The sequence below is a fragment of the Rhineura floridana genome, chromosome 8, assembly GCF_030035675.1.
Source record: "Rhineura floridana isolate rRhiFlo1 chromosome 8, rRhiFlo1.hap2, whole genome shotgun sequence".
NCBI classification, from domain to species: domain Eukaryota; kingdom Metazoa; phylum Chordata; class Lepidosauria; order Squamata; family Rhineuridae; genus Rhineura; species Rhineura floridana.
This window is the reverse complement of record NC_084487.1, coordinates 114,360,952-114,493,179: the sequence shown is the minus strand read 5'-3', so window position 1 is coordinate 114,493,179 and position 132,228 is coordinate 114,360,952. Positions and strand designations below refer to the sequence as shown.

Below are 132,228 nucleotides of genomic sequence, written 5' to 3'. Positions count from 1 at the left end.
CCTGTGAGGTGTCCAGGGCAACATCTGCTGTAGCTTCTTGGGATCAGTTTCAGTTGATGCGGCCTGATAACATGGACAAGGTACCTGTAATGATGCAGCCAGCAACGTGTCTTCTCAACCTTTGCCCCTCTTGGCTTATTAAAGCTGGCGAAGGGGGTATGAGCAAGTGGATCCCGGGTGTGATCAACATTTGTTTATGGGAGGGAATTATCTCAGCCACCCTGAAAGAGGTGGTGATCCAACTGCTCCTGAAAAAACTCACCCTGGAACAATTGGTTGTAACTGTTGTATCTCCCTTCCAGAGCTTGGAAAAGTTACTTTTTTGAACTACATCTCCCATCAGCCCCAGCCAGCACCGGGCTGATGGGAGATGTAGTTCAAAAAAATAACTTTTCCAAGCTCTGCTCCCTTCCCCCTATCACTGAGCCTTTAGCAGGAAGGCATACATTTTATCACACAGCTGAGCAATGCCTCTGCTTCTTGTTCTTCAGGCACTAGGAAAGCCTCAACCCCCTGTGTAACCTTATGTCCTTTAAAGAACACAACTATGGGACGTTCGCTTAACCTGCTGCTGTAACTCTGAGGTAAACTCTCCTGCCACCATTTGTTACTGTTTCAATCTTTATTTAAATCTTGCCAACATGTGGCCTGTTTGTGATTGCTATCAGCCATGTTTAAAACCAAACAGATTTCTTTAACAAAAGACATGAATAAACAAGAATACTTTCAACTCAGTTTTTCAAGTGTGCAATTTCAGATTGTTCTTCATTTCAAATAGAGAATGCTGATTAAGTTTCTCCAATACTATAAGTACAACCCTGCCTCTCTACCCACTCTAACCTCCCTTCCAACCTGCTCTATCCCAAGACCAAGACCTATCTAACAGTTAACTATTGTTCCCACTAGGGTTGCCAGGTTCTTGTCCTGAGACTGATCCTGTATCTTTAGGAGAAGAGAAGGTCAGCCAACTGCAGGTGTTCTTGCAACTCTGTAATGAGAAAAACCACAAGGTGGAATTCTCCCTTCCCCCTGCACAACTTTTAAAGATATAGAAGACCTCTTGGAGGCTGGGCCTGGCAACCAAGAGGTCTTCTGTATCTTTAAAAGTTGTGGAGGAGGGAGGGAGAATTCCACCTTGTGGTTTTTCTCATTACAGAGTTGCAAGAACACCTGCAGTTGGCTGACCTTCTCTTCTCCTAAAGATACAGGATCAGTCTCAGGCTATGGACCTGGCAACCCTATCCTGGACAATACTAAAAAGCTCCACTGGACTGCTGCTCGAGGATGAGATGGAGGCAAAGAAGGAAACCTTCTTCCCTGTCCTTACTAGACAACACCACACAGTAGACACAGTTACATTGTTTTGCTTCTCATCTTCATGGACTCCAGTCCATGTCTAGACCCAATTTGAAGAACTAGTTTTGAACATTAAAACCCTTTATGGCTTCGGGGCATGGCACTGGAAGTATTACCTCTCAATCGGGTCTGGTGGCCATTGGGACTGGTAGGGCAGAAGGCAGAGAAACCAACAGTAGATGGAACTGTAGCCAAAGATAGGCAGAACCGGCTAATTCTAGTTTTGTTCCCATCCTCCTCTTTACAAGGGGCAACACTGAGACCAAGGAAGAAGAAGCTTACAGCCAGTGCCACCCCCTGGACAAGGCTTAAGAAAGAAGACAGCTGAATTTAGGGGAACCAAAACTGAGGTTGGTGGGGCAGCACCCCATTCTTCCTAATGAACCAGCCTCCGCTAGCCTCTCCCCATATGTACCTACCTGGACCTTGACACCTGGGCCTCAAAATCTTCTGCAAAGGCCCTCCTCTCCCTTGTATTATCTGCAATCATGAACTGAATGAATTGGGCCTTTTGTCCCAGGAGCAGCAGGAACAAGAGTAGGAGTAATCTGTAAATGAAAGCCTGGCCAAATCCAGATGATTGCAGGCAGCAGAGCAGCAAGAGGTTAGTTTCAGTGAAATATTTTCCATATAATGCTCTGACATATGTTCATCGTAAGCCACCGCCCCAACAGGCATAAAATGCAAATGCAAATAGGCTCCTTGCAGAGATTAGCTAGTTGAGGTGGAGAGAACATTCATCTGGCCATGGGGGGCACTCATCAGATTACCTTGACTAGGTACTGATATATAGTTGCTACTAGCAAATACAACAGCTGATATTGTGTGGCGGTTATGTGCATAGGCTATGAACTGGATGTTCCCAGTTCAAATTTCACATCAGTCATAAACTGGGCACTAAGAGGGTAAAGAACTGCACAATATGTTGACAACATGATTGTTGTTAAAAAAAAGTAGTAGGTGTGGATGGTCAATAGTCATCAGCACCACAGTGCTTGGGAAAGAGAAGTTAAAGTCATCTCTCCCCACCTTAAGATATTAGAATTAGGATATGACCTCCCACTGGTGCAATGTCATATGGGGGGAGGATTTTCATGAAGATCTCAGCTGGGGAGGGAGCATAAGAAGAAACCTGCTGAAATGAGGCCACAGACTCATTTAGTCCAGCATCCTGTTCTCACAGTGGCCAGCCAGAAATCTATGGGAAATAGGGTTGCCAGGTTCATGGCCTGAGACTGATCCTGTATCTTTAGGAGAAGAGAAAGTCAGCCAAGTGCAGGTGTTCTTGCAACTCTGTAATGGGAAAAACCACAAGGTGGAATTCTCCCTTCCCCTGCACAACTTTTAAAGATACAGAAGACCTCTTGGTTGCCAGGCCCAGCCTGAGTCACTAATTCACTATTATTTCCCATTTTACTGACAGGGAAATGAAACTGAAAGATAGGATGTGGTATCTTATTTCATGAGCTTCTATCTATTTATTAAAGGAAACATGCAAAGAACCCAGCAAAAAAATTCAAAACCTCAAATTAAGAGTTGACTGGTGCTCACATTATGTGATTAATGTACAGTGTGACCTTGAAAACAACATGATCCCTAGATCAGATTATAAACAGCCTAATTTATATACCAAAAACAATGGTGGTGGTGCATAGAGAAAAGTGTGGTTAGGTTTGTAGAGTTGGCCAGGTACTGCTTGTGGAGAAAGCGAGTAGAGAAAGTGCTGTCAAAGTTCTCTCTCCGCTTAAGTGGAGTCAGCCCACGCAGATTACTTGCAAAGCAGCAGCCCTGGTAACTCAGTAGCAGAGCATCTGATTTGCATGCAGAAGGTCCCCAGTTCGAACCCCAGCATTGCCAGGTAGGGTGAGGAATGCTCCCTGTCTACCCAGTCCTATGGGGAGCTGGTGCCAGTCAGTGTGGACCATAATGATATGACTCTGTATCAGGCTGCTTCCTATTTCCCTTTCTTGAGTGGAGAGTTCAGGGAGGTGTGATGCATGCTTTCAAAACTCTTTTGCCAATGGGAAGAGAGAAGCACCCCTTCTGAAACAAGTGGAAAGAGAGTGGAGTCCTCTCCCTGCTCTTTTAAAAAGGCACCTGGGAAGCACACTGCACCATGATGAGCCATTCTGGCCCAGCCTCCACAAACTGCAGCCTTACCTTGGCTTTTTGTTTTGTTTGACTGGGGGGATATTGTGTTTACGTTAAAGAGGTGGCAGGAGGTGGGGAGCCTTGGCCACTTTGCAAAGATACACAAGTTAAGCCCAGCCAAACCTTCCTGGCTCCAACATTTTAGGGTCATTTCCCCAGTTTCCTCTTCCATTCACTTCCCAATACAAATGGCAAACAGGCAACATTACAGGAAGCAATTAAGTAAGGGACTGCTAATGCCGGTGCCAAGAGCCAGAGGGGGAAATCAATGTCAATCCCACCAAACACATTTGCAGACCTTCTTAAAGAACAAACACAGTCAACAAGGATGAAAGAAGGCAAAAGGCAAAGCTCTTTAGGGTGGAGGTCTTTTGTTTCAGGGCACAAAATGTTCCTATGACAGGGAATGCACACCAAGCAATTGAGAAAGGCGGGGCATCTCCAAGCCCTCGTCCAACTTCCTCAGGGAGCACCTCAACAGCACATCTTCCTGTCCAAGCCCCAGAGAGATGAAGCAGTTCTTCCTCCCCCCCCCCACTCTCAGTCAGACTTTCTGGGCTCTTAAAAGACCTTGAGGGGAGGAGGACACGGGGGAACAATGACTTAATGATGATGTCATGTGGATGTCCCATGAGAAAGGGAGTGGACAAATAGGGTTGGGAAAATCTGTCCATTGGGGTTCTCTCAATTTCTCATTTTTCCAGCCTTAAATTTGGTTCTCCACATTTCCAGATCATTTTTTTAAAACTCTTTGTGGAAATTTATCAGCATTTTAGTGCAAATTTCTCTGAATTTGCAAGCAATTTCCCCTAATATAATGCATTTTTATATGTTTAATATTTGCCTTTTTATGCACACCTTACTCAGCATTTGCATTTTTGTACACATTACTTGGCTGGAGAACTGCACTTCAAAATTATGAGAAGTATGAATTTTGAAGAAGGGCTATATTTTGGTCATGTATGGTTTTGGAAAGTGCAAATGTGGTAAGTTCGGCACATGCCTTAGTTACATCCCGTTTAGATTACTGTAACACGCTCTACGTGGGAATGCCCCTGAAGACTGTTTGGAAACTTCAGTTGGTGCAATGTGCTGCAGCCAGAATGTTAACTGGGGCTGGTTACAGGGACCATATGAGTCCCCTGTTACAAAAGCTCCACTAGTTGCCACTCTGTTTCCGGACACAATTCAAAGTGCTGGTGATGACCTATAAAGCCCTATACAGCCTAGGTCCAGGCTATTTGTCAGACCGTATCTCCCTGTATGAGCCTGCCCGGGCCCTGAGATCCTCAGGAGAGGCCCTTCTCTCAATACCCACGTCCTCACAAGCACGACTAGGGCGGACGCGAGATAGGGCCTTTTCAGTGGCTGCCCCGAGGCTTTGGAGTTCCCTTCCTAGGGAGGCAAGAATGGCCCCCTCCTTGCAGTCCTTCCGTCAGCAAGCAAAGACTTTTTTATTCCAACAAGCCTTTGGAACTGAAGGCTGTTAAGGACAGGGCTTGAAGGGTGCTGCATTGCTATTGTCTAATTGTATTATTTTAAACTGAGTTTGAATTATTTTAACTGTATGTGTGAATGGTTTTAATACTGTAAATAGTTTAATTCTATTTTAATCGAGACTTTTGTATGTTTTTAATTATATGTGTTCTTTTATCTGGAAGCTGCCGTGAGTTCCAGTTTTGGAAAAAGGGCGGGGTAAAAATAATGATAATAAATAATAAAATAAAATAAATAAACTTCTCCTCCATCCCCACGGACAAATCAGAGGTAGCAAACATGGTGCCCTCCAATTTTTTTTTGCATTACAGCTCTCACTATCCCTGGCTATTGGCCATGCTGGCTGGGACAGATGTAAGTTGAAGTCCACAACACCTGGAGTGCGCATCTGGAGTGTACCATGTTGTCTCCCCTAGAACAAATCATGACTATTCCAGAATAAGAGACAACTGTGGAAGCACCCTTGGTATATACATGACTACTTCGGTTCTACCTCATTCTGTGTAATCATTAGGCTATAAACAGATTCTTGGTGTTAACAGTGAGAGTGTTTAGAAAACCTTGCTTAGGACATAAATTCTAGACCATTTAACACAGATTAGCTACTCATTTTTAGACATGAATTCTGCTCTCTCTCTTTAAAACTGACACTTTCTTGTAAATATTTTAAATATTTTATTTCTAGGCCGCCTATCTGGCCACGGGAGCGGCCACTCTAGGCGGCATACACATAAGTAGAATGGAAATTGCCATCCACAACAAATATTGCAAGCTTAACGTTCGGCTGGTAGCTAGTCTGGTTTATGAATTCAGACACACCAAACATGTAGTCAACATAGCACTTGTGTTGTGATAAGTGCTTATGTGGAATTGCATAAGGCAAGACTAATGAATTTCAGAAGCTGCATGCATCACAAGAGAATAATTAAGGGATTGGAAAGTGGCTAAGGATAAAGTCTGATAATAAACATAATAATCAGTCTGGGGCACATGTGTTCTGCTGAAATAGTTCTGCTTATGTAGCAAGTTAGATGGACATCTAACTTTTCTGAAAGTGGTCTCCTGAATATGAAGTTTCCTTCCAAGATGACGCACCACCATCCTGTTAGGAGACATAAAAAGTTATTTCATATGTTATTTTATTTTTTACTTGGCCCTTCAAAATTTGAGTTGTAGTCTGCTGGGAGCAAAACCTACTTCAGGAGCAGCTTACCCGGTGGGGCAGCAATAGCCTCCCATCTGCAGTAATACTGCCTTTTATCAGAGAGGGAGAAGTGACAGCAAGATTGGAACTGAGCCAATGTTGCAAGATTTGGAGAACTGCAGATGGATAGCTACATTCTGATGCTTACATTAGTGTGGGAAGTGTGGATCAGGCCAATTCCTTACAAAATCCACAAATATTGGTTTTCTCATGTGTCTGTATGGTAAACACATCATCCCTTTGCTGTATCAGAGCAGGGCTGTTAAGATGCAAGGAAGATGGGCCATAGCTCAATAACAGACCATCTGCTTTACATACAGAAGGTCCCAGGTTCGAACCCTGACATCTTCTGGTAAGGATGGTAATGGCTCACATCTGAAATCCTAGAGAGCTGCTGCCCATCAGTGTATGTAACACTGATCTAGATGGCCCACTTATATGTCTTGGTATATGGCAGCTACAAATGCCCCTAGAATGCAGTGGTCTAGCGCTAGCCCCCTGCTTTGCATCCCAAAAGCCCTTTAACTGAGCAAACAAACGTATTCTCATTGGTTCTTCATTGCTTTGCAGTTTCCTGGGATACACAGGCATGTCCACATTCCAGGGCTGAATGTCTTCAATACAGTCTGTATTCCATAATCCACTCCAGAGCGTTGTAAATGCAGCAATTATTCCTGAGTGCTGCCTTTGGGACTTTTGTAAAAAAATAGGGATGAGGTAAATTCACAATTGGAGAAGCTAAAGATATGAATGCCCCAAATTCAAAAAGTCTAACCCCATTTTGAGCTGGGCCCATGCCGCTCTGAATGCAGTCTGACTTGAAATATCATTTCCAGTTCCTTCAGCTGCAGAAAATGTACGAGGCCCAGTAATGCTGTACAGGCATACCCCGCTTTAACGTACGCAATGGGACCGGAGCGTGTATGTAAAGTAAAAATGTACTTAAAGGGAAGCAATTATCTATGCATGTACTGCACTGAAATCGCCACTAGATGGCAGCGGTGTCATGCCATTAAGTGTCCGTAATTGCAAAGCACGCATACGTTAAGCGGGGTATGGTGGCGTATGGAGCATGTACGTTACAGCGAGGCGACGTTAAGTGAAGCGACGTTAAGCGGGGTATGCCTGTAATTGCACTTTACAGCCTTGGAATATTGTTTGGATTTTGATCCCTGAAAATTATAGCTACAAAATAGCTTAGGCAACATATATTATTATCATCATTATTCTGCATTGTGTTTTGCTGGAACTATTTCAACCTTCCCGTTCAAAATACTATTGAAAGCAAGTCCAGTGGCAACTTGCAAATGTCAGCATTCAGTTCAGATATCTGTAATGTATTGATAAGCAATATATCACCATTTTTTAAAATGTTCTTTGTCAGGCATTTCCTCCCACCCTCTACCCAATAGTTCATTGTAAAGACCATGTTGTATCACCTCAGATGTGGATCACCATTAACATTTAAATCAAAATAGTACCTTTGTATTGTTTGCAACCTGCTAACCTCCCCTGCATTATGTAATTATGTGGTTGATGCCTTAGGGCCAAACTAGACATGACAAGAACTATTTGCATTGGAAGATTCCAGCGATTCCTTGGAATGGAGACCATAAGTGCGTCAAAAAGTTAAGTCTCCTCTTTCTCCCCCTTTCCACAGCTGCTATGTACTTAAAAACACCCACCCACCCAATTGTTGCTGGCATGATCTCTCCTGTGTATTTTACCTCTTGGCAATAAGGCAGTAAAAGCGAAGGGGAATACCTCAGTGGCAGATAGGAATGAGTGAGAAATTTGATTCAGTTTACATTTAATGGAAACTTACCTAGTTCAAACTTTCCAAAACCATACAAGAAACAAACATAGCCATCTTTTGAAATTTGCACTTCTCCAGATTTTGCAGTGCAGTTCTCTAGCCAAGTACCATGCCCAAAAATTCATATACTGGGATAAAGTGTACATGAAAATGTATATATTAGTAAACATAAGATACAAAAATGCATCATATTAGGGTAATTGTTTTTGAAAATTGTGCAACTCCCTCCCAACGGAGATTAGCACCCTCCTTGCTGAACTTCAGGCACGTGACTTTCTTGTTCCAGAATGTATGTTCAGTTTTAACGTTCAGTTTTAAAATTTTATGGTTTTACTGCTTGGTTTTCTGTTTTTTGTTTTTGTGAACACCCCTTAGAAATGTGACTAACTGAGTGGTATGTAAATGTCTAAATAAAATAAATAAATATATTAGGAGAAATGCACACTAAAACGTTGATGGATTTTCATGAGGGTTTTTTCTTTTAACAAAAACAAAATCACAAACTGATGTGGAAATGTGGAGAACTAAATTTAAGAATGGAAAAATGAGAACCGGAGAGAAACCAAAACTGACAAATTCACCTGTCCCTAGTCGCAGATAGGAATGGGATCCGTTGGCCGGTTCGAAAGCATTCCGTCAACCTAGGAGGCTGGTCTCAATCTGAGTTCGTTCTTTCCCTGCCAGATGCTGCTTTTACTGATCTGTTTTTTTTCTGACAAAAATGGATATTATCAATAATTTTAAAGGAAATATTGGTGTTTTGAAAGGATATATCGATAAATGAAAGGAAATATCAATAACATTATCGTTCTTAATATCAACATTTAAAGGCTGGTTATTTTTTTAAAAAACCCAATTTTCAAAAATAGCCAGTGAAAAATCTGATCTGCAATGCTAGAGAATAAGTGAAGTATTTATTTATTTATTACATTTATATACCGCCCCATAGCCGAAGCTCTCTGGGTGGTTTACAGCAATTAAAAACAATAAAAACAAATATACAAATTTTAAAACAAAAAACAATTTAAAAACACAATTTAAAAAAATTAAAAACACATGCTAAAATGCCTGGGAGAAAAGGAAAGTCTTGACCTGGCACCAAAAAGGTAACAATGTTGGTGCCAGGCATACCTCATCAACAAGATAATTCCATAATTTGGGGGCCACCACTGAGAAGGCCCTCTCCCTTGTTGCCAGACTCCCAGCTTCCCGGAGGCACCCGGAGGAGGGCCTTAGATGTTGAGTGTAGTGTATGGGTGGGTTCATGCCAGTAGAAGCGTTCCATCAGGTATTGTGGTCCCAAGCCATGTAAGGCTCTATAGGTTAAAACCAGCACCTTGAATCAAGCTCAGAAACATACAGGCAGCCAATGCAAGTGGGCCAGAATTGGTTTTATGTGTTCGAACCGTCTGGTCCCTGTTACCAATCTGGCCGCTGCATTTTGCACAAGCTGCAGCTTCTGAACCATCTTCAAAGGCAGCCCTACGTAGAGCGCATTGCAGTAATCAAACTTGGAGGTTACCAGAGCATTTACAACTGAAGCCAGGTTGTCCCTGTCCAGATAGGGGCGTAGCTGGGCCACCAACCGAAGTTGGTAGAAGGCACTCTGTGCCACCAAGGCTACCTGAGCCTCAAGTGACAGAGGTGGTTCTAGGAGAACCCCCAAGCTACGAACCTGCTCCTTCAGGAGGAGTGCAACCTCATCCAGAACAGGTTGGACATCCACCATCCAGTCAGAAGAACCACCCACTAGCAGCATCTCAGTCTTGTCTGGATTGAGCCTCAGTTTGTTAGCCCTCATCCAGTCCATTGTCGCAGCCAGGCACTGGTTCAACACATTGACAGCCTCACCTGAAGAAGATGAAAAGGAGAAATAGAGCTGAGTGTCATCAGCATACTGATGGCAATGCACTTCAAAGGTCCGGATGACCGCACCCAACAGTTTCATGTAGATGTTGAACAACATGGGGGACAGAACTGACCCCTGTGGATGTTGGTCAGTGACGCAGGTTGTGAGACTCACAGACAAGGTTTTTAGCAGAGAGAGAGAAACCTGAAGCAGAAGGGTTAAGCTGTGAGAACAGAGTTCCAGACAATCAAGGTCAGTGTGGCTGGCTGAGCGTGTGATAAGGTTGGAACTGGCAGGAACTCGAGTGTGGGGGAAGCAATGTCAATGGAGGAAGATGTCTCTAATGTCTTTGCCTAGTAAAGACTCTTACATGAAACTTGCCTGGCCTGTCTTATTCCTGTTCTAAACGGCTTTTGGATTCAAACCACGTCTGACCTACACACGCAATTCGCAACAGGGGTTATGGGCCCAGATTATGAGGCGTGGTAGCGGGTTCGAGAGCTGGTGAAGTGGCGTTGCTGCAGAGAGAAACAAAGCGCAAGTAAGAGGCAAGTAAGAGTGGGCAACATGGCTGTAAATCTGTCTTCCGGGATGCCGATGGAACGACTGAATGCTGTAAATTACTCCAGCTGGAAGTGGAGAATGAGAGCTGTTCTGATTAAACAGGATTTGAATGATGTTGTGGAAAAAACCCCTCCGGCAGCTCCTTCAGCAGCGTGGCTGAAGAAAGACGAGAAAGCGAAGGCTTTTATTACTCTGGGGCTATCAGATTCACAACTGTTGCTGGTGAGTAATGAGCCGACTGCTAATCAGATGTGGGAAAAGTTAAGAGCCGCGCATGTACAGCAAACTGCGGGAAGCAGGCTGTGTTTAGCACGGAAGCTATATCAAATGCGTTTTACAGATGATGTGACTATGGAAGAGCATTTGGCTGAATTTCGTAGATTAAATGCAGAGCTGCAAGATCAAGGCGTTCATCATAATGACTTACAGATGGTTTATCTCCTGTTATCTTCATTTGATCAAAAATGGGACGTGCTGGTCGCTGGTCTGGAAAGTCAACCTGACGGGACTCTAACTTTGGACTTTGTGGAACAGAAACTTCAACAAGAGTGGTATAGGAGACAAGAAAATAAGAAAATGGACTTAAAAGAGGCTGAGACTGTGTCTGTACAAAACAAAAATCAAAGAAGCAGGGAAGAGACTAAAACATGTTATTTTTGTGGATCACGTGGGCATATACAGAGACATTGTTTAAAGAAGAGGAATAACAGAAACTTTGAAAGTCAGAGGGCAAGCGTGAACTTTGTTTCTAAGGAGAGCAATAAACTGATTAACTCTAAATGGCTTCTTGACAGTGGAGCGTCTAATTGCCTAATCACAGACTCTAGTTTATTTTTCACTTCAAAGCCGACGCAGGAGAAGCTTTATCTGGCTGACGGATCAACTCAGGACGCTACTGCGAGAGGAATGCTGAAGATGGGTAATTTGGGAATTTTAACAGATGTATTATTGATTTCTGGTTTAAAATATAACATTCTATCAGTGAGAAAATTGGCTCAAATAGGTTGTAAAGTTACATTTGAAGGGGATAGATGTTTTGTGAGAAAAGATGGTGAAATATGCATGCAAGGGAAATTACAGAACAATATGTTTATGGTTGAGTGCAAGCTTGATAAAGACATGTGTGCTTGGATAGCAGTAAATAAAGAGAAACATGATAATTGTGTCCATGAATGGCACAGAAAACTAGCACACGCCCATTTCCAAAAGATACAAAACACCCCAAAATATAGTCAAGATTTGAAGTTAAAACACTGTGAGCATGTAGATGAGTGTGAGGTATGTTATAAAACAAAAATGAATCTGTGAAACTTGTGTAAATAAAGAATAAAGAGAAACTGAACTGAACTGAAACTGTAAATAGAAACTGTAAGAAACCATGTACTGAAATGTATTTGTAATGAAAAGCTAATGTTGTAGAAATGTAATAATTGTAACATGAAGTTTTGTAGTCTGTAAGTCTCAGGTGGGGGCTGTTGGTCAGTGACGCAGGTTGTGAGACTCACAGACAAGGTTTTTAGCAGAGAGAGAGAAACCTGAAGCAGAAGGGTTAAGCTGTGAGAACAGAGTTCCAGACAATCAAGGTCAGTGTGGCTGGCTGAGCGTGTGATAAGGTTGGAACTGGCAGGAACTCGAGTGTGGGGGAAGCAATGTCAATGGAGGAAGATGTCTCTAATGTCTTTGCCTAGTAAAGACTCTTACATGAAACTTGCCTGGCCTGTCTTATTCCTGTTCTAAACGGCTTTTGGATTCAAACCACGTCTGACCTACACACGCAATTCGCAACAGTGGAACCCCATACTGGAGCATCCAGGGTACCGAGCAATGTTCCCCAAGCACCACCTTCTGGAGCTGACCCGCCAAATAGGGGCGGAATCATCGCTATGCAGTCCCTCCTGCTCCGAACTCATCCAGCCTTCTCAGAAGGATACCATGGTCGATGGTATCAAAAGCCGCTGAGAGATCAAGGAGAATCAACAGAGTCACACTCCCCCTGTCTCTCTCATGACAGAGGTCATCATACCCAGGCTGTTTCCATGCCAAAACCAGGCCTGAAACCCGACTGAAATGGATCCAGATAATTGGTCTTATCCAAGAGTGTCTGGAACTGGCCTGCTACCTCTTGTTCAAGGACTTTGCCCAGGAATGGAAATTTGCTACCGGCCTATATTATTAAGATTTTCTGGGTTCAGGGAGGGTCTCTTCAGGAGTGGTCTCACTACCACCTCTTTCAGGCAGCCAGGCAGCCAGGGACCACCCCCTCTCGCAGAGAGGCATTAATCACTTCCCTGGCCCAGCCGGCTGTTCCATCCCTGCTAGCTTTTATTAGCCAAGAAGGGCAAGGATCCAGCACAGAAGTGGTTGCACGAACCTGCCCAAGCACCTTCTCAACGTCCTCAGGCTGTACCAACTGAAACTCATCCAAGAAATTGGGACAAGGCTGTGCTTTGGATACCCCACTTGATTCACCTGCTATAACACCGGAGTCTAAGAATTTATGAGAAACTTGGTACCAAATCCAAACTGAGTGGAATTCTGGCACATCTTTGGTGGTAGAGCACCTGTTTGTATGCAGAAGATTCCAGGTTCTGTCTGAAGTCTCAGACAGCTGCTGCCAATCAATGTAAATAACATTGTGGTAGACAGAGTAATAATCTGATTTGGTATAAGACAGCAACATACATCCTTAGAATGTTCTCCCACTCCAGTTTTTTGTGTTTCCCAAATCCAGAGCTTTTTTTTTTGGTGGGGTCAGGTATAAAATGAGATGCCGGTACTCATATATTGATAAAAGCACTGTGGGTGTCAGCACAAAATAGCTGCCAAGGGCAGCAAAAGAAAAAGGTGTTGGTACTCCATATCAGTGAGGCTGTCACAAAAAGCCCTGCCTAAATCTTACTATTTATGTGTTTTCAGATTACAAAGCGCCCCAAATATGTTGTCTTAGTCAATTTATTTGTATACCACATTTCCCACAAATACATCTGTGCTCAAAGCAGCGCACATAAACAGCAGACACTCTAAATACAGTAGTAGAGTAACGGTACATAATAAAAAGTACAAAATCACTATAACACTAAGACAGTTAATTTAGTATACATCAAAATGTAAATAAGCATAAAGCTCACCAATATATCCAGTAACTTCCTATCTAAAAATAACCCCCAAGTTTTTGATGTGGAGTATCCCACAATTTCTTGTATAATATACCTCCATATAGTTCTTTAAGTAAGTCATTCTTAATCCTTTCAATGGAAGGGAAAGATACAGAATATAAGTACTAAATGAACGTATTTGATCTGTGAATTATTACCTTTTCTTTGTTATCTTTTGTAATTTTTTTTTGGAAAATGAAAAATAAAGTCAACTCCACAATTGTGTGTGCATGTTGTAATTTAATAATAATAATAATAATAATAACAACAATAACAACAACAACAACAACAACAACAATAATAATAATATCAAAAAGAATCCATGGTAGGAGGACAGAAAAAGAGAGGGTGGAGAAAGGAGCAAGCAATGTCTTCAGACAGGAAGAGAAACTGCTGCCATTCATGTGCCAACAAAAGCTGAAGGACAATATTACTGTTGGCCTGCACTTTTTTTTTTTAATACTGTGATGTGTCGACTGTCTCCTATTCTCACTGTGTTTGGGATTTTTTTAAAAAGACAGTATGAACATTTTGATTTAATGCAAATACACCTTTGGTTAGAAATGATTCATATTGTACAATGTATATATGCCAGTGATCCAGCCACTTTCAGAATTTCATGTTAGTTCCCATCAGCAATTCTCTGCAGGAGATACTATCGCCATCTAGTGTACAGTGGTAGTAAAAACTACCTAACTACTTCAGGGTGGTGCTGGCAGAGCTGTGGAGTCGGAGTCGGAAGCAGATGAAGACAAATGCTGTGATGCCAAGATCAGCGCATATCCAGGCAGCGATAAAAATGCTCCTATGACAGTTTCCAATTTAAAAAGACTTTTACAGCCCTTTCCAGGGCTGTAGAGTTGGAAGCAATTTTGGGTGGAGTTGGAGTTGGACAGTAGAAAAATAGAGGAGTTGGAGTCGAAGGTTTGGCGTACCGACTCCACAGCCCTGATAGGAAAGGGGGGTGGCATGACATTATTTCTAATGCTGAACTTGGGTTATTCTGTGCCTATCAGTTTGCAAGTCGAATGGTGTCACTAAAATAAGGTAGTGGTTCTGTGTACTTGGGGGGCTCTAAAGGTACCCAAGAGAATCTTTTGGGGGTCTTGGCTTTGAGCACATTTGCAAACCAGAGAATGTGTTATGGGTGCTATGCACACACTGTGATCACATATGCACATATACTCCACAACCATGCATACGCTCTCCCCCCCCCCCCAGCAATTAGGCTTGGAAACAGTCTCCCATTGGCTACAATAGATGACTTCTTTTAAGCTTAATTTTAAGCTTAATTTATTTTAAGCTTTAATTTCAAGGGTGCCAGGCAAGGCCTCTGCAGTCACATGTCTACCCATGTGCACACAAATATTATATGGACCAGAAATAGATTGATTCTTTCATCACTGCAGCCATTGACCCTAAAAAAAGGTTCAAATCATGAGAGCTTTTGCAGCTAAAAAAACTACCCTCTTTTTCTTTTTTCTTTAGTACCCCAATCAGTCTTGTAGCCAGCCTTTCTTGTTAGATGGGGCAGCCACATTTCTAGGTAGGACATTCGGGGAGGAGAGGTGCATTGCACCAGCCAGTACCCCCTTCCCCCTCACTGGTGGAGAGGATGTGAGGCCCAGGCCATGGGAAGGGAAAGGCAGTGACCTTCTCCCTCACTCCTCCTCCATCTAGAGTGTGTATTGACATACATGAATGAACTTTAATCTGTTGAATTGTCTCAGCCATTTTTTGAGAGATGCCCAGGAATCCCTGACTCAAAAGCTTGAATTTGCGTCTCCCTGTGTTCTGATCCTTAATGAACTGAACTACTTTGGTAATGACAGTGAGCTCTTGAGCTTGGCTTTGCTCCTGTATTAGGTATCTCAGTTTTAGATTCTGTCTGAAAAACAAACTTGTCCATGCTACATGTTTTGGGAAGGGCAGAGAGAAAATAAATTCTATTGGGTGTGTTTGTTAACTCCTCTTGACAGCCCATCCTTCTAGTCTTGTTTCTGATCTTTAGATTTTCCTTCCTGTTGGACAATCAAGGAAAAACTTTTTAACTGGCTGCTATATAAAGGACTAATTAAGCCATTGGAATTTAATTGTGGAAAACAATTGGATTTTTTTTTACTGGTTGCTGAGTTGATTTTTCTGTCCACAAACGCTGAAAATATGTCATGATGAGCTGCACATATTGAGAAAAATCAAAAGTTAGGTCTGAGTTACAGCCTAGGTGGCCTGCTAGCTAGCTAACTGTAGTGTACAAATGAATATTTCTATTCGTCTAGGACTGTTTTCATACTTTGCTATCAAGTAATCAAGAAGAAGAAGAAAAATTAGCCACTACAATTGTGAGTATAGTGACTGCTTTAAAAGAGTAAAGGGTAACTCAGGGTGGCCATTTTTTTCAGATCACTTTAAGTTACCTCTTTATTTCACCCTTTAGCAATAAGCACTCAATCCTGCTTTACTCATACTCAATAACTGCAGAATGAACAAACTCTTACTTCTTACAGCAGGGAGACAAACATGTTTCTTTATTGCTGCCTGGGTAGAGAACGCAACTGAAAAGCAGCTCAAATAGCGTTGCCAGATCTCCAGCTTTCACCGGAGACTGTGGATTTTTGGGGTCCTCTCCAGGTCTCCAGGTGAGTCACCTTAATCTCTGGACTCTCAGCTTTCATTTTTTTTAAAAAAAAATAAAGTTTCTAGGTAGTCTGGTTCATGAGATATACACCAAAACATCAACCCCCACAACTTCTGTTAAATGAGCTCATTGCTGGCTGCTCTAATCCCGCCCTTTCAGGTTTGTAGCCCATAAGTTAAGTCAGGGTTGTGATTGACAAGGGATCTCTAGGCAGTAGCTAGACCCCATTGGAAGGGCAGAAACCTGTTTCCTCCCCTGCTTATCTGAAAATCTCATAAACTGAGCTTTCTGTGGTACCAAATGACGCCCCGCTCACCGCGCAGCTGACGAGCGGGGCATGGTTGCAGGTGGGGGTGAAGACGCTGCCTCCATCTTTTAATGGGGCAACGTCACGTGTCGCGCTTGTGACGTGAGTGTGACGCGCAGCATGAGGGGCCGAGACTACAGGACTATTTAAGTCCAGCCGCTCCTCCTACCTTCCTCTTTTGCTGCGCAATGAAGGACGACAAGGGACAAGCGAGCGAAGAAGAACAGTGGCGGCCATTTACGACGGCCGCAGGATCGGCAGGATCGGCGCCATTTTGAGGCGCTGATCTGCAGCAGCATAGCCTGTGTTGTCAGCCTCCGCACCATTTGGCACTGGTTCTGCGACTTCGGCTGCTTTTGGTGGGCCGTTTAGGCCTGTGATTCCCAAGAGGAGGGTGGTGATAACAGCCGCGGCAGCGAGGGGCTGGAGAAGCGGCAGCAGCTGGAACAGGCCTTTAGAAAGGCTTGCGGAGCCGAACGCGGCTGCCCCCCCACACGGTGGGAGGAAGGCGCACCACTTCTAAGGCTATTACTATAGCCAGTTAAAACAAATCACACTTTGGTTTTCAATGCTGTTTTTACAGCTAGTTAAGCAAGAGGGCTGCTGGGCTTTGAATGCTCAAGGTCCTTTTCTGCAGCCAGTTAAGCAACATCACACCCACATTGCTTATCACAATTTAAGCAAGATCACACACATTGCTTATACTATTGTGCTTGGATGCTCACAGTTTGTTTTGCGGCCAGTTGACCTAGATCACATTACTTCTATTGGGTGGCAGTAGCCAGAGCTTGGAAAAGTTACTTTTTTGAACTACCATCAGCTGGGCTTGGGCTGATGGGACTTGTAGTTCAAAAAAGTAACTTTTCCAAGCTCTGGAGTAGCATCAGTAATTAAATTTAATCAGGGGAAGAGGCTGCAGGGTTTTTTGCAATAGGCTTAGACCTTGCAGGCATTATTTCTGCATTGGTGGCTTATCCCTGGTAATAATACCTAATCATCATCATCATCATAATAACGATTTTTGGAATTGTTTTATAAGCCAAGATAATTGTCATGCCATCCATAAAAGGGAAAGGGGGGCTAAAGGTAAGGGGAGGGCCTTTCGGCCTCCACAAAAACGCCTTCCCCCGGCGCCTGGCTCCTCGGATGAGGAGGAGACACCACCATGGGCTGCCATCCTAACGCGCCTTGAGGCTTTAGAGCAGCGGGGGAGGATGATACCAACCCCTGTTCCCAGGTCTCCACTGACTGCTTCAAGGGAAGCTGCCACTCCTGGGACTTCCACTGGGGGGGGTTACCAGGCCAAAGCGAGCAAAAGCTAAGGCTCAGGGTGGTACAAATAAGGGTCAGCGGCAAGGGTCTAACAATGATGTCCTTGCATTGATTTTAGCGAGGCTTGAGGCTCTTGAAACCCCTCCTGATTCTACACAGATAGTGAGCAATGAGCCGGTGGCTCATCCTGCACCAACAGCAGCGGTTGGGACTGGAAGTGAGGTGGCTACATCCCAGGCTGGCGTGATATCATCTGTGACTGGGCCGCTGGTGGGAGCAGGTGAGTCTGCCAGGCCTGCTCAGGCTGCTGGGTCTACAGGTTTGGGGTGGTCTCCTCAGGGTGCGTCTCAACCACCGCTCCAGGCTGCATGCGGCCAAATTTGGCAACATGCAGGCAATGGACAGGTGATGACATCAGCTGTGTCACCTGATGGGCTGGCTCCAACAGCCGTTTTGGCTGCTGAACAGCTGCAGCAAACCGTGACAATAAGTCAGGGAATTCTTTCAGACCCTTTAGGGTCGGTGGCAGTTAATGCTATTCCTTTTGGGCTTCCACCTGCTCCCTTCGACAAAAGAAAAAATTTGGAGGGGGGAGTATGTCGATGTCTTTTCACTCCTTTATAGGGAGCACCCCAAAAGGGACAAAGACAAGGAGACTGAGGATGACATAGACAGGCCCAGGCGCAGGAGAGTCAACCGCACCTGGGCTAATTGGCTGCCAGCGTACTTGATATACGCGGGAGTGCTGATAGAGAGGCAGCCTCAAAGGGGACTGTCTCTCTTTAAGTACTTGGACATAATATACAGGGCGTATGTAGAATTCTCTGGGCTGGCATGGCTGTCTTATGAAGAGGCATTTCGTATGTGGGCGGCATGCGATGTGACCCTGCCATAGGACAGGAAGGAACCCGAGCTATGGCTGCAGTTCATGACTGCGGCCCGAGCCATGACTGGAGATAGTTGTGATAGTGGGCATCTTCTGAGCAGGCAGTCGACCGCCACCCTTCCCTGCGTTAATGCGGGGCAAGGGGTTCAACAATGGCTGCTTTGCTGGGAGTTCAATGCCTGGGGAGCCTGCGCATGCAACCCGTGTCGTTTTAGACACGAGTGCACGATTTGTGGAGCCGCACACCCTTCCACTGCCTGCAACAGAGGCAGGCCGTACAGGGGAGGTGGCAGGGACCAGCAATGGGGCAGAAAACAGCCCCCACCTGGTGCTAATCAAGGAAAAGGGCCCCTCCCCAATTAAGTTACATGTTTTACAGGGCTTGCTAGCCAGTTACCCAGTGGCTGAGGATGCCCGTTTTCTTTTCAAAGGGTTTTTGTTGGGCTTCTGAATTCCTTACAACGGTCTTAGGGTTTCCTTCATGTCCCAAAATCTAAAATCTGTTATAGGCATGAAGGCAATAGTGCGAATGAAAATCGACAAAGAAGTGCAAGCAGGGCGGGTGCTTGGCCCATTCCAATCACCCCCTCTCCCTAATCTTCGAGTATCCCCATTAGGGATTGTACCCAAGAAGGTGGCAGGGGAGTATAGGCTTATTCACCACTTGTCCCACCCTCATGGACAGTCAGTTAATGATTTCATTCCTGACAGTCTATGTACAGTCCACTACACCTCCTTCGACGCTGCAGTGTGCATGGTTCGGGCATGTGGCCATGGTGCATTAATGGGTGTGTGACATTAAGTCTGCTTTCCGACTACTGCTTGTCCACCCAGCAGATTTTCATCTGCTGGGTTTTACATTTGCCAATAAATTCTATGTGGACCGTGCATTATCTATGGGATGCTCGATCTCTTGCGCAGTTTTTGAGCGCTTCAGCACTTTTTTAGAATGGGCAATCAAACGTAGGACGGGCATGAATTCTGTTGTCCATTATCTGGACGATTTTCTATTTGCGGGTGGGGCTGGCACAGGCGAATGCTGACACTTAATGGCTCAGTTTCAGGACTTGGCAGAGGAACTGGGGGTTCCTCTAGCCGTGGAAAAGACTGAAGGGCCAGCACCAGTTTTGACTTTTTTAGGCATTGAAATTGATTCTGGGAAGCAATGCTGTAGGCTGCCCCAGAACAATCCTCCACAATAAGATAAAGGAAGTTACAGGTGTGAGGAAAGTTTTCCTCTCCACCCTCCAGGAGCTAGCAGGGCACCTTAATTTTGCGTGCAGGGTCGTAGCACCCGGCAGAATATTTTTGAGGCATGTATATGAGGCCATGGTAGGGCTCTTACGACCCCGCCATCGGTTTTGGGTTACGGCGGCTTTACGCGCTGACCTGGCTGTGTGGTCCTCCTTTTTACGGGATTTCAATGGCATATCCTTTTGGAGGCAGGACTGACTCCTGGAGGCCGAGTTACAGGTCTATTCTGACACGTCTGGGGGTTGTGGCTTTGGGGTAGTCTTTGGGTCTTCCTGGTGTAAGGGACAATGCCCACAGACATGGGTTCAAGATGGTTTAGACAAGGATCTGACCTTTTTCGAATTTTTCCCTATAGTGGTGGCAGTCTATTTGTGGGCTGTGGAATTGAAGAACTCCACGGTCCACTTCTGGTGTGATAGCATGGCTACAGTACATGTTATCAATTCCCTCACATCCAGGAATGCCAGGGTTATGGGTCTTGTCCGTTCTTTTGTTCTCCAGTGCCTGTGCTTTAATGTTCTTTTTCAAGCGCGGCATGTTCCTGGCATTGACAATAGTGTTGCTGATGCTCGGTCACAGAACCAGATGGACCGTTTCCGTCAGCTGGCACCGCTGGCCAGGGCTCAGCCAGAAGCCGTGCCCCCTGCAATATGGGAGATTGGGGAGCAGAGTCAGAGAGGGCCATAATTTATTTATTTATTTATTTAATTAAGCTTATATACTGCCCGACTAGCAACAGCTCTCTGGGCAGTGAACATTAAAAATACAATGAAAATAACACAATACAGTATATCACAATACAAAACTGTACAAAAAACTGTACAGTCTAAAATCAAATTATAATAATTTAAAATTAACAGGAATTAAAATGCCTCAGAGAAGAGAAAGGTTTTAACCTGGCGCCGAAAAGATGATAGTGTCGGTGCCAGGCGCACCTCCTTGGGGAGACCATTCCATAGTTCGGGGGCCACCACTGAGAAGGCCCTAGATCTTGTCACCACTCTCCGGGCTTCCCTATGAGTCGGAATCCGGAGGAGGGCCTTCGTAGTAGACCGTAGTGTACGGGCCGGTTCATATCGGGAGAGGCATTCCGACAGATATTGTGGTCCCGCGCCGTATAAGGCTTTATAGGTAAGTACCAACACTTTGAATCTGGCCCGGAAGCATATTGGAAGACAGTGCAAACGGGCTAGCACAGGTGTAATATGCTCAGACCGCTTAGTTCTTGTTAGCAGTCTGGCCGCCGCATTTTGCACTAGCTGTAGCTTCCGAATCGTCTTCAAAGGTAGCCCTACGTAAAGCGCATTGCAGTAGTCCAGACGCGAGGTTACCAGAGCATGTACCACTGATGTGAGGTCCTCCTTACTCAGATAGGGACGTAGCTGGGCTACCAACCGAAGTTGGTAGAACGCATTCCAGGCCACCGAGGCTACATGAGCCTCAAGTGTGAGGGAAGAGTCTAAGATGACTCCCAGACTACGCACCTGTTCCTTTAGGGGGAGTGTAACCCCATCCAGGACAGGGTATATATCCACCATCCGATCAGAGAAACCATCCACCAACAGCATCTCAGTCTTGTCAGGATTGAGTCTCAGTTTGTTAGTTCTCATCCAGTCCATTGTCGCGGCCAGGCAACGGTTCAGCACGTCGACTGCCTCACCTGAAGAAGATGTAAAGGAGAAGTAGAGCTGCGTGTCATCAGCATACTGATGACAATGCACTCCAAAACTCCTGATGACCGCCCCCAGCGGCTTCATATAAATGTTAAAAAGCATGGGAGACAGAACCGAACCCTGCAGGACCCCACATTGGAGAACCCACGGTGTCGAGCAATGTTCCCCAAGTACTATCTTCTGGAGACAACCCGCTAAGTAGGAGCGGAACCACTGCCAAGCAGTGCCTCCAACTCCCAACTCCGCAAGCCTCTCCAGAAGTATACCATGGTCGATGGTATCAAAAGCCGCTGAGAGGTCAAGGAGAATCAACAGAGTCACACTTCCTCTGTCTCTCTCCCGACATAGGTAATCAAACAGGGCGACCAAGGCAGTCTCAGTGCCAAAACCAGGCCTGAACCCCGATTGAAATGGATCTAGATAATCGGTTTCATCCAATAGTGCCTGGAGCTGGTCAGCAACCACTCGTTCCAGGATCTTGCCCAGGAACGGAACATTGGCTACTGGGCTGTAGCTACTGACATCCTCTGGGTCCAAGGAAGGTTTTTTCAGGAGTGGTCTCACTGCCGCCTCTTTCAGACAGCCAGGGACCACTCCCTCTCATAAAGAGGCATTAATCACTTCCTTGGCCCAGCCAACTGTTCCTTCCTTGCTAGTTTTAATTAGCCAAGAGGGGCAAGGATCCAGTACCGAAGTGGTCGCACGAACCTGTCCAAGCACCTTGTCCACGTCCTCGAACTGAACCAACTGAAACTCATCCAACAAAACATGACAAGATTGTGCTCCGGACACCTCAGTAGGATTAACTGCTATTAAATAGGAGTCTAAGTCCCGGCAAATGCATGAGATCTTATGCTGGAAGTGTTCAGCAAATTTATTACATCGAGCTACCGATGTATCTGCCGTATCTTGTAGGCCTGGATGGAGTAGGCCATGAACCACTTTAAAAAGCTCCCGTGGGCGTGAGAGAGATGACTGAATAGTGGTGGCGAAATGTTGTTTTTTCGCCGCCCTCACCGCTCCTACATAGAGCTTAGTAGAAGCACGAACCAGCTCATAATTGCATTCGTCGGGAGTTTGTCTCCATCTCCGCTCAAGCCGCCTCCTATCTTGTTTCATCGCTCTCAGCTCCGGAGTATACCAAGGAGCTGTATGAGCTCTACATAGGAGAGGGCGCGCAGGAGCGATTGTGTCCACTGCCCGGGTCATCTCTGTATTCCACAGATCGGCCAGGGCTTCGACAGGAGCGCCAGTCTTATCAACCGGAAAAACCCCCAGAGCCTTTTGAAAACCTTCAGAATTCATTAGTCTCCGGGGGCGGACTAATTTAATAGGTCCCCCACCCTTGCAGAGGGAAAAGGCTACTGAAAGTCTAAACTTCAGCAAGCAATGATCTGTCCATGACAACGGTAGAGATGTAAAACTCCCCACATCCAGATCACTATCCCCATGTCCGGTAGCAAAGACCAGGTCAAGAGTATGCCCCGATGTATGTGTTGGGCCACTAACATATTGAGAGAGCCCCATGGTTGTCATGGTGGCCATGAAGTCCTGAGCTGCCCCAGACAAAGTAGCCTCAGCATGAATGTTGAGATCTCCCAGTACTAATAGTCTGGGGGATCTCAACAGTACCTCCGAGACCACTTCCGTCAGCTCAGTTAGGGAAGCCATTGGGCAGCAAGGTGGGCGGTACACCAAAAGGATTCCCAGTCTGTCCCTCTGGCCCAGCACAAGGTGCAAACACTCCAGACCAGTGATTGCATGGACATGGTGCTTGGTGAGTGAGATGGAACTCTTATAGACCACAGCAACCCCACCTCCCCGACCCTCAGATCTACCATGATGCTGAACCAGATACCCCGGTGGACAGAGCTGGGAGAGACTAACTCCTCCCTGTTCGCCCACCCAGGTCTCGGTTATACATGCCAGATCGGCCATCTCGTCCACAATCAAATCATGGACGAGGGAGGTTTTATTATGTACCGATCTGGCATTAAAGAGCAGCAACTGGAGATCTGAGAGTTGGCTGATAGGACAACCAACAACCCTGCGGGTATGAGAAGGACCAGAACGTGGCACAGCCACTACATGTCTGGGCCGCGTTCTCCTTACCTGGCACGTCCCTCTCATATCACCATACCTCCCTCTACCCGTCACTACAGCAATTGGGGCCCCCTCAGGTCTCCCCTCTTGATGATAAAATCTCTTCCCAAAGCACATGATAAACTATAAATACAAAAAACTCATATACATAAAAATACACATTCACTCACAACATACACTCATATAACACCGATTCATCCACTTCAAACCCACACAGAAGACACAGTCCCGTATTCTGTGCGCCCAAACGCCAGCTCTAAGACAGTTCTTCTTCCCACGTATAACGCCACCTGGGGCCTGGTCCTGCAAGGTGCCCACGTGCAGAGCAGGAGCCCAAGAAGGAGAGAGCAGAGATGTTGGCCAAGCAGCAGCAGCAAAGCAGGCAGATGGCTCTCCCTCCCTGGGCGGTGATGGTCCTCTTCCCTTGCAGGCACTGGATCTCCCAAGCCCCCTCAGCCAGCCGGCTTATATATCCCCTCCAAAGAAGGGACAGGTGGAATAGTATCAGGCACAGCTGGCTGAGTACCTGGGGCCTGGTCCTGCAAGGTGCCCACGTGCAGAGCAGGAGCCCGAGAAGCCTTTCCATTGCCCCCAGTATGCTCGCCAGTTACCAGAGAGCAGGTAGGGCCATGCAGGACTTCTGGGCCTCCAAAGGCTATGCACCGGAGTGGGCTATTCCGGTAAGTCACCTGCTTGAATTCCTGGTGGACGGCAGGAAACAGGGCCTGTCAGTCCAAACACTGCAAGGTAAGCTGGCGGGGCTTTCCTTTCTAGCAAAGGCAGGTGGTTTTCTGGATCATACCGGAGACTTTAGGGTCCGCCGCATGTTGGCTGGGTGGGCTAAAGAACACCCTGCCATACCCGATTCTCGTCGACCTTTCTCACTGGATGTTATACTAGGGATGGTTCATCAGTGGAAAACAGTCTGTTCTTCTAGTTATGAAGCCAAGCTATTCCAGGCAGTGGCCTTTACGCTATTTTTTGGAGCTTTCAAGGTAGGTGAGGTGGTGGCTGGCTCTAAGCGAGACCTGTCTCGACGGGCCCTCCAGTTTTCGGATGTCTCCATAGAAGGAGGCTGCGCTTGCATAACTTTGAGACGGTCTAAAATGGACCAAAAATGTAAGGGGAGACAGGTGCGCTTGGCCCCATCATCAGAGCCTCACCTCTGCCCAGTGCGGGCTCTAAATAATTTCCTAAGAGCCAGGGGATCAGCCGAAGCATATTTATTTACCCATGTAAATCTGGATCCTCTTTCTATTTACCAGTTTGGGGCATTAACAAAATTAGCATTGCATAGGATGGGGTATGACGCCTCACAATTCGGAACACATTCATTTAGAATTGGAGCTGCTTCTATGGCAGCAAGTTTTGGTTTCCCCCAGGCAACGGTACAGGCCGTTGGATGTTGGTCCTCTGATTCGTATAAGGGCTACATTCGCCTCTTCTAGAGGGCAGGGAATGCAGAAGCCTAACAATTTTCATTTGTTTTGACAGGTTGCTGGATGGGGATGGAGAGGACGCAGATCCTAATATGCGGCCACAGCATGGTCTTCTGGGCAGCCTGGAGGGCAGCAAAGTTGAGCATGGGCTCACAGTTGGGCCTCATTAGATGGGCCGCAGTACAGTGGCTTGGCTGGCGAGGAATGCGTTGGAAGGGGTTTCTACCCGCTCTGTTCCAGCAAGGTTTGGTGCGGACAATTCCGCAAGTGCTGGTCATCCACCTTGGTGGTAATGACCTTGGCTTGATGAAGGGCAAGGCCCTCAGCGTGCAGGCATGTAAGGACATGCAAGCGATAAGGCAGCGTTGGTCTTGGGTGCGTCTGATGTGGTCAGACCTGCTTCCACGCATGGTATGGCGTGACGTTTGGGACTTGGCAGGGATTGATCGAGCGAGGAAGAAGGTCAACCGTCAGATTCGGTTGGCTCTTCTGGGGCATGGGGTGTTAGTCATTCCGCATCCCCAAATTCAGCAACAGAAGGGTGAACTGTACAGGGCCGATGGCGTTCACCTGTCAGACACAGGTAATGACTTATTTTTGGCAGACCTGCAGAGGTGTCTGCGAGAGGGCTTCTCGGCAGTGGGGTGAAGGGGGACTAAATAGAGATTTGTCCCCCTTTTGTGGTGGGAAGGTGCGGGAAGGGAAATAGGTAAGGACAGCTAGGTGGCCCCCTTAGGCACCTTTGGAGGTGACTCGCAGTTCTGGAGGCCTGTCTCTCACGGCTTTACGGCTAGAGGGCAAGATATGGGCTGCTTCTGGGGCTAACTTATCCTCATCTACCCAGGGGTTATACAGCCCCGGGTGGGGATGATGTGGGAAGGCCCCCCTACTCACCTGCAAGGTGTGGCCAGGGTAAAGGGTAAGCAGATGGGCTTGCCCTTACCCCAGCAGGGTCTGGTCGCCCGAGAGCTGTATGGCAAGCTACTTGCTTATAGACAGTTCCTGCACCTAGGTTTCCCTCTGCAGGTCACTTTAAATTGGGTTTTTGTTTACTATAATGTAAATAAAGTGGCCCTTGTTCAACCCAAGCTGACGTCTCTGTGTTTTATTTCACCTCTCAACTGCAAAATACTTTTTCTTTCTTCTGTGCAGCAGTCAAACAAGTTTAAATTTTCCTGGGCTGTTAAAGAGGGCAGTGTTTTGAAAACCTTTTCAACATGAAGCTTAATCCAATACTCGCTTTTCTGGGAGTAAACCTGCAATGCTAATCCCACATACCCAGAGTAAAACCTATTGAATTCAATAGGACTTACTTTTGAGTAGACATGGTTAGGATTGTGCTGTAAATGGGACTTTTGAGCGAACATAGCAAAGGATTGTGTTTGTGTTGTAAATCTTTCTCTCCCCCTCCAATCCTATTTTTAAAAGTAATTAGGCAGGGCTTACTTAGGCATCACTGCTTTTATTTTGCAGGAAATGAATACTGATTTTATTTTTTAAAAGAAATGTTCTGCAATGACCAACTAGTTTTTGACAAATTATTTTGTGGGGTATATGTATTTTTACATCTCAAGTGTGTGTGTGTGTATGGAGTCTTCCCAACAACCTTGTGAAGTAGGGTTGGTGACTGGAAACCAAGACAGCTCACAACAAGAAATAAATCCCTTTAAAATCCAATAACCATAAAAACAAGTATAAACACTTGCAAAACAGGTTAAAGTGGCATGATTCTGAATTTTGGGTTGGGTGAATAAAGTTCCTTATCGCTTGAGGTTGCAGTTCTGTGCACACTTCCCTGTTTGAGTAAGCCCCATTGAATACTTTGGGACTTGCTTCTGAGTAAATAAACATAGGATTTCACTATCAATATCTTTACAGGTTGTATAAATAATAAACATCTTTGACAGTCATGCTTATATAAATATTTCTTCATACTATGTCTCAATATGTATTTGATTTCACACTATGGTTGTACATTATTATTTCCTCTACATTTTAAGTGTGCCCTTCTTCCTGGGGTGGTCATGATTCCTCTCTGTTGTTTTCATTCTGAGGGGCAGATAAGCAGAGAGGTGGTGAGTAGCCCATGGTCACCCAGTAAACTTTATAGCTCATTTCCATTTTAAAACATCAATTAAAACGATTTACATGCAGGCAAAGTTTATGAAGAAGATCCACACAATACATTTAAAGCACATTTAAATGCAAACCAATTTGCATTTAAAGCGCATGACTAAAGTGTAGTTTCCCCCTAACAGTATAATTCCCACCACCCTTAACAAACTAGAGTTCCCATGATTCTGTGATGTGATTCATGTACTTCAAATGTGTGTTGCATGTGCTTTAAATGAATATTTCTTCATACTATGTCCCAATAAGTATCTGATTTCACACCATGATTGTACATTATTACTTCCTCTATATTTTAAGTATGCCCTTCTTCCTTGGGACAGTCATGGATTCCCTCTGTTGTTTTCATTCTGAGCGGCAGATTAGGCTCAGAGATGGTCAGTAGCCCATGGTCACCCAGTGAACTTTATAGCTTATTTCCATTTAAAAAAATAAAACAATTTACATGCAGGCAAAGTTTATTAAATAGATCCACACAATACATTTAAAGCATATCCAACTCGCATTTAAAGTGCATAGCTTCCCCTAAAGAATCCTGGGAAGTGTAGTTTCCTCTGCACAGTTATAATTCCCACCACCCTTAACAACTACAGTTCCCATGATTCTGTGGTAGGATTCATGTGCTTCAAATGTGTGTTGAATGTGCTTTAAATGAATGGTGTGGATCTGCCCTAGGTATGATGTGCATTGATTAATAAATTTAAAAGAAAATTTTCAAAAGAATTTTTTTAAACAGGGGAAGGGTTGTAGCTCAGCGGTAGGGCATATGCTTTGCATGCAAAGGTCCAAAATTCAATTTCTGGAAAAGACTATTGTCTGGAATCCTGGAGAGCCAATGCTAATCCATGTCATCAGTACCGAGCTAGATGGTGTCAAATGGCCTAAGTCATAAGGCAGATTCTTTGCTCCTAAAAGTGGAAAGAGACCCAAGGGCCACAGTGACTGCAAAAGTTATTAACATATTTTATTTACAACATTTATATACCATTTTATTGTAAAAACCTCAAAGTGGTTTATAGAAGGAATTAAAACAATAACATTATTGGCAAAAACAGTTAAAGACAGTTATTTAGAAACATTCAAAATAATAAACCCAACAATGAGTTAAAAACAGATAAAAAACATAATAGCTTCTACATGCTTTGTAGGCTTGCCTAAACAAAAATGTTTTTAGCAGGTGCTGAGAAGAGTACAATGAAGCCGTCTGCCTAATGTCAATAGGCAGGGAGTTTCAAAGTGTAGGTGCTACCACACAGGATTGATTTCTTACAAGAATGAATGGGATTTACTTTAGAGTAGGCATGGTTAGGATTGCACTGTGAGTGTAAACCAAACTTCATTAAAAAAAACACGAACTAACAATTTAGACAGACCATGCCTAACTTTAGTTTCCCTGACAGGGATCACTCTTTTTGTTGTGCTAACTCCACTTACCTGTGATTAAGCCCCATTGAAGGAAGTCGGTCGTACTTCTGAGTAGACATTTTTAGAACTACAGTGTAAGCCCTCATTGTTGGTCTCTGCCATCTCTCCTCACTAGGTTTCTGCTTCCCTACCTCTTGTTGCCTTCTCTCTGGACAGCAATTTTCACTTGTCTGAGACCACAAGATGCTTGAACTCCATTTAAATTTGTACAGCAAACGTGATTTAGACAGTCCATTCCTAGCTCTAGCTTCCCTGACAGAATCTCTCACATATTTAGGCATTCCTAACTCCACTTACCTGGGAGGAAACCCCACCGAACTCAATGGAACTTTCTCCTGAGTAGACTTTTTTTCCAAAATTGCAGCATGAGTCCTCCAAAACTCTCCCTGCCATTTTTTGCCACCTTCCTTCCCTCAAGCTCAATCATTGCCATCACACAGAAGCTCTGATTCAGGCTGATCTTTTCCCCCTCTTTCTTGCCCTTGCCTCCATTTTAGCCTTATTTCTCATTCCTGCTTTGCATCTCCAGCAACTCACATATCCTTGAGCTCAATTCTGATTGGCAGCAGCAGCTACTGCTGCTAGAACAAAGCCTCCGGCTCTCCCTGGGGAGGAAAATTATTTGCTCACAATCAACTCCACTAGGCAGCATGCAGAGAGAGTCAGCAGGTGAACAAAAGACCTCTTTCTTCAGGGTACCAGTACACATGATGTTTTCTCAAATCACCATGTGTAGACTCTTACTCAAGAGCAGCTGAACCCAGGTACAGGGGGCTTGTACCTGTATACAGAGTAACGTGTGAATACCCCCGGATTGTACACTCGTTAAATGTAATGTGTGAACAGGCCCTTATCACAGTGGTATGAGAGCTGCTTCTCTATGACTTCTCTTCACAAGGCTCTACTCAGTAGTCACATTTTCATTCTGGGACCATATATATGGGGCCAATGGCATGGTCACTTTCCCATATGTGTCTCACTTCTTTTTCCTTCTTGTTGACATTTGCAAGAGAAGGAAGTGTGCCAGTAGCCACACACATGCAGAGCAATGTAGGAACAACCTTTGGGGTAAAAGCTCCCATCCTACTGCTATGTAGTATTCTGTCACAATTGGGAAGTTTACTGAACTGGCCTCATTGATTAGTAAAGACACAGATGCAGTTGGTTTGCCTGGCAACTGGGAGAGTATTGTTTTTGCCTCAGTGACAAAGGGCACAGTCTGACAAAGGCACACTCCAACCACCTTGAAGTCCCTTTGACTTCAGGGGATGAGAGTTGTTATTATTGAATCATCCAAGTATATGACATTACATTCATCAAAACACAGATCCCTGCTCCAAAGGGCATACAATACAGAACCAGTATAGCATAGTCGCTATACTGCTGGACTTAGACAGGGATGAATGAATGAATGAATTTATTCATACGGTCAGAGACCAATACATTAGACAGGGATGGTCCAGGTTCAGATCCCAGCTCAAACATGAATTGCATTGGGGTGACTTTCACCCAGATATTATTCCTGCTCAGTCAAATCTACCTCACAGGGTTTTTGTGAGGAGCAAATTGGGAAAGGTAAACTATGTGTGCCATGGGATAAAAATATGACTAAATAAATGAACAACCTAGATGGGAGTGTGGAAAACACACGAACAAAAATGTCGAGGATAAAAAGGGATCGATGTGAGCACATTCATCTACATTTTCTTTGGCTCCATTTCATCTGTCAAAGTCCCATTCAGTTACGCGTGTGCCTAACTGTTCCCATTTCGAACAATGGGAATAAAAAAGTGTTTTATTTCAGTTGAATCATGCTCCCCCATCCCCATAAACTACTCTGCACTACAAGCAGTTCTGGTCTGACACGCAGTCAGTTCCTTCACTGCTCTGCTTTCAGGCATGATTTTCCAAAGGTACGACAGTGATGTGGTACATTTACATGTCTGACATCATAACAAGCTGACTTCATAGGCATTTACAAACTCCCTTCTGTCCTATCGTCTAAGACATGTGACAGATCAGAAGTCGCTCTTTGGTGTGAAGGCAGCCAGCAGATAGAGAGATTTGAATAGGAAATAACTGAGCTTCATTGTAAGATTTCTGCTGCACTGCCTATTTGAGTACCAGGCTTTTTGTGATTAGACATCAGCAGTTTGCTTTGACAATAAGCTCATAATTTAGCTCCATAATTATGGGCAGTGGAGTCAGCTCTGAGTCTAAAGAATCAGCCAAAAGGTCACGGGAACTTGAAAAAAGACTCCAAGAAGATGCAGTGAGAGATGCCAGGACAGTCAAGTTGCTCTTATTGGGTAAATATGTATGATTTCATTCATGAAATAGCTACATTAATCTTGACATGAATTGCAGATGTTGCTTGATAGTCTGAAATGTTTGATCTCTCACGTTTGACACATGCCGCTTTAATTTTAATCATGAAATGAACTATGGAGGGTATACATATAACTGGGTGAAAATCAGAATATGTATGATTTTTATTTTCAGATATTTATTGCAAATCACAATCCACTCATCATTCTGGAGCAGGTTCATACACCCAGTCCAGCAATGGAGACCTATATGTGAATACAGCTGTGTAGGTTCCCTTGCTGGATCTGTATGAGCAGAATTGATGTATATGCACATCTAGATGTGTGTGCTTGACTCTTGGTCATGCAGATGGAAGACATCTAATTTTAAAAAACAATTTGCACTATAAATGTGCATTGCAATGGGCTGAACACATTATTGTCCATGGCTGTGTCTGGGACAGGGTCACGGAGTTCAGTTCAAGCACATCATAGTTTTGAAGTATGTTTGTAGTGGAATGGAACTGTGCCCTTGATACTATATAAATCAGCTGCAATCCAGAGCACCATGACCTCCTAATGTGCACACACAAGGAGAGGCTGCCCAATACTTCAGTGCTGGGTGAGACATGTAATGCACTAAACTTAATGTGATACCTCTTGCTCACACAGAGATGCAATGCATGTGTGCATCAGAAAGTGTATATGCTCATGGGAACTGAAGTGATTACACAGACATATGTTTCACTAAAGCTGAAGAGACTTCTTGAAGATCATGTCTGCAGGATTGGGGATGTTCGTTTCTATGGTTTCCTGGGGTTTAAAAATGTGAATCTGAGAACAAAATTGTAATTTGGATAATCATCTGATAGTAAAACTGTCCTCTTTTTTGGAATATATAGCACAACAATGAAAAGATATTTTAAAAGTTTACTATCTACCACTGTTATTAAATATTTTAATAGTTTCTATTATTATTGTTTATTATAATAATAATAAAATCACCAGATGTTTCTAGCTAATTTTATAATTTTTCAAAGCTGTTATAACTCATTGAATCAAACACTTAGCAGATGACACATTGGGGGGGAAATGCATATTGTGCTGGTAAAAAATTGTAGTATAAAAAATCTTCAGTTCAAACGTTGCTAAGCACAATCATGAAAATCTCTATAGGCACATTTCACTAGGAAACATTCCTGCTGGAGCTCCATTGAAATGAATGGGAGCAGCATGTGCTTACAGCAGTAGACTTGCGGTGCTTCACTAATTTCAGTTGATCTCAGGCAAGGCTAAATTCTACACTGATTTTCTTATTGCTATGCCTTCTTGCCATTTTTTTAATAGCACATACTCCCAAGCAAGTGTTAGGTTATATTATGCCTATATATTAATTGCAGTAAGGATGTGTGGAAGCTCTATTGCAAATTTCATCAGTCTTAGTTTGCTTCTCTCAAAATTACTAAACAGATTCGCCTTGAAATATTTGCCCTAGGTGAACCCCGGTAGCAATGTAAGGGGTGTGCTTAATATGCATAAGAACATTTGGTTTGTTGGGTTATTAAAACTCTTCTTGTGTCACGTGAAATTACTTGGATTTTTGGCCTGAGCAGGAATCTCCAGATTCATCTTCATATTTTGCTTTAGGCAAAATTCTGTGACACACTGTAGAAGATACTGGGTTGTATTCAATTAAGTCCTACTCAGTGTAGACCCACTGAAATTAATGAACTTAGTCTTGCCCATTAACTTCAATGGGTCTACTCTGAGTAGGAGTGACATCGAATACCACTTTAGATAATCTGTGATTGCTTTTTTGGTTCCCCCCACTTTTAACAATCTAATGTATTCTGTAAATTTCCATTTATGGTCAGTGGGCCAAAAATAAATTATATTTGATATTAAATGCTGGGAATCATCCAAAGGCCAATTTATTCTGCAATAGTTTGACAAGGATTTCCCTAAACTTCATACAGAAGGATTATCATCACACTCTCAGATCTTAGTTTACCACTGTATTAAGGACTAGGTGTCAGCATGGTTCCTTTAGCAGCAGTAAAATGTCAAGAAGAAAAGATCAGCCCTGACAACCCTTGTATATGTAGGGGAAACAATACACTGCTGGTATTGTTTCTGTATTTGTGAAAGGGATCATTCATAGCTGTGTTAATTTATGTCACTGGCTTTAACCCCTCCCAAAAGTTACTTTTAATAGGTTGTTTTAATTCTGCAAAATCAAGAATCTTATTTACTAGCAATCAATTGTCCATGAAAGTCACATTGGCTCTGACAATGGACTCGCATGATAGGGTTTTTAATAAAATTATCACAGCTACCACACAAGAGCCTGCCATTTCTTGTACCTTTCAGGTAGCTAGCTTGCACAGAGCCTTTTCATCTTGCACAACAGTTGCATGTTAATAGGAAGGGAAACTTGCCTGTGATAAGCTTGTAGAATATTTATTGCCATCAGAAATAGGGGGATGATTCCATCCTGATTTCTGGAGCAAGAGATAAGGAGGAACTATAAAGCTGCCATTTTATGATTCATCTCAATTGTACAGTGCAGAGAGATGCTTCCTTTTCACATCCTTTCTCCTCTAGACAACAAAGGCTTGGTCTACAGGTGCAGCAGAATGAGATGGTAGAATCCTGTGGGGGTGATAGAGTGGACTCTACCATTCCAGGCTGCAAGTGGGGAATACAGTTTTTGAATTCAAGTTTTTTTTAAAAAAAATTAAACCCAGAAGGTAAAACCATGGGTAGGGAACCTTTTTCAGCTTGAGGGCCACATTGTCTCATGGGGAACATTTTGGGGATGCTTTTCAATGTTGCTCGGATACAAAGGCAGAAGTGGATGGAGTCAGAGGCAAAAGTGGGCAGTGTAATGGACGTGACTTTTACTTTTGTAAAGCAGATTATATTCCAGCCCACACCCAGGTTTCTACACCCACATCTCTTCAGGCAAACGAGGTATTATTATAGTTCGACATAGACAAAATCACTCAGTGAGGCCACAGAGCAGGACCACTGAGAGGTGTGGCCCAGGAAGAATACCAAGAGCCAGATAGAAAGGGCTGGAGGGCTGCATAGAGCAAGGAGAACAATTATATTATAACCTGCTCCTTGCTGGTTTTCTTTTTATAGTTTTTTTTTAAAAAAAATACATGCTTCCATAATTCTTCTCATCCAAATTTCTCACCAGATTCCAAAGTTCCAAATCACCTGTTCTTGTTTCCAAAGTAGGAACATTGTAAGAACATAGAAAGCTGCCTTATAGCAAGTCAGACCATTCGTCCACGTAGCTCAGTATGATCTATACTGACTGGCAGCCGCTCTCCAAGATTTCAGACAGAAGTCTTTCCCAGCCGTATTTGAAGTAGGCTTGGGATCCACTTGCTGATCCCAGTCTGCTAGCATTCTGTCATATTGGAATGTGGTTCCAACCCATCTTCATTGTAGCTGCTACCTTCAGCTGTCATCCAGTTGGATACTTCAGTTAGGAACAAGGTGGAAAACATTTTCCACTGCTAATAGTCCTCTAACTAAATTGCTGATGAGATCCTGATTCCCCCCTTGTTTCTTTCTGTCTTCCATCCACCTTTGGTTGATGTGTGTACAAGAGTGCCAGAAAGAGCAGGAAATTGGAGCAGTCTAGGGATGGGATCCACTGGCCAGTGCGGGTTTGAAAGTATTCCATTGACTTCAGGCTGGCATCAATTCAAGTTTGTTCTGTATCTGGGTACAGATACCAATCCGTGTGGTTTTTTTGCTCAGAATAAGTATCAACATTTTGAAGGAAATATCAATGTCTTAGAAGGAAATTATAAATTATCATACTTACAATCGATGTTTTAGAGGAGGATTTTTTTTAAAAAAAAAGTTCATTTTCAAAAATAGCGCAGATTAAAATCTGATCCTCAGTGACTGAGAATAAACGAATTAATGGAAAATTCAGTACCCAATCCAAATTGGGCACAATTCTAGCAAATCCCTAGAGCAGTCAGACAGAGAGCCAGCTCACTTCCTTCCCTGTGTTATTCCTCGGGGTTGGTGTTTTTTGTTTCGTTTTTTGCAGTCTGTGTAAAGTGCTGTTGTAGTTCTTTGAAAAAAAATCCATGGAAAATCTGCAGAGACACAAAGCATTCAAGATTAGTTTGCAAAGAAAGTGGACGTGTGGATTTTAAAAGAACAACCACCCAGTATCAAATCTGACTTGGGCAAAATTCTTGCCCATCCCTAATCTGGAGTTACGAGGGATTGAATTTGGGATCTTGTGCATGCACAGGAGATGCTCTGCCACTGAGCTTCCCCCCTGATGCACTGGAATCTTCTATTGTTCTGGGTTTCTTTCATTTCCAAATTTCCTACAGTTCACTGTGCTTACAGTTCACCTCAGCTTTTCAGTTTTTTCTGCTCATTTGGGACTTTTCCAGTTTGTGTGGTGTAGTAGTTAAGGTGTTGGACTATGACCTGGGAGACCAGGATTCGAAACCCCACACAGCCATGAAGCTCACTGGGTGACCTTGGGCCAGTCACTGCCTCTCAGCCTCAGAGGAAGGGACTGGTAAACCCCCCTCTGAATACTGCTTACCATGAAAACCCTATTCATAGGGTTGCCATAAATCGGAATCAACTTGAAAGCAGTACAACCAACCAGTAACAGTTTGCATCACAAATGCATATGTGTGCATTGACTGAACAATGCAAAATAAAAAGGAAATTTGGTGCAATTGTACACATGGTTGTGAGAAGATTATTTCTGTGCGGTGCTTTGACCAATGCACAGCAGTGCATGTGTACATCAGAAGTATAGTTTATTTTTTTTGTTTAATTATTTTTGTTTTGTTTTGTTTTTTGTCTTTGAATGTTTTATGATTTTGTTTTGTATGTTTTATGAAAATTTGAATAAAAATTATTGTAAAAAAAAAAAAAAAAGAAGTATAGTACACAAAAGGAAGCCAGATTCATTCATTCTGGTCTTCTTCTCAGGCACTGCTCTGTGGTCTCCTGCCATGAGATAAGACAAGCATCCAGGTGGGAGAGGGTCTTCCCAGGAATTGCTCCAAGGCTCTAGAATTCCCTTCCCTAGGAAACCCATTTATCTCCATCACTACCTAGCCTTCTTTGGCAAGGTCAACACTGTGAATTACTCAGAGATATAGTGGGCAGTCTCTTTGTGGATTACTTTCATCTCACAGGTGAAATCATCCAATGCACACAACAATATTCTCATGGCACATTACATTAATGTATTTGAACACGCAGTTTGGGAATGACTAACTTAATCTTTCCTGCAGTTTACCTTTGCCATTCAGATGCAGTGAGTAGAACCTCGTTTGCTTATTCTTTTTACTGTGATCCTTCAACCTCCCCTGAAGTTTGCATGTATATGACACTCATGAGCTCTTTCTACTCCATAGTAAAAACATTGGGCCTAAAGAAATTTGGGTTCGTCCAAAAATACATTTAGGAGATAACAAAGACCAATTCTGAATTTGCAAGTTCCAGATGCAAAAGCTTTTGTTGACAAAGTTGTCATTTATATGGACTTAGCAGATGGCTGTTTCAAGCCACTTTACATAATCATTGAATCTGTTGCCCATGCTTTTCTCTCTCTTATGTTGTGGTTTTGGGGGAATGCTTTCCATATGTTTAGATGCTTGTTGTGCTTCATTTGCTTGAATTAGGGCAAGCTACATATTACATGCAAATTCACATAATAAAGCTCAGACTTTAAAATAAATAAATAAATAGCAACTTCGACAGCCTGATCTTTTGAGTACAGGAATAATTGCATGAGGGTGGGGGAGAAAGTGTCACTTAACCCTTACCCTAATAGCCATTTTTCTATTAGGTGCCTCGCCTTCACCCCTCAATCTGCTTTCACAGCCACCGCCACTGCAGGATCAGAAACATGCTTACCCTGACAGAGCTGCAGTGGCCAGAGTGGCTTAACAGTCAGTCTCTTTTCCCAGAGAATGCTGGTGATTGGAGCTCTGTGAGGGGAATAGGGCATCTCCTAACAACTCTCCACACCCTTCACAAACAACACTTCCCATGATTCTTTAGGGGAAGCCGTGATTGTTTAATGTGGAATAAATGTCTGGTGTGTGGGTGTGGCTCTATTTTTGAAAGTATTTGAGAACGTTCCATTCTAATGAGCTTACAGTTTAAATCTTTTGAGATCAGATCTGCAAGGGGTATGGATGTCAACCAGACCAAACTCCTTTCCCCACCACATTAGACTTAGGCCCCAAGACTGGATCCAAGACAAACTCCACTAAGAGTGAGGTTAAACATGCATGCTGCAGTCCTTGAATGATGAACACTGGGTGATGGCTTGGCATGTATGAAGCAGCCGCTACAGATGAGCACACTTACAGAATTTCTATATCACCTCTTCTTCAGTGGTTTCCAATGGAGGCAATTAACTTTAAACTGTTAAGTGACGAGACTCTGGATTGTATCTAGCTAAGTGTTCTCAGAGTAGACCCAGTGAAATCAGTGGACTTCAGTTAGTCATGACCAACAACCCATAGAGTACATGCATGTGCAGGAGAGGCCTGAGTTTGTGTTTGCCAGTGGATAGATTGTCATGGTGCTTTACAGTTATAAGCATAAAATAGACAGATAAGTCCTTGTCCTCCTCCAAGAAGCCATTCTAAAAAAGACAATAGAAGATACAATGTACTTCAGGGACAGCCAATGTAGTATCTTCCAGATGTTGGACTATAACTCCCATCTTCCCTGACTGCTGGTCATCCTGGCTGGAACTGATAGGAGTTGGAGCCCATCAATATCTGGAGGGTGCCACATTGGCTACCCTTGACATACTTATAGTTTAAGAGTAATTGCCTCTTTTCCACTGTAGTTCCGTGAGGTAGATCTAGAGATCTCTAACACAGGATTCTGAGTACCCCACTAAAGTAAAATTCAGAATCAAAATGTGTGCAAGATTTTGCATTAAATGTCAGTGAATTCTTTTAAAGAAATCTATTCCACCTTAAATCCTTGAAATCTGGATTGCAGCATATGTCAAAAGACTGGGGAATCTACGATGAATAATTTTCAGATGTAATTATCTGAGACCTCTGGCTGCCATTACAATGACTTCTATGCCACAACATTCTATGTTTTGACTGCCTATGATGAGGGTACAAAGATGTTTTTAAAAAACAAAAAAACAAATGCCCATTGGTGTTAAAGAGGCTTTTCTGTGGCATGGGCCTGGCAGGGTAGTGATCACCACTCCATTTGATCCTTCTCTACATCCATCCCCATGGGGAGTGGTAAAAGAAATATGTGGAGATTTCTGGTCCAACAGGTGTGTACTTTCCCTGTGTTTTGCCATACATTGCCCCAGTAAGGACAAATACTGATTTTTATGTGATGCTTGATCAGAAGCTTATATACTCCCACTGGCTTCAATAAATAAAGTGGTTATCTTTTGAATCGATAAACGCTCAGATGTATTATCTTGCTCAAAGGCTTGGTTTTAGATGGTAATCAAAAGACTTCAGCCCTGAATTAGTATACATTTTCAGCAGGCTTCCAGAGGTAAGCCAAACTTCCCTACTAAGGGTCAAGATCCATGTTTGCTAAACAATAGTATGTGGGACAAAAAAAAACCCCTCCATATACAATTTCCCCCAAAGCATGGCTAGCACAAATGGCCCCTTTGGCTAACGCACATGCACTGCTTGAGGGCCTGATGGAATGGGCAGAAGTGTGTGATCTCTCATTGCTGCTGAGGTATAGCAAGGGAATAAGGTGTGCTGGGCTAGGCTTCTGCTTTCCATTTCTCCTTCTGAATTACAGGCCATTAATAATGTCTCATTGTGCAATTACAGTGAGGAGGTTTACTGTGAGCCTGTTCCAGGTGTTGCATTCAGAGCTTGGAAAAGTAACTTTTTTGAACTACAACTCCCATCAGCCCCAGCCAGCACCTGATGGGAATTGTAGTTCAAAAAAGTTACTTTTCCAAGCTCTGGTTGCATTTATGCATAGACAGGGCCTAACCCCCAGCATCGTGTGCCCCATTAGCCCCAACCCTGATGACCATCCTGACTGTGCCCCCTTGGAGGCCACACATTCAGTGTCAATGTGAAAAAACTGTACACTTGTACAGATGCACACATGTAGGATGCCTTCATACCGGTGCTAAATGTAGTCTGGTCACCAGGGGTGTGATCAGGTTGCACATTAGCATGTGGGAAGCATAGCTAGTGGGCATAATTCCATTCCCATTCCCATGTTCCATGACTGTGTGGGGAGGGTGTTGTATGACTTATTCTGTTGTTATTTTTCCTGATTTCTGTCCACTCAAGTACTTGGAGGAATATTTTCTCCATTGTTGTTTATATGTATGAAACGTTGGCAAAATTGTTCCTTTACATTATGTTTCAATAGCAAGTGTTTATATGGTGAAATGTGTTTGTGTGTGTATGTATATATGTGTGTGTATATATATATAAAAGGGGGAATGTAAATTGTGAGATTAATGTGCACTGGTCATTGTGCACATTTCCCAGGCTTCATGGGGAATATGTACAGAATTTGTCCATGAAGAGGGAAGTGTGCACATATCACAGTCAATGTACACAATCCCCAACAAGCCTTGGGGAATGTGTTTATATCAACTGAATTTTGCACACTCTCTAGTCATTATGTATAATCCCAAAACGCCTTGGGGAATGTGCATATATTGACTGAATTTTCCACTTTCTCCGGTCATTATGCATAAGGCCTTGGGGGAATGTGCATATCTCCACAGGCTTTTGTACATTCTCTGATCATTATGTATAATCTCCAAGAGGCTCTGGGGAAAGTGCATATGTTGATTGCATTTTGTTGACAATTATTTATATTGACCAGGAAAAGACCACGATTCCCTCTTTATGGACAGATTAAATACACATTCTCTATGAGGCCCAGCGTTATGCACATTAACCATTCAGTTTTTCAGCTGCCATTTAATTTTCCCAAAGTACCAAGGAACAATGCTACATTAGGTACACTGCAGGAAATTAAAATGGCAGCTATACCCAGATGTCCAACCCTGCTTAGATTGCTGTTTACCACCACCCCAGTTAAGCTCATCAGTCCCCACTGAAGGAGGATGGGACCTCCATACAGAGCTTGGAAAAGTTACTTTTTTGAACTACAACTCCCATCAGCCCAATCCAGTGGCCATGCTGCCTGGGGCTGATGGGAGTTGTAGTTCAAAAAAGTAACTTTTCCAAGCTCTGCCTCCATAGCACTCTGCCTGGGGCTCTTTCAAACCTGGAGCCAAACATGTCACAACATTTCTATTTTTACTGAGGGAAAAAAACAACCTTAGAGGCACTCCAGATTTGATCACAGTAGTGGTTGCTGGCACAAATGTGGTTAACTCACAGCCTGGCAAGCACCAGTTGTTTCCCCCTTAAAGGTACAAGGGGCTTTTTTTGCATGGAGGTAGCATTCACTCACCAGAAGCCATGGGGAAGGAACAAGGGGAGGAAAGAAAAGATTTGCAGGCCTGATTAGTGGATTATTATGGAATCCGTTGACCAGTTGATGGCTCAGAAGGATAGCAGGGCCCTCTGTACTGGCCACTAAGATGGCATTCTGGTACTTGGGCTGAGTGGATTGGGGGGGGGATTTAGCTTAGTATAACCGAGTGACTTGTTGAGAATGAGCTTTGTTTTATTTTTCTGTGAAGTTCAGAAATGCAGTAAAGACACAGAGGACACTGCCTTGAGGAGAAACTCTTCGCTTATTTTTTTCGGAGGGGGAGAGGAGAGAAAAAACAATTGGTGGAGTTGGGGGCGGCTGAGAGTGACTGCATTCTTTATTAGGTGCAATAGGTTTGCAGGGACCAGAATTTAATTTCTAAAAATAAAATAAAAATGCAGCGGCCAGATTGGTAACAGGGACCAGACGGTCCGAACACATAAAACCGATTCTGGCCCGCTTGCATTGGCTGCCTGTATGTTTCCGAGCTCGATTCAAGGTGCTGGTTTTGACCTATAAAGCCTTACACGGCTTGGGACCACAATACCTGATGGAACGCCTCTCCCGATACGAACCCACCCGTACACTCTGTTCAAGATCAAAGGCCCTCCTCCAGATGCCTACTCCAAGGGAAGCTCAGAGGGTGGCAACAAGGGAGAGGCCCTTCTCAGTGGTGGCCCCCAAATTATGGAATGATGTGTCTGACGAGGTGCGCCTGGCGCAAACACTGTTATCTTTTCGGCACCAGGTCAAGACTCTCCTCTTCTCCCAGGCACTTTAGCATGTGATTTAAATTGTTTTTATATTGTTTTAATTGTTTTAATTGTGTTTTAAATTGTTTTTAAAATATGTGTTTTAAATTGTATATTTGTTTTAATGTTTTTGGTTGCTGTAAACCACCCAGAGAGCTTCGGCTATGGGGCGGTATACAAGTGCAATAAATAAATAAATAAATAAATAAATAAAACCTTTACACACACACACACACAAACTTTTGTCGGACCAATATGTGCTAGTAAAATATAATGTATATTTTCCTGGCAGAACCTACTTTATTATTATTATTATTATTATTATTATTATATGCCACCTTTGTATATGAGTCTGTGCCTCTTTCCTCCATTACTCACTTCCTTCGTCCTGATTTCCCACTTGGTTCCATTTTAATGACAATAAATGTGACCAATATGTGCATGTCCTTTGTCTGCAGGAGCTGGAGAATCAGGGAAGAGCACTATTGTGAAACAGATGAAGTAGGTGCATCAATAGTCATGTCACGTTGGATAGAGCAAATGGCTATGTTAAGTACAATGCAAAAGGGGGCTGAGTGGGAAAGTAATCGAACAAATCAAGTGCAACATTCTTATGCTAATAGATACATTAAAATACAAAGCAGAAAATATATTAAAATATATAACCAGGGCTTTTTTGTGTGTAAGAAAGTGAGGTGCTGGTACTCACATCTTGATAAATTGTAAAATGCCTCCCATTCCCCTCCCCTCCCCTCTTCCTATGCCCCTCCCATTTCTCTATTGAATTGGTGACGAACTTTCAATTTAGAAGTTGATAATAGAAATCAATAATACATTAAAAAGTGTTCAGTATTTTATAGATGATGTTTATTATTTTGACGTATAAATTTAAAATGACCACTGTGGGGTGTGTGACATAGCACACAGTGTCTGCCATGGGGTGCGGCATAGTACTGAATTAGAGGGAGTAGAGCTATCACTGCTCCCCCACTCCCTCCAGCATACCATGCTATATCTTGGTTGTGGCAATCACACAATATTGATTTTCTACACACACACACACACACAACAATATATTATTGTTGTCTAATAACAACAAGGAGCATTCTCTGGTCCCAAGGAAAATTCAGTAGGTGGCCAACCACACTCTCTCTTGAACGCACACAGAGCACACACATGCATTCACCTACAGACCACAGGCACACATACATCTTGCTGTCTCTCTCACTCAACCACTCACACTTCACATATACACAGCCACACATGTCTCCCTCCCTCTCTGCCCAGATGCATCTCTTCCTCTCTCACACACACCATACACAGCTCTCCCCCACCCTACAGTCCTCACATGCATACCTCCTTTTCTTTCCCTTGCACACAGAAAACATATAGATCTCTTCCTGCCTTCATCACACACACACACACACACACAAACACCCCCCCTTTGTCTCTCACACAAACCACACATACATTCCTCTTTCGGTCACACACACTACCTTAGCTCCCACTCCAGGCACAACAGGAGAGACACTTAGTTGTGAGTAAGAGAAAGGGCTTTATTAAAGCAGAGTAAGATACAGGTATAGCAGCAAGAGCTAACTCAGTCCCATAGCTTCTACAAATGGGATGGAGGCAGTAGCATAGTGGCAAATTCAGAAGTGCAGGGCCCCTTCATGATAATCACACCACACCGCCTCATAGACCCAGCCCTTTCCCACTTTCCCTTGTCTCCCTTGCTCTCCCTGTCATCTCATGAGTCCACACTCCACTGCGTCCCTAGGATCCAATCAGCATGAAAAGGGAGGCTGTGTGTTAGCTACTGAGCAGAGTCTTCTCAGTGGCTGACTCACCTCCTTTTACTCTGATTGGCTCCAATCAGCAAAGAAGGACAAGGACTCGTTAGTGGCAAACACGCTCCCTTTTCATGCTGACTGGCTCATAACTAGGGACCTGGCTGGGACCCTTTTCCCAAAAAAGTAACGGGTCTACGGCTCCCGACGACTACATCCTTGGATGGAGGAGTTAACCAGCCTAGGAGCAAAACCAGGAGCCCAGAGGCCAAGATCAAGGCACAAAGTTCAAAACATTATGAGAACAGCAGAGTTGCCTCAACAAGTTGTCACACTCACCCGGCAAGTTTTACAGCAGAGGCAGGGTGCATGCTAATTCAGGAGAATTAGCCTTGTGAGATTATCTAGCCTGTGGGTGCATGCTCGGCTGGAAGGGAACGTGTGTTCCCACCAGCGAAGGTGTTGCCTGGCCCCGAGAGACAACACTAGACCCACCTCCTCCTCTGAATCCTGTTCAGCCTACGCAGGCCATTGAGCTGCTGGGGCTGGCATTACCATCTGACAGGGAAGGGCTTTCCTCAGACAGGGTGCGTGCTGCAGTGTCGGCCTCCCTGCTGCATTCCTCCTCATCTGCCTCTTCAACTTCCTGTGCCTGAAGGCAGTGAGTGACTCATGACTCACCCCCCCACACACCTTGACAAACCTTCCCCCCCCATCAGAAAAGAAACACCTGCCACCAGCTCCACTTTTCTGGTGGACAACAGAGGTCTGAGTATCCAGGGATATCTCCAATGCTCCTTCCTTCCTTCCTCAATCTTGCAAGGGGGTCCCTGCCACTGGCTGGTGGGCAGCAGCAGCCTGAGCTTGCGGGGATATCCTTGCTGCTCCTTCCAACCCACTCCCCCCCCCACAAGTCCCAGCACAGGATGAAGGAGGCACCCACTGCTGGCAGGCAGCATCAGCCTGAACACGCTGGCATCACCCCACCCCTCCTTCCTTTCCTTCCCAACTTTTTTTTAAATTAAGCCTCAGCATGTTGCGAAAGAGACACCCGCCGCTGGCTGGCAGGTAGTGGGGATTGCCTGAGCTGGTACTCAGAATAACAGCACCATATAGAATTGAGTAACAAACCAGATATTTTGTCCAGTATGTCAATGTGTGATTGGCCCAGTCCATCTGAAGCCAAGGGTTGCCAGGTTCAAGATAAAGAGATAGCTAAATGAGGTGTGGGGGGGGACGGAACCGGGGGGGGAGGAACCGACCCCACCCCAGCCCCTTTTCTAAATGTTTGCAGATATTTTCTTGTTGTTCATATTAAATGTTCAGGGTATTTATCCATAAAAGCAAATATGCAATTGTTCTTATTGGCAGCATCTTCCAAAGTGTTTGTTGGCACATTCGTTCACATCCTAACATTGTAAGACTTGTTCTCTATTTATCTAAAGGCACATACAACTTTGTAAAAGATGCACATGAGTAATGAGGAATGGCACAGGTCCAAGACATGTACAGATATCGGGGTGGTGCTGGCTGGGAGATATGGTCCCACAAGCTATAAACATGGACAGGGCTCATCAGTGATTATTTCCCCAGGTGTCATTGCTGAGAGCAGGTGCAGCCAATGTGATGCCTTCCAGATGTTGTTGAACTATAACTCCCATCTGCCCCAGCCAGCATAGCCAATGGTTAGGGATTATTACTTACTTATTTAAATGTCTATCCCATCCTTCCTCCCAGAAGTAGCCCAGAGTGGCAAACAAAAACACAAAAAGCACTGTAAAACATTTTAAAAATAAAAGACTTTAAAACATATTAAAACAATTTATGGGAGTTGCAGACCAACATCATCTGAGGACCCCACAGTGGTTACCCCCTGGCTTAGATAATGAGTCATTCAAATCTGATTATGCATCCATGTGTTACACACCTATGGGCAGAGCTTGGAAAAGTTACTTTTTTGAACGACAACTCCCATCAGCCCCAGCCAGCATGGCCACTAGATTGGGCTGATGGGAGTTGTAGTTCAAAAAAGTAACTTTTCCAAGCTCTGCCTATGGGTGCACACTAACTTCCAGCTTCTCCCTAGTTCCAGTTGTTGGAAGCCTGCTATCTCGTCTTGTTCTCATTTTCGGTTTCTCTGAGATTTGCCTTCTTCTTTACTTCCTAGGATCATCCATAAAAATGGCTATACAGATCAGGAATGCAGAGAGTATAGGTCCGTGGTTTACAGTAATATGCTACAATCCATTCTGGCTATTGTCAAGGCAATGTCCACATTAGGTCTTGAATACGGGAACTCAGGAAGCAAAGTGAGTATGATGCCTTTCTCGACATATATTATTTTCTCTTGGTATCAGTGTCGCCAGGGCATCAGTTTGGGATCCTCATCTCTGAACCTCGGGAATCTCTCTTGTGGGGAAAATTACACTCATGGTCTCTTCCTGCATCCATTCTTTTTTTCCTTCTTCATAGCAGTGCCATAAGTCAGTTTACCCCAGGAAGGTTTCTCGGAAGTGAAAGAGTACAACTGCCATTGTGCTCCATACACTTCTCTCCTTACCTCAGTTAGCAGTCAGGAGGGGAGAGAATTTGATCAGTTCACACTGCCAAACTGATCAAATGTGCACTTTCCAAAACAATATGAGAGCCAAAATGCAGTCATCCTTTGAAATTTGCACTCATCCAAATTTTGCAGTGCAGTTCTTCCAACAAGCAATGTTCTGCAAAAACGCATATATTCATGTGTGGAAAACTGTGCATAAAAATGAACATATGAGCGGAAATAGCATACCAAAATGCATTATATTAGGAGAAATTGCTTGCAAAAATGTGTATATTAGTCAAAACTGTATACAAAAGAGACAAAGCTGGATCTGGAAGTACCCCCAAGCTATGTATCTGCCTCTTCAATGGGAATGCAACCCCATCTAGAGTAGAGACCTCCCTAATTCCTGGACCTGAGAACCACCAACCCATCTTGTCAGGATTCAGTCCCAGCTGGTCCAGCACATTCCCCTGTTCACAATCTTGCTGGAGATTTTTTGGCCAGATAGTAACTGCCACTGGGTCATTCAAGTTAATATTGCTCTGAGCAATCCTGAATTCTCTTATTTGTTTGTGTATATGAGGGCAAATGTAATTCATATGTAGGCCCTCTGTTCTCATACAGATACAATAATTTTTGCACATGTGAGCAAACTCCTTCCAATGGAAGTGTGAAGATGTGTTCTCAAATAGACATCACAATTTATTTTATTGTAACAAAGACAAAACATCAGTGAGAGATGACCTTATCTGTTTGAACTTTGTTTTTAGCATAATTTCATATTTGATTATAGGGGTCAGTTTAACTTGGAAGGCCAATAAATCATGCTGGTAGTGAATCAAAGCTATACCCCAAATACAGTCTTAGAACAATTTTAAAGAAAATATCATTGTTTGAAGTCACAGGGTGATAGAGTGCTTTTGGTGACCTCATACAGTTAAATTCAGAACTGCTCTAGGGTGACATTCAGCAATCCAGCTACTTGTTGTCATGCCCGCCCGACCCTCAGGGTCCCGGGATCATGCATCAGGCTCAGACCCCCACCCTTAGGGAAATGAGACTGGAACCAAAAAGCTATTACTTCACCCTTGCCAAGGCTGTGTACGCTCACAACAACCCTGCAAGGCAGAAGGTAGGCTGCCACCACCCCTGTATACTGGTCCACTCAGAGCCAGGGGATCTCTGAGCCCAGAAGGTATATAAAACCAAGGTCCTAAAAGGCAAGAGTCACAGTTACACTCCTTGCCAGGCACCTCTGGTTTAACACTTAAAATCCAAGCTTTTAACTTCTTAACCCTCTTTGGTAGTGAGTGACTGAGATTGGGTCAAAACACTGAATTCAGAACCACCCCTTCTCTCAAATGAACACACCAGGTTAAATAGAAGTAGCTTTATTAAAATATATAAGTGCACATATCATATAGCAGCAAGTAATCCTTTAAGACCATTCACCCAACAGGGGTTTAGGTTCTTACAAGAGAATTCATACACACAACAAGAAAATAACGAACTATCTCACCTAACTACTTACATACGAGGTAGTTGGTTGCGTGGCACCTCTCCTAAGAGAGATGGATGTTCAACATAAAGCAATGGAACCAGACATAGGTTGCCTTCCCATAAGCAACCCCAGGAACCATAAGGCAGAAAAGGTTTGGAACTCTGGTGCCAGTCAGCATAGGCAGAGAACAGAGAACAAAGGCTATAGGTCCCTAGCCCTATACTTAAGGGAAAAGGATCCTAACGGTCCAAGATTAATTGACCAATCAGGAATTGACTGATGTAACTTTCTTCTCGATGTTTCTCACATTTTCGCGCCTTCAGGCCCCCCTCCCAACGGTGTTTTCCAACTGCATAGGCCAAGGATGACCTTGGGTGCCAGGCACTTGCTAATCAGCAAAGATAACCAGGTGCAGCTTGTTAAGGCTTCTTCTAACCGTCTTCAGCTGGAAAATGAAACTCAACTTTACAAATTAGCAAAGGCTTGTCTTTTCTAACTGGAACCATCTCCCAGAGTCCCTTACTGGAGCCAAAGTATTGTTATCAGATCTTTAATAACTCATGACCATTACAGGTTCATGACACGCCCCTTTTTGGGAAGATGATGTCAGAACTCTGGATAGTTCTGCGTCATCGCCACAGCAACCAGGGATAAGGGAACAATAAAAAAAAAATTCCACCAACATTGCACTATATACAGCATATATTTTAAAAAAAAGAAAAAAGAAAAAAGAACAAGTTAATACATTTTTAAGCAAGTGAGCTACTTCTTGACTTATGCCTTCTTAATATATACTAAATTGCAAAGTAACAACAAAAGAAAAAAAAAATTAAGGGACCCCTAAAACACCCAAGAAAAAAGGACTTTATTAAAAAATAAAGAAATAGAATAAAAAATGGGGTGATCCAAAAGCTGGTCCAGGTTCAAAAAAGGTCACAAGCCATGAAATCTTATAAAAGTCCATAAAACATATTAAAAGCGTAAAAGAGTAAAACAAGGTCTAAAAACAGTCCAGAGGTCATCAGAGCCGGGAAATCAGTCCGTGGAATGGGCATGAATCAAATGTCAGTCAACTGGAACAGGTAACCGAGATAAAGCATCTTCAGCAACCTCCACAGCAGGAGTGCAAGTCAAAACCAGGTGTTTCCTAGAAAAATATTGCTTCATCATATTCACATGGTATACTTTAGGTTTCTTATGGGATTTAGGGTCAATTAGCAGATAGTTGGTGTCGCTCAACTGGGCCTTGACAATCAAAGGGCCTTCCCAGGCCACCGACAACTTATTGTCTACTTGGGCCTTTAGTACCAAAACTTCTGACCCCTCAACGAAGTGTCTTTCTTTAGCGTGAGCATCATAATGGGCTTTCTGCTGTTGTTGAGCCTCCCCCAAATTCTCATGAGCGACAGCCAAAACATCTCTTAAAATATTCTGTAACTTCTGGAGGTAAGTTACTACCGACACAGGCATAGCTTCCAACCTTCCTTCCCACTCATTCTTGAGTAATGACAAAGGCCCCACCAGATCCCTTCCAAAAACTAGCTGGTTGGGGCTATAGCCCAAGCTGGCAGAGGGAGTAGCCCTATAGGCGAACATCAGGAAAGGTAAAGCTACATCCCACTCTCTAGGATGTTCTAACACATACGCCCTTAACATTTTATTAATAGTGGCGTTCATTTTCTCACATAACCCATTCGAGGAATGGTGACCAGCAGTCGTAATGTGATGTTCCATGCCAGCAAGTTCCCAAAGTTTTTTAGTTAACTTGGCCACAAAACTCGGCCCTCGGTCTGACAAAATAGTCTTGGGAAACCCCCAACGCGAAAATAACTCTAACAAGGTTTTAGCAATGACTGGGGCAGTGATGGAACTCAAAGGAATAGCTTCAGCAAATCTCGTGGCAAACTCAATTACAGTCAAAATAAATCTTCTCCCAGTCTTAGTCGGATTGAAAGGGCCGATCACGTCCACAGCCACTTGAGCAAAAGGTTCTGCCACAATCTGGGATACTTGTAAGGGTGCCTTGGGGTGATCACGCGCATACCCAAGTTGTTGACAAATATCACAGGATTTTACATATTCTTTAACAGTCTTAGCCACTGAGGGCCAATAAAAATGCTGGGTAACAGAAAACAAAGTCCGTTTCACACCCAGGTGCCCCGCAGTCACAACATCATGGGCCAGCCGCAATACATCCAGGCGAAAAGGTTTTGGCACAACTAATTGTCTGACTGGTTGCCAATCCGTAGAATTCCCCCCAGGTACATGTTCTCGATAAAGCAAGCCTTTGTCCCAATAAAATCTCACTTTCACAGTCTCTGATAAGGCAGGAGGGCTTCTCTCGGCCTCTTCTCTGCAGTTTTGCAAACTCTCATCCTTCAATAAAGCTGCCTTAAAGGCTTGAGAGTTGGCTGCCGGTAATTTACATTCCTCTGTCTCCCCCACACTGGGTTGCAAGGAGTTTTTTCCCTGTTGTTCGGGCAGGGTCCCAGCTCTCCCCTCGGCAGCCCTCTCTTCCTCGCCATCCAGAGGCCATTTCCCCACACAGTCTTCTATAGGTTGTGACAAAGTTTGAGACCTGGTAAGAGCGTTTATTTCCGCTTCACGTACAGTCTCTTGATGACTTAGGAACAACAAATCAACTCCTATTAAAACATCCCATAAATGGTCATCCGAATGAACTATAACTCTATGGCGTCCAGTCCAGCCTCTGTATGAAAGCACCACCTCAGCTACGGGCACTTGCACGGTCTGTTGTCCATACGCTGTGACAGCCACTTGTAACTCTGGAACATATTGCTCCGGCTTGACCAGCCGCTCTGCAATACTGGTAATTTCTGAGCCTGAATCTATTCGCCCCTTGACCTTAATACAGTTAACATATATGGGTTCAGAAAACTGCGTTTGAACCCATTCTTTACATTCCAATGAAAGGGGTCCTGGGGAGTCTTTCTCTGGAAACAAACTGTTCTTTACTCCTCCCTCTCTGTCCCCTGACACAGTTTGTACAACACTCACCGGCAGGGCTCTGACTACAGCTCCATGAGGAGTCTCAGGACAGTCTTGTGAATTTGAGGCAGAAAATACAAAGTCTGATTCCGCTCCATTCTCCTCTGCTGACGACCAAGAAGAAAGTTCAGGGAGTTCCGCTCCAGGGGACGCTAAGTCTTTTACACGCGCAACTGGAGCAACCCTTGGATTCTCCCTCCCAGCAGGGTTGGGCTTAAGCAAGGTTTCAGAACAGGAATTAGCCTTATGTCCGATTTTCCCACATTTAAAGCAAATTATTTCTCCACGGGGCTTCTCTTGCAATGCAGCCTCGGGCCGGGTGGAAGGCACTTTGAAGTAGCCAGCAGGCCCCCCTTTCTCTCCCTTCGCCGGTTGCCCTGGTTTCTGCATACCTGCAGTCCCTCGCCCCGGCGGTTTCACAGGAACATACTCCGGTCTCCGAAACAAAGTATACTTTTCTCCAGCTCTGTTTTTAAACATACGATCTGCTAGCATGCCTGCTTCAGTCAGAGAACGGGGCTGCTGGTCTCTGACCAGAGCCATCAAATCTCGAGGGAGGCGTCTGTAAAACAGTTCTTTAGCAAACAGATCTAAAACCTCCTCTCGGGTTACAGCCTCTGCCGTGTCTGCCCAGCGTGCCACATTCCTGCCCATTCCCGAGGCTTCTTCTGATCTGCCTCTAAGTGCCGAAAACAATCCTCTGATGTTAGCGCAAAGTGAGACTTGGCCAAAGCATAAAAGTAGTCAAAATCATCTGCATACTCCAGTGGCAAAGAGTTCAACAGTTCTCTCAACTCGCCTTCAGCATTAATGCGTAAAGCACTCATCCAGTACTTTTTAGGCACACCTTGATCTCTACAAGAGTGAGCAAAAACTTGGAAGAAGGTAAAGATGTCATCTGTCTCACGAAAGGTCGGAAAGGATTTTTTATGGAGGTCTGGTCTTCCTCCTCGCGGTTGTTGCATCTCACGAGCAAAGCTTTCCCTACTCCGGCGATCTTCCTCCATAGCCTTGAACTGCAGGGACAACAGCTTCATTTGCTTAGCCAGGTAGCGCTGCATGCTCCTAGGCAGCTCTTCCTCATCCAAATCTGATTCCTCCTCATCTTCGCTATCCTCAGTTTGCTTAGACACGAACTCCTTGTCATCCACAGAAGGCTGAGGTATAAACGACAGAGCAGCAGCGCCTTCTTCCAGCTGAGCAAGCTGACTAGGCAACGCAGTGTCTGCCAGGAGCACATCCTCGGCTCCATTCTTTTGAGATCTAGTTTTTATCTTTTGCGACATTCTGCACTAACCTTACTACCCAAAGTAACAAACAATTGTGTCAGAAGTCTCTTTAAAATTTACAACTTGCTGCAATGCACTTATCTCACACAGCGTGTTCACTTAAGAGCAGGAATGGCTTCGATCCTCACCACTGCCAGCCATGTCATGCCCGCCCGACCCTCAGGGTCCCGGGATCATGCATCAGGCTCAGACCCCCACCCTTAGGGAAATGAGACTGGAACCAAAAAGCTATTACTTCACCCTTGCCAAGGCTGTGTACGCTCACAACAACCCTGCAAGGCAGAAGGTAGGCTGCCACCACCCCTGTATACTGGTCCACTCAGAGCCAGGGGATCTCTGAGCCCAGAAGGTATATAAAACCAAGGTCCTAAAAGGCAAGAGTCACAGTTACACTCCTTGCCAGGCACCTCTGGTTTAACACTTAAAATCCAAGCTTTTAACTTCTTAACCCTCTTTGGTAGTGAGTGACTGAGATTGGGTCAAAACACTGAATTCAGAACCACCCCTTCTCTCAAATGAACACACCAGGTTAAATAGAAGTAGCTTTATTAAAATATATAAGTGCACATATCATATAGCAGCAAGTAATCCTTTAAAACCATTCACCCAACAGGGGTTTAGGTTCTTACAAGAGAATTCATACACACAACAAGAAAATAACGAACTATCTCACCTAACTACTTACATACGAGGTAGTTGGTTGCGTGGCACCTCTCCTAAGAGAGATGGATGTTCAACATAAAGCAATGGAACCAGACATAGGTTGCCTTCCCATAAGCAACCCCAGGAACCATAAGGCAGAAAAGGTTTGGAACTCTGGTGCCAGTCAGCATAGGCAGAGAACAGAGAACAAAGGCTATAGGTCCCTAGCCCTATACTTAAGGGAAAAGGATCCTAACGGTCCAAGATTAATTGACCAATCAGGAATTGACTGATGTAACTTTCTTCTCGATGTTTCTCACATTTTCGCGCCTTCAGGCCCCCCTCCCAACGGTGTTTTCCAACTGCATAGGCCAAGGATGACCTTGGGTGCCAGGCACTTGCTAATCAGCAAAGATAACCAGGTGCAGCTTGTTAAGGCTTCTTCTAACCGTCTTCAGCTGGAAAATGAAACTCAACTTTACAAATTAGCAAAGGCTTGTCTTTTCTAACTGGAACCATCTCCCAGAGTCCCTTACTGGAGCCAAAGTATTGTTATCAGATCTTTAATAACTCATGACCATTACAGGTTCATGACACTTGTCACAACCCGACTACTTCCTTTCAAGTGACTTGAGGTAGGGAGATTCACAGCAGTCATGAATGAAGCTGACAAGATGCTGGACATGAACTTGGATAGTTTTAAAAGAGTATTAGACCCATTCATGGTGAATAGGGGTATCAGTGGCTACCAGCCATGATGGCTGTGCTGTGGAGACAGTATTAGAGATGTGAAGTCCCAGAAAAAAACTGGAAAAGTGGGGGAAGCACAGTTTTTTCCTTAGTTTTTTTTTCCCCCAGAAAAAAACAAAATTGGTTTCAGGAAAAAAAGCAGGGTAAAAAGGTGCCCCCTCAAAAAAATCCACCACCCCCAAACTGCCACATCTCCAGGAAGTATGCTTCTGAATACCAGTTGCTGGGAATCTCAGGTGAGGAAAGTGCTGTTGTGCTCAGGTGGGCTTCCCATAGGCATCTGACTGGTCACTGTGAGGACAGGATGCTGGACTAGATGGGCCTCTGGCCTAATCTGGCAGGGCTGTTACATTCTTGTAAGTACACCGACACCAGCATCTGATCAGGATTGGCTGTCACCCAAGGCCATTTATAGGCCACTGGTTTTCTGTGGCCCACACTTTTCTTCTCTGCTACTCTTCTGAGCCTTGGAAGACCAGCAGAATCTGCATCCCTCAACAACAACAAAAATGCCCAAAGTATTTCTGCATTCTTCAGATGGGTTTCAAGATGTTTGGCCTCTTTCTTTCCATACACATACCTATCATTTTGTTCTGATTTGTCTTTCCTTTTGAGTCAACTAGTTAATTCCTAGAGAGCCAGTGTGGTGTAGTGGTTAGAGTGTTGAACTACAACCTAGGAGACCTGGGTTCAAATCCCCACACAGCCATGAAGCTCACTGGGTGACCTTGGGCCGGTCACTGCCTCTCAGCCTCAGAGGAAGGCAATGGTAAACCCCCTCTGAATACGGCTTACCATGAAAACCCTATTCATAGGGCCACCATAAGTTGGGATCGACTTGAAGGCAGTCCATTTGCTTTTAAGGAAGAGAAAGAGACAAACCCTCACTTCCCACCTCAGTTAATTCCTATATGTTTTTAAACCCTTTTTAAAAGATGCTTTTTACAGCTTAAAAAAAATGTTTTTAAAGTTTTGTTTTGGTGTATTTTAAGGTCTGTTTTTATGATGTTTCGATATGTTTTTAGTACTTTTATTTGCCGCCCTGGGCTCCTGCTGGGAGGAAGGACAAAATATAAATCAAATAATAAATAAAATAAATATATGGGCATGAACAGTAGTATCAACTAGGATTGGTCTTTTGGGGGAGGGGTCATACCATTGGGTAGGGGAGAGAAGGAGGGGGCTGACAATTGCAGCAGTAGTTTATTTTTGTATGCTTTAAAGTTTTTAATGCCACTGGCTTTGGTGGTGCTACCATCAGTGTTCTTCTTTCCCAGAGTGGTATCTCTTTCACACCAGTGCCCTTATCACTCTGGGGCAGAAAAAGGGCAGCCAGTGGTGATGTCAAGATAGGACTTTGGGGCAGACATCCAGGGCCCATTTCAGCAGAATGCAGCAGGGCTGGTTTATAGCATCATGAACCAGCTAAAGACCTGTAAGTAGGGTTGCCAGGCTCAGGGCCTGAGATTGATCCTGTATCTTTAGGAGAAGAGAATGTTAGCAAAGTGCAGGTGTTCTTGCAACACTGTAATGGGAAAAACCACAAGATGGAATTCTCACTTCCCCCTGCCTGACTTTTAAAGATACAGAAGACCTCTTGGAGGCCAGGCCTGGCAACCAAGAGGTGTTTTGTATCTTTAAAGTTGTGCAGGGGGAAGGGAGAATTCCACCTTGTGGTTTTTCCCATTACAATGTTGCAAGAACACCTGCACTTGGCTCACTTTCTCTTTTCCTAAAGATACAGGATCAGTCTCAGGCCCTGAACCTGGCAACCCTGCCTGTAAGTCCAGAGGCTAAAGGTACCTAATTGCCCCAGAGGCTTAAAAAACTTTTTTTAAATGGGGAGGGGAAGTAAGAAGCCCCACCTCTGCTACAATGATAAGTTTTTTTCCCTTTTCCCTGGAAAACAGTTTGCAGGTCAAATCATCACACACAAACACCAAAAAACACCATGCTGTTCTAATTCGCCATATTCATAATATTGTAGATTATTTTTTGCTGTTTAAAAAAGCAAGAATCAATCCAAGGTGAATCATCTATGGCATTTTCATAGCATTTTAGAAGAAAACAAAGGTCAAGATTCATTTACAGAAATCTCATTTCAGGAAGATGAAAGGCAGCTTTTTGCAATAGCAGATTCCATGGAAGATGGGACCATGTCTCCTGAACTGGCTGGAATAATCAAACGATTGTGGAAGGACCCAGGGATCCAAGCCTGTTTTGAAAGAGCATCTGAGTACCAACTCAATGATTCAGCTGCCTAGTAAGGGACAACCTTACAACTAATTCTGGAATCCTAAATTCTTGGTCTGTGTGTATATGTCTGCATCTTAAATGCCTGTCACTTTTCACAATGATACACTTACATCTTACAAAACTGATTCTGCCTTCAGCATGCTGGCACTATTCCTATGCTATTGAGCTATTGTCATAATCCTATTGTCACAATACTATTAAGCCAGCAGAAGAACAACAGAATTACACTAGTAATATACTACAGTATATTATCTAGATCATTAAAACCAGTAACAATAAAAATCACATCTAGTCCAGAGATACAACAGAATCTGCCAAATCCGTTTATTTATGTATGTATGCATTTATTATTTGATTTATATCCTGCCCTTCCTCCCAGCAGGAGCCCAAATCCATCAGACTGAAAGAGCATAATAACAGAATAGAACAGGGGTAGCCAATATGGTGTCCTCCAGATGTTGTTGAACACCATGTCCCATCAGCTCCAGCCAACATGGGGCCAATAGTCAGGATGATGGGAGTTGTAGTTCAACGACATCTGGAGAAGACCACACCTGCTGTCCCAGAACAGAATAGCACTCATGAATAAGCCACCAACAATAAGTGGGTCTTCAAAGGCTTCTTCCACTTTGTTTTTAAAAAGATGTCTTTTTAAACTACCAAAATGAGGGAAGTGGAGAAGGGAGAAGAGGTGGATTTTTTTGTGTAGGAAACCAATTTGGGTCTCATGTCTACTGAAACTCCAAGGCCAAGCAACTGCATGGAGACAAGCTGCTCCTGAATTCTAAGTGCACATGGGCAGGGGTTTGCAGTTGTTTAATTATAAGGAAAAGGCATTCTGCACATGCTCAATAGTACTTGTTATTCCATATTCCAGGGCTCTACCCTGGTATTGAAAACAGATACCTAGGCTCAACTCTGATTACATGTTGTTATTTATTATCCTGAAGGAGCCTAGTGCAGTTGACACAAATGGTCTACCACTGGGCTATGGCCCTTCTCAATACTGCCTGTGTAGCACTGAAAAGCTCTGGACAGCTTTTTGGTAAAACATAGTAATGGAGAATTAAAAAAAGAAGCTTTATTTAAGTTTTTTAAAAAAATCCTACATTGCTCTGTTTTAACAACAAGACAGAGTTCTTCAGAACTCCAGAGGTGACATTCTAGACAGCCTTATGATGCAAAGCCTATTGGAGGCATGCAAGGCCTATATTGGAGGCCCAAAGGCCTATCTCAGAGGACATAAACAACCACCTGGAAGGTTTTATTTATTTTAGAGTGGTGTAGACAGCCAGTGTGGTGTAGTGGTTGGAGTGTTGGACAACAACCTGGGAGACCAAGATTCGAGTCCCCACACAGCCATGAAGCTCACTGGGTGACCTTGGGACAGTCACTGCCTCTCAGCCTCAGAGGAAGGCAATGGTAAACCACCTCTGAATACCGCTTACCATGAAAACCCTATTCATAGGGTCACCATAAGTCGGAATCGACTTGAAGGCGGTCCATTTCCTTTTAAGGAAGAGAAAGAGATAAACCCCCACTTTCCCCCTCAAAAATATGAAACTAATACAGACTTTTGAATTTTAATTGGCCTAATAAATATATTGTCCTAATATACATTTTGGAGGAAAATTCCCAGGCATAAGCTCCTGGACCTATTTGTCTACAATTTGGCAGGCTTGGTCCACTTTGGAGGGGCCTGTAAATTCCATTCACTTTGGCCAGAAGTAGGGATGGGATCTGTTGGCTGGTGCTAGTTTGAAAGCATTCCATCATCCGTACAGGCTGCATCGATTTGAGTTCATTCTGTATCCTGCTAACTGCTGCTTTTACTGATCTGGGTTTTTTTACTCAGAAAAATATCAATATTAATATTAATTTATATTGATTAATATCAATATTTTAAAGGAAAATATTAATATCGATATTTTTAAAGGAAATATCAATATTTTGAAGGAACTATCTATATTTCCTTTAAAATATCAATATTTTGAAGGAAATGTCCATATTTTAAAAGGAAAGATCAATAAATTATAATTCTTACAATCAATGTTTTAGAGGCAGATTTTTTTAAAGTCCATTTTCAAAAATAGCCACGGAAATTTTCTATATTAAAATCTGATCCTCAGCAATTGAGAATAAGCAATTTAATGGAAAATTTGGTACCAAATCCAAATTGCGCAGAATTCTAGCACATCCCTAGCCAGAAGGGGAAAAAGTTAAAGCCGTTTTTAAATTCCCTGTTACAGTGAATGGAGGACACAATCACTTCTTTTTGTACAGAGCTGCCTGCAACCTGAAACTAGGGATGGGTCTCATTGGTTGTTTCTGCTGATTTATCGCTCCCATTTTTTTGTCACACTCTGAAACAACAGCACTCATTGCTCTGAAACACAGTTCATGTTAGAGGTATGGCTTGGCCTATCACAAAACTACCGGTAGTTCTCTGCTCTGTTGTTGAGCTTCGACCTGCTGAACTTGCAAACGTTGTCATTGATCTGTATTCTCCTATTCCAAGTGCCTCTACTCAGATGTAAGTTCCACTGAATTCAATGCAGTTTATGCCTTTTTTGTTAAAAAAAATAGACCTATAGGTCTAACAACAGAACTACTCAAAGGCTTTAGGATGCAGCCAGATAACAATGGGGAGAAGGGAGCACAGACGGTTCAAATTCACATTTAATGACAGGGAGACAAGCAAAGTTGTGAGTCTAAGGTTGAGAACAGTAACAGGGATTTTGGCGTGAAAAAGGTTGTTTGAAAATTGGTACTGCGGCCTGATTATGAGCACCCACAGGAGAGCTGCCAGATCATTTTGCTTCCAAGTACAAAAGTTCTACTTCATCAGCATCCCTACCTGAAATGCAAACTGAAGTGGAGAGAGTGCAGAGCAACTCAGAAACAGATCAGAATTTTTTTTTTAATGCACAGATACAGTACGAGGTAAATCTTGGAATTAACGCACACCCTTGGCATATATGTGTACTTAATATATTTGACTTTCCATGTAGAAGGTAGTTTTCCTCAATTCTTTTGTCAGCTGGAACTGTCCATTTCCATGCCATTTTAGTTCTTGCTTTGTGTTTGTCATGGATTGTGCTGGACTACCCTTGTCCACCAGGCTGCACGATTGGATCGCCAGACTCTGCCCCAGACTCATCCACAAGAGTGTCCCTGTTTTCATATTGCAAGATGTTGGAGGGCATGCATTTCTCAATGTCACTGTCTCACTCTCTTTTTTCTAATTCTGTAGCTATCTCAGCAATTTGGACAGGCTAACAGCTCCTAGCTATGTCCCAAATGAGCAAGATGTCCTTCGCTCACGAGTAAAGACAACAGGAATTATTGAGACTCAATTTTCATTCAAGGACTTGCACTTTAGGTATGAAAGCCATTGTTTAATGTTTCTTCCTGTGATTAATATGCATATGGTTTTAGATAAGAGCCAAATCAGCCTGTCCAATTCAGACTGCTGGTTCTGCAACCTCGAACGACTTAAAGGGCTGTAGAAAGCTTTAGTGTGACCATGGCCATGACCAGCAACCTGAGCCTCCCCAAATCCAATGTTCTGCCTGAAACAATACAGTTCTCCCAGCAGCGTTGGCTTTGGAAAGGCTCTCTGGTTGTTAGCTATGCAAACATTCCAGCTGTATACAATCAGTTTCCAAGACATTGGCAGGAAAAATGAAATAGAATTAAAATTATGAGTTGCTATACATAGCCCTACTGAATTTAAGCTGTCTCTGAATCTCTAGCAGTTCTCTTCTCATACGTTTTATATATTATGGTTAAGCCGTGTAGGTGCTTCCAATCCTCCAGTCATGTGCATCAGTTCAACATGCAGATAGATGATTTTCTCCAAATTGCTGGAGGACTTAGTTGGTAGGATTTGGCATAGCATGGAGGAATAGGCCCAATCCATGCAATAAGATGCTGCACACCACCAACCAGATTGCTGAGCAATCTAAATTAGCTTCTTTCTGGTAAGATACACTTTAAAAGATCTTTATAGACAGAGAACAAACTATTATTGGAACTGCAGGATTATCTCTGCCTGTCCTGCTTTTGTGTCTAGCTTGCTTATTCCCAGTTTGCCCTGGGACCTGGCTTGTCTCTGTACTTTGGCAACTGCAAGGGTACTTAGGTGCAATCCAACTTACACAAGTACTCCAAACTCCTTCCACTCCGGTTTTTGCCAGGAAAGCCCTTTGGACCAAATTGTTTTGCCTGCTGGATCCATCATGCTTTGAGATGTCTGTTGGCTTTGGGGCGTAACATATCATTTCCAATTCTATTATTTAAAAAGTGGTTCTTGTTGTTGGGGGGTTGGAGGTAAATCAATATTTGTAACATACTTTGCATACTATTTACAACATTAGGTATGCAAATAGCAAAGAAATAACAAACTCTCATGCAAGAGGCATGGATTGGTTTAACAAACACTCCAAATGTGCCTAGTTTCCAGCGGCAATTCTGATTTTCTGGTATTTGTCCTTAGTAAACTACTATCCACATTTTGTCCCCCCCCCCTCTCTCTGTCTGTCTTAAAACAGTTTAAGGCAGTAATCCTAACCCTATTTATCTGAGAGTAAGCCCCATTGAATTCAATATGATTCACTTTTGAGTAGATGTGATTAGGATTATGCTGTTAGTGTGTGTGATTACATGTTGAGTCACTGTTTTTAAGGTTTTAGCTGAGGCTGGGTTGAAATCCCCACCCCCAAGAATTTCCTAAAAATATTCTCACCCTGTGAAAATAGGGACAGTTTTTCTGCCACGTTCGGGGGTAGGGGTGGAGAAATTTATCCACAAATAAGTGGGTATACAATTGCAGCCTTAGGCTCTTGCAGGAGGGGCAAATATTTTTGATATTCAACTATGTGACTAGTCCTATGCAATAATTAATTATTTCATATAGTATGAAAAGAACAGAGCAATACAAACATTATTTCAGATCTACCAGCACATTTCAGGATCCTCCTTATCACATATTTAAACTTCCACCTTACTAATCAAAATTAATATGTATATTTTCCCCATATACATAAATTATTTCATATCAATTTTAATTTATATATTTTATAATTAGATGGTGACTAACTGTAAGTTTCTTGGTTGTATGAGTAAAGTGCCAGTGGACTGCTGGAGAATGCAGATTTATTAGCTGGCATACCTAAGCCCCTAAATGTAAGGGTTAGAGTGCTCTGAAATTACTCATACATTTCAGGGGTTCATTTTTAGCAAAATGTTCTTGCTATTTTCATCAACATATTTCCACCTCTTTCTTTCCGTTTGGACAGACCCTTAAACCGTGTAGCCTTGCAGTCAGGTTTGTGAGTCTCTATGCGTGATAATAGCATTTATTTCCATATAAATGCCAGAAAATGTCAGGACACTTAAACCCATTTTTTGAGTTCTCACAGAAGTTCACCTTGTTTTATTTGTTTATTTATTAAATTTATATCCTGCCCTTCCTCCCAGAAGGAGTCTAGGGCAGCATGAGCTTGGGCCAGTATCCCCATATCGGAGATAGGGGGCTAAGACTGAGAGATGACAACTATCTAAGGCTTCTTATACGAGATTAGTGATTGAAGTAATATTTGACGTCCTGGTTCACAGTGTATCCTCTTGGCTGGTATACTTCTGATGCAGACACCGTCCACCAAATCTCTGAGATTTGTGAAGATAAAATCATCATGGCAATTTTTACCCCCATGCAATGTGTTAATCAACCCCATGTGCCTTCCATAACCAGTGGCAGGGATGCAGTGAGTGGATGTGCATATTAATAATTTGTTTCATTTCCTAGGATGTTTGATGTGGGAGGTCAAAGATCCGAGAGGAAAAAATGGATTCATTGCTTTGAAGGAGTTACTTGCATAATATTCTGCGCAGCCCTAAGTGCTTACGACATGGTCCTGGTGGAAGATGAAGAAGTGGTGAGTCAGAACAGCAAACAAGAGAGGGGAAGAAAGTTGCTATTTTGTGAAGAGGATTCAATGAGCCTTGGATGGTTCATTAAGAACATTGTTCTGCTCTGATAATCTTAACCCAGTGAATTCCTACTGCTTTGATAAGAAAAGTGAATCAGAGTTATAGAGGTTAATGGGAACTAACAGCCACCTTTTCCCCCACTGTAACAGAACAGAATGCACGAGAGCCTTCACCTGTTCAACAGCATTTGTAACCACAAGTACTTCAATACTACTTCTATTGTACTGTTTCTAAACAAGAAAGATCTATTCCGGGAAAAAATAACGAAAGTTCATCTCAGAGTCTGCTTTCCAGAATATAATGGTAAGTTTAGATTGGGGTGGGGAACCTGTGGCCCTCCAGATGGTGCTGGACTCCCAGCATGGCCAATAGTGAGAGATGATGGGAATTGTAGTCCAGCAACATCTGGAGAGCCACAGTGTAGTCACCACAGGTTTGGACATTTCACTTCTGTTGTTTCTGTGGACTGTTTCACTAATTACTTGCGACAAATTTGAGTCTGCCCCTGAGCCAACCAATCTTGGCTGTCACTGAGCATGCCACTATGATAAATGTAAACTCATGTTTGTAATACTCATGTATTAGCTTTTTTGCTTGCTAGCCTGCTGAATTCGGGGATACACATTTGCCCACCTTGAAAAGCCCCCAAACTGAGTTCTGCTCCCCCAAGTTCTTTTCTGGGTCCTATCATAATCCTGCCTTCTTCTCAATTATCTGCCCAAGCCTAGCAGTGGATGGCTGCTATAGCAACAACAGCACCAGAGAAGGACATCTGGAGGCCTGAGAGGCCGTGTCATATATAATAATAAATAATAAAAAATATTATTATATGTTATTATATATAAGCATGTGACAGGGAAGAAGGAAGGTGAATGGCATCATTCATAAAGTACGGCATGCATGAAGGGGAGTGGGAAGGAGGGGTAAAGTTATGTGATAACCTGTGATATGTGAGAGATGGAGGGAGCGAAAAAGTGATATGGCCCATTTGTCCACTTAGAACAGAGGTTGAGAACTCCAGGTCCAGTGGAGGCTGATCCACCAACTGCACTTTGCTCTCAGCCACCTGCCTTCCTTCTTACTTCCAACTGGTTCAGGGGGTGGCAGCTGCCTGTCATCTGCCTCCTCCTTAGTCTGAGCATTGCCATTGTAGAACTCAACAGGGGGGAGGAGGGGGACAAAATTAGAATGAGTCAACTCATTGGCTCTGCCAGTGGCTCTGGCTCCACCTGTTATTGGTTGTGGCTCCATTGTCTTCTTGTCTTCTGTCCCAATGGTCACCAGCTGCCACTGGCCCAGGTCTCTCTTTCTGGCTTCCAGGACTCTCCCCAGGCCCCACCCCTACCCCCAAGCCCTACCTCTCCTCACTGGCCTTGCTCCACGCCCTGCACAAATGTTTTCACCTGACTGGAATGTTTCCTTGAACTGTGATAATGTCTCTTCCTTGGCCGGAGAGAGGACAGAGGTGTGTCATTGTGTATACAAACCTCCGACTTTTGCATGGCTTGAACGTAGCCTACTGTACCAGGGTAAAAGTTGCATTCCATCATTCTACCCACTTTTACCCCCACCTACCTCTGGCATGCCTCCCCCAGAAGATTGGGCATGAGGGAATGCAGCCCTTAGGCTGAAAAAGGTCTCCCCATTCCTGAGTTAGTGCAACATTACTTGGTGCCAGCAGGGATCCATTTTCTTACTTTTTTCCTGACTGGAAACAAACAGCAGAAATAGATTTATGAGGCCTTTGGTAGACATCCATATATTACTAGCAGGCCGGGTCAAACCTGGTGAGTCACAAGCTGTGTAGGCCAGCTCTAGATACAGTCATGGCTCCAGTAATATGACAGATTGCAAAGGGGTAGTTTCTGGAAAGTGTAATAAATATTTAATCTTACTCATTATCCATTACTTTTCTATGTCAATGAAAGAGAGATTCTTTGCATGCAGTAAACGAGAATTACAGTGGCATGTGCATGTGCACTGAAGACTTTTGTGTATGAATATTTTTTTTGGTGGATGCTGCACTAGACAGACTGTGTGCCAAAGGAAGGAAAAAGTTTTAAAAAGTGTGACTTTTGACAATCCCTTTTGCCTTCTTCCAACCAGGACCAAACACATTTGAAGATGCAGGAAATTACATCAAGAACCAATTCTTAGATCTGAATCTAAGAAAAGAGGATAAAGAGATCTACTCCCACATGACCTGTGCCACCGATACCCAGAATGTGAAGTTTGTGTTTGATGCTGTGACAGACATAATCATCAAAGAGAACCTAAAGGACTGTGGGCTGTTTTAGCTCTTCAACCTGTGCCACCTTCTCATCCCATTGTTTCTCTCTTCTTTGGACTCACTTTCATTTGTAGGATGTTTCTGGTTAAGGATGCAATCCTATGCACACTTTCTTGAGAGCAAGCTTTCATTGCAACCAGTAGGACATACTTCTGAATGGAGGATGGACAGATCAGTCTGTTTCTGATTTGTGGCAGTTTCACATGTGTACATTCATAAAACTGCTCCATCCCATTTCTGAAATAATCTGTGATTTAAAAAAAATGAAAATTAATATTTAAATACATATTTTAATACATATCACAAAATAATATTTACATACACATTTTATATCAATGTACACCTTTCTAATCATATGCTGTCCTAAAATATGCATTTTTATGTGTTTTCAGCTGATATAGAAAAATTCAGAAACGTGAGAAATCTAAAGGATAATTACATTCTGATTAGGTTGGTTTGTTTAAAAAATGCAGTTGAGCTACAAATGGGGGGAAAAGAAGTAGAAATGATAGTGTGAAAACTAGTCCTTTTTGGCTAGCTAATATGTTTGAGTCAAGTCACATTTTAACACATGCATGAGGTTCTTTCTCTTTCTCTCTCTCTCCTTCTAATTTAATTTTCCATGATCCATCCTTTTGATCTTGTTGAAAATTTTAGTTAGCCTGTACACTACTGCAATCTTTACTCGCCCATCCCTAAAATCTGAAATAATATGGCTGGCATAACATACCCAACTCTAAAATTCCCATTCGCAAATGTGCTTACAACAATGCCAGAAATCTCTTTCTAAAATGTTGACCCAGAATTGTGATTGGCATTGACTCATTGGCATTGATTGGCTGGTGCTGCATGATGAGTTGTGTGGTGAAGCAAAATATCTTTAAGGGCCCAATTTGCCAAAGTTAAGCACTTTTATGTCCAGTTGATCTCAGTGGAAGAGAATGAAGCACATGCTTAACTTTCCCAACAAAATTCACTGGCCTGAAATGTTGACTGGATCATGCCCTCTCTCTCTCTCTCTTTTGCAAATGCTGAAAGAAAAATGTCCTGGCTATCATTCTTGTCAGATACTCTATATGGCAATACAACGTTTTGGTAAAAATACACATTATAATATCACATCAGTGGGATGAATAGAAAAATGATAAATTAAGGAAATTCTTATTGCTTGTAATATCATCCTCTGGCTAATTGATCTCTTCCCGCCCAGAAAGTCTTCAGTTACCTTTATTTGTCTGTTGGGTTAAATGTCATACCCTGCTTCTCTTAATAGAAAACCAAAGCAGTTTACATTAATAAAATGTATGCAAATATTGTTATAGCACTAAAAGCTTGTTTGGATAAACAGGTCTTAATTTGCCTACAAAAACTCTGTAAGGCTTTGGCAGGCCTCCCAGGGATAGAGGGCATCACGGAACACAGAGCATGACAGAAAAGTGCTTCATACTTTTGCTGATCTTATATTAGATCATTGGCTGGATTTGAAGCAAGCACACAGGCCCATATCAGGAGAGGTCAACAGTAAGATCTACATGTCTTAGGCTGGTTTAGGGCTTCAAAATTAAAACTAGCCCCCTGATTTGAGTGCAGAAACTGATAAGAAGTCAGCGCAGAGCCCTGAAAATAGGGCTCCTTAATTCACAACTGTTGATTTCCCATCAAGAGATGAATTGTTTCATTCTTCCGTTATTGCCGTTTCTGACCACTCTTCAAGGGCAGCCCAGCATAAAGTGTATTACAATTGTCTCTCCTTGAGGATACAGATGCGTGGACAACAGTGGCTAGTTCTATAGTAAATGCTGAAGATGTCAGATGAGGCATAATTGGTAAAAGGCACTCTGAGCTACAGCTGCCACCTGTTGGTACAACACCAAATCCAGACTCTCCTGATTAAGAGGAGATATATTTTTTATCAAGGAGTTTCTCTCTTATCAAGTCTAAGGAACCCAGAACAACCATAATTCTTGTCTAGATGCAACTTGAGGTTGTCTGTTCCCATCTAATCTAGCAGTAGCAACACCAGAGATGGGGAAATCTGTTGTCAACCACATTGGGTCGGAATATAACTCCCATCATCTCTGACCACTGGCCATGCTGGCTGGAGCTGAAAAGAGTTATAGTCCAGCTGTATCAAGGAGAGCCACAGGTTCCCTGTTGCTGCCATAGACAGGTTTAGGACTGAAGCTGCTGCCATAGAATTGATTGAGACTGAAAAAACAGAACTGGTCATCATCGGCATACAAATGGCAGCTTACTCCCAGCAGGTTCATATAGATAGACCCAGCAATGAGGATAGATGGCAACCCTTAGAATGAGGTAAATAATGCTGCACAGCAACTGCATAGGTTAAGGTTAACCTTTTGTTCTAAAAGTAGACTAGATGGTCTGGTCTCAACAGACAAGCCTTCAACATTAATGGGAAAATCCCCAAGAAGTGCTCTAGAATCATGCCAGATTCATCCATCTATCCCTAAAAAGTGAACCTTTGTGACTCGTCATTTAGCCTATGGATTCATTGAGGAGGCTCAGATGTTATATCGTTGTCTAGGTTGGTAAAAAGCAGTAATTTGTAATCTTGCACTGGTGTAGCTCTGTGGTGTTGTGACAGCCAAGATACTTCACCTTGAATATGAAATTCCACCCACCAGTGTTCATATCAAAAACTTGAGCAGCACATCTTAGCACCAATATTGCAAGGAAGAAAGTTGTACAGTAGGGTGGTCAGGACACTAGGAGATTGTCCAGCCTAGGATTTCTAATATTAGATGCACACATTTCTTCTTGCTAAATTCCATCTGCTTTCAGCACAAGCCCTGCCCCTTTGTCTGGATGATAGCACTAGGAAAACAGAATGTGTCCAGTCATTTCTGAGTATGAAGTCAATATGAAATGGGGCAGAATCACAGGAACTGATGTTCACTGCACTACTGGCAGCACAGAGTGGGCCACATTTATGATCCCATTTTGGATGTTATACTAAGAGATGCAGAATGAGTGAACTGTTCATCAGGTTTATTGTATATGGCCAAAGCCATTCATGGAGCAGAACTAGAACCAGCTAACAATACGTGGCTTCCATCTCTTTCTCCTTGTAGTAATAGAAACATGCATTTTCCTTCCCCACGCTATATAATTTGCATCAGGTGGAAGGGAGGTAGGGAGACGGAAATGCGTGATGCGATGTCATGTCTCATATTTCCATTTCTACACATTATGGGAGGAAAACAAAGGATCATCTTAACACAGATTTGATGTTTTCCTAAGCGGCAGGCCCATCTTCCTCACATCTAGTTCTGCCTTTAAAAATATGAGTTTATTGTTATGCTCACCCCAATTCTCTGAGTGTTGAGACCACCAAGAGTGCAGCATGTACACGGCTCAGTTTCCTTTGGAATGAGGCCAGTCACTGGAGGCGTGTGGCATTTAGGTGATATGTGGGGTTTTCTTACACATGTGTACAGGTGATCATAGGTGGAGAACTCCAGCAGATGTCCCAAGCCTCACTGCTCCCAGTCAGATTGCTAGGGGGACAGAATCAGCCCTCTAAATGCTCCCAGAGTCAAAAACTCAGCCTCACACTCCACGTGATTCCAAAAATCCCAGTTGGTTGTCTTTCACACATGGAGACCACCTCCAGTCAGGGGATGAAGAAAGATGGAGGAAAGACATGCCCCCTTCCCAGAAAGACTCTCTAGCCATTACAAAGATCAGCCGTTCAAGCCCAATTCTCCAAAAGGCAATCCATCCTGCACTTGCCCAACAGGTTTCACCCACTCTAGCAGCTTGTAATTACAACCAGGTCATGAGAGTTACATGGGAATTTAAGCTGGACAAGTCGCTCTATCAGATCCAGCCAATGAGCTGTTGGGGCTGGGGCAAGGCAAAGGTGGTCAACAAAAGGAGATTTCCTTTTACTCAGACTATGAAGAAGTCTGACTTGGAAGCATTTATTCCATTTACAAGCGGTGCTCCCCTTTGATTAGTGCTGGAGTGGCTTTGAAGATGGGTGTGGCTTCTCCATTGTATTAGGGAAAGGGAGCATTGTCTTCACAACAAGGGGATATTTCCTTCCCTCCCTACAGTGTGCTGCAGCCTCACAGCACAGTGCAGGGAGAGTCAAGGCAATGCAGGGACACTTCTCTCTCAGTGCTGTCCTGCAAATTGTAGCACAGTGATGTGCGAGTTATTCAGTTGCCTAGACAGACAACTCTCCCACTCATCTGGGATAATACAGTGTGAGTTGCCTGGATGCCACGCAGTTGGGTGACTCTTTGTCTTGTGCAGTGCTGTGCTGTGACTTGTTCTTCTGTGGCTGAAGAGTTTGTGAGCAGCCATAGAAGATACAAGCAAGTTTAAAGGCATCATTGGGTTTTGGGAACAATGCTATGGTCTGAAGGCACATGAGGCAGCACCTTGCTGAAGCTAAGCAGGGTCAGGTCTGGTCAGTGCCTAGATGGGAGACTGCCTGGGTAAGCCATCTTGGGTTTCTATCATGAAAAGGAAGGCGAGGTATAAATGTAATAATAAATAAATTTTTGTGCCCCACAATGCCTACTTCACTCCTACATAGCAGCTTCAGCTTAGTCCTGGTGTTACCTGCCTTTCAGTGGCCTACTGGAACAAGGGTCATATGGCTAGTCATCCTGTCATTCCCTGTTGAGATGGTGGTGGTGCAGAGTCTGGATCCCTGCCTGACGTCTCTTGGGTCACCAGTTCAAAACCTAGTGTGAGCTTTGGTCCTGACAAACTTACAACAGTGGTAAATTTGGCTGTTGATCATGAAAGGGAATGATATATGCTAACTTAGTAGGTCTCTGCCATATCTGCGATCTCTTTGCATATTTGCTTCTGAAATCCAACCCTTTCACTGTTTTGTTATTTGCATTTCTGGATGCTGTTATTCAATAAATCATATCTAAAATAAATATTGTCCATAGGAAGAGCTTTCTTTAAAAGCTTCACAATATAAACATTTGAACATCACAGCAGCATAGTTCAGGAGCATGGAAAAAGGAACTGCAAAACCCAACATTTAACTTCCTGCTACAATGCTCTTCAAACTAAAGAACAATGGCTAAGTTCCACCTATGCATTTCATCAATATACAGTGCAGTGCACTCCATCTAAAGGGAAGCTTGAGCATAATTAGAAATGGACTGTATGAAACACTAGACTTACTCAAATTGTGACCACATGTTGATAGAGATAAGCAGATGCCCAGAAGATGTATCTGCCTCACTATGGAGAACACATAATAGTCCTTCATTACAGTAGCAGATGGCATGGGGGGAGGGACTGTGGCAGTCCCCTGACCACTGGTCAGTCATCCCACTGCTGCATTTGCACCACGCCAACCATGCCATCACACGCCCCTCCCCCTCTGCTTCCATGTAGCAGCAGTGACATGTCACAACTGCTTTATGAAACTTTAAACAGATTTTCAGTGGTTCTGATCCTGCTTGGAAACTTCTATACTTGCTGCTCTTACTTGTGTTTATTAGCATACCAGTTTTTCCAGCAAAGTTCCAGACCAGGCCTAGGTGAAGGCAGAGCCTCTCCATTAAACCTCCAAAGATAGGCGGTGATTCAGGCAAAGCCCCTTGCGCATTAAAATCAGGCAACAGTGGGCTAAGGGGCTGCATAGGCTAACTCTGTGTCCTGACTGGACTCCCTTCCTACCATACGCATATATGACGACCACAAGAAAAGATCCTATGCACATACCAATGTACGCATGTAGAACTCTCAATGTGAGGAGTGAATCAGTATGTGCACAGGACTGTTTCACACAGATATCCAGTGCATGGCTGGAAGGAGCCCTGGCTAGCAAGTGTGTGGGCAGGGAGTGGGGTGCAGCCCTATAACCTCATTATGTAACATGTGTGTGTGTGTATGGATATACTCCTAAGGTGAGGGTGTTTCTCCACATTCCAGGTAGGATTTACTGAGAAGAGTGGGATAGTTTAGCTTCTACTTCTAATATTAATTAAATGTAACTGGAAATGATACATTTGCTGTACCATTTAAATTTAATTTGAAATGGCATCAAAGAAAGCTGCAGAAGAGCTGGGTCTTAGAGAACAGAGAAAACCTAATATAATCTTTCATTAGTATAGAACACAGATATTTTCTGAATAATGAGTCCAAAACCTTTGATTAGAGAACAGGGAAAAAATGGAGGAGAGACATAAGAAACTAGGTAGAAAGAGCTAAAATGCATACTTGTGTAAGTTAGCCACAAAAATCTAGCCTGTTCACACATTTATGTCCATCAACTAATTTTGCCACACTTGACTAAAATAATGACAGGCAGCTGAATGTGTCAGCTTACTCCTTTGGAAAGCACTGCCTTTGAGGAGACACGAGTCAATAAGAAGATTCTGTCCATAGTGTAATATTTGTGATATCCCATTGATATACACATGCATTGTCCGTTGACATTGTGGTCCAACATCGGTTGACTTTATGGTCAATCTTTGACCAGCCCTTATGTATGCATGTGTACACGCTGAGCAATCTTGTGCACCTTTACCAGAGCTTGGAAAAGTTACTTTTTTGAACTACAACTCCCATCAGCCCCAGCCAGCATGGCGCTGGCTGATGGGAGTTGTAGTTCAAAAAAGTAACTTTTCCAAGCTCTGACCTTTACTTATGAATAAGACCCACTGTGATCAATGGAGCCTACTCCCAGCTAAGCACGCACAGGATTTTAGCTTGAATCAGAAGAACATAAACAGATGCAATCCTGCACACAACGCAGGATGCATAATTAGGACATGTCTAGAGCCAAAACACAGACTTGGCATTGGAACACACAAGCAGAAAAGGAATGGAAGTGAAAATTGATTTTATTTTCATTTTAATGGTGCACTGCCTAATTGACACTTCTTGAACCAATACGTGAACTGAAACACAGCTATCTTTCAAAATTTGCTCCTCTCCAAGTTTTGTGATGCAGTTCTCCAACCAAACAATATGTACAAAAATGCATGTGGTAAGGTAAAATGTGCATAAAAATGCACATATTAGTTAAAATAACATACAAAAATGCATCATAATATGGGAAATTCCTTGGAAAAAATGTGTGGCTTAGTCATAACTTCATAAGAAAATGCATTTATTAGGAGAAATCCAGGCTAAAATGGTGACAAATTTAAATGAGATTTTTTTTAAAAAAAATCTGGCATTATTGCAAAAACGTGGAGAACTGAATTTAATACTGGAAAAATGAAAAACTTAAGATTGCCAAAATTGGCAGATTTGTTCATCCCTATACCAGACCAAGATATGGGTCCAATATTGGTCAGGGCCAGGGCACAATTTGGTGAATCAATACATGCTAGGAAAATTTCAGGAGAGGTTCAGAGCACATTACCTAAGGAAACCTCCACGGTTACATCATTTTCATTACTTGCAGGGGGAAAAAACCTAAAAAAACAAGTCAGACAGATACAGATCAGGGCAGAATAATGCCATACATAAAAGGCAGAAGACAAAAATATACCTTTCTGGTGTAAACAAATAAGAAGCAAGAACACTTAGCAATTTGTTGCCAATTTCATCTGTGACCTTGCTTCCTTCCTCACCTCACCTCCCAGCAGCCCTTCTTAACCCAGAACAGCCAATCAGGCGGTTCTGCCCTGCCCAGAAAAAACATCAGAAGTTGAGCAATTTAAACAAGACATAATTCTTGATCAACATTAATGAACGTACATAATTCAGCCACATGAGGGCATGCTGGCATCATCTACTTTGCACTTTCTTAGCAATGTTTCTCAATTATTTTAGTAGCAGCAGGAACTATTCCAATGGGACCATACATTAGAAAGATCATATAAAATAAGTCAATCAGCAGTTGGCTGAAAGTGTCCCCAACTTTCCTCATTCTAGGAAAACTATGGCCTTAATTTAATGAAAATGATACAGCCACAAGTGTATTACTATAGTATATACTATCGCCAGCATGGATTTTTTGCATTTCACAATGTTAAATTGAAAATATCCCCCATACCATTCTGATGCTTCCCATAAGCTCATATAAAAACAAAACCTTACAAAACTTATAGTCCTGAACTCAGAAATGCTTGCTTAACAGCCCTTTAAATTTCATGGCGATACACAAAACAGTCAGAGAGAAATGAGAGTTCAAAGTGTAAAAAGAGATAAAAAAAACCCCAAAACAGACCCCTGTTGGACTTTTTTTTGGTCATGATTCTCATAATTTGTTGAAATTAATTAAAAATCAGCCATGTTCACAGAGTACATGTAATCCTATTCCTGACCTTGCCCCATACTCTGACCTTCATTTGCTGCAGTTTAAAATGTGTTAAAATAAGCCTGGCCAATTTTTAATTAATTTAAGAAATTTAGCATTGGAGTCATTGATAAGCCTGGGCATGCTCAGTAAGAACTAACTGTCAGTGTTCTGAAAGCCAGACTCACAGCTGCATGGCTTGGCTAATCAGGGGGCAATACCCATGCCAGACCTTTATATCACTTTAGACAGTCATGGCTTCCCCAAAGAATCCTTAGAAATGTAGTCTGTGAAGGGTGCTAAGAGACTCCTATTCCCCTGACAGAGCTCCAGTGGCCAGAGTGGTTTAACTGTCACCTGACTGAAGCCCTGTGAGGGGAACAGGGAGTCTCCTAGCAACTCTCAGCACCCTTCACTAACTACACTTCCCAGGATTCTTTGGGAGAAGCTATGACTGTGAAATAAAGGTCAGGTGTGGGTGTGGCCAGGGACAGTTTAAATTTGGTTTTGGTTTAAATTTGGGTGGGAGGCATCAAGCTGTAGGTTAAGAACTGCAGCTTTAAGAACTTGTGCTTGAGCTGGCTTTCCCCTCCTCTCTCCCATTCTTTTTCCTCATGTGCAGTGGTGTAGTGGCAAATTCAGAAGGGCAGGATTCATTTGTGATAGTCACAGCCACACCCCATCATAGCCACACACCCTTCTGAGATCATAGAATAATCAGGCCAGGCTTAAATACTGCTTTCTGCTTCTCTATCACTGTCACCATTTGACTGTCTTTTCTCACTGTCAGAGATATTGCTTGAATCACTGAATTCAGCATCTACGCACTACCTGCTGCTGCCAAACTGCTTGGTGATGTAGATGGGATGCTATCATCAGGATCTGCTGTCTCTTCACAGAATTCTCACTCTCCACAACGTCTTGGCTTTTTGAAGAAGGTACTAATAAAGGCTTGCTTGCAATTGACACTCCTTGGGAATCTTCTCAGTGGCTAACACACTCCCCTTTCATACTGATTGGCTCATAGGACACTGGAGACAACGAGACCCTGCTGGGACCTGGCAGGGGTCATCTTAGAATTTATTTTTGTAAGCCACTCTGACAGCCTTTTTAACTAAAGGGTGGGATAAAAATGCTGTAAATTAACATCTTGGTATGTGTTTTGAGCCAAGAACTGTATTGTAATATTATGAGAAATGTGAAATCTAAAGGATTAATACTTTCCAATCCACATATTAGTCTGGGAAGTGCAGATCAGGACAGTTCACTATAAAATGGAGCTTCAGCGAAATTCTCCTCCATCCCTACAGGCCTCTGAGCTGCCTGGAGGTTTGTGTCCCATATGCATGGGGATCCCAGGGCTACTGACAGGGCTGCTGGAGACAGCGTAATCACCCAGGCCAGTGAAAATACAATGAGAATAAATTAAACAACCAACAATTTGCTGCCCTTTCATGCCATTCAAAATCAGCTGCCTGAAACAGCCTCCTCACTCTGGAGAAAGAAAGAAAAAACAGAATGGTGCCAAATAAGTTATGCCAATCAGCATAATTCACACATTCCACAGCATTTGGTTGTGTTTTAAAATTGAAATCAGTCTGCAGGAAAACTGGCCTTAACATCACACCGATGCTCAGAAAAATCTATTCCCTCCTCCCTTTCAACAACCAGAAACTCACACACTACTGTAACACCAGGTGGTCCTGTTAAAAGCTTTTTCTTCACTGGTCTTGGAAAATAAGAGGCTCATTTTTCAGAATGAATGAGTCCCGCCAAGTACTTAAATGTCTAGGGGCAGGAAGAGATCTGACTGTGAATCTGACGGCAAGGGCCATATCAGAGCTGATTTTGTGTGTCACTGTTAGAGCCTTTTTGGCTAAAGTGTAGAGTATAAATGGTGTAAATCAGGAATGGGACACCTTTTGCCCTCCAGATGTTGTTGGACTCCAGTTTCCACCATCCCTGACCATTGGTCTTGCTGGCTAGGGCTGATGGGAGTTGTAGTCCAAAAACATCTGGAGGGCCACAGGTTCCCCATAGCTACTCTATAGAAATAAACTGGTTAAGCAGCAAAAAGTATCCATTCTGTACAGAGAGGCAGCAGATCCAAAGGCTTGCCTGATGCTGACAGACTTGTATCAGGTGTGGGGAACCTTTGGCCCTCCAGATGTTGCTGAATACAACTCCCATCATCCCTGGCCATTGGCCATGCTTGCTGGGGCTGATGGGAGCTGTAGTTCAGCAACGTCTGGAGGGGCAAAGGTTCCCCACACCCAACTAGACCTCCCCCCACCTTCCCCAAGCCCTGGTGGTGACACCCATTCTGGGAAAGTAAGGCAAACACCCCTCCATTCAGTCTAGCCCTATGTCTCAGTAGCCTGAAGCCAGGGTAATCTAGTGGATTGAATATCAGGACGAGCCATAGAAACACATAGAAATTGTAGGGATGGGGGGACTGCACCATTCATCCTTAGGCAGCTTCGTATCCAGCGTCAAAAGCATAATTTCTGGAGAATGGGCTACTGCTAAAGGCACAGGAGTGAGGCCTGGGAAATAATTGGCAACCATCCCTAAGCCCTGACTGAGTTACCACACTTGTACTGATTCAAAAAGTGGCAGTTGCTACCAGGGGTGTAGTCGTCTGGGGTCTCAGGGGGTCTTAGACCCCTTACTTTTTAGGGAGCAGGGTCCCAATGTCTCTAGCATGCTACCACTGTGTTGGCCACTGAGAAGAGTCTTCTAACATGCTTCCTTGTCCTTTCCTTCTGATTGGAGCCAAGCAGAGTGAAAGGAGGTGAGTCAGCTGCTGAGAAGACTCACCTCAGTAGCTAATGCTCTCCCCTTTCATTCTTATTGGCTCATAGGGATGTCTGTTGTTGTGGGAGAAGGTGTTCACAAGGATCTTATTCTCAGGTTCCAGCAGCAAAAAGGGGGGAGGGTGTGTGGCTGTGACTATCATGAAGGGACCCTGCATTTCTGAATTTGCCACTATATTATTGGTTGCTGCTCTGGATTCCAGGGCCATGTATGTTTATTACATAATTGCCATGGCATTGAGGTTCCCAGCTGACTCAACTGTCAGTCTCTGCCGACTGAGGGAAATAGTTTATGGCTGCAGTAAGGTAATTAACAGATAACGGCCAGCAGCCTGGCCATAAATCTGTCAAGCTTGAGGCAAAAAGGCCTGTAGCTAGTGTCAGTATAAATACCGAGAGAGTGAAGAACAGACAATCACAAGCCAGGCTGGCTACAAGGGATCACAGAAGGTCGATGTTGTTTCCAGCAAGAGCCCCAAGCCGCTCACAGCCTTTTAAGTTCCCTCCCAGGTTCAGGTGCTAGCAATCAGCCCTCCAACTCCTGGGACCTTGTAGCCTTAAATGGCCAGAACACCTGGGTTGCTCTGCTATTTGCAGGAGTCTTTGCTCTGCAGGGAGTGGAGGGGCCTCCTGTTCACTCCCTGAGTCTGACCGACGGGCCCCAGCTGTATCCTGAACATCTTCCAGTGGTGGGGGGTCTGGAGTTGCTTCTGGGGTGGGTCTGCTTGTTCCCTCACCTGGATGTGTTGTAGGCAGAGCTGCCCCTAGGCACTGAGAAGCAGGGCAGAAGCCCCCGGCCCTGTGCTTTGGGGGGGCCCGTGCTTGGCGATCTGCGTATATAGAGAAGCTGGGCTGCGGCAAGGTTTTTTCTCTCTTCAGCAGTGCAGCGGCCGTCTCGCCAGCTGCTTCCCGAGCTGATTTTGGGCAGGAAATTTGAATTTCCCGCTCTTGGGGAATCTCCCGCTCTTCGGTTGCGTGCTTGAGCGGTTTTTTCCCTATCCTGCCTGCCCGCTCATCAGCTGTGCAGTGGGTGTGCGGCACTTAGCGAGCTAATTTTAGGTGGGAGGTTTGAATCCCCTGGTCTTCGGCTGCGTGCCTGAGTGGCTTCCCTGTGCTGCTGCCTGCTCATCAGCTGTGCAGCGGGTTTACAGCGCTTGCTGGCTTATTCTGGGCGGGAGGTTTGAATCTCCTGCTCTTTGGCTGCGTGCAGGACCGTGTCCCGTGTGGTGTCGTTTACGTTAGTAAGAAACGATTCGTGTAGTGTAGCATGAAAATTGCGTATCTAGTACTGTTCGCATTGAGAAAAAAATAGTGCCAAGACAACAGAGGCATGAATTTGACAGATAGGTGACCAATAAATAAAATATTATTATTATTATTATTATTATTATTATACATAATTGTGCCGCTAGTTCATTTGAGTGTCGACAACTAAAACATAAGTACCACTGCATCTCCTTTTTTCTTAATTCATTTTTTGTTTACGTTGTGATTTCATTTTAATTTTGTAGATCTATCTATAATTTATTATTATTATAGATTTTTATAATGAATGCAAGTCGTGATCGAGATAAAAACAGAAAATACGAAAGTGGTGCTCATAAGAGAAAAAAGGCTGAGAAGAAAAAAGAAACAGAAAATCTTCAAAGAGATTGGCTGCTTAAATTTTCAAAGACTGCAAAAAATGAGGGTGATCAGGATTCTGTGGAGTCGCTTACAGTTTATGAACAGGACATGTTAAATTCCACTGAAAATGAAACGTATTCTCGTAATATATCAACTTCGACTGAATCACATGAAATCTGTGAAGCATCATGTTCTTCACGTAATACAAACTTAATCGATGAACACAGAGAAAATAATGAAGAAAAGTGTGCGTATAAAATAAATAAAATCTCTCTCTCTAAATATATATATATAGAGAGAGAGAGAGAGAAAGAATGTGGGGGGGGCCAACTATGCTTTTGCCCTGGGCCCCGCACATGCTAAGGGCAGGCCTGGTTGTAGGGATGGGTGAGAATTTCGATTCAGTTCATATTTCAAGCAGAATTTATCAAATTCTCACTTTCCGAAACAATACGAGAACCAAAACACAGCCATCCTTTGAAATTCACATTTATTAGAATTTGGGGATGCAGTTCACCAACTAAACAATATTTATAATAGTGCATGTATTAGGGAAAAGTGTGCATAAAAATGAATACGCGAGTGAAAATAACATGCAACAAGGCATGATGCGATGAGAAATGGCTTGCAAAAATGTGTACCTTTGTCAAAACTGCCTACAGAAATGTGTTTATTTGGAGAAATTCGCACTAAAATGGTGGAGAATTTTCATGGGGATTTTTTTTAAAAAAAAATCGCAGATCTCTTTAGAAATGTAGAGAACTGAATTTAACATTAGAAAAGTGAGAGAGAATCGAAGTTGACAGATCTTTCCATCCCTAGTGTGTTGTGCCAATCCCCTGCTCCTCCTCCTCTGAGGACTCATCTGAGGGGGGCATGACACCAACTCCTTGTGAACTGGGCTGCAGGTTCCACTGTTGCGCACTGCTTTTCTGGACTTTGGTGCTGGCAGGAGCACCTCCAGGTCTCTCCTGCTGGTGGCTCATGGTTGTGGGAAGTTACAGTTGCTACCACTTGGCTGCAACTGAGCTCCATCAGTGCTTTCACACTATGGTAATTAAGAGACAGTTCAGAGTAAGGGTTGATCACCCAGCCACAAACAGATTTGGGAAGAAAATGCACAAACTGGATCATTTCATTTAAACAATTTAGAGAACTCTAGGATATTAGTCCATCCTAGCCCAAATGGGATGATGCCAGTGAGCACTAAGCCATCTGTTTTATCCCTGCCTTTAGTCTGGATGGATTTCTGCTCTCCTTGCTCCTTTGCGAGATTTGTGAGGAAGGGATGTCCATTCTGTTGCATGATGCTCATCAGTAAAGAAGAGAGTCCCGTGTTTTCAGTGAGGTATGATATCCTGCTCCCTATTAATTATTATGATTGCTTATACAGCACCATCACTGACATAGATAGATACAATAGATACATAGATCTCAATACATTAAAAAAAATTGTATACAGCTATTTCATTGAAAACATTGCAGCAGTTTACAACAAATTAAAAACAACCACCATACAATAAAAACATTAAAATACAATTAAAACAAAGGTCAGCTATTGCAAAAGATATCAAAAGACATCCCAGGCTGTGGTCTGAAGGCACATGAGGCCAGCTTCCTGCTGAAGCTACGCAGGGTCAGGTCTCGTCAGGGTCAGGTCTGGTCAGTGTCTGTAAGCTGCCTTGGGTTTCATGGAAAGAAAGGTGGGGTATAAATGTAATAAATAAATAAATAAATAAATCTTAATTGCCTGCATGCGCCTAGTGGAACAGAAAGGTTTTCAGCAGGAATTTAACAGTTAAAACAGAAGGCGCCTGCTGAATATATATAATTATAGAGTTTACAGAGCCAAAAAAGGTTGACAGACTCTTTTACAGAAGGTGCTTCCTGTCTAAGTTCTGACAGTAATAAGGCAGGAGTTCTGTAAGATACATAGGGCAGCCAGGGGCTTCTGGGTTAGCACAGCCCTGAAACCTGCTCGAAGGCCCTGGGCCTGAGATGCATAACTCACCTGCTTTTAGAGCATGGCTCAGGAGATCAGAGTTTAAGGGCCAACTAGATGCTACTTTAATTGCGTTGCTACTAGTCACATCTGGGTTTGTTTTAATTAAATACCAGCCATGCTAAGGGTGATTTGCATTAGGACCTCAGCATGTGGGAAAGAGGAAGCTTAACTCTTCCTTATCTGGTCACAATCCCCCCTGCACCACAGTTAGAACTAGAAACAAAAAGTTCCCATTTGTGCCCATTGAAGCTTTTATTCTAATGCTCATTGCAACATGGGGAACAATTTTCTTTGTGATTGAAGCTGGGAAAGGTAAGCTGTCCCTTTCCCATGTGCTGCAGTCCTGACTCCTGATAGTTATACCCTTCCACATGCCTGGTGGTGTTAATATTTAAAAGACCCAGCTGAATGTGGCTGCTAGCCAAAAAACAACAGTAATGTCTAGTTTGGCCCTAAAGTAGGGATGTGCATCAGTTTTGGATGGATCCCAAATCCCTAGGCAAGACAGGATGCCTCAAAAGTATTTGGGGCTTGTCACAGGTGAAGCACTATCTCTACAAGGTGGCCCAAGTCAAGCAGCGATCCCTGAAGCACTTCAAGGCACCTTGGTGATCCAGGCCAGACATGAAAAATGCTGCAGACAAACATCTAATGAAAGTGAAACTAATGTTCTAAGCTGACCATAGCACTGGGGTGGGATGATGGCGGAAGGAAGAGCACACTACATAGTGGGAAGAGGGCATGCAGGGAGAGTTCCACCATGACTGACAGATCTACACTGTAATTAGAAGGAATGATTTCACCAAGGTCACCAGCATGGAGGAGAGAGCAGCTTTGCAAGATCACAACTTACGTCTTTAAGCTTAAGGAATATGCCGAAATGGGAAGGGGAGAAAGTAGGGAGGAAGAGCTCCTTCATGACTGACAGGTCTACCCTGTAATCAGAGGGAATTATTGTATCCAGAAACTGAACCCTTTTTATGTCTTTCCACCTCAAAATCAACTTTAAAGGTGTTTAGCGCAAATACCCATACATCTATTTGTCTGCAATTTGGCAGGTCTCTCCCCTAAGGAGCCTCTTTCACATCTGCAATTTTCATACCAATTGCCCGTGTAACAGTATGAATGAGTAAGTGATTCCTTTTCACCCGTCCCAAAACTGTAATGGCTGTCCTTACAGAAAAAAACCCACTTAGCCATTCTTCTTAAATCAGACAGAATTCATGCCTTTAGAAGGAATGGTCTTGCCTAAACATTTCATCCAGTTCAGGAAAAAAGAAAGCTACAGATGGTTCCTTTTTGGAAAAAAACACACCCCACATTTTAAAGGTGTCCAGCACAAAAGCTCCTGAGTCTATTTGTCTTTAACTGGGCATACTTCATCCACTCAGGAGGGGCTACTATGCCTACAAATGTAATCCACTTCTATCAAAAGGGGGAAATATTAACCTTAAAAAAAAATCCATTAGTAAATTGGGTGAGGGAACAGGATGAACTCAGATCCCTTAGCAGAATCAGACTGTTTTACGAAGTGCAGAATTAGGGTCCTAACCAAGGATTGTGGCATTATTTTGAGGAACAGGGAACATTATGTTACACAGGGCTTGTTTATGAAAACATACCCTATGCAGATTTTGGTCCTTGTACAACCCTGCAATTTTCCTTGTCTGTCATGAGGAGTTGCCAGGATCAGTGATCTTTCAGACATTGGATATGCTTCATTAGAGTGCATATCGGTCCTGGGGGCAAAAAACCATACAAGTATAACTCCATTTCACTTCATACACTTGAATCGCTTAGTATGTTTTTTAATAATGTTTTCAACCCTTTTTTAAAGTTGTTTTTTTTTAATGTTTTTAACGCTGTTTTGTTTTAATGTATTTTAAGATCTGTTTTTATGATGTTTTAAAGTGTTTTTAGCGCTTTGTTTGCCATCCTGGGCTCCTACTGGGAGGAAGGGTGGGATACAAATTAAATAATAAATAAATAATAAATAAAACACACATAGTTTCACTAGGACACACTTCCCAAACCACCCAGAGTAGGCTGATCCTTTGACAGCTAATGTCCCCAAGTGAGAGGATATATAAACAAATGCAATACATGGCTTAAATAAAGCCCTTATAAGCAGCTTACAATGCTAGACAATATTACAAGTCAATATAAATTATAAACAAAAGCATTAAAGCAGACAGGAACACTAACGAAGGTGGCAAACTTTTTGGTTTTTTAAAATAAATCATCTGTCAAATGTTGGGGAAATAGGGATGTCTCACTACCCAAAAGAGAGTAAAGTTGGTGTTATACAAACATCTCAGTGAATGATTTCTATAAATTATATAAATAACAAATATATTGAGTGCTATCCAGCGTTAGTCATATTCAGAATAGCCATATTGAAATCAATAAACTTGATTCTTCCTGGGGAAAGAGTTTCAAAGGTGAAAGGCCACCACAGAAAAAAACATGTCCCTAGTATTCACCATCCTAGTGGTTCTTGCTGGTGGGCTAGAGAGCAGGGCCTCAAATATTGCCTGACCTGACCATACCACTATTTTTTACCCTCCACATCAGGCCCCCTGGCTTGTGCTTAATGGTGAGTAATGCTGCCACTTTTGAGTGGGAGACAAGCTCAGCTTCCATCGTCAGTGGCCACCCACTGTCTTAACTTACCCAAAATGTAATGCCCTGGGTAGAACCATAGATCTATAGGCCAGGACACTACACTTCGGGTAACTTACTTACTAACTTACTAACTAATGATGGCATTCAGCCACCATGGATGGGAGTTGAGCTTAACTCCTATTCAAAAAGGCTGCTACCTGTCCACCATTGATAGGTGACTGGAGGCCCAGTGGAGGATGGTGAATGGGACCACTGCCAAAACAGTAGTAGCAGAGAAGCATGTGGTGGCTGCAGCTATGGCCCCCAAAGACAGGGCTGGTATCCTACCCTGGTTTTGGGGATGGGGGGCCATTGTTGGCACCATGCCAAGGGCCCCCCAAAGTCTGGCACCAGCTCTGGCAGTCCTTCAGATAACATGGTCCCAAAATGTTTAGTGTTTTAAGGACAAAATCCAGGAGCATGAGTTGGTCTTGGAAATGAATAGGTATTATTATTACTACTAGTAGCACTATTAAATTTATTGCCCACCCTTCACCAGGAGATCCCAGGGCAGGTTACAACAATGTAAAATTCAATATTAAAAACTGTTAAAACAAATTATAGTCACAGGAACAGGGTCGGTCCTGAAAACACACATCTCTGGTGTCAAAGGCCAGGGAAGAGAGGTACACATTCAGCATTCACCCAAAACTATAGTGAAGGTGTTGGAAGTGGGGCAAGAGCAACTCCTGTTTTGTTCTTTTGTTTAAGCTCCAGAGGGAAGATAGAGCTAGGGTCCTCCGGATGGATAGGCTTGTTTACCTTTACCTGTGATGCTCTGACTGACTTCCTTCTGTCTCTAGACTGTGACACCTTTAGGGAAGCTTACCTGCCCCTCCTCCTTCTGCCCTTTCAATTCCTTTGTCCTCTGGCTGTCCGGGAGAGAGGAGACATCCCTTTGTCTCTGCTCTCTCTCTGAGCATGGGGCTAACTCCTACACCTGGGCGTTACACCTCCAACTTAGCTAGTTAGTTAGAACTAGGTATGCCTTTCTATATACTATGTATTTCTCTAAATAAAGTAGCTTTTTTATTTTACTAAGTCTCCAGTCTCAGTGATGCTGATGCAGGGTAAAAGCTTGCTTTCTTAGGCAAACACACACACATGCTGGCACACTCGCATTTCAACATCTGCTGTTACTCTCTGCTGCTGTGGTGCTGCTTTTAAACGAAATTAAGCAACACAACTACACACAGCGCAACAGAAGGTGCCAGATGCACCTCTGTGGAGAGGGAAATCCAGAAAATGCCCTGTCCTGAGCCCCCTCCCCCAAAATAGTTCTGGGAGTGGGGAAATGAACAAGAGAGCCCCCTCTGTTGACCTTAACACCTGACAGAATCTGTAGGGAAGGACACCACAGGAAAGGTCTCAGGGCATTGAATAGTGCCACCCCCATAACTACCATCTGGAAATAGCCCTGGAGGTAGGAGCAGAATCACTGAAATACCCCATCTTCCTGAGCTGCTCCAGAAGGATATCATCGTCAATGGTATCAAAAGCCGCTGAGAGGTCAAGGAGAACGAGCTAGGGTGCACTCCCTCATCTCTCTCCTGACAAATGTCGTCAACCATGGTGATCATGGCAGTTTCAGTGCCAAGACTGGGCCTGAAGCCAAACTGAAATGGATCCAGATATTGTTCAGTCTTCTCCAAGCATTCCTGCAGCTGGACCACCCCCACCCCCTCAAGCACTTGTCCAAAAGGAGATATTTGCCACTGGGTGATAGGTAGAGAAATGTAACCTGATACAGAGTAGATGTAATATGACTTGAATGCCCAGCTCCAACAAACGTACAAGCTCATTCTCATTACGGAATAGCTGCAACATATTCAACTATACTTATTATCCAGATAGGAAGTTATGTGGGGGTTGGAAGCTACTGGACATGGCTGAACACTGAGGACATTTTAAAAAGATATATCCAAATCTTCCAAAAGTCAAAGCAGTATAGGGTCAGTGATTTACCAGAAAGGAGGACAGAGGGAAAGGTAGCATCCCTGGTATAGCCCGACTTGTCTTCTCTTGTTGATCTTAGGGGAAGAAATCTAAAAGGGAGACAAGGAAGAAATCTGTACCTCCTCTTCACACACACATCAAAATCCAAACAGCATTGAAATCTGATGTTACAAATGGGTGTGGATTGCTCAGCGCTTGGATGCTGTTTCCAGTGACATTGTCGTGAAAAACTATAAGGTATGCTATTATAGCCCAAAAGTTGTCTTTATATTAGAAGCCCACCCATCCACACAGGAATAAAGCCAGACTTTATATTCCCCTTGGAAAGCTGTGACAGATTATAGAAACCTTGATGCCCATAGATAAGTTATGCATCCATGGACTGTGTACCAAAATGCTGTAGGTGTATAACATACAAAGAGACAGAACTAGGATATCCCCTAATCTGTGTGTATTCATGAGAAGAGAATCTGGTAGGTGCAGATACAAGTCAAATGTAAAATGTTACAATGGAGGAAACATTTTCTGATGCCACCACACCCAAACATCATTTCCTCAAGTGTTGGACTTCTCCCCCCTCGTCAGGCCTCAGAGTTTGCATCTGGTGCTGTGTAAATGGTTTCTGAGACCCTTAATACTCCTGTTTGATGTAATGCCAGTGTCAAGCAGAGTGCTAAGGCAATCAGGTTCCCTGTCATGCTGCTGCAAGCAGGGGGTACCTTTGTCGAGTGCATATGCAACAGACTTAAGATCAAGCTTTTGTGGAGAGTCACTCACCATGAACTCAGCGGAGCAGATTAAATGCTAACCTTTTTACCAGCACCAGAGCAGCAGGCCTGTTTTGTTAGATCAGGTGAAAGACCTCCTCTTGTGCCAGTTCGTCCATCTTTCTCCTGAGCAGCTCTGGCCACTTGGTGTTGACTCATACTTTAGAATCACCAAGAGCTAGCATGATGCAGTGGATGGAATGTTGGATTTGGACCAGAGACACTCAGATTCAAATTCCCACTCAGTCCGAAAGCATATTGGATGTCCTTGGGCCAGTCATAATCTCTCCAGTTGGCTACTGTGAGAACGCTGGACTAGATGGGCCTTTGGCCTGATCTGATAGGACTCTTCTTATGTTCTTATTTATGCTGTGGGCCCCACAACATTTATTAATTAGTTTCAGTTTATTTAGCCAACAGACCACAATCAAACAAAGTGGCCAGGATCACATGATATGCTAAGCCAAACCTTGGCTTAGCAAGAGCAGGTGAGCTTCCAGAGAGGATCTTGCAATTGCTTTGCTCCTCCCTGGTCCTTTTTGCTGTTGGATTAAGCTAAGCCGAGGTTTGGCTCAGTGCGTTCTCAGAACCAGACCTCATGGTTAAGCTCTCTCCTCCTCACTAACCACGAACATTAGTTCATCTCCTGCACCACAGATGTCTCCACTGTACTTCACGCTACAGGCTAGCAGTGACCATCAACCTGCTAGGTATTTAGCAACAGCAAATATTGCTTGATACAGGGGAGCATTGTCAATGGCTAGGTTCAATGCTTTGCCATCAGTAGTTATATAAAATATTTATCAGACTAGCTTGGCTCTTGAGAGTTTGTCCTTGAGAAAGTGGCTCAGCTTAATCTTCAACCTATGTTCTTCTATACCATTATTTTTATAGGAATATTAAGATCTCATATTATCTCCTCAGTACTTTCACTGTGCTTGGGTAAATCAGAATAATTTTTATCTCAATTTTAATGGCAGATTCCAACCCTAAGATCACAGAAAAATGGCCAAGTTTCTTGCAGTAGCCATCAAAACAAGGTCACAATTATTAAAGGGAAAATGAGTTATGAGTCAAAATTATCCATATTTTTAACTATTTCCCAGGCTATGGTCTGAAGGCACATAAGGCTAAGCAGGGTCAGGTCTGGTCAGTGCCTGGATGGGAGACCACCTGGGAACCACATGTAAGCCACCTTGGGTTTCTATCATGAAAAGAAAGGTGGGGTATAAATGGAATAAATAAATAAATGTCCAAGTGTTTATGGATTTTTTATACTCTCATTTTAAAAGGCACAAATTACGTGCATGTAGATTCTCTTCCCTTTCTCCTGCCACTATGGTTACTGTATTAGGCTGCAATCCAACACATGTCTACTAAGTAAGCTCCACTGCGTTCAATGGGACTTACTCCCAGGTAAGTGTGTACTGAATTGCAGCCTTCAACGTTTACAGTCTGCAGACCAAATAAACGGAAACTAATTTATTGATGTTTGCATTCAAGAAGAGCATCCCATAAGCTTCTGCAAACTAGCATTGATGTTTTCATTCCTTTCAGCTGTGTCTAGGGATGGGCAAATCTGCCAATTATAGCTTCTCTCAGTTTCTCATTTTTCCCATCTTAAGTGCAGTTCTCCACATTGCCACATCAGTTTACTATGCTTTTTTTTAAGTTTTGAGGAAAATTCATTGGCATTTTAGTGTGAATTTCTCCTAATATACACATTTTATGCAACTTTGCATAATATACACTTTTCTGAAAAGTGATTCCTCCTAACCCTGCCAAATCCTGCCAAACTAATCTTATCTCATTTTTTGATTGGGTAATCTCCCTTGCAGACTGTGGGAATGCTGTGGACATACTATATCTAGACTTCAGCAAAACTTTTGACAAAGTGCCCCACGATATTCTGATTAGCAAGCTAACTAAAAGTGGGCTGGATGGAACAACTATCAGGTGGATCCACAGTTGGCTCCAGAATCATACTCAAAGAGTGCTTATCAATGGTTCCTTCTCAAACTGGGCAGAAGTAATGAGTGGGGTACCACAGGGCTTGGTCCTGGGCCCAGTGCTCTTCAACATTTTTATTAATGACTTGGATGAGGAGGTACAGAGCATGCTTATCAAATTTGCAGATGATACAAAATTGGGTGGCACAGCTAATACTGTGGAACACAGAAACAAAATTCAAAGGGACCTTGATAGGCTGGAGCATTGGGCTGAAAACAACAGAATGAAATTCAACAGCGATAAATGCAAAGTTCTACACTTAGGAAAAAGGAACCAAATGCACAGTTATAAGATGGGAGATACTTGGCTCAGCAACACAACACGTGAGAAGGATCTTGGAATTGTCATTGATCACATGCTGAATATGAGCCAACAGTGTGATGTGGTGGCAAAAAAAGCTATATTAGGCTACATTAACAGAAGTATAGTTTCCAAATCGTGTAAAGTATTGTTCCCCTCTATTCAGCACTGATTAGGCCTTATCTTGAGTACTGCATCCAGTTCTGGTCTCTGCACTTCAAGAAGGATGTTGACAAACGAAGAGGTTCAGAGGAGAGCAACAACGATGATCAGGGGACTGGAAACAAGCCCTATGAGAAGAGAGTGAAAGAACTGGGCATGTGTAGCCTGGAGAAGAGAAAACTGAGGGGAGATATGGTAACACTCTTCAAGTACATGAAAGGTTGCCACACAGAGGAGGGCTGGGATCTCTTCTCAATCGTCCCAGAGTGCAGGACACAGAATAATGGGCTCAAGTTGCAGGAAGCCAAATTTCAACTGAACATCAGGAAAAACTTCCTGTTAGAACCATACAACAATGGAACCAAGTACTTAGAGAGGTAGTGGGATCTCTCCGACACTGGAGGCATTCAAGAGGCAGCTGGACAGCCATCTGTTGGGAATGCTTTGATCTGGATTCCTGCATTGAGCAGGGGGTTGGACTTGATGGCCTTATAGGCCCCTTCCAACTCTACTGTTCCATGATTTTATGATTCTCTGATTCTAATATAATGCAATTTGGAGTTCTCATTTTCTCATTTTTCCATTCTAAAATTCAGTACTCCACATTTCCAGATTAGCTTTTTTCAAAGAATTAAAATTCACCAGCATTTTAGTGCAAATTTCTCTGAATTTGCAAGCAATTTTCCCTAATAGAATGCATTATTATACACATGCATTTTCATGCCCACTTTACCCTAGCATTTGCATCTTTGTACACACTGCTTGGCTGGAGAACTGCACTGCAAAATTCAGGGAAGTGTGACTTTCAAAGGATGGCTGTATTTCAGTTCATGTATTGTTTCAGAAAATGTAAATTAGATCAGCTTGAAATGTGAATTTTCCCCCAGCTGAATTTCTCTCCCATCACTAGCTGTGACCAGAAGAGTGCTTTGGCTGCTGCCTAGTAGATTTATTTAAGAATGAGCATTTGGATGTGCTCTCTGAAGTCTATTCAGGTATTGCAGGAACATTACCACTTCTCTTAATTTTCTTCAGGCAAAAATCAAGGTGGGGGGGCTTCCACCCAAATGTGCTTGCTGGTGATCAATACTTTGAACATGAATGTTGGTCAACTGTAACCCCCGAGTTCAGAGAAGCACTCCCTGTGACAAAATCCTGCTAGAAATAAAGGGCACAGGAGACCAAACTATTGTTATGCCCCAAAGCAATCAGAGCTGAATCACCCACAACTGAAAGTCCTTGTATGAAGGGCTTCCTGTTTCACTTCCTCTATGACTGCAAGTATTGCTGATGGGACCAATATTTAGACGCACTCGTAAATTGTATCACCTGTGAGCAATATATTCTGGGAATCTTTTTCTCTTTCCTTCCCCCACCACACTGGCACACAAGCGAATGCAGCTGGTACCCTACAGACAGAGGTTTGTTTTCCATGTTGAGTCACCGAGGAAAAACACAAACCATCTGCAACAGATCTTTTGTCCCCAACTCATTTGTAAGTATAACATATCATTTGTTGTAGCCACAAAAATTATAGTATGTGCAGTTGGAAGCTGCTAGCCCAGAAGCATGCATGAGATGCAGCTTTGGACTCAAAACATATTTGAAGGTTTGTCTTAAATATAGCTAAGGGGTTTCTCTTGTTTCCATTAACCTATAATAAAGAGCCCAGCTTTATGTTCTCAAATTGCAGGGTGGACTTCCAGAAGAGCAGAGCTGTTAATTTACTTTATAACTTTCTATTTAGGTCTCTTGTCTTGCATAGCTTGCAGCCCAATCCAATGCATGTTTACTCAGAAGAAGTATATTTCATTACTTCAATGGACCTTAAAAAAAAGGTAAAGGTGTCCCCGCACTTGTAGTGCGAGTCGTTTCCGACTCCTAGGGTGACGTCTTGCGACGTTTACTAGGCAGACTGTATATATGGGGTGGGATTGCCAGTTCCTTCCCGGGCCTTTCTTTACCCCCCAGCATATGCCGGGTACTCATTTTACCTACTATGGATGGATGGAAGGCTGAGTGGACCTCGACCCCTTTTACCGGATTTTCAACTTCCTCCTTCCTTTGGAATTGAACTCCGGCCGTGAGCAGAGCTTCGGCTGCGTTACCGCCACTTACCTCTCTGCGCCACGGAGGATCTTATCAATGGACCTTACACCCAAGCAAAGTGCCCCACAGAGGGTGGGTCAGTTCTGGGTCTGGCACTCCAGCAGGATCCAGTCCCTCACCTCTGCTCGAAGCTGTCCCCAGAGAAACTGGCATTAGATGTCTTATTTTCTATGGAAATTTTCTCCTCTAAATACTCCTCCAGAATCGTCAGTATTAAAAGCAAATCAGGATTTTGAATATATTTCCTACCATTTGATAGTCCCCCAGCCAACTGAGATAAGGGAAAACAAATATAAGGGGAGAGTGACTGAGAGAGAATGAGACACTGGATGACTTTAGAGGGGGAAATGATAACTGGAGCTTCAACTGTGAGGATGAGAAAAAGAGGGGAGGTGGCATTTGGGGGAGAAACATGCTTGGATTCTCCTGCTTGCATGGAGAGCGTATGCATTTTCAGAGCCAACATGGGGCCCTGCAGATGTGATTTGACTACAACTCTCATCAGCTCATGCCAGTATGGGCCGTGGTGAAGGATGATGGGAGCTGTAGTCCAATGACATGTGGAGGGCACCACATTAGCTAACCCTGTGATACACACAGAAACTGGGATGGGGCGGGGGACTGACTTAGGGAACCACATCAGGGTTAGCTAGCATGGACAGTCCCATTCACCTTCTGCATGGTCACCTTGTGACCATGTTAAAAGGAATCCAGTCATGCTTCTGATCATCCCCTTCCAACACTCCCCCATGAGTCCAGGTTTACTGCCCTACCCTTCTTGGCCACTTTATCTGGCCTAGCAGTAGCACCAACAAGATTATCTTTCTTCACGTCCTACTGGAAGACTAGCAAGGAACTAGGCATGACCCACTGTGGCCCCTCTAATTCATCATCCTGATTCACAGGTGGCAGCTTGGGGAGAGGAGTGCTTTTTCATTGTTTGTGGGGTGGGAGCTGAAGTATTATGAATCATTTAGAGGTGAAAGGGGAGCTTACTATGCAGCCGGGATCTTCCTTTCTTCTCTTCCCCCTTTCATTTTTTTTAAAGTATATAAAATGCTGCCTGCTCAGGCAGCAGCAGTTCTCCCCATCCACCCCCTTTGTTATAAGGTTTAAAATTGCCACACTTGCTGCTAGCATCATTATAGAGCAGAGGTGGGGAACCTTTTTCAGTTGGAGGGCCACCGTATCTTGTAGGCAACCTTCTGAGCAGCAGAGTCTGGTGGCTCCATGTCAGTGGGGCAGGGGAATCCGGCAACTCTGGGTTTTACTCTGATCTTTCAAGGGGCTGTCCAAGGTGCTGAAACCTATTCCCCAAATAGGTTCAGTACCTTGGCCAGCTTCTTGAAAGTTTGGACTAAAACCCAGAGCAGATTCCGAGGGCCACATACCAGTGGCAGGTGGGGCCAGAGACAAAAGTGCACAGACCAACAATGTAAATGTGACCTTTCTACACTAGGCTAGTTTCTATACACACACTCTTTCTCTCTCCTCCATCCAAGCAAGCAAACAGTATGATTGGGGTTCAAGGATACATTTCAACCAGGAAAAAACATTCATGGTGGATGTGGAGCTGCTGTGTGGTAGAGATGAGTGAGCTCTCCCCTGTTTATCTCAGATTAACTCAAAAATTATCTGAGTTCATCTCAACCCCACCCCTAATCAGGAACAATTTGGGTAATTTTTTAGAGCCAATTTGAGGTTTGATTGTTTTTAAATGGCCACCAGGCCCAGCAGCCCCTTCATGTCCCAAAGAGATCTCTTCCCTACCTCCCCACTACTCACTAAACCACACTTTCCTCCCTTTCCTTACCTGGAAAGTGGTGGTAGCAGAAGAAGTGTACTGGGAGAGGAATGAGGTTTGTCCCTTCCTCACTTCCCTTCTGTGACCTGGACATGTTTTCTTGCCAGGGGCCAAGGAGGAATGCAATGCTCATGATGGCTAATTGCATCCTCCCTCGGGAGAACCACATTCTGCAATTGCATTTTAGGGCTGTGCAGAGACCCCTCTATCAGCATCGTGGCTCCAATTGGTGAGTGGGGCATCAGGCCCACCTGTCCTGAGTCGACCCACCCGCCCCAGCTCAGAGCCACTCCCAAATAAGTTTGGTGCCTGATTTAATTAAACATACAGCCAGGAGGGGCAGTGGAGGGAGATGTTACATCTCCTTTCCCCCTTCCAATCCAGAACGGGCATCAGTTTTGCACAGTTGAGCTGAGGGAATGATCCTGTGTGATAGCGGTTTGCATGGGAGCTTTCCTGAAACAAAGCCCCCTTTCACAACACTCCTACACCCCCAGGATCACTCCCTCAGCCAAGCAGAGGTATCCTGAGGTGCAGTGCTTAGGCAGGAAGGAGAACCCACCCCCTGACAGCCCCGAATTGCTCTGAGTCACCCAATCCGACCCGTAGCAATACATGGCTGCCTGCACCTGACTCTGCCAAGGGCCAGAATGGTCCAAATGGGCCCAATTTGGCTTGTGCCTTGTCTGAATCTGGTACACATCTATCACCAAGCCCTGATTCTTGTGCCCCAGTGACAGGGAGGGAGGAAGGAAAGGAGCAAATATCTCTCTTCTCTCCACCATCCACTCCAAGGGAAGGAAAAGACATTTGTGGGGGGAGAGTTGATGGGGAGTACATTTGGAGATAGGGAGGGGGAGGGAAGCCAATTCCCCCCCCCCTCTGGCTTGGGTTTTGATTGAAGTGGAGAGGATTTTGGAGCTTTCATTTTAGGCAAGAGTTTACAAGCCCCTGAAGTTCTTCTGCAAGCCAGGCTTCAGAAACCTCTCCCAGAACATCTGCCCTGTGGTAATGTGGTAGGCATATGCTGAAACCTCCCAGAGCTGATGCAGCACAATGGCTTCGAGTGCAAGTCTGTAACTCCCTGGTTCAAATCTCAACTCAACCATGAACTCACTAGGACAGGTAACTCAAGGGCCAAAGCCATCATTTCCATCTCGGGCAACCCCACATTTCTAACCACCCACTTAACATAGGTGAGCCACAAGGATTCTAGAGCTTGTGCTGGTTTGTTGGTTTTAAAGTAAACCATGCAAGGCTGAAGTTGCTTCAGGGACTTTGCTTTTCCTATAAAGCAACTGACCAAAATAACCAATGTGGTGCTGTCATTGCTTGTAATGAGAGACCACTCTCCATGTTTCTTAAAACCTGCATGGGGAAATTGTGCTTGCTTTTTTAAAAACAAACTACAGTGCATGTTTTCTCCTTTATTTCTGAAATGATGCTTGATTGCTGTGCAGGGGCAAAAGCTATCTTGAGTGCATTTTGTTTATTGCTTTGTTATAATCAGCATGACTCATGCAGAGTTCATCTCTCCAGTTGATTTTATTCCTTGAAGATCCCTCTGTTTACATTGCAGAGAGTAGAACATTTTTCTTTCATTAACGAAGAAGCTAGTATGTTTGGTCAAGATTCTTCCTCGTTTGGTCATTATCTTATTGCATATTAGAAACAGGACTCTCCACAGGTTAATCTAGTCTAGTGTTCTTCAATCATGGGTCCCCAGATGTTGATCTACTACAACTCCCATCATCCTTGACCATTGACCATGCTGTTTGGGGATGATGGGATGTTGTAGTCTAACATCTGGGGATCCAAGGTTGAAGAACAGTGCTCTAGACTTATTTTATGGTTGCCATCTGACCAGAAAAAAGCTAGTCTGGCTTGCTGTTTGTATCTTTAATAGCCACTTGATCTGCAAAAACCAGGAGCTAAGTTTCTCATGGCATGAAGATGAGCAGCATCACCTGTGATTGTGAAGGAAGCTACAGTTGAACTAGGGGTTGCTAAAAAAAAAAAGCTGGTAACCCTACGTGATATTTTCCACTCCCACATTAAAGTTACGATTGACAGAGGCTATCACATACAGCTGACTCAATTTCATTCAGAACATCAAGGACAAAGGATGTTTAGGGTGTGAAGCCATGCCACTCTGGTGGGCTTGCAACCTGATTTCTTCACAAAGACTAATATGAGGCTAGAACAGCTTTTCCCAACTAGTGGGCCACCAGATGCTGTTGGACCACAACTCCCATCAGCCTCAGCCAGCATTGCCAATGGTCAGGAAAGATGGGAATTGTGGTCCAACAACATCTGGTGGCCCACTAGTTGGGAAAGGCTGGGCTAGAATGATAGGTCTGGAAATTGTTCTCCTGCTCAGATTTTCATCCAAGAGGGAGAAGACTTTTTTAATCTGCACACCGGCATACTCTCTCCCACACCAATCACTTACCTTCATTGTTATTTTAATAGGTACCCTCCTCTCTGACCTAAAGGCAGCATTCCTGCCACCTTCACCTCTGCCTTCACACACCCTCTGCACGTTGAGCAGAATGTCTGTCTGCAAGCAGCTCCCCATCGTTCTGCCAAACATGTTAGGGGTGGAGCTGACTGTGCGGAGCCAGTAGATACAGGCCCATTCCCCACACATTCAGCAATTGTGTGGAGAGCAATTGTGAAGAGGGCTTATATGATCACTGGATTCTTACACAGCAAGTTTTACTAACGTATGGCGTCAGCAATGGAATCGTACTCTAAATATATCAGTTGTACTTTTTTGTCATCACCGTTTTTACCCCAGTAAACACTGCAAATATGTCCTTGGCACTATTTTGAAAATGTCTCTGTGCTGAGGTGGTAGCATTTCTAAGGGCTATTTTTGGCCAGTGTCCGTCATGGCTGAATTTCATTTAACTGTCTGCATTCCATTTAATTAAGGCATCTTATGATTCAGCTTGTTTTGAATTCCATGATAGATTTTATAAGTACATGCCAGAAGGTCTTCAGACAGAATACACTAATTATAAATGGTTCAACCTAATTACAGAGGATTGTCAGGGTTCTTGCTATGAACAGACAGGGTATATTAAAAGTGCCTGTAAGAAGCAGATGTTTGGTTATAGTTCTTAGCCTTAATGAGAACCAATTAGAGCTTTAAAACAGCATAACTAAAAAATATTTTCACAGCATACAAAAGATGTTTTTGACACTTGAGTGTCTCAAGCATATTTTGTCATCTATAGACACCTTAGTTTTGCTGGCCTCTCAGCCAATAAAGTCCTCTGAGAATTGCTGATGAAGATTCTTTCTATCCTAGTACTGAAAAAAAAAAAGGTTAGAATGACATAGAGTTCTGCAATTCCTGTGTCAAACTGAAAATGTTGTTACAGTAAATTTTGGATATTTTGAGTAGCAGGACTACATCTCTGTTTGCACAACATATCAGTGGCGATGGTGCATCCACTTCTTAAAAAGCCTACGCTGGATCCAATGGAGCGTAACAACTATAGACCAGTCATCAACACCCCTTTGCTGGCAAAGGTATGGAGAAGATGGTTGTACAGCAATTGCAGGTATTCCTGGATGACACTGATTGTCTAGATCCATCACAATCTAGATTCAGACCTGGTTTTGGAACAGAATCAGCCCTGGTCACCCTAATGGATGACCTTTATCATGACAGAGACACGGGGAGTGCAACCCTGTTACTTCTGCTCGATCTGTCAGGGGCATTTGATATCATTGACCATGGTATCCTCCTGGACCGTCTCAGTGGGATGGGTATTGGAGGTACTGTATTATGATGGTTCTGCTCTTACCTTCAGAGTCGCATCCAGAGAGTAATACCAGGTGAGTGTTCCTCAGCCTCCTGGCACTTGTGCTATGGGGTTCTACAGGGTACTATTGTTCCCCAGGGCTATTCAACATCTATATGAATCTGTTGAGAGCAGTCATTAGGATTTTTGGAGCCAGGTGCCAGTAATATGCTGATGACATGCAGCTCTCTCTCTCCATAGCAGCTGAAACAGGAGAGGCTGTGGCCACTCTGGATCATTGTCTGAATGCTGTAATGGACTGGATGTGGGCCAATAAATTGTGCTTGAATTCTAGGAAAATGGAGGCTCTTTGGGTAGGTGGTTCCCACGTCCAGGAGAGAGGCAGGTTACCTGTTCTGAATGGGGTCAAGCTCACACTGAAGGACCAGGTCCATAGCCTTGGGGTACTCCTGGATTCATCTTTGTCACTAGAGGTCCAAATATCATCTGTGGCTAGGAGTGCCTTTTACCAGCTTTGTCTGGTTCATCAGCTACGGCCATTCCTGGACAGGGATAGCCTGACCTCGGTAGTCCATGTGTTGGTAACATCAAGGTTGGATTACTGTAATGAGCTCTGTATGGGACTGTCCTTGGCCCTGGGCTTCAGTTGGTGCAACATGCAGTGGCCAGATTGCTGATGGGAGCATATGGCTGACAACATGTGACACCACTTTTAAAACATCTGCACTGGCTGCCTATCTGCTGCCGAGCCAGGTTCAAGGTCCTTGTATTAATTTACAAAGCCCTAAACAACTTAGATCCAGGGTATCTAGGGACAGCCTGAACCCTTACTTCCTAGCTCGATCACTGAGATCTTCTGCAGGAGCAGCTCTGGTTGTTCCCCCAAGTTGGTGAGGCTCATTTAATATCAACACAAAATTGAGCCTTCAGTGACATCAGCCCAGTTCTCTGGAATGCTCTGCCAACAGAGATTCAGCAGGCGCCTTCTGTTTTAATTTTTAAGCCCCTGCTGAAAACCTCTCTGCTCTGCCAGGCTTACGCAGGCAATTAAGAACATGCTTTTTGTGCAACCATTGACCATTGTTTTTACTGTATTTTGAACGTTTTTTAAAAAATTCTATGGTGGCGGTGGTGGTTTTAAACATGTAAACCTCTTTGATGTTTTTAATGAAATATCAGTATTCAAATATTTTTATAAACAAATAAACATATGAAGCAGACAGGAAATTTCATCCATTGGCTCCACCCTCTAGCCTCCATACATTTATATGAAATGCTGCTGTTCTTCTTATTATTTAGATTCCACCTAGGAGCTCAAGATGGCTTGCATGATCCCCCGACTCCACATTTGATCCTTACAACAACTCTGTGGGATAGGTTAGATAGACAGACATCAACTGTCCCTGGTTTACCCAGTAGGTGTTGTGGCTGTGTGGAAAAATGAACCCTGGTCTCCCAGGTCATACATATATACAACCTGTACATAGGCTCAACATGCAAAAGGCACAGTCTCCATAGAACTCAATATGCAGATCGGTTCTGTTCAGTTTTAGAATGACTACCTGGTGGTCAGGCAGCAGGGCCAGCAGTCTGGTCCTCACTCTCCCCCCTCCATATTCTCAGCTATGTCATGTGAACCAGTCTTATGATAAGGGGGGCGGCTACTCTAATACTGCCTATTGTGCAAGTCCTGTTTGCCTAGCATTGTCCATAATCATGCTGAGTTTAATACTGGAAGTGCTAATTAGACAGTCTAGGGCCAAGAATCCCGCGGTTCGTATCTTCCCCTTTCCAGGCAGGCTAGATCTCTTCTGTATGCAGATCTTTTCTTCCTCCAGCAATATGGAGAGTGACATCTCTTTCATTTAGGGTTACCATCTTTCTCTGGCCCTACTCCTAAAATGTTAAGAGCCTGAGCTTCAGAAGTTAAACAGGTGAATCTTTCCCTTGTCACTTTATCTCCAACCCATGCTAGCAAAAGCTTCATCTGCAAAGTAGCAGGCTGCTCTTGAAGTCATAGGAGTAGGGCCAATTTGCAACCCTGCTTTCATAGTTGTCCTCCCAATCTTTCTCTCCCCCCCCATTGCTCCTCTCCATTCTCGAGTGGCCAGTCTATTCTGTATGGGATGGTGGGGGAGAACATATTTATGTGCCCTGTCCTGCAGCTGTGATGCCCATTGGGATGACTGAGACTTCAAATTAGCATGCTATGCTTGTTATTGACAATTGGTTGGGGAGAGGAGAGGAGGAGGAAAGCGGTTGTGGAGATTGAGAGTTAGAGAAAGCAAAGCTAATGGGATTAGGGTGCCTTCAAAAAGTGGATTGTCTTATTGGTTTCACATGATGACCTGAAAGTGACAGGGAAAGGTGCAGCCCTCTTAGTGAGGAAGCACCTCAGAGGACTACACGACCCCCTCCAGACTGGTATCTTTTTGCGGGTGTATTCTGCAACATGTCATTGATGCAAGAATAGTGCATTAGTGGGGGATTTATTAGGACTGCGCACAGACCCCCCCCCATCTACCCCATGGCTCCAATCCGGAGGGGAGGCATTAGGCTGAACCGCTCTGGGTCGACCTGGGAACCACTTGTCCTAGCTTGCATCCACTCCCAAATAAGTTTTAGGGCCGGGCTCATGTTTAATTATGGATAAAAAAACACCCTAATTAAACATATGATGGAGAGGAGGCAGGGGAAGAAGAAGCTGCATCTCCTTTCCCCCACTCCCGACCAAGAGCAGGGTCATTTTATCTTGCATGAAGCTGTTTTGCTGCATCCAGACTCAGAAGGAAGGCAATGGTAAACCACCTCTGAATACCTCTTACCATGAAAACCCTATGAACAGAGTATCCAAAATGCAACATGAGATAGTGCTGGAAGATGAGACCCCCAGGTCAGATGGCACTCAGCGAGTTACCGGGGAAGAACAATGGACAAGTACGAGTAGAGCTGTGACTAATGACGCAGCTGGGTCAAAGCCGAAAGGAAGCCCAGAGGCTGATGCACACAGATGCGAAAGGGCAGTCCAGAGTTGTACAACGCACACAATAGGAATATGGAATGTGAGAAGCATGAACCAGGGAAAGTTAGAAACTGTGAAGCAAGAAATGCAATGTATCAACATTACAATACTTGATGTGAGTGAATTAAAATGGACGGAAATGGGACACTTTTAATCCGGCAACTATAAAATAAGATGACTACACGTGGACATCACCAAATGGGCAATGTAATAATCAAATTGATTATATAATTGGTAGCAGAAGGTGAAGGTTCCATAATTTCTGTGAAAACAAGATCAGGAGCAGACTGTGGTACAGATCATGAACTGGTAATATCGAAAATCAGAGTAAAGCTAAAGAAGCAATCATAATGCCAAAATACAATTTAAATAACATTCCAAAATAATATAAAGATCAAATAAGGAACAGATTTGAGGCTTTAAACTTAGTAAATAGAGAACCAGAAGAACTATGGATTGAAGTCAGAGAAATTATCAGAGAAGAATGCAAAAAGACAATACCTCTAGTTAAAAAGAGAGAAAGACCTCAATGGATGACTGAAGAAACTGTCGGGGTGGGGAGGAGGAGGAAGAGGAGGAGGGAGGGGAGGAAAGGCAGAGGGGAGAACTGGGATGGGAGCAAGCAGGAGGGGAAGGGAGGAGAAGGTTTGATCATCTGCATGTTTATTGAGTTCAGGGCAATTTACTCTGATGCAATCATGCTTAGGATAGGTAAAACTGACCGGGGGGGGAGGGACTGCTAGAGTGGGCAGGGGAGGAGGAAGAATTAAGAGGGGGGAGGAGGAAGGGAGAAGAGAGGAGAGGGGAAGGAGGGGGAAAGCAGGTCTGATCATTTGCATGCTTATAGAGTTCAGTGGTATTTACTTCCGTGCAATCATGTTTAAGATAGGTAAAACTGACCATGGGGAGGAGGAAGGGGAGGGGAGGAGGGGGAAGGGGAAAGAGGGGATTGGAAACGGAAGGGGAGGGAGGGGCAAAGGAAGGGGGAGGGGACAGGACGGAGAAGAAGGGAGGGTGGGTTTGATCTTTTGCATACTTTTTGAGTTCAATGGGATTTATTTCTATGCAACCATGTTTGAAAATGGAAATGGACTGCCTTCAAGTCAATCCCCACCTATGATGACCGTTTGAATAAGGTTTTCATTGCAAACGGTATTCAAAGGTGATTTTACCATTGCCTGCCTCTGAGGCTGAGGCCCAAGGTCACCCAGTGAGCTTCATGGCTGTGTGGGGATTTGAACCCTGATCTCCCAGGTCATAGTCCAACACTGACCCAGGGAAGGGGCAGGGAGTGGGAGGGGAGGAGATTGGATGCGTGGCTGGGCACTGGGCAGAAGGGAAGCCCCTTTCCTTTCCAAAAGGAAAACAATGTGAACAGAATCATTCTTTTTCAGACTTTCCCCCACCTTTTTATTCTACAGCAGGCACATGTAGCCTCCCACCAAATTTAAACCAAAGCTGTCCCTGGCCACATCCACACTGGACCTTTATTTCACTTTCGACAGTCATGGCTTCTCTCAAAGAATCCTGGGAAGTGTAGTTAGTGAAGGGTGCTGAGAGGTGCTAGGAGATGCCATGTTCCCCTCACAGACCTTCAGTCAGAGTGGCTGACTGTTAAACCATTCTCTCAGGGGAATAGGAGTCTCTTAGCACCCTTCACAAACTACACTTCCCAGGATTCTTTGAGGGAAGCCATGACTGTCTCACATGAAATCAAAGTCTGGTGTGGGTGTGGCCCCCTGATTAGCTAAGCTCAGCAGCTGTGAGGCTTTTAGAACTCTGACAGTTGGTTCTTACTGAGCATGCTCGGCGTTATCATTGGGTTCCAGCCAAAATTTATTAAATTAATTAAAAATCAGCCAGGCATTTTTTCAACTTTTCAACTGCAGAAGATGAAGGTCAGAGTATAGGGCAAGGTCAGTATTAGGATTACAGGTACTCTGTGAATATGGCTGATTTTTAATGAATTTCAAAAGATTATGAGAACTCTCAGAGAAAAAAGTCCAAAAGGGTTCTGAGGTTTTTTTCTCTCTTTTTACACTTTGAACTGTCTATTCTCTGTGACTGTCTTGTGTATCGCCATGAAAATTGACAGGCTTGTTAAGCAAGTGTTTCTGAGTTCAGGACTATATATTTTGTAAGGTTTTGTTTTGAAATGAGCTTATGGGAAGCCTCAGAATGGCATGGGGGGTATTTTCAATTTAACATTGTGGAATGTGAAAAATCCCCGCTGGCTATAGTATACAGCCACTCTCATGGCTGTATAATAACCATTGTTACTAGAATCTGCAAGCTGTCAAGAGATATGGTTGCCCCAGAGGCTTCATTTGACATGACAGGGCTATTAGCTTCTCTAAATAGTATCTCTGCACACGCTACAAAAGAAGCCAAGTATAAGTAAACTGAATCTCAAACCAGACAATGCAGAGGTGTTGATGATGGTTTAACTGGAAGCTGATGCTTCTCCTGTACAGCATGAGGTCACAGTCCCTTGATGAACCATGTGTATAACTTGGAGAGTGCCTGGGCACAAAATCCTTGATTCCAAAGGATCAGCCATATCCAAAAGTATTACTCATAGAGAATGACCTTATGTGCATAAAATCCAACATGTGTAAACTAATACATCCTCTGTTCAATCCTCTGGGGAAAAAATCCAGTAATCAAATGCATGATTTTGGCCTCTGCATATTGGAGCATGTGCTCATGCCATAACTGGCTGTTCCATCCCTATGTAGATGCGAGGAACAGCAGAGAGGGTCACTGCACTGGGTGGGCATAGCAAAAAGGGCAGGTGCATATTTGCTTCCCCTCTGCACAATGAGCCAGACTGAGAGAGGCTTATTTTTGATCCAGCCATTTGCCAGCGGTCAGGTTAGTGAGACAAGGAGCAGAGTCAGACTAGGACCAGGGAGATCAGGGTTCAAATCCTCACTTGGCCATGAAGCTCACTGGGTGACCTAAGTTTCTAGGTAGTCTGCTTCACAAGATGTGTTTAGAATTTCAGTCTTCAGGGGCATCCATCTTTACTCCTGAGTGCTCCCATCTAACATCTCCTCAATACTAGGCTGCTTTCTTCCTATAATGGTCTGCTGATGACTGGCCTGGCCTGAGGGCACTTAAACCCTTCTTGCCAGAAGCAAGTAGGCTAGATTAAAAGTTCTCTACCCAGGTTCCATCTTTTAGCTAAGATTTCTATCTTAATTTCTTATCAGAGAAATGTTTTTTGTTTGAGTGGTATGCTCCAAGTAACTGTGGTTGATGCTTAATGTATCATGCTTCATGATAGGGTTTTTAGTGCTTTTCTTTGCCACCCTGGTGTCAGCTCTGCACTGAGACAGCAGTGCAGGTGGGGCTGGAAATTCCTGGGTATTTACCAGGGCGGGAAAGTCCTTAGCTGGCAGCTTGGTCGTAAATCTGCCAGGCTAACAAGGATGAAGTGTGATAAGGACAAGGCCCTTTCCAAGCTTACATGCCAAGCCAGAAGTCCAGAAGCGAGGTCAGTAGAGGTCCAGGTTCAATTGCTAAGGGGTCAGTCTGAGATAAGGTTCAGGGAATCTGGAAACACACGAAGCCACACCTGACATCGTAGTCAGCAACAAGCTGAAGCCAAGGTTTGTCTTTTAAGGAGCAGGTTTGTCAGCAGGTGTGAGCCATCAGCGTTTTGGCCTTAAGTGGACAGGCCTGCCCCTCTTCTGCCTGACCTTCTGTTGTCTACGTTCTGCAGGTGAGGGGGGAGTATCCTGTTCACTGGCTGCGTCTGGCTGAAGGGCTTCAGCTGTGTCTGGGGTGCTCTGCAGCTGAGGGGGAGAAGGAGTTGGGTTCTCAGGAGTTTCCTCCGTTTCTCCTTCTGGGTCTGCTGCTTCTGGATCTGCTGCTGTTACTCCCGAGTCATCCTCGTCTGATGAGTCCTCCGAAGGGACCATGACACTTGGGTTCCTGCTGGGAGGAAGGGCGGGATATAAATCAAATAACAAATAAATAAATAAATAAAATATCAGTAGGGCCCACACCTATGACATCTCTAGGACACGCCCCTGAAACCCTAGGGCTTGGGATGCTTCTGACCTGGCAACCCTAGTAGGGCGTAATGCCAAACTAAGTACGGTATCTTATTTGCATTTTGTAGCTGTTTTGAAGGTATTTTGAATGGTCTTTTATTTCAATCCATAAATTGCCCAGGGAAGGGCACTGGAACCATGTGAAATGCCAAAAGCAATTAATAAAAGAAATATATATAGGAAAGAGGGTTATGATTCCATTACCAAAACAGATTAATCATGATAACATAGTGAAAGATACTAAGATTTTTCTGGGAGATTGCAACCATGTCTATCAGTCTGCCTCTCCCCCTGCTGCCTCCATGCCACACCTTTTATATAGTATTATTCATCCACATTTGCTTTATGAGCAAGTGTGAGTCAAAAGTATGCACTGTGTTTTAATTAAGATAATATACACTGTTTTTTTAATAGTTTGTTCTAAATGATGGGCATTCAGTTTGGTCTGGCTGACAAGCTGTTTATTTCCATCAAACATCTGCCTGACCATATGGGAGAATTTGAAAATTAACAACTGGAATTCTAGCATAGTATTCATGAAATATCAATAGTTCTTTGAGCAGCAAAACGTTTCATTTGTGTAATTATGAAATTGGTGTGACACATGAGATGGGCTTGGATTCATGTTTGCTTTAATTATCTGTTCAGATGCTTCTGCCTGCGATGTGCGATTCTTCCCTCCTACAGCTCTCCCTCCCCTTCATGTGAATCTTTGGTATGAAAATATGCCAAAGGCAGAGATGGGGAACTTGTGGTCCTCTGGATGTTGTTGGACTACATGACACAGCGTATCTGACCATTGGCCATGCTGCCAGGACTGATGGGTACTGGAGTCCAACACCATCTGGAAGGCGACACAGGTTCCCTATCCCTGATCAAAAGGGAAATGGCAGTAGGAATTGGGTTTTCTCTGGGATGATGGAGAGAAAAAGATCCAGGGGTCTGGTAATCTCCTCCATTTGATGGTGCAGCGTGGATGAGTGGAACTACTGAGGGGGTCAAGGAGGAGGGCAGAGAACCTGCCAAAGGCGTCCCATAACCTAGAACCAGTCCAAACCAGATGCAGTAGATTAGTGGGAATTAGAGATGGAAAGACCTGTCCATTTCCATTCGGTTTCTCATTTTTCTATTCCTCTACTCTTAAATTCAGTCCTCCACATCTCTGCAGCAATTTGCGATTTTTTAAAAATAAAAAAAATCCTCATGAAAATTCTTCAGCATTTTCATGAGAATTTCTCTGATTTTATATGCAGTTTTGACTATGTACACTTTTCAAGCAGTTTCTCTTACTATAATGCATTTTTCTGTAATATTTTGAACATATCTTCACTGATATATTCATTTTTGTGTATTCTTCCCCTAATATATGCATTGTTTGTAATCATTGGTTGATTGGAAAACTGCATTGCAACATTTGGATATGTGCAAATTTTGAAGGGTGGCTGTGTTTCAGTTCTCCTATTGTTTAGAAAAGTGCGAATTTGATCGATTTGGCTTTAAATGCAAGCTGAATTAAATTTCTCCCCCATCCCCAGTAACTCTTAGTTTAAGGCCATCTCTCAGATCTTCGTTTAACATTTAGCTACTGAATATTGGTTATCCAAACTCCTAGAAACTAACTAGAATATGCATCCTCTATGTTGCTTTTTATTATAGGCATGTTTGAGATGTCCTGGCTATCTACATCAATGAGTTTTGACTGTGAAAGTAATTAGAAACTGTGCAAGTCTAGACAGAGACCTCAGCCAACAGGAGATTTAGGCTCAAGCTGTGCGCTAAGAGGGAACTGCTACTGTGCAGTGAGAAATGAATTCATCAATGAATGGCTCCTGTGAGACCATAGGACTCACCCAGAAAAGAAGCTGTCTGCCGCAGCTCTCTGTGATTTACTGCTTAGGTCCTACTTCCTTCTTATCAGCCTATGATAGAGATATGTAATTCACGCCATCTCTTCCCCAGTTGAGTTACTGGAATGTTCAGTCACGGAACATTCATCAGAAATGCAGCAGAATTGCCCAGTTTCTGGGGAGACCTCTAGAACAATGACTCATGTAGGAACACAGGAGTGGGTTCTTCTTAGAGCAGGTAGTTCCTGTGTTTACACAAGGGGTGGGGAACTTTTGGCTCTCCAGTTGTTACCGAATTACAACTCCCATTAGCCTCAGCAAGCATGGTCAGTGGCCAGGGATGATGGGATTTGTAGTTCATTAACATCTGGAGGACCAAACATTCCCCATCCCTGGAATACTGTCAGATAGGGCTGGCATCTGCAACCAGCATCCTCTGGCAAATGCTGAGGATCCAGGTAGCTCACTTCCACTGGTTCCTCTGTCTGTCCAATGCTTTCTCACCTGATTTTACATGAGCAGCAGTGACAGGACACCCAAAAGAACATCTTAGCCTTTAATACCCAGTTGATCACTGTGCTCTGCAGGTGAGGGCCTCATACAGATATATTCTCAACAGGAGGTCAATTCCAAACAACATAGGAAGTGGATCTTTAGTGTTGCGGCACCTACCCTTTGGAATTCCCTCCCCTTAAATATTAGACAGGCAGCATCTTTGTTGTTTTTTCAGTGCCTACTGAAGATCTTCCTCTTTCAGCAGATCTTTAGACACCTTATCCCAGTTTGCAACTGTATTGGATAGAATTGTTTTTAAGTTGTTTTTAAACTGTTAGCATCTGTTTGCCACCCTGGGCTAGCTTTGTAAGGAACGGTGGGATATAAATGTAACTCATAATAAGGAAAATGAAAATAATAATGATGATAATAATAATAATAACATTGCTTTAAGGCACCTGCAAGGCACTTGCTTCTTCCAGCAAGCCTATCCAGACATATAATTGAGTTACCTATAATTGCTTTCAAAGTTTTACAGATTCTTACCTGTGTTTTAATGATAATTATTTATGTATATCTGTTTTTTTATAAATAGTTTTGTGGATTTTAGCTGTGTTATATTTACAGTTTTATTATGTACATCGCTTAGAGAACTTTCTAAATAAAATAAATAAATAAAATTATGTTCAAGGCCTCTGCTGTTCCTTCTTATAGTTCTTTACCTTTAAACCAGATTTGGATTGGGAAGCCTTTTAAATAGAGGACTACTTCAAATAGAGGACTGTCCTCTGTAAAGTAGTCTACCTAGGACTGCCAGGTCAGAAGCATCTTAAACCCTGAGATTTCAGGAGCTGGCCCAAGTTTTGTCATGGGCCGGGCCCAAGTGATGTCATTATGAAAGATGTTATTAAGCATTTCCCTATATTAGGCCCAGTGCAAAGGTGCCCTCACTTGCGACTTACCTAACTACTTTGAGTCTTCCCAAGTACAGAAAGGCATTTTCCCGGGCCAGATTTAACGCTCTTCCCTCGGCTGTACTTGCTGGGAGGTATAAGAAAGTGCCCTATGCAGACAGGCACTGTATCTGTGATTCCGGAGCGGTGGAAAGGGTGGAGCACGTTATGTTACATTGTCACTTTTACTCTGATCTTCGCACTCTGTTCATCTATCCCTGCCTTCTTAAAAGGATCAGAACTTTCGAAGAAAATGAAGTCCATGTTTTACTTGAAGATCGAGATCCGTTCATCACGGATATGGTTGCGAAATTCTGTGTTGTGGACATGGCTCGCAGAAAGAGCTTGGTCCAATCATCCTAAATTTTATTTCAGTTATTTTATCACCTGGTACCAGGCTTGGGTAAAATGTATTTTATATCTCTGTACTTATATTTGTGTCAAAATTGCTGGTCTTGGACCGAATTAAATAAATTCAATTCAAAAAGTTATTAAGCATCAACTACAGTTGGAACATACAGTTCAAACAAAAACATTTCTCTGATTGGAAATTAAGATAGAAATCTTAGCTAAAAGATGGAGCCTGGGTAGGGAACATTTAATCTAGCCTACTTGCTTTCGGCAAGAAAGGTTTAAGTGCCCTCAGGCTAGCCCAGTCACCAGAAGGCCATTGTAGGAAGAAAGGAGCCTACTGTTGTGGAGATGTTAGATGGGAGCACTCAGGAGTAAAGATGGATGCCCCTGAAAGCTGCAATTCTAAACACATTTACTAAGGGACTAAGCTCCATAGAATTCAACACTTACTTCTGAGTAGATATAGTTTGGATTGTGCTGTTGGTAAAGCTTGACTAGGGATCCTCTGCAAAGACATCCATCTCCAAGCAGGGTTGGCAACCCCCTGCCTGTAATTCCCTGCCCCTACATTTTAACATGGCTGCTCCAAACTTCTTTACTGATTTGACTCTTCACTTTAGAAAGAGGTCTGAGAAATGAGTAAGAGTAAGAAGATTCTCTACCCTTTTCTGTCTACCCTGTGGGCTGCTATAAACTCACTTTGACAGCTAACACAATTGCAGTGAGTAATAACTGGCAGAGAGAAAACACACATGGTTTGGTCTACCTTCACAGGCAGCACCTTGGGAACAACAACAATTGCAGCCACATTTCCAAATATGTGAATTCTCTTTTACCACTATTGGGCAAGAAAGAAACTGTTATGCAACCAACAAGGTGCATCAACAGTGGGTTTAAGGGGGTTGAGCTGAGAACATGGAACCACTGTTGTTGCTTCTATGGATGTAAGGGAGTGAGGTTAAAGGTACATGAAATGCAAATAGAAAAGAAAAACAAAATACATTGATGATTTCCTAAATGCAATACCATACAAACCACAACAAGATTCTGATGAGTAAGGCAGAAAACTAAGCACCCACAACCAGTCAGGATTCATAGCCAAAAACTAAAATTAAAAAAAAATCCTGGCAGCCAGTCAACCAAGGTCACAGAAATCCCCATGCAGCACAACCTGCATTTAGTGCAGAATACTGTGGCATGATTGCTGACATGAGTGAGACCCTATCAGCACATCATACTTCTGCTCTGAAATCTGCACTGGTTGCTGATTTGCTACCAGGCCAATTTCAAGGTGTGCTTGCCATGTTACAGCTGACACATAGTACTTGCTCTGCTCTTGTAAGAAATCAATCTTTTAGTGTGGCAGCACCTACACTTTGGAACTCCCTGCCTATTGACATTAGGCAGGCGCTTTCATTGTACTCTTTTCAGCACCTGCTAAAATCATCTTTTGTTTAGGCAAGCCTATCCAGGCATGTAGAAACTATTGTGTTTTTTATCTGTTTTTAACCCATTGTTGGTTTTATTATTTTGAATTATTATTATTATTAATATTATTAAATTTATTAGTCACCCATCTGGCTGGTTTACCAGCCATTCTTGGCGACGTACAACATAAAAATATACAATTCACATTAAATCCTTAAAATTCCAACAATAACACTAAATACCTGTTTTAAATACCTCTCTTTAACTGTTTCTGCCAATAATTTTACTGTTTTGATTCCTTCTGTAAACTACTTTGAGATTTTTTACAATGAAGTGGTATATAAATGTTGTAAACAAAATCCATAAATAAATTTCGGAGTCACTGTGGCCCATGAGTCTCTTCCCTCTTTTAGGAACAAAGGAATCTGCCTTATACTGACTCAAAGGGCCGGCTCCAGGCATGCTGGGGCCCTTGGGCATCAGCTTTCCTTGGGTCCCAGCGTGTGTGCACGTTCGTGTTCACGCTCGCACATTTGCGTGGTCCCTCCACACCCCCACCTACCTTTCTCCTGTCTTTTACTATTGCCATTAATCAAGATGATGGCCAGTTTCCCTAAGGGGATGAAGCCTCCGCCGCCATCTTTGTTGATGGCATGCATGCGTGCTACACATGCGCATCTCTGCCATCAACTAAGATGGCGGTAGGGGGTTCAGTACTTTAGGGAAACCACGGCCGCCATCTTCATTAAGGGCAATACTAAAAGCCAGGAGACAGGTAAGTAGGGGATGTGGGGGGCTGCGGATCACCATGGATTGCAGAAGGGGCTGCTGAGGGCCCCCCTGTTAGCCTGTAGCTCCAGGGGCCCTCGGGCCAGTGCCTCACCTGGCCGCCCTTTACAACCGGCCCTGCTGACTCAGGCCATTTGGTACCATCTAGCTCAGTACTGATGACATGGACTAGTATTGGCTCTCCAGGATGCCAGGCAATTGTCTTTTCCAGAAATTGAATTTTGGACTTTTGCATACAAAGCATATCCCCTACCACTGAGCTACAACCCTTCCCCTGTTTAAAAAAGTATGTTTTCATTTTTTTTCTTTTCAATTCATTAATGAATGCACATCATACCTAGGGCAGATCCACACCATTCTTTAAAGCACATGCAACACACATTTGAAGTACATAAATCACATCACAGAATCATGGGAACTCTAGTTTGTTAAGGGTGGTGGGAATTATAACTGTGAGGGGGAAATTACACTTTAGTCATGCGCTTTAAATGCAAATTGGATGTGCTTTAAATGTATTGTGTGGATCTTCCTTATAAACTTTGCCTGCATGTAAATCGTTTTAATTAATGTTTTAAAATGGAATTGAGCTATAAAGTTTACTGGGTGACCATGGGCTACTCACCACCTCTCTGCTTATCTGCCCCTCAGGATGAAAACAACAGAGAGGAATCGTGACCACCCCAGGAAGAAGGGCACACTTAAAATGTAGAGGAAATAATAATGTACAACCATAGCGTGAAATCAAATACATATTGAGACATAGTATGAAGAAATATATATATAAGCATGACTGTCAAAGATGTTTATTTATACAACCTGTAAAGATATTGATAGTGAAATCCTATGTTTATTTACTCAGAAGCAAGTCCCAAAGTATTCAATGGGGCTTACTCAAACAGGGTAGCGTGCAGAGAACTGCAACCTCAAGTGATCAGCAATTTCATTCACCCAACCCAAAATTCAGAATCATGCCACTACTAAGCTGTTTTGAAACTGTTTATACTTGTTTTTATGGTTACTGGATTTTAAAGGGATTTATTTCTTATTGTGAGTTGCCTTGGTTTCCAATCACCAACCCTACCTCACAGGGTTGTTGTAAAGACTTCATATACACAAACACACTGCAGATGTAAAAATACATACACCCATATAATAGTTTATTGTCAAAACCACCTGGTCACTGCAGAACATTTTTTTAAAAAAATCAGTATTAGTTTCCAGTGTAACAAAAACTATGATACCTAAGTAAGCCCTGCCTAATTGCTTAAAAGATAAGACTGGAGGGGAAGAGAAAGATTTACAACACAAACACAATTCTTTGCTATGCTCACTCAAAAGTCCCATCAATTTACAGTACAATCCTAACCATGTTTACTCAAAAGTAAGTCCTGCTGAATTCAATGGGGTTTACTCTGGGTATCTGGGATTAGCATTGCAGGTTTACTCCCAGAAAAGCGAGTACTGGATTCATACTGGATTCAAACCTTCATACTGGGAAGGTTTTCAAAATGCTGCCCTCTTCTACAGCCCAGGAAAATTTAAACTTGTTTGACTTCTGCACACAAAAGAGAAAAAAACTGAAACTTACTCAATTTACTTAACTTACTCGATTTATGAGATGTTCAGATAAACAGGAAAAAACAACCATTTTCTGATATTGCAATGGGGTCTAGGCACTGCGTGGAGGTCAACAAATCACAACCCTGACTTCACTTATTGGCTACAAACCTGAAACGGCGGGATTAGAGCAGCCTGCCTTGAGCTGATTTAACAGAAGTTGTAGGGGCAGCGGGTAATGTTTTGGCGTATATCCCATGAACCAGACCACCTAGAGACTTTTAAAAAATAAATAAAACTGAGAGTCTGGATATTAAGGTGACTCACCCAGAGAGGACCCCCAAGACCTGGAGTCTCTGGGCAAAAACCAGACACCTGGCAACCCTAACCTTACTCCAGTCACACAATATGAGGCCATTGTGGAACAAACTGGCAGATGGGGCAGTTTCTGCTGCTTGCCATGGCACCACTGGTGTCAATAAACCTGCTTGGTAGAGTCCTGGGTATGGCCCACTTAATAGTACTTTCTCGGGAAGGGGGAGATACTTTAACCTGGAATCAGTCCTGCTGTAAGAGGCTGAAGCCTTTCTCCAACGTAATTCAGAAAATAGTGTGCCTCCGCAATTTTGAGAAACACTGGCAGAAGATGTTGGCTTTTTAAAAAAAATAAAATATGTGTGAGCACTTAGCAAATCAAGTCTATTTAGTATGCAGCGCACAGTAACATTTTCTTTGCTCTCTTTTTATATTTAGAAGAATGGATGTTATATGGGATTTTGTGGCAGCTGTGCTGCGAACAGTACAAGATGCAGATCCCTATTAAATTCATTCCAGAGGCATCCTCATGGGGTACAAGATGTTGGAATTACAAAAAACTGCCAGAAACTGTCAGTTGTACGGAGTGAGCTGCCTACCACTGTTCTCTGCAAATTCCTAGAAACTTGAGCACAATGATTCTTAACCTCTGCAACTACACTACAAATAGAACAGAACAGTGTCAGCCAGTAAAAGAAACGGTAAAGTTTATTTAATGAGGAGTTGGAACCTTTTTATATCCTGAGAGATACAAAGTGTTGAGTCAGAAAGAAAGTGGGGTGTAGCACCAGCTGTTTTTAAGTTTAACTTTTGGACTATGAGCAAGCTGGGATGAGCTGGGACATTACATACAAGTTATCCCCAGAGCATAGATTATTGGCTACAGATTTCCAGGAACACATATTCCACAATAATCAGGATTATGCATCTCCTCCATTCCTAGAAACACAGACTCTATAATGCCAGCTGTTCTTGGAATGAGAAAGTGTGTTTTGCAGAGCAAACTAATTGCCCAGAGGAAGATTACACGGGAGGCTGTCAGCTTTAGAACTGCTTAAAACACTTCATTTGGAAAGAGAGGGTTCTTTCAGAGAAACATTTGTCAAGCTCTGAGCCATTTCATCGCGAAAGCTTTACATTTACTCGATTTTGTTAATTGCATGGCACACTGCCGACACTTGCATTGTGTGTGAATTGTAGACCAAATTCACTTGGTCAAGACAAGGTCACTCAGTCCCTTTCAATCGGCCCACACTCTTTTAGTTGTGTCTCTCTGAAAAAATCAAATTATGGTGAGAATGCATGGGAATACGAAGGTCTAGTGTCAGGATTTGGAGCACTTCTTTCATCGAAGAAAAGCAAGGAATATCCCTTTAAGAATTCAGGCATGAAAATATGCCTTTCCCTAGGGCAGTTTTTCGCTGAGGCCTAGGAATGATGATGTGCATAAATTGAACTCATGAATATAGAATGAAAAGTCAAATGTACCTTTGCTGCAGGATGCGTATGTATATGTATGTATATATATATTAGGGTTGCCAGGTTCAGGGCCTGAGACTGATCCTGTATCTTTAGGAGAAGAGAAAGTGAGCCAAGTGCAGGTGTTCTTGCAACACTGTAATGAGAAAAACCACAAGGTGAAATTCTCACTTCCCCCTGCCTGACTTTTAAAGATACAGAAGACCTCTTGGAGGCTGGGCCTGGCAACCAAGAGGTCTTCTGTATCTTTAAAAGTTGTGGAGGGGGGAGGGAGAATTCCACCTTGTGGTTTTTCCCATTACAGTGTTGCAAGAACACCTGCACTTGGCTGACTTTCTCTTCTCCTAAAGATACAGGATCAGCCTCAGGCCCTGAGCCTGGCAACCCTAGTATATATATCCATATATATGAGAGAAAGTAATTTTAATGACATGCAGTACTGACATCTGTTTACTAATGAATTCTTTCCCAATAATTCTGTGAGCATTTATTGGTTTTTGGAAGAATACTGTACATACTTTTAAAGACTGGTGCTAGATATGCCTTCCTTTTACCACTCTAGAAACTCTAGACGTTTGGCTCAGTGAAATCTGTCAGTCAGGATAAGTCCAAGACTTTTTGTAGTCCGAAACAGAGCAGCAAATATTTTCCTCAGTCATAGTATCCAAGAGCAGTCAAGTTATTTTGGCACCTGAGGCAGAAAATCCCACAATCACTTCTCTCCCATACTGGCAGTAAAAGTAAAATACAGCAATCCTATATTAAGTAACTAATTATTTGCTGCCATGTCACAGCACCCAAAATCATGTGGATTCTTTGCCTCACTTTGCCTAATAGTAGGACCAGGCCTGAAGAGAGTTTACTTCCTGACTAATTTCATCAAAGTGTAAGTCAGCACTTCCTGCTGTGTTTTTAAAGCCTGGTGTGTTTTTCCCTATAATCCTTCTGTTTTATATAATGTTGTCTCCTTTAAAGAAACCAGGACATTTCTCTGCTTTTGTAAAAAAAAAAAGGAGGGGGGCTTTAAAACAGGTCTGTTTGCTCTATGCACTGAATAATGCTTCTGACTTCAATGACACTGCATTTCTTGAAGATTTTCAAATAACAATCCCAATACCAAGGGAAGTATTTCTCAAAGTTTCACAGAAAAGAAAGGAAATACACACCCACACACCCATCTCATTCTAACACAATTTTAAAGATATGGAGTTCTTGACACATTGCATGCACATTCTTTTATCTTTCTAACTGGCCTTGTATGGATGTTATATGAACATGTCGGGAGACATGCACCCCTGATTTCCATGCATTTATTATGAGGTCTTAAAACCATGCAATCAAGCAAAAACAGCACTCCCTGTCACATAGAGAAAGCCTTCCCCATGTACAGTTGCATAAACAGAGGGTCTTTCAGACTGTATAATGAGAATGTGGCAACTGGGTGTACATGATCTCTGCCCCTCCTACACACATACACACAGCTGAGAAGAGTTACCTTGATAATTGCATGGTAGATGTCAATTGAATGAATAAACCAACAACACTGTAAAGTATTGTGCTTGAGGTGATGCGAAAGTTTTGCCTGTTGCATTATATCTGTGATGGGCCATTTCACTTAACCCTTGATGTCTGAGTTATTGTGAGGATCATGAATATTCAGATCAGGCTTTTGCTATTTATGAAAATGACAGAAGGGCTGCTTTCAGACATGGGGTTTACTGCATTAGTTTAATGGATTAAAATAGTAGCGCTTCTGTACCGATTTCTAAAATTCCTTTCACACTGCAGAACCTGCTGTGTTAACGAACAGTAGCTTTTTCAGCTGATATACCGTCATTTTGCGCAACGGTCTTTCACATGATTGCAAGGAACGTCTTGTTTTCATCCCTCACCCATTATACACATGTGCACTGTGGTTCCCCACTGTGTAGGAGGTCTAAGATCTCATCCCAGCACCATGCAACCCCTCTCCTTTTAGCATCTGGCAGAGAGAGAGAGAGAGAGAGTTGTATAAACACAGGGTGTGTAGGGGAAATGCTGCTGCTACCCACACATACACCAGAATACAGGTACAATTTTTGTCATGCAAAAAAAATCCCCGCATACCTAAAGGGTGGGAACACATTGCATGCTGGGATGCCTGTCACATGAGAGGCTGCACCTAGCGAAAAACTCCCCCGGTTTTCCAGGTTCCCAAGCTGGCAAACAGATTATTTTGGGTATTATTTATCATGAAAATTACCACTAAAATTGCACTATAGTCTAGACTAGAATTCCAGAACTAGCTTGTATGTTGTGTGAAAGATCATATATAATGCACAAATTACCAAGTAAGAAATTGTCAGAATGATGGAATAAAGTGTAGTGTGAAAGCAGTGAAGGTGTTATTTTTAGTCGATCTGGCCATGCATTCACCACATCACACACTAAAAAGTCTTCTGGCACCTTAAATACTAACCAATTTCGTATGGCATAACATGGTGCCTTTGGGGGGGGAGAGGTACTCAGCATTAGTCACACAACTGCAACTTTGAAGTGCCTGCTTGCAGTCTTCTCCTTTGAACAAGCCTAAATTGACCAACATTGAAAATGAGCTTTGGGGGTTTGCACATGAGTTGTCAGACACAATCCTTATACCACTTTTAGCATTTAAGGGAGCTTTTTTCTAGATATTTGTCTTGGGGTCTAAGCGATGGAGTCGTAGTGACAGTTACTTATGACAAGACTGCTGATTTCACTGTTCATTTTAGGATTCAATGACCTATTTCCTAATAACTCATCCCCTAAGCTAAAATGTTTTTGTACTTGGATAAAGCTAGGGTATGAATCCTAGACCATATACTGTAAATATTTTAGAGCACTGTCAGCCAAGGGTGAAGTCTGGTCTAAAGCAGTTTGGTGGAATTAGATACACTTTCATCATTTCAATAAAGTTTATTGTTGCCACGAGGCTTTGTAGATCTAATAAACAGAAAGGGTCCACGGTATATCAAAGGAGTTTATGAAAGCATATAATATTCACATTGAAACAAGCCTGTCTGAAAGATACCCTTTTTATACTTTTCTTGATAGTAAAGCAAAGTGTAGAAACATTTTTTTTATCACAACTGTAAAACGTAGATATATCTTAGTGCTGACAGATAGTCCAAATACTTTTCAAATTCAACAGAGTTCTTTTATTAGATCCCACCGCCCAATATTTTTAAAGCCAGGGCTTTGCTTGGATTGCTGTTTGATAATCTAAGCAGTAATGGTTCCAAAGGACATATATTTACCTGGCTCAGAATACAAACTTGTTTAGCTTGTAATGCCTGGCAGCAAGTGGCATTTTCCTTCCAAAACTATTCTAAAACTCAGCCTGAAATCAAACTAAATCTGTTAGTTTGAGAGCACTAACATGGCACTACTAGGGACCTTGGGAAATGCAGTTTGCAAAGGCACTTGAGCCCTTAATAAAGATATCTAGAAACTACATTTCCCAGAGGTCTTACTACTTTGGATGTTTCTGTTGCAGCATTCATATATGAATTTGTTCTAGGTTCTTTAAAACCACACCATAACAAAGGTAAAGTAAAATACAACTGTTAAAAGGTCATGGGCCAGGAGCTCAGAAAATACAAACCTCCTCCGTCGCCATCTTGGATCCTCTCCGTCGTTGCAGCATTCAAAGCACTAGGGAAGGAAGGAGGAACAGAGAGGCCGTCAGCCTTGCTACTTACAGCGCCAGCTAAATGGGAAGAAAAGAGGGCAGGATTCACAAGTTTGTAAGCTGGGGAGGAACACAGTGAGGAAAAAGGCATTGGGGCTCTCTCAACAGGGGTCCAAATTTCAGTTTAAAAGATGTGATTTATTTGTTATGCTATTTATTTATTTATTTATTGGGGGGAAAGTTTTCTTTACCAAACCCAATTCCAAACTGAGTCAAGAGAAGTTCACCCATTGCTATTTCTCAAGACAGCAGTTTTCAAATGTTCTGCCTTCATGAATCTTTTTCTTCCCATCCACTTATCTTCTGAAGCAGTCTGTGTGTTTCCCATAGCACCCCTATGTATTGCAAATGATTCTGGGGCATGGCTAGGGTGCACATACAGGACTCTTAATATGCTGTATTTTAGGGAATCTTGTCTGCCATTACCACTTTTTTTTCTCTGAGGAGCCCCTGAGAAGCTTGTAAGGAACTCCAGAATTCTCTGGAACCACTATGCTAAGAAGCAGGCAGTTGTCATTCTCCATAGAAGTCCCATCTCCTTTACCAGAGAACCTCTTGATCTTGGAAAGGACTTGGATGGTTTGCAACATATGTTGGACCAGAGAGACAGACTGGGGAAGCTATATCAACCACACTGCTGCACAGAGGCCTCCTTGACTGAGCTGGCTGAGGTGGTCTCTAGCCTGATATTGGAAGGCCCCAAGACAATAGCCCTGGGTGACTTCATGTGGAGGCTGCTACTGGGCTGGTTTGAAACTTCATGGCCTCCCTGCTAACCATGGGATTGTCTCAAGTGGTCATCAATCCAATACACTGGGGTGCACTTGATGTAGTCTTCCCCAAGTGATGTGAGGGATGGACCAAGAATAATGGAATGCAATACACTCCCTTTTCATGTCCATACTATTATCTGGTAAAGTCTGGTTTGGTGACAGCAATTTGCTTCTGCAAAGATAGTGGGCCTCTTTGGATGGCCCATTCACAGAGCGGGAATGTCCTGTCCAGCAGTGCAGAACCTGAGCGACTCCATGGTATTCTGGGGAGCTATGGGCGATGAAGCACACTGGACAAGGACTAGAGCACAAGCAAACATTAGTTAGTACACATTACTGTGCCTAACATGTAGCAATGTGGGCAGCAAAGAATGAACATTTTGCAGCCTGTGCTGCATCCTCTAGTAGATGGTCAGTGGAACTATTTTGGATAGTCCAGAGGTTGCTGATTCCCACTGTAGGGGAAGGATGCATGGGGTGTTCAGGGACTTGCTGTGACTAACTGGCTGCATATTTTGAGGATAAAGACACTCGACTTTGGAGTGACCTTGACCCTGGAATTGTTGCAGCTTCCAATTCTTCAGTTGCCGCTCACTCTTATGTTATACTGAACTGAGCCTAAACCTCTCCCTCAGAGTTGAGGAACAAAAGGATTTAGAAATTTTCACCATATGGAGAAAACCTTTGAAAGATGCAGGATTTCAACCTTGCCCTCTGAGTTTCCTTTTCAGTGCTGTTACTCTAAGATCCAGGCTTCTGTCTTTTAAAATGACTCCACTTTTTCTATTATATTTTGACAGTTGAGGATGAATATTTTTCCAGGCATTTCCTAATAGTCTTTCTAGAATCTATCTATATAACTAGTTGCAATGTAAAAAACCTAGAACTTGCTTTGCACAGCAAGAGCACTGATGTATTGCACCAATACATTCACACACGTGTGTCCGCACGCATTACACACACACTTGTGATTTTACATGTCTAATGTGAAATATGGTCCAATCTAAACATAATTTGGAAACCTGAACCAATTTGCAAATGCAACACGCAAAAATGGAATTGCTCACTATGACTAATTAACTTTGTAAAATATCTTGCTTCAGCACCCCCACCTCCCCCAGATCCTCTCTTTTCCTTTGTAAGAAATAAATAGCCAAGTTTTTTGTCGTAGAAGAAAATATAGGGTTTGTTTGGAGGGGGGGGCAGGATTGTGAGATTTCTTAATTAGCAAAGCCATGTATAATAAATCTTAGAGGGATGCATTAGCCCAGAACCACAATGTATAATGCCTAGTAACACTAATGTGACTGTAGGAAAAAAATTACACACCGGGATGTCGACTGGACATCAAGAAAAACTTCCTAACTGTTAGAGCCATACGACAATGGAATCAATTACCTAGAGAGGTAGTGGGCTCTCCGACACTGGAGGCATTCAAGAGGCAGCTGGACAGCCATCTGTCAGGAATGCTTTGATTTGGATTCCTGCATTGCGCATAGGCAAAGACTTGATGGCCTTATAAGACCGTTCCAACTCTACCATTCTATGATTCTATGATTCTAAGAATTAAGAAATAAGAAGGCTCTTGCTGGATCAGGTCAAAGGTCTATCTACTCCAGCATCCTGTTTCTCACAGTGGCCAACCAAATATCACCAAAAGCACCTATTCCCCATCCAAATGCCCTCCCTCTCCTGCCCTGACTCCATACCAACATTTCATTACACAGCCACGAGAGTGGCTGTATACTATAGCCAGCATGGATTTTTCACATTCCATAATGTTAAATTGAAAATACCTCCATGCCATTCTGATGCTTTCCATAAACTCATTTCAAAACAAAACCTTACAAAATTTATAGTCCTGAACTCAGTAACGCTTGCTTAACAACCCTGTCAATCTTCATGGCGATACACAAAACAGTCAGAGAGAATAGAGAGTTCAAAGTGTAAAAAGAGAGGGGGGAAAACCAGAGCCCTTTTGGACTTTTTTCTCTGAGAGTTCTCATAATCTGTTGAAATTCATTAAAAATCAGCCATGTTCACAGAGTACCTGTAATCCTGACTGACTTAATACTGTATCCTAATACTGACCTTGCCCCATACTCTGACCATCTTCTGCAGTTTAAAAGTTAAAAAAAAATGCCTAGCTGATTTTTAATAAATTTAATAAATTTTGGCTGGAACCCAATTATAATGTCGGACATGCTCAGTAAGAACCAACTGTCAGTGTTCTGAAAGCCTCACAGCTGCTTGGCTTGCCTAATTGGGGCCATGCCCACACCAGACTTTGATTTCATGTGAGACAGTCATGGCTTCCCTCAGAGAATCCTTGGAAGTGAAGTTTGTGAATGATGCTGAGAGGAGACTCCTGTTCCACTGACAGAGCTCCAGTGGCCAGAGTGCTTTAACAGTCAGCCACTCTGATTGAAGGTCTGTGAGGGGAACTGGGTATCTCCTAGCAACTCTCAGCATCCTTCAGTAACTACGCTTCCCAGGATTCTTTGAGAGAAGCCATGACTGTCCAAAGTGAAATAAAGGTCTGGTGTGGATGTGGCCAGGGACGCTTTGGTTTAAATTTGGGTGGGAGGCTACATGTGCCTGCTGTAGAATAAAAAGGTGGGGGAAACACTGAAAAGCAATGATACTGTTCAAAATGTTTTCCTTTTGGAAAGGAAAGGGGCTTCCCTTCTGCCCAGTGCCAACCCACCCAATATCCTCTCCTCCCCATCCTCCACCTCTCCCTGCCCCTCCCCTGGGTCAGTGTTGGACTATGACCTGGGAGATCAAGGTTTGAATCCCCACACACCCATGAAGCTGACTGGGTGACCTTGGGCCAGTCACTGCCTCTCAGCCTCAGAGGAAGGCAATGGTAAAACCACCTCTGAATACTGCTTACCATGAAAACCCTCTTCAAAGGGTCGCCATAAGTCAGGATCGACTTGAAAACAGTCCATTTCCATTTTCAAACATGATTGCATAGAAATAAATCCCATTGAACTCAAAAAGTATGCAAATGATCAAACCCACCCTCCCTTCTCCTCACTGCTATCCTCTGCCTCTTGCCCCATCCCTCCCCCTTCCTTTGTCCCTCCCTCTCCATCCCCTTCCAATCCCCTCCTTCCCCTTCCCCCTCCTCCCCCTTCCTTCCTCCTCCCCATGGTCAGTTTTACCTATCTTAAGCATGATTGCATGGAAGTAAATACCATTGTATAAGCATGCAAATGATCAAACTTGCCCTCCCTTCACCCTTCCTTTGCCCCCCTCCAATACGCTCCTTCCCCTTCCCCCTCCTCCTCCCCCATGGTCAGTTTTTCCTATCCTAACCATGATTGCATAGGAATAAATCCCATTGAACTAAATAAGTATGCAAATGTTCAGACCTGCTTTCCCCCTCCTTCCCCTCTCCTCTCTTCTCCCTTCCTCCTCCCCCCTCTTAATTCTTCCTCCTCCCCTGCCCACTCTAGCAGTCCCTCCCTCCCCCCGGTCAGTTTTACCTATCCTAAGCATGATTGTACCAGAGTAAATTGCCCTGAACTCAATAAACACGCAGATGATCAAACCTTCTCCTCCCCTCCCCTCCTGCTTGCTCCCATCCCAGTCCTCCCCTCTGCCTTTCCTCCCCTCCCTCCTCCTCTTCCTCCTCCTCCCCGCCCCATCCCCTGTGGTCAGTTTCACCTATCCTAAGTATGACTGCAGGGGAGTAAATCCCACTGAACTCTATAAGCATGCAAATGATCAAACCTGCCCTCCCCTCCCCCTTCCTTTGCCCCCCTCCAATGTGATCCTTCCCCCTCCTCCTTCTCCCCATGGTCAGTTTTTCCTATCCTAACCATGATTGCATAGGAGTAAATCCCATTGAACTCAATAAGCATGCATATGATCAGACCTGCTTTCCCCCTCCTTCTCCTCTCCTCTCCCTTCCTCCTCCCTTCCCCTCTTCCTTCTTTCTCCTCCCCTGCCCACTCCAGCCCTTCCTCCCCCCCGGTCAGTTTTACCTATCCTAAGCATGATTGCACAGGAGTAAATCACACTGAACTCAATTAACATACAAATGATCAAACCTGTCCTTCTCTTCCCCTCCTTCTCCTGCCTGCTCCCATCCCAGTCCTCCCCTCTGCGTTTCCTCCCCTCCCCATCCCCTATGGTCAGTTTCACCTATCCTAAGCATGACTGCAGGGCAGTAAATCCCACTGAACTCAATAAGCATGCAAATGATCCATCCATTCTCAGCAAACGTGGACAGGATCCCATTTCTTACCTCCTAGATTAAAAAGCAGGGAAATTCACTAATAGGCAAAAAACCTTGCGGTTTAAGAACGTACGTATAGCCCACAGATATTTCTATCAAACTTTAAAAAGCAGGGAAATTGGGCAGCTATAGTGAATGCACCAGGGGAGCAGGAGACCTGAACTCCTCTCTGAGATATTGGACTGCCTTACAAACTGGTCAAAATGCAAACACCATTTGGGTTGGTCTTTCACAGTCCAATCCACTTGCTGTATAGCTTGGAAGAATTTGGTAACGTGCCTCTGAGCATATGGTGAGTGGTGGCAACACCTGCAATCAGCCCAAATAATAGAAAGAAGACATGTGCCATGCTGATCTTATTTTAGCAGGGAGGAAGCAACATTAAGACAGTTGATATAGTTCAGATGGTTACTTTAAATATGTCTGATTTCCTTTGCAATTTTAGTGAAGTTTCCTATGGGAAAACATTTTCTTTTGTTTCTATTTCTGTGAATATGAGAAGTACAGCAACACTTTGCAAAAATTACATTAAAAGAACTCCAAACATAATTGTGGAATATGTGTACAGCAACACTTGGCAAAATTTACACTAAAAAAACTCCAAACATAATTGTGGAATAATGGCACTGACTATTCTGCGGAATATTCTCCAGTGGACCTCAGGAGTGTCTCAATTTGCACAAGATAAAACAGTGGGCAGTGAAATATATTCTAGCAAAATGCTAGGTGTGCTCTATGTTTTTAATTGACCGTGCCCACCTTGCCTTAAATAAAGTGGTTTAAACATAGCAGGCTGAAAACATGCATCCACTTTTTTCCAACAGCTAGAGTCATTGCTGAAGTAGCAATGTTTTTAAGTGACCATGCCCACCTTTCCTTAAATGGAGTGGTTTAAGCATAACAGGATGAAAACATGCCTGTTGGGCAGGTCAAGTTTGTTTTTTCCAACAGCTAGAGTCATTGTTTAAGTAGTAACATATTGTAATCAGTCTAATTTTACTTCAAACTGCAGTTTCAGATTCAACTGTTAATGCACCCAAAATAGAAATAGAACATAACCTCCAGTCTGAAACACAAAAGGCTGTCTTCACTATCATATGACACTGACCAATAAAAAGGCTTTGAAATTAATAAAAATAAATTTGACACAGATTTCTAGGATGAATAATGAGGGAAATAAAATGTTATAGTTTAGATTCTCTGTCGAAACATTAGTAACACAGGAAAGAAGCAAAGTAAGAACAACACCAACAAACATATAAAAATATAATTCCCTATCTTTGGAGATGGCAGGTGTTGCCACCACTCACCATATGCTCAGAGGCACATGTTACCAAATTCTTCCAAGCTACACAGGAAGTGGATTGGACTGTGAAAGACCAACCCAAATGGTGTTTGCATTTTGACCAATTTGTAGGGCAGTACAATATCTCAGAGAGGAGGTCAGTTCTCCTGCTCCCCGGTGCATTCACTATAGCTGCCCAATTTCCCTGCTTTTTAAAGTTTGATAGAAATATCTGTGGGCTATAGGTACATTCTTAAACTGCAAGGTTTTTTGCCGGTTAGTGAATTTATAAGTGTTTATAAACCATATTCCTGTTACCCTAGCAAACATGGTTTGGGGAACTCATGCTTGCTGAAGTAATATGCCTTTCCAGCCTGTTTTGAGAGTCTTTATTTACTTGTCATTATATTTTCCTGCCCCATTGCCTAAGCCAGTGGTTCCCAACCTTTATGAGTATGGGACCCCCTTTGTAAGCTCAAAAGAATTCATGACCCCCCCATTGTAATTTTAGTCTCCGTTAATTGAAAAAATGGTGTGTGGCAAAATCACATCTTCAAATATCCTTTTCCATAAAAAGCTCCCTGCAGACATGGAGGTGTTACTTTATTTTCTTAATGCAAATGTCCCTCTCCCACCCCCAGTCTGAAGATGTACAGACCTGTCTCCCAACACCAGTGGATTACAGTATTGGACTAAGATCCAGCTTCAAATCCCCATCCAGCTATGAAGCCCACTGGGTGATCTTGGACCAGACACAATCTCCCAGGCTGAACTATCTCACAGGGTTGATGTAAAGATAAAATGGAAAGGGGGGGGGGAACCATGTGCACCACTTTGAGCAACATGGAGGAAAGGTGGGATATAAATACAATAATAAATAAATAAATAAATAAATACATTTCAGCTGAATTATGCTGACCCCAGCCTCAGCCAATCTGTTGAACTTTTAAAAACTCATCATCATCATCATCGAGAAGCAGCAGTGTCGTAGTGGTGGGGATGTTAGATGGTGAAGACAAAAGAGTAGATAGACTAGTGGCGTACCTAGCGTATTTGACACCCAGAGCAGATCATTTTTTAACACCCCCCTCCTCTATATGACAAAACTATTTTCAGTAATAATCATGAAATGAAACGAATAATAATAATGGCCAGAAAAGAAACGCAGACAGTGTTTCAGCCCCATTGCACGACATCTCTCAAGGGAACCGGAAAGGCACTCTGCACACACTCAGAGGCACACACTGTGCTCGCCATCATTCTTTCCTGTATTCCAGTACTGATCCCACGCTCTGGGGCTCAAATGAAGCTGGCAGCGGTTCCCTCTCGCTGCCCATCCTCATCTATTCCTCATCTGTCTGTTGCAGGGCTGGGCGCCTCCATTGGCTGCACCCGAGGCAGACAGTAACCCTTCATGTAACTAGAGGCATAAACAAACTGAATGAGTTAGCCTAAACAAACCTACTATTGGGACCTGGTTCAGGCATTGGTGGATTTTCCTGAAAGGAAACAAAACAGACAACACTCAGCTTTTGTGAAAGCTTGCTACTGCTTACTCCAGGATTATATCAAGGATAGATTCAGGTGGCCTATTATAGTATAGCACAGAGGGGAGGAGAGCCTGGCTGGGAGTCCAGAGTCTGTGAGTTCAAATACCCGCTTGTGTCGCCTGGGTTTCAAGGGCCAGCTAAAGATCACCCCCACAGTGAGTGGCTCAGGAGTTATGTGCCCTGCCACCTGTGCAGCCGTGGACAAGCTGCATAGTCCCAAGGAGCCCAGTTGCCCCCCAGCTGGCAGTTGCGGACAAGGAAATGGCTGGCTTGCGCAGCTGCATAGTCCCAAGGAGCCCAGTTGCCCCCAACTGGCAGTGGAGGACAAGGAAGGGGCTGGCTTGTGCAGCTGTGGCAAGCTGAGCAGGCCCTAGCCAGTTGGGGAGGACTAGCCTCAGAGGGAGGCAATGGTAAACCCCCTCTGAATACCTCTTACCGTGAAAACCCTATTCATAGGGTCGCCATAAGTTGGGACCGACTTGAAGGCAGTCCATTTCCATTTCACTATAGTAAATTCCTTGCCATCCCAAGGATAAATGGCGCTTTGTTTGTATTGTTACAACCCTATTTTGAGATAGATGAATGTGGAAATTTTTTTAAAAAGGTAAAGGTGTCCCCGCAGTGGTAGTGCGAGTTGTTTCCGACTCTTAGGGTGACGTCTTGCGACGTTTACTAGGCAGACCGTATATATGGGGTGGGATTGCCAGTTCCTTCCCCAGCCTTTCTTTACCCCCCAGCATATGCCGGGTACTCATTTTACCGACCACAGATGGATGGAAGGTTGAGTGGACCTCGACCCCTTTTACCAGAGATTCGACTTCCTCCTTCCATTGGAATCGAACTCTGGCCGTGAGCAGAGCTTTCGGCTGCGTTACCTCTGCTTACCACTCTGCGCCATGGAGGATCTTAGAAATAAAATAAACAGAGCTATTTGAGCCACTCATGGGTCAAAATATGAAAGGGGCAACCACTGATTGTTTCTTTTAATACCTAGTCTTAAAAAAATGTGATCCTAGCCATTAAGAAACATTTGTTGGCCTTGATGGACCTTATTGCAAATAGGTCACATCCACACCATTCTTTTAAAGCACCTGGCTTCCCCCAAAGTATCCTTGGAACTGTAGTTTGTTAAGGGTAATGGGAATTGCAGCTCTGTGAGGGATTCTTTGGGTGAAGCCATGTGCTTTCAATGTATGGTATGAAAAATCCTCATTATCTGTCTGTTAAGAATTCTGCAGCATTCCATAACTACAGATGAAATGCTAATACTTCTGTAGTGGTCCTGTGACTAAGTTCCAGATACAGAAGACCTCTTGGAGGCTGGGCCTGGCAACCAAGAGGTCTTCTGTATCTTTAAAAGTTGTGCAGGGGGAAGGGAGAATTTCACCTTGTGGTTTTTCCCATTACAGTATTACAAGAAAACCTGCACTTGGCTGAATTTTCTCTTCTCTTAAAGATACAGAATCATTCTCAGGCCCTGAGCCTGGCAACCCTAGCATATAGAGAAAATAAATAAAGGAGTCACATTTTTTTCTACCATATGTACAAGCCAGGCAAAGGCACCAAGTACCAACACCATGTCTATGCACTTGGCTGACAGGATCAGTCTCAGGCCCTGAACCTGGCACCCCTAACTCCTATACATGTTTACTCAAATGTAAGTCTCTCTGTGTTCCAAGGGCCTTACTCCCAGGTAGCTGCACAGGACTATAGCCTAAAGCACCCTTTTCCCAAGTCCTGCTTCTGGAACTGAAATGTCAAAACTAACCTGCTGCATTTGGCTGGGCTTTTCTTCTTTTGATCTTTGTGTATGTAACCCCGGGGTCAGCATGACTGGGCACCCCAGCAGATGTCTGCCTTCTTCCAGAGGGCCCTTGAACTGAAAATGGTGCAGAATGGTATTACCACCAGCTGCACCATACAACCTTGCCATAAACATCTCGTGCCGTTAAGAAGGCAAGGCTACACCAGTTCAGGTTCAAGGGCGTGTTGGGATTGGGGAGACATCTTTTGGGGCATCCAGTCATGGTGACACCGAGATTAAAAGCAGAAAAGCCCTGCCAACTGCAGCAAAGTTTGAAACTGCAGTTGCAGATGTTGGATGGGGGGGAGTGATTTAGGCTGCAGTCGTGTGCACACCGCCGCCTGGGAGTAAGCCCGTTTGAACACAGCAAGGCTTACTGCTCAGTAAATGCATCTTGGAATGCACTGAAAGGCTGCCGTTCTGCTTTCGGAGCCACCTACCTCCCCCAAGGTCCAAGCCCCAGGCAGCCATTCCAGCCCCCTGAAGCGACTACTGGGGACTCAGATGCCTCTTCCTGAGGAAAATTGCGGGTTAAAGTTCAGGAGTCCATACCAGGCGCAAGTCACCAGCTTTGTGAACCACCACCGACTGGTTCATGTTGTCGGCTCCTGCTGCCATCGCCGCCCCCTTCTCTGTCCGTTGAGGTGACGCACCTCAAAACAATGCACCCCCTTACTGCCAGCACCCGGGGCGGATCGCTCCCACCGCTCCGCCCTTGGAACGCCACTGAGATAGACTGAGGGGGGTTAGTGCTTTTAGGCCTTGGGATGATCATCAGAACTGATGACTTGGTTAGTGTGCACTTGGGGAATGAGAGTAGAAGACAGATCAGCCCACGCGCACACACAAACATACCTGCCCTTCCTGAAAGCATCTGCAGGCGTGCGTGCATTTGGGCATGTGGGGGGGGAAGCCCTCAACTGCCGCAGCATCTTGGAGAGTGAGATGGGGGGGCAGAGTGTAGATAGAAGACGGGGGATGCTGACACACGCACTTAGCCTCAGAGATGCGGGTCAAGTAAGTCCTGAGCTTCCTCACTGCTCCTTGGCTCCGTCTGGGCCGAAGGCAAGATCTGGGAGGCCAGGCAAATAAGAATAATTTTTTTAAGGAGGTGGGAGAAAAACAGGAGCCAAGAAAGGTAGGCAGGGTGGCTGCCAGGAAGGAAGGGGGAAAGCAGCCTTGCTTCTTTTTGCTTCATGAAAATCCCTCTCCTCTTATTCTGAGTAAGGGCTTCATCAGCAGTGGCAGTGCAAAGAGACAGGAGTCAGCGACAATAATATCTTCTTCCTAGTAGCTCAGCCCTCAGCCCCCTTTGGCATCTGTCACATGTTTTATAGGCAGATGCTTGCCCTCGGTGTGCCTAAAGTGGTTCATGCTCTGGTAACCTCACGTTTGGACTACTGCAACGCGCTCTACATAGGGCTACCTTTGAAGACGGTTCGGAAGCTACAGCTAGTGCAAAATACGGCGGCCAGACTGCTAACAAGAACTAAGCGGTCTGAGCATATAACACCTGTTCTGGCTTGCTTGCACTGGCTTCCAATATGCTACCGGGCCAGATTCAAAGTGTTGGTTCTAACCTATAAAGCCTTATACGGCGCGGGACCACGATACCTGCAGGAACACCTCTCCCGTTACGAACCGGCTCGTACACTACGGTCTACGAAGGCCCTCCTCCGGGTCCCGACCCATAGGGAGGCCTGGAGGGTAGTAACAAGATCTAGGGCCTTCTCAGTGGTGGCCCCCGAATTGTGGAATAGTCTCCCCGAGGAGGTACGCCTGGTGCCGACACTATTATCCTTTCGGCGCCAGGTTAAAACCTTTCTCTTCTCTGAGGCATTTTAATTTATTTATGTAAATGCTGTAATTTCTATTTTAGATGGTGTATTTTTATATTTGTTATACTGACTTTGTAATTTTATTATTGTATATGTTGGTATGTTTGCCGCCCAGAGAGCTATTTGCTAGTCGGGCGGGATATAAGCTGAATAAAATAAATAAATAAATAAATAAATAAAGATGCTCTGCTGCTTCAGCAAAAGTCCTCCCCTGTCATTCATCTGCAATAGAAGTGGGGAGCAGATAGCATCCAGGGAGTGAAGACTTTAAAAAAAAAAAAAATTCATTTCTTTACTGTTTGTGGCCCCTTTTTGATTACTTCGTGGCCCCCTTGGGGATCACAGCCCCTAGGTTGGGAACCACTGGCCTAGGCCATAGGTAGCTAATGTAGTACCCTGCAGATGTTGTAGACCACAACTGCTGGCAGCCCCATTCAGTATTACCAATAGTCAGGGATTATAGAAGTTGTATTCCACAGCATCTGGAAGGTAATACATTGGCTACCCATGGACTAGGCTCAGCTCAAGGGGGCAAGAGAGAGGAAACAATTGGGCTTCTGAAGCTAAAACCTCAGCTCAGTATCTGCTTAAGCAAGTGAGCTGTCCCATCAGAGCATTACTCCCAGACTTTGCTAGAACTGGCTCTTCCAAGTGCTCCTCTTTCCACCTCCTGTATGTGTGTATTAAACTCTCTCAGTTAGTAGCACGCACCGTAAAGCAGCAACAAGAGTTGCCTGTACATCTGCCACCACTGACCAGTGTCAACATGTCATTCGCTCTAAAGGATAAAGGCATGGAAGTTGATGGGACGAATGGGTTAATTTGATTGATTATAACTAATTTCTACCCATTCTTACTTAATTTAGAAAACAACCTCTCTTGATGTGTTTATTGATCAAACATATGCACATAGAGAGAAAATCCATGTGTAAAAATGTCACATATAACCAGATTGTACAACGCTGCCTGTATGTTGCCAGAACTCAGTTGACACAGATAACCAAAGAATATATGGAGGATGATATTTCCTTTAGCTCATGCAGCCCTCCAGGCCTCTCTGTCTGGCCCTTGGGACTCTTCCAGATCACATCCCTCACTCAGGCTACACCCCCCCTGTCATGACACCACACTCTTCATCAACCCTCCTCTCTGTCTTCCTTAAGTGCTTTTGCCTGGCTGGAGTGTCCATGAACTGTGATCATGCTTGCCTGGATGGAAGATGGACAGATTTTTGTATGCAGAAACGTCTGACATATGTGTGGCTGAAATGTAGTCTACTACACAAAGATAAGAATTGCATCCATTGCTCCGCCAACTTTTGCCGCTGGCCCCTGCAAGGTTGCTCATGAGGAAATGTGGCCTTCGGGCTAAAAAGGGTTGCTCACCTCTGCTTTAACCTATAAAAATCCTTGAATACAAGATATCTGCAGAGAGAGATTGCTTGATTATGTATAATGTCACATTGAAAAAAATAAAATAAACATGGTTTGGATCTAAATATGCCCTGGCTTTACGAACTGCTATTTTGAGACTTCTTAAATCACTAAATGCATGAGGCAAGACTGAGTAGATAAGGACACGAAAACCAAAGGCTTAATAAAGAATGACTCATGGCAGACAGCTAAAGTTTATATTGTTTTAGTCTGGAGTTACAATAATACAGGATACTGAATTCTGCAGCCAGAGCAAAATGTAACAGCTCAGTTTGAAACAGCATAATTTTAATAAGGAAGTTGGAACGGGCTATTTTAGGGGAGGGAAGTGAGAGCAAGCATTCAAAACCAAACCTGGGGCTGCGATAACCCTGAGCATGAAAAGGGGAGTTGTTCAGTCATAATTAGTAACATTAATCCCACAAGAAGAAAATATGATTGCAGAAACTACTTTGAATAATGCTGTCTGAAAAATTACATGGGGTAAATGATTATAGACATTTAGAGAAGCAACAGAAGCCACTCTCTGGGATTTAATGCAACACTTGAATTTCAGCCAAACCTTGATATGTGTATTCTTTATTCAACATGACAGGATACAATAGCAAAGGGGAGTACACCAGGAAACAAAGGTTTAATGTCGAGATAATAGGAGTGTCATTTCATATATGGCTTGTATGTCATAGAAGCAACTAAAACATACCCCAGTATTATGGCAGAACTTCACAGCTACTTTCCACAATATACTAGGGGCAAATGCAAAGGAAGTAAAAGCTTTTACTGAAGGTAGTGTATAACAAGTAAAAATGACACACACAACAACTTTTACAGTAAAAGAACCATCTGCTGGGGCGGCATTGGTCTTTATCAATGTCACTGGAATAACATGCAGGATAACTGGATTGCTTTTCAGTGTTAATGAATGATTAAAACATAAGAGGCCAGTAACTTTATGAATCAGAGTATCCACTGCTACTTTACAATCTTCATTTTCCAAATAAATAAGGATCAGTTCAAATTTATTCCTGTGTGGGTAATCCCAAAATTCTACACAGACTTTGTAAAGAGATTATTGGTCTGGAGGAGGAATGAACTGTATGCATTGTTGACCATTCCACCCTGTATTTGTCACATGCAGCACTGTTTCCATTATGCTGCAGTTAATCTTCCACCAGAAATGACATTGTCTCACTGCTTATGTAATTAATTACATAAAAATTATGTAAATTACACTATCATTATGCTGTTCTACCCCATTCATTTCAATATGAAGGAAACTGCGAAGGTATGTGGAATGGGGAGTGGTATCATCTTTTCCTTCACAGGCAGAAAAATGTCTTGAACTGGTCCTTCAGCCATACTGGCAGACACCATGACTATTCAGGAAGGATCACCTTGTGCTGGAGCCCAGTTTGAGTATCACTTGTCTCACAGTCAGTCTGCCAAATTCATTTGCTGAAAACCATTGGTCCTCATGAAAATCTTGTCTTGCACATATACTAGGCCTGAGCCGGGAGAAAGGTGCTTTTTGCAAATATTTCCAGCAGAATGAAAAGTAGCCCTCTCTTTCAGCAATTTTGGTGACTGCATTGAAAGCAGACAAACGTTTGCCTGTTCAGATTGAGGGCAATACTTGTTGGATTGGCTTAATTTGACTTTAGCAAAGTTGTCAAACAAACTGATAGGTTACATGGCATCATAATATCATTCTATTCGCTATGTGATCCCCAATAGGCTGGAATCACCCATATGACTGATCAAGTAATAATGTGCTCTCATGTGCCTTCAGTGACAATACCATATAACCTAATTGCATTGGCTATTTGCAGTTGTGATGTCATCCTGTTCGATGTGTGATCTCTGACTGGGGTTGCCTATATACCTAATTGAGGAAGGAGACCCAGTAATGAGAAGGGAAAAAATGGTGCCATAGCTGCAGCAGAGAAGGGAAATCTTGGCAGTAATTTATTTGTAGAAGGTGGACAATTCTCACAATTTAGGTGTTTTGCAGGAAACATGTGACATACATATACCACAAAGTACTACGTTTCACCTGAAAATGAAACAGGAGAACTTTTGGCAAAGAACATGTCCAAGAGATTTGTGAGTAAATTTCAGCTCAATCCAAGTCAAAGTTCATTCAAAATGAAAGAGAAACCAGGCTTTAGGCCAGTGACTTCTTCACTTTCAGTAGTAGTAAGAAAATAACCCCATTCCTTTTACTTGCAAAGAGAAAAGGTGTTTCTGTGAAAAAAGATACCTCCATGACATCATTTCACCCTTCAATATTAAAGCTTACGCCCAGGTGAAATGTACCATTCAAACCTCAGCCAGCTGATTTTTGTCCCATGATGCATACTTTGCTGGAGGAATGATAGAAGGAACAACCTACTGGGTAATAAGCAGCGTGCTTCCACAAGAATTTGCACTTGGCAGGATTTGACCATGTTTCCAAACTCAGTATTTCTCTGAAGATTATATATAATCATACATAAATGAAAGAGCACTTAGCAGAGAAAGAGAATAATGCCTACAAAAAGGCTGGGATGAAATGCTATTCACTATACCTGCAGCATATCTAAAAGAAACAGAGGACATCCCAGTGAATACACCCACTCTCCTTTAAGTCCTTATAGCAGGGATACCCTTCAAACGTTGTAGGACTCCAGCTTCCATCAGCCTCTGTCAGCATGGCCAGTGGTCAGGGATGATAGGAGCTGTATGCCAGCAGCACCTGGAGACTTCACATTGGCTATCCCTGCCTTATACTATATGGCCTGGATCCTATTTGTAGGGTAAAGCTCTCCAGGCAGCTTCTTCCTTCTGATCACAGATTGCATTACCCCAAAAGCCACCTACAAAACTTCAGGGGTAAGATCCAATGCAGCATACTGAGTTGCAGTCAAGCAAAAGGAGAATCGTGGAAAATTTGAATGCACCTAAATTGATTGTTTATTGTACGCAAAAAGGCTGTAGAGAGAACTGAAACACAAGAGGTGTTCATAGGACACCCTCACAAGTTCCTGCTTCATGTGTTTAGTGAAAAAGGCTAATTCTACTGGCCTCATCCCCAGTGCTGATGTGTCTATGGCCACAACTCTCCAGCAGCCACACATACAGAATTTAAGGTTCTTCTAGATCAGTGGTACCCAACCGTTATGAGTGCAGAACCCCCTTTGTAAGCTCAAACTTTTTTGTGACCCCCCCCATGCTAATTGTAATTTTAGTCTCTGTTAATTGGAAAAAAAAGGTGCATGGCAAAATCACATCTCCAAATATCCCTTTCCAGATAGGGAGGTGTTGCTTTCTTTTCTTAATGCAAAGGTCCAATCAAACTGGTATCTCCCTCCCCCCCCGACAGTCTGAAGATATACAGACCTGTCTCCCTACCCCAGCGGGTTACAGTGTTGGACTAAGATCCAGTTTCAAATCCCCATCCAGCCATGAAGCCCACTGGGTGATCTTGGACCAGACACAATCTCTCAGCCTGACCCATCTCATAGGTCCGTGTAAGGATAAAATGGAAAGGGGGGGGGGGACCATGTTCACTACCTTGAACAACTTGGAGGATAAGTGGGATATAAATGCAATCATTAATTAAATAAATACATTTCTGCTGCAATATCAGGATCCCAGCCAGCCAACCTGCTGAACTTAAAAAAAAAAAAATAATCAAGAAGCAGCAATGTGGTGGTGATGGAAATGCTAGATTGTGGACTGCAGACAACAGGGTGGATAGATGGAGGGAGGGGATTCGTGCTTTTAGGCCTTGGGATGATAATCAGAACTGATGACTTGGTTAGTGTGCACTTGGGGAGTGAGAATGAAGCAGAAGACAGATCAGTGCACCCACACCCACACAAACACACCTGCCCCTCCTGAAAGCATCTGCAGGCATGTATGCATTTGGGCATGTGGGAGGCAGGAAGCCCTCAACTGCCACAGCATCTTGGAGAGATTGGGGGGCAGAGTGTAGGTGGAAGAAAGGACAGATGCTGCGACACACACTTAGCTTCAGAGATGGTGGCCCAGCAAGTCCTGAGCTTCCTCACTGCTTTTTGGCTGAAGACTAGATCTGGGCAGCCTCACAAAAAAGAATAATTTTTAAAAGGAGGTGGCAGTGAAGCAGGAGCCAAGAAAGGCAGGCAGGCTGGCTGGCAGGAAGGAAAGGGGAAAGCAGCCTTTCCTCTTTGGCTTCACGAAAAGCCCTCTCCTCTCACTCTGAGCAAGGGTGTCAGCAGCAGCGGCAGTGCAAGGAGATGGGAGTTGGTGATAGTAACCCCCATTTTTCATGGTAGCTCTGCCCTCAGCCTCCTTCAGCATCTGACACGTGTTTTATAGGCAGACGCTTGCCCTTGGTGCATCTGAACTATGCTCTGCCCCTTCAGCAAAAGTCCTCCCCTCTCATTTGGAGCAAGGGGGACGTATTGTCTGCAGCAGCAGTGGGGAGCAGACAGCATCCAGGGAGTGAAGCCTTTAAAAAAACTTTTAATTCAATTCTTTATGGCCCCCTTGGGGGTCATAGCCCCCAGGTTGGGAAACACTATTCTAGATGAATGGATAATAACTGGGCCAATCAGGGCTCCTGAGGGCATGCATAGCTACGCATGGGCAAGATGGCATGAGATTCCACCACCTAACTGTGTAAAATTTTTATTGGAAAGAACTGGTTGTCCATATCCATAACTTGTTATGGAGAGACTCCACGGGAATATTCAGACATTCTCCTCAACACATACATATACTGAATACATGGAGTAAGTGAGGACACATTTCCAAATGCTGACACATCCACTGGCCATGCTGTCTAACAGCTGTTCATTCAGTGTCAATGAGAAATGGTCCTTATATGCATTTCTCTCTCTATGAAATGAAATGGACTGCCTTCAAGTTGATCCCGACTTATGGCTACCCTGTGAATAGAGTTTTCATGGTAAGAGGTATTCAGAGGGGGTTTACCATTGCCTCCCTCTGAGACTAGTCCTCCTCAGGTCGCTAGGGCCTGCTCAGCTTGCCACAGCTGCGCAAGCCAGCCCTTTCCTTGTCCGCAACTGCCAGCTGGGGGGCAACTGGGCTCCTTGGGACTATGTAGCTTGTCCACGGCTGCACAGGTGGCAGGGCACGTAACCCCTGAGCTACTCCCTGTGGGGGTGATCTTTAGCTGGCCCTTGACACCCAGGAGACATGAGAGGGGATTTGAACTCGCAGACTCTGGACTCCCAGCCAGGCTCTCCTCCCCACTGTGCTATATCATATATTCAGATATATCCAATGACAATCTGAAGGTCTGCAAAAGCTTCTCCAGAATGTTTACATATAAAACCCACAGAGATATATAACATGAGGAATACCTTTATCTCTTTAAAACAAATTTATTTAGGAACATAGGAAGCTGTTTTATACTGAATCAGACCAAGGGCCCATCTGTCTTAGTACTGTCTACACTGACTGGCAGCATCAGGGTTCAAACAGGAATCTCTTCCAGGCGATGCCAGGGATTGAACTTGGGACCTTCTGCATGCAAGGCAGATGTTCTACCATTTACATTTTTACTATATCTTCATTTAAAATTTGGACTCCAGAACAGAATCCAAACAATATTGTACTGCAAGCCAGATTTACCCCTTTTGTTGTTTATCTAAAGCATGGATGAGTGTACTTCTAACGGCCTCTACCTTCAAACAAAAAATAACAGGG

At 43.5% G+C, this 132,228-nt stretch overlaps 1 protein-coding gene across 1 annotated transcript; it reads left to right on the top strand.

Moving 5' to 3' along the window:
• Window positions 1-30,910: 30,910 nt before the first annotated feature.
• Window positions 30,911-63,372, top strand: GNAT3 (G protein subunit alpha transducin 3). The gene is made up of 8 exons (XM_061637863.1): window positions 30,911-31,028; window positions 41,734-41,776; window positions 45,233-45,374; window positions 54,907-55,064; window positions 58,311-58,439; window positions 60,867-60,996; window positions 61,201-61,354; window positions 63,158-63,372. The coding sequence occupies exons 1-8, from the start codon at window positions 30,911-30,913 to the stop codon at window positions 63,346-63,348; spliced, it is 1,065 nt and encodes a 354-aa protein (XP_061493847.1). The 3' UTR covers window positions 63,349-63,372.
• Window positions 63,373-132,228: the final 68,856 nt, after the last annotated feature.

Bases quoted from the DNA above. Each gene is read 5' to 3' on its own strand.
- GNAT3 (XM_061637863.1), top strand. From the start codon at position 30,911: ATGGGCAGTGGAGTCAGCTCTGAGTCTAAAGAATCAGCCAAAAGGTCA. The intron at 31,029-41,733 runs GTAAATATGTAT...CTTTGTCTGCAG, and splicing joins AGTCAAGTTGCTCTTATTGG to GAGCTGGAGAATCAGGGAAG. The intron at 58,440-60,866 runs GTATGAAAGCCA...TTCATTTCCTAG, and splicing joins TTCAAGGACTTGCACTTTAG to GATGTTTGATGTGGGAGGTC.